This window comes from Heterocephalus glaber, unplaced genomic scaffold (genome assembly GCF_053883595.1).
Source record: "Heterocephalus glaber isolate CG9 unplaced genomic scaffold, H.glaber_assembly_v1.0 deba00001532, whole genome shotgun sequence".
Classification (NCBI taxonomy): Eukaryota; Metazoa; Chordata; class Mammalia; order Rodentia; family Bathyergidae; genus Heterocephalus; species Heterocephalus glaber.
This window is the reverse complement of record NW_028258330.1, coordinates 21295415-21439593: the sequence shown is the minus strand read 5'-3', so window position 1 is coordinate 21439593 and position 144179 is coordinate 21295415. Positions and strand designations below refer to the sequence as shown.

The window sequence follows — 144179 nt, the reverse complement described above, 5'->3', positions numbered from 1 at the left end:
GAAAATAAAAACTTCCTTTATTTGTATAATAAAATCTGCTTTTTGTTTTAGGCTTTTTCAGTATACTGTAAAATTATTATATTCTATTCATATGCTTTCCTCAATTTTACATTTCTCTGCAGTATGATTGACATTTCAGAGCACTTCACTCAGAACCAAAGCAGACCTGAAGAAATTACACTTAGAGAAGAGTATGGCAATGATCTACTTTTCCAAACCAAGAGCTTTGGTGAGGATTTTTGAAAAATCAAAATTACAAGTCATAATCAATTATATTTACATTTTTATATTGAAACAATACCAGTAGAAATATGTTTAGAATGAATATGTTTGTATAATGTAAATGTAATTCACCCAAATTTTTCTCTTCTATTTCTAGTATAGATGTTAATTCTAAGATATTTTTAGGATATAACTTCCTTCTCAGTATACAACCACTTATTGAATACTCTATTATACATCAGATTCTATCAGAAACACAGGCAGTACCAAAGTTTATGTTTGAAGGGTTTTCTTTCTTTGTTTTTTTTTGGTACTGGGGATTGAACTCGGGTCCTTGCACTTGCACAGCAGGCGGCCAAACCACTGAGCTAAATCCCGGGTCCCAGTACCAAAGTTTAAAAGAAGCAGTTCTTGCCTTCAAGGAGCTTCAGGCTGGGAGAGACACATACAAATGAATAGTTCGTATAGTTAACATTCAGACAAGGTTTTATATGTATGATACATAAAATACCTTTAAATATCATATTTCCTCCAGTATATGATGACTATCAGTTTCAAAATAACAGATTTTAAATCTGCTTGGGAGTGAGGAGGAAGAAATACTACCACACTAAATGTACAGATTAAGATTATAAAATAGAAACTGATTTTAAATGTTGAAATGTTTGGGCAAAGTGAGTGTACTTTAAAATTGAAGTGATATGGTATAATTCAACTCTATAGTGATCTTTTTTTCTGACATGTGCCGTTCTATATAGTGTCATGGCATTTATATACCTTCTGTGCTGGTCGACAAATTCCATAAGGGCTTGTCTGTGTCATGTTCATCTTTGAATTTCTACAGTGTCCAAAACAGTGAATGCAGGAGAAGGCTGACCTAAACTTGTCTTGGCTTGGGAGAGAGTCAAGGAAGTGATTTCAGATACATGTCTACCTCAACTTCTCGTCCTCCTTCCCTTTCTATAACCTTTGCTATCTATGATTTTGTTCCTCAAAACATCTGTGTTGAAGGACTGCTTTTATAATTTTTATCTATTTCCAATTTGTCTATATTATATTTTATTTTTGTATAAATTCAATGAGTCTCTAAAATTGAAAATGAATTAAAATTTCATTTTAGTTAAAATTAAAAACTTAAAATATCAGAATAAAACCTTAAGTTTTTATTAGTGTATATAAAATTACTCTTTCAAATTGCTATAAATCATTCTAAATATTTACTTCTACTTGATGTATTTACTTTATTATGGACCAGCACCAGTCCATAGACCACACTTTGACTAGAATGGATCTCTTAACCCCAGACCTAGAAATATAACACCTTGGCAAAGACATAATTGTAAACTCTGCTGGCCATGACACTCTTTACACTTTCCTGTAAAGTCTACTATTTTTCTTTATGCCTGAAACTTTAGGGCTGCTTTCAACTACATTTTCTCTTAACTTCATATTAGTGATGATCTTTTAAAAAAAACCTGAAATGTCTCTTAGGTTTTCTATTTACACCAACACAGTTCACCAATACCACAGGCCTGGAGTACTGCACTATTCTTATGGAAATCTTGCTCCGTTTTCTTTCTACATTTCCCACATCTCTGCAAAAGCAACTGTCTTTATGGGCCAGGGATTTAGCTCAGTGGCACCACGTCTGCCTCGCAAGCGCAAGGTCCTGAGTTTGATTTCTGGAACCAAAAAAAAAGAGCAACTGTCTTTAAATTACATTTTTTCATATCACATTCTTCTACTTAAGTACGCCGGTTTCCAATGATACTGCATCATACTCCACTGCCTATCTTCAAAGACCTCTTCCAATTGATCACCTTCTTTATTTTATCAACTGTATTTTGCTCTTTTTTTTTTTTTTTCAGTACTAGGGGTTGAGACTAGCGTCTTTACACTGAGCTACATCCCTATCACTTGTCATTTTGAGATAGGGTCTCACAAAGACACTAACTTGCCCAGGCTGAGCTCTCGAATTTATGAATCTCCTGTCTCAGCCTCCCAGAATGCTGGGATTACAGATACACCCAGATTGTTTTACTCTTAATACAGACATTTTGCTATATTCAAGCAAGTGTCTTACAATCTAACCAGTACAATTTAGTTGTTCACATTTCTGTATCTTATATCATTCAAAAAAAGTGAGAACAAATTCTTCTGGTTTTGGGGGGTTTTTTGGTACCAGAAATCGAACTCAGGACCTTGCACTTTCGAGGTAGGCACAGTGCCACTGAGCTAAATCCCTGGCCCAGAATGAGTTTGTGGATCAATAGACCTAGGTTTGAATCAGAACTTTCTTTATTGCTTGCTGTTTGGTGCTTGGTAATTGTCAAAACTCTCTGAGCCTTACTGCACTATTTGTAAAGTTGAGATAACTTCTAGCAACATCATAGGTTGTTTCCTTTATTCTTGCCTTCAGTCCTCTCCACCAATATATAATTTTTTTCTTTTTCAAAAACAATCTCAGGGGCTGGGATTTGGCTCAGTGGTGCCACTGCCTGCCTTGCAAGCGCAAGGTCCTAAGTTCGATCCCCGGTACCAAAAAAAAAAATCTCAAATTTACTTTTCTTTAAGAAATGTTTAATATTAACCCATCCTACTCTGTATTTCAATATAAAGTTGAAGGTAATGATTATTTATTTTCTATAATCTCAGATTTTTGTGGTGCTCAATGCTCAAAATATAGTATCTGTTCATATATGTTATTCTTTGACCAAGGCCGATTTTTCTGTTGGGAGGTATCAAACTGCACATAATAGGAACATATTCTTATTTTTTTAAAGTCACTTAATCTTTTATATTGATCAAATCTTTAATGTAGTGTTATTAAGCTTGCTCTTTTCAACTCTTCCTTTTTCAAAGATGTAGGTCTATTGAAGAATGCTCAATATGGGTGATGCATCATGATTTTTAAAAATGTAACCCTAAGATGGGTTATTGGAGGGAAAGGAACACCAACCTCTGACCTCTAGGGCTTCAGACTCCTGGACCTAAAGATTCAAACCCAAGAATGAAAAGAACCTAAGAGATATCAGTGTAACACAGTGACTATCAGAATATAGGATTTAAGTTAGAGAGAGCTAGGTTCAGATCCTGATTTTGTCATTTATTAGTGTGTGACTGTGTGCAAATAAATTACAAGATTAATTACAAAACCTTCTGTGATGTGTTTCCTCATTTTTACAATGAAGATCATCATATATCTTCTACTATATAATACATATAATACATTAATGCTACCTACCTATGTTTATCGTTTTTTGTTTACTAGCATATTCAATAAATATTTATTGGATGAATGTTGTAGCCTGATATTTAATATTTTACCTACCTTTCCATTTTCCTAAGAAGGCATATATACTCCTTATTTTCCTGACCCTTATGGACAAACCAATCCAGCAACTATGCTTGAAATTATATGAACTAATTAGTTGGTCAAGCAGAACTTGAATTACTTAACGTAGAGGAAATCATCTTATCGTCATAGTATTTCTGCCTTCTAGGAAAATATTAAATTATAACACATTTATAAACTTTAATGTTTTGGCTTTTTTTCTATTGTATTGGAAAGATCATTACACCATAGTGCTAATCTCTGCTGATTGAGTGACTTTAGTTGAATAATTTGAGTGATTTTTTTCAGCTTTCATTTTTCTTATGTATAAAATGAGGTGGATTTTCCTAGATAATATCTCAATTTCCTTCTAACCCTAAAACTACTTGTTTCTATGACTAACAGCATTAATGATATACATTTATTTAGGGGAAGAATCTGAAATTCTCCGAAGACATAGTTTGTTTGATGACAACATATTATTGAACTCCAGGGGTCATTTTATTGAACATAGTCCTGGAAATCTTATTGAAGAAAAATCTTTGTTCTATGACAGTGGAGATGGATTTGGAGATGAAGGAGCTGCAGGAGAAATGATTGGTATGCAGTTTGGTCATATCAAAATTAAATTTTTACTTCAATCAAATTATTACAATATATTGATATTTTTACATGAAACTAAAATTTCAGATATGCTTCTGTGTGATGTAGATCAATTCATTTTTTACACAAGTTTTAAAGGTCTATGATATATTTAGAGTATCCCTAGTAGCCATCTGTTTAAATATGTTTTCCGTAAAAGTTGGAAACTACTGCCCATTTTTATTTTTATAAAATCCTAAGTTTTAGAAGGAAACAGTGAGATTAGTATAGCTCTCACAAAATATATTACATTATATGTTGGAAAGTGTTTTCTTCTTTAACACTAGTTATAGGACTACTAAGGAATCTAGCATTTTATATTTGTGTTATAATTATAGAAATAGTGTAGACAAAAATAGGAAAACTGTGTATATTTTAAAGGTTGCTAACTGTCACATCAAATATTTATTTTTAAATTTTCTAGGTTACATCAAGTCTAGTTATCCCTTCACAATGCCTTACATAAAACAATGTTAATAAATATTATGTGAACAAATGACAGATTCAAGTTTATATGACAAAAATATGTATTGTGTTTTTCAAGACAATCTATTGCAAGATGATGAGAATATCCTGTTGGAAGATATGCATTTAAACAGAGAAATTTCCCTGCCTCCTGATCCTCCTAGTACAATAGTAGGTATGTTAAAGTTTTCCTTTGTGTAGAAAATGAACAGATATTTGTTTGAATTAAGCCTTAGAACTTCTATGTTTAAGTAGCAGTACAGTATAGTAAAAAATAAAGAACATTGACCCTCAAACTCTTTTAATCTGATTCTAGATAACATGGAATATGAAGTTGGTTTCTTTTGCCGTATGACTATTGATCCCAGGGTCTTTGCACTGAGCTATGTCCTCAGCTGACTGACTGATCAGTTGACCAAGTGAGTGAATGACAGGATAACTGATTGATGGACTGACTGACTGACTGAGCCAGAGTCTTGCTAAGTTGTCAGATAGCCCAGGTTGGGCTCAATCGCATGTTTCTCCTGTCTGAGCCTCCCACAGTACTGAGATTTAGGTTCTGAGAAAGGCACAATGAACAGTATTTTAACCAGGACTGCGTTTAGTATGACAGCATGTTTAAATACTTTACCCAAATACTGGATTGCTGAATCCTAAAAATAATGTATGTTGCATGGTAAAAAAGAAAGAAATGGTATTGTTTGACAATCTGTATGCAATCTGAGAGAAATTAAAAACATGGGGTATTTTCTCTACTTGAAATTTATACAAAAGTACTTCAGATGGTTTGAAGTCTTTTAGGATGCTTTTTCTTTAAAATTAAAAGTACAATTAGCTCTATTTTGATCTTCACAATTTTGATGTTCTAATTGGTTTCTAATGCAATAGTAGAAATTGAAAATGTGAGAAGAGTTAGGCAGTAAAATTTTATAGTTTGTTATATATAAGTCAATTGATGTGATTCAACAGAATATAAATATTTATCAATATACCAAATTTATATCAGTCATTTATTGTATTTGCTTCCACTGTTTTCAGTTCCACTGTGACTGTATCCCAGCCTTAGATGTCTTATGTGTGAAAGGGGTGATGATATTGACTTAACCAAATACTATGGTTCCCCTAATGTTTAACCTCTGAGTCTCTTCACCGTTATTAAATACATGATCCTAAGAACTCAAATATAGCACCAGTTAGCAATATAATCTTCAGTTAATGTTCACCTTAATTCTCATATACTCCTGCAGCTTAGAAATAATCATATGTTTTTATACTTACTTTAATGGCACCATTAATTTATAGAACCAGATAATCCAGATGGCATATGTCTACCTGAAAATGAAAAACTGGATGAAGCAACATTATTATCAAATGAAGAAGGAATATTTGCTCTTGAACCAACTGATGTTTCAGGTCAGAGGGATTCATGTTATTTTTATCTTTGATACACTCCTCACTTATTTACTTTAAGATATTTGAATAGTCAAAAAAATTATAGGAGATAATCAATCTAGTAATAGATTTTTCCCCCCATTAAGTTTATTGGTATATTTTAGGTATAAAATACATTTACATACAGCATTGGGATCTTGTACCATTACATGACTATCTTGGTTCTTATTTTTTTCCCCCTTCCCGTGCTCTCCCTTCACCCCCTCCACCCTTCCCTATTTGCAAAGACTTTGTTTCCATTTTTTTCCTTTTCTCATATTTTTTCTTTTCTCTTCTTTCCTTTCCCCTACCCCTCCCACTTCCCCTGCTCCTTTAGACCTTTACTTCCTATTACACAATATCAATTATACATTTTTAAAATTAAAATATCAAGACCTAGGAGACATTACCACAGATTTTACAGAATTTAAAAGGATATAGAAAGCATATTTCAAAAATCTGTTTTGAAATAAATTTGACAACTTCTAAGAAGTATCTTGGAAGACAAATTAATGAAACTAACTCTGGAGGAAATATAAAATTTGAATAGCACCTATTAACGAAAGTATATTCCTAGCTTGAAAACCTACCTGTATGACGATAACAGGCTCATATACATTTTAACTGATAAATTATATCAAACATTTAAAGCAGAAAAAGGAAGGAAAACTTCTCCCCTCATTTTAGGAAATCAACATTGTGCTAATCCTAAAACTGGATAAAGATAATAGAAGAAAAAAGCATGAACATAGATAGAAATTTGTTTAACAAAACAAACTATTAGAAGTCAGATCTGGCAGTATGTAGAAAGTGGTTTTGTTATAGGGATGGCAGTGTTGGTTCAGCATTGGAAGATCCACCCATAGATTTTTAGCACTGTAGGAGAAGAGTATGAAGAAATTTTGAGATAATTCTTTCATTGTATTCAATTCTGTTCAAGTCATATACACAAGTTTAGAAACTGGGAAATTTAAGAGTGGATTCAGTTCAAGAAGTTATTCAGTCCTTATTCTGTGGGCATAGAAATGAGGAAAACATGGTTCTTTCCTTTAAGAAGTTTTATGATCTAGACTTCCCCTCCAAACACTAGGAAATGCTAAAGCCTCACTGCATCCTCAGGAATGCTCACTGCAGGAAAGGGAAGGCACCCCCTGCCCCCCAGCCTGGACAGAGAGAAAATAAACAAATGAACAGGCCCTGAGAACTCCTGCAGATGAGCACTCCCATCTGCTGACTCCCAGAGATCCTTGCCTGCTCAAAAACATGCCCCTTGACTCCTGTGGACCTCAGCAGGTACACAGATGTGCCCATGGATTGCACCATAATGCCCAGGTGTGCGTGTGTGTGTGTGTGTGTGTGTGTGTGCGCGCGCGCGGCAGTAGTCCCTAAGTCAAACCCAGGGATAGCATCAGATTCTGCCTGCTGACTGGAGAGGAGAATTGTTCAGACGGGGTTAGCTCTGGTTTTGAATGCAAGGGAAAAGTGGGGAAATTGCTGTGGGTGCCTATAATCAGATCACAACTAAGGAAAGAAGGAAAGTGTGCGAATACTCAGGGTTTTTAGCAGAGTGGTCACATGGAAATCACATGCATGTTCTCTTTTTGGAGTATTTGATCTAGGTTCTTGCCAGACTTTTTTTTCCTTTGGTTTAAGTGGTGTTTATTTTCCTTCCCTCTTGTTTCCCTGTTTCATTTCTTCAACTCAAGCTTCTGTAGCAATAATTTTTCTTATTTTTTGTTTTCTTATTTTTCAAGATTTTTTTGCTATATTCTGCTCTCTCTCAATCATTCTAATCTTCTCTCACAATAACCTTCTGTCTTCTCTATTCTGTTACTTTTCTTCTCCCTTGTCTTACCTAGCCCTCTGCCTTCTCTTGACTATCTGTACTTTACAGGTGAATAAATATATGAACAAGTTCCAAAAACCTCATAGAGTTCCTCAATCCCAAAATACACTTTCTTCCTCCTACATCACATCCTTGCCCCCAAAAATATCTTCATAAAACACTAACCCTTCAATCCAACTAAAAGAATTCCAACAGAATCTTACCCTTTAATTTTTTCACCTATTATTATTTCTCCTGTTTATCTCTCCTCTTTTATCCATACCCTTCATCTCTTTTCTTTCCCTCTCCTTTTACATCATAGACTAACTTCTATGACAATAGAATATAAGCTGCAAAGTGTATTGATAAAGGGTGAAAATATAAATGCAAGATTTATCACATATAACTGGTATATGATCTGATCTGTGGATACTATCATAACCATTAGTAATTCTTTCCTGAAAACAGTGACAGGATTCAAAACACTTAAATTAAATAGCTGAAGACGTAAAGAAATCATATCATTGAAAGGGATTATCTAATTAAGAAGATCTTCATATCAACTACAATCTCTCACCCTACTCGACCTCAGCCCTTAACACAAACACACACACACACACACACACACACACACACACAAATATGAGAAAACAAGGTACCAAGACCCACAAAGTCTCCCAACTGTCCCAATGCAGGTCCAAGGGTATACCAATGGAGAGGAAAGCAAGTATCAGGTAGCAAAGCTTTATAAATTGATTAAAGAAGAGGTAAAAACACTTGATGAGTTCAAAGAGGACATGACCCAAAAATTCTTGTAATTATAAATATGAACAGCATGGATATGAGAAAGACAAAATATTGGAAGACCCAACCAAAATAGTTCAAAACATGAATGACAAATTTACCAAAGATATAAACTCCACCAAAAGTATCAGATAATAATATTGGAATATAAAAAAGTTGTATAGAATTCATAAATTGCAGAAATGGCCAATGTGAAGAGAGAGTTTCTGAAATTAAGGAAAAAAATGATACATTATGATGAATTACTCAGAGAAGCCTTAAAAATGATAAAAGAATGAAAAAAATTCATCCAACAGCTACCAGACAACACTAAGAATAACAGCCTAAGGCTAATTGGAATTAGAGAGAAACTAGAAGACAGCACACATGGAATAAAGAAATCATATTTACAGAAATCATAATAGAGGCCAGGGATTTACCTGGTGGCACAATGCTTGCTTGGCAAGCGCGAGGTCCTGAGTTTGATCCCCGGTACCAAAAAAAAGAAATCATAATAGAAAACTTCCCAAGTATGAGAAAAGAGTTCAACACAGGTAAATGAGGCTTATAGAACACCAAACATGATGAAAAAAGGAGCTACTCATGAAACATTTTAGTCAAAATACCAGATGCTCAATTTAAAAAGCAATTTTAAAAGCTTTCAGCTGAAAGCAAAACATTACTTATAAAGGTAAACCCATTAAGATTACAGCAGATTTCTCAACATAAACTTTAAAAGCCAGGAGAAGCGAAAAAAATGTCCGCCTGAGGAGACCCACAAGTTCTGTTGGGGGGACCGCAGCCCGCCTGGAGGAAAGCGGCCGTCGAGCCCGCCTACGCGCGGCCCGAGGGAACTTTCGCCGGAGGCTGGACCTGCCAGAAGTGGCCGAAGATGAACCCCCAACAGTGCATGGCCACGATAAGAACCGAGAAGGAGCTGAGCGACCTGCTAGACTTCAGTGGGAGGTTTTCCCCACCTGTTAATAGTGGGAAAACCAGACCAACGACACTGGGAAGCAGTCAGTTCAGTGGATCAGAACTGTGGATCAGAACTGAGAGGATGATGAAACACTTTCCACCTTTCTTTATGAAACCAGAATTAACCTGATTATGTAAACCAGACAAACAGTAAACAATAAAGGAAGGACAAAGGAAAAGAAAACTATGGACCAATTTACCTCATGAATATATTGCAGAAATCCTAAAAAAAAAAAAAAAAAAAGCAAATTAAATTCCACTGTTCATAAAAAGAAAATCATAATCAAAACAAACTACAGCTAACATCATACTTAATGGTGAAGGAATGAAAGTTTTCTTCCATGAACAAGAACAAAGCAAGAATGTCCACTCTTAATCTCTCTCCAGTTCAGTATTTTACTAGAAAATCCTGGTCAGCATTAATATGGCAACAAAAGGAAATAAAAGAGGAGGAAATTGGGAAAGAAGAAATAAAACTGTTTCCATTGACAGACAACATGATTGTCCCAAAGAAACTTCAAAAATCTAGAGTTTAGCAAGGTCACAGGATATAAAATATATACATACACACACCCATACCCATCCCAGTCTTAATTCTTTATACATTTGGCCCTCCATTTCTTCAGGTTCATTGTCTGCAGATTTAACCAACCATGGATTAAAAGTACGTGAAAAAAATTGTGGCTGAACTAAGCATGTGTCTGAACTAAGCCCTTTGTTGTCATATTCCATAGGGAATATAATATAATAATTATTTATATAGTGTTTACATTGTCTTAGGTATTATAATTAATATGGAGATGCTTTAAAATATACAAGAGGATGTGTATAGGTTGTATACATATACTATGCCATTTTTAAAGGAACTTGAGTATCTGTAGATTTTGGTATTTGTGGAATTTCCTGGAACCACTTTCTTGTAGATACTGAAAAACCACTGTCTAGCAATGTACAATAGGAACATGGAATAATAAGTACTATTTACAGTAGTTCCAAAGGAACAGATACTTAGGTATAAATATAACATACATGTACACTTGATCTGTATGCTGAAATCTAAATAGTACTGAAGGAAATCAAAACAGACCTAAATGTAGACATAGACTATGTTTATATAAAAACTGTCAGTCCTTCCCAATTTGATTTATAGATTTAATACAGTTCCAATAAAACTCTAGCAGTATATTTTATGGGCACAGGGAATCTGACATCAAAATTTAGATGGAAATGTAAAGAAATTAGAATATTTAAAAATTTTGGAAGAGAAGAATAAAATAAAAGGATTATACTTTGTGATTTTGATATAGTGTAATTTACAGAAAGTACTGCACTGTGAAGTGATACAAATGTATTCTCCCTTGCCCTCCCCTCTTTTGACTCCTTTCTGTATTTTGGGGCATAGGACCGAGTACTAAACAACAAAACATGGTTGTCAGTAAAGCATATCATTTCTAGAGAATCATATGTAGATGTGTTCTCACCCAGAAAAGAAAATAAAAATGATTTGAAAGAAAAAAAAAGCCAGGAAAGCCTGTAGTGAAGTATTTTAAGTCTTAAAAGTATACAGCTTCTAACCCAGATTAATATGTCTGGTAAAACTTTGTTTCAAAACAGATGGAGAAATAAGGACATTCCATAAAAAAAGAATAATTTGAGAGCTATATGAACACCAAACCAGCACTCCAGAAAATACTACAGAGATTGTGAAGCCAACAAAGCCAAAAACCCAGATGAAATAAATTCATCAAGCAAGGCAAATAGACAAACAACAAAAAAAGAAAGAAAAACAGAAGAGTCATCCACACACAAAAAATGAAATATCAGGAATAAATCAACACCTTTCAGTAATAACTCTCAATGTTAAGGGCCTCAACTCCCCAATTAAATAACACAGAATGGCAGACTAGATCAAAAAACAGAATCCAACAGTCTATTGCGTTCAAGAAACTCATCTAATCCAAAATGACATTCATAGACTAAAAATTAAAGGATAGAAAACAATATTTCATGCATCAGTATCCCAAAAATAAGCATGGGTAACTATTTTACTCTCAAAGTAAACATCAAGCTAAAACTAATCCAAAGAGACAAAAAAGATCACTATATCCTAGTTAAGGGAACAATCCAACAGAAAGAGATAAACATTTTAAATATATATGCACAAAATACTGGAGCATCTATCTTCATAAATACTGCTGGACATAACAGATCAAATACACACCAACACAATCATAGTAAGTGACCTCAGTATCCTACTTTCACAAAGAGATAGATCAACTAAACAAAAATCAATAAAGAAATATCAGAGCTGAAGACAGTTGAGCAAATGAGCTTAATAGATATCTCCAGAGTATTCTACCCTACAACAAAATACACATCCTTCTTAGCCGCACAAGTGACTTTCTCCAAAATAGACCACATACTAGTCCACAATGCCTGCTTAAATAAATATAAAAGAATCAAAATCACCTCACGTTTGCTATCAGACCACTGTGCATCGAAACTAGAAAGCAATCATAGAAAAAAAAAACCAAAGAAAATTTATAAACACCTGGAAACTTAACAACACACTTCTGAACATCCACCCAATGGGTCTCAGAAGAAATCAAGGAAGAAATTAAACAATTTCTGGTATCAAATGACAATGTAAGTGCAACACACCAGAATTCCATTTTAAGAGAGAAGCTTTTGCAATCAATGCTAACATTAGAAAAAGAGTGAACTCAAATACATAACCTAATGAGGAACCTCAGAATATTAAAAAAACAACAAGCAATACAAATCAAATCTTAATTTAAGGAGAGAAACCATAAAGATCAGACTGGAAACTAATGAAATTGATAATAAAAAAATACAAAGATTCAACAAATCAAGAGCTAGTTCTTTGCTAGAATAAACAAAATAGATAAACCCTTAGCCAAACTTACCAAGAGAGAAAAGACTCATCAATGCAATTAGAAATCAAAAAGGCAAAACCATAACAAACACAATCAAAATCTAGAAGATAGTAATTACTACAAAAAATTGTATTCCAACAGTTTAGAAAATCTTAAAGAAATGGACAGATTTCTAGACACATATTGATCATCTAAGGTAAATCAAGAAGACATAGAAATTCTGAGCAATCCAATAATGAGCAATAAAATGGAGCCAGTAATTAATAAAAAAAACTACCCAAAAGCCCCCAACCTGATAAATTCACTGATTACACAATTTTAAGGATGCTACAACACCAATATTTCTCAGAACCTCCAAAGAAATTGAAAGGAGTGCTTCCAGACTCATTCCCAGAAGCTAGCATCACTCTGATTCTAAAACTGGAAAAAGACCCAACTGTAAAAGAAAACTACAGGCCAGTTAAGGTAGAAAACTACCTTAATGTACATAGATACAAAAATCTTCAACAAGACATTGGCAAATAGAATACAACACCTCATCAAAAAGATCATACATCTTGACAGGGTTGTAAGGATGGTTTAACTTATACAAATTAATATATGTAATACCCTACATAGAAGCAAAGACAAAAATCACATGATCATATTAATAAATGCAGAAAAAGCTTTGACAAAATCCAACACTCATTTATGATTTTAAAAACTCTAAAGAAAATAAGTATAGAAAGACCTTACCTGAATCTGATAAAAGCCATTTATGACAAATCAATGGCCAACATTGTATTATACAGGGAAAAACTGAAAGCTTTTGCTCTAAAATCAGAAACAAGATAAGGATTCCCACTATCACCACTTACGTTCAACATAATACTCAAAACATTATCTGGAGCAATGAGGCAAGAGAAAGAAGTAAAATTGATATGTACAGAAAATGAAGAAATCAAATTATCATTTTGTAGATGACATGATGCTCTAATAGAAGACAAAAAAAATTCACCAAAAGACATTTAGAATTAATAACCAATTTTAGCAATGTAACAGGATACAAAATCAACACACAAAAATCAAAAACATTTTGTACACCAATTATGAACTCACTGAGAAATTAGAAAAACATTATCATTCACAATGGCATCAAGAAAAATTAAATATCTAGGAATTAACCTGACCAAGGAAGTTAAAGACCTCCACAACAAAAAACTGTAGTATTCTGAAAAAGGACATTGAAGAGAACATCAGAAATTGGAAAGACAGGCAGAACCGATACTGTCAAAATGGCTATACTTTTGAAACTGATATCTAGATTTACTTCAATCCCAATCAAAATAACTACAGCATTCCTCACAGAAGTAAAGAAAACAATACCAACATTTATATGGAACTAGAAGAAATCCAGACTAGCAAAAGCAATCCTGGGCAAGAGGAGCAAACCAGGAGGCATCACAATCCCAGACTTTAAGTTCATATGTTGACTTCAACACATATGTTGGAAGAAAGATAGCCTTTTAAGCAAATAATGCTGGGATAAGTGGCTATTCATATGGAGAAGATTGAATGAAGCTGGACCTGTATCTTTCACCATGTATTAAATTGAAATAAAAAATCAAAGATCTAAATATTGAAACAAAAACAACCTAGCAACCACTGTGGAAATCAGTATGGAGATACATCAAAGAACTAAGATTAGAGGTCCCATTTGACCCAGCTATTCCTCTGCTGGGTATCTTCCCAAAAGAATTAAAAGAATCATACCACAGCTATATATGTGTACCCATGTTCATAGCAGCACAGTTTGTAATAGCTAGAACTTGGAACAGCCTAATCGCCCATCAATTGGAGACTGGATAAAGAAAATGTGGGTTTTAAAAAAAAAAAAATGGAGTACTACTCAGCCATAAAGAATGAGAAATTAGTCATTTATAGCTAAATGGATGCATATTGAGGTGATACTCTTTTTTTTTTTTTTTGAGGTGATACTCTTAAGTGAAATAAATGGACATATGTGTAAATACTAAATAGTTTCTCTGGTGTGAGAAACTGAAAGCGTAAATAAGGATCAAAAAGTATAATAGATAATCTGAAATAGGAAGAAAAGCTGCAAAGGGGAAGGGGAAGTGGGAAGGGTGGGGGAAGGAAAAGAAGGGATGGAATTAACATGAGAAAATGAAAAAATGGAAACAAACTATGTAAATAGGAAGAGTGGAGGGGTTGAAGGGAGGGCAGGGGAATGGGGAAAAAATAAGAACCAAGACATATTATGTAAGAGTACAAATTTCCAATGATGAATGTCATTATATTGTATACCTAAAATGTACCAATAAAATTTATTTTTAAAACCACTAAACCTAATGGAAGATAAATAGAAAAAGCTCTTAAAGTCATTTGCATAGGCAAGGACTTTGTGAACAGAACTCCAATTGCTCAAAAAAACAAAACAAAACAACAAAAACCCAGCAAGGATCAATAAATGTGATTATATCAAATGGAAAAGCTTTTTTGGCACAGGCACTTGGGCTCCCACGGGAGGCCCGCCATTCCATTGGTGAGTGCGTGCAAATCCCGGGGAGCAGCTGTGTGGCCGAGACCCATGAAGCTGCAGGAGGATCCCAGCCGGGGCTCCACCCCAACACCAGAGGCTCAGGCACATCCCCCCAGGCCAGGATCCTGCCCAGAGAGGAACTGCACGGGCAGGTGCGCTCCCACCGGAGGGCCCACCATTCCATCCCTAAGGCAGATCCTGGGGAGCAGCTGTGTGGCCCAGACCAGTACAGCTGTGGGCGGATCCCAGCCAGGGCTCCGCCCCCACCCCAGAGGCCCCGGGCACACCTGCCCAAGCCAGAGGCACACCCAGAAAGGGGCTGCACAGGCACACTGGCTTCAGCCAGAAGGTCATCTTACCATCGGCCACAGCCAGGGACCCACCTGGAGAAGAGCCATGCAGGCACACAAGCAGTCCCCAGAGGCTCACTCCAATACCATTGATAAGTGTGAGGAGACCCCAGCCAAAGCCTGTGCAGACAACAGAAGCTGGGGTGCATAGCCCCCAGCCAAAGGCCCTCCCAGACAATAGCTACATAGGGGCCCCAGCAAGAGGCATGCCTAGATACAATTCCAAGTGTGCTCAGGCCCCAGCCAGAAGTCTGCCCAGACAACAGGTCACCTCATGGATCTAGAAGGCCACCACCCTGAACCCAGGAATTGGTGTACAGGTGAGCAGCAGAGTAAAGGCTGCTTGGTGACTTGTTGAGAATTCAAGAACACTGGGTGAGGAAAAAAGTCGCCTCAGCAAAGACACAGCAGGCTGCATCTGTTGAAATGAGAAGACACATAAATAAGTCCCAAAGCCAGACGTCCAGATCACCCAAGGGAACCCCAAAGGGCAATGAGATGGAACAATCTGATACTCAACCACCTGGACTCCATGAACTGGCAACGAAATGGGACCTGGAAAAAATGAAATCAGAAATAATTTCTCAGAAAACAACAGAGATTATGCCCATAGTACAAGACATGATTAATAAATCTAGAGTGGACACAGATAAAAAAAATAGAGGAATTGAGGAATGTGATGGAACCCCAACATAGGAAACAAATGGAATTCATAAAACAGATGCAAACAGATTTCCAGGAGAGATTAAAAACTCCACTGAAAGATTACAAAGCAGAATGAGCCAATACGAAGATAGAATTTCAGATTTAGAAGTTAGGATTCCAATTAGTGACCAGGAGAACAAAAATTTCTTTAAAATAGCGAGGAACCATAAGAAATCAATCCAGCAGCTGCTAGATGATGCAAAGAAGAATAACGTCAGAGTTATTGGAGTCAAGGAAGAAACAGGAGAGAGTGCAGGTGACATAAAAAAACTGTTCACAGAAATAATGACAGAAAACTTCCCAAATAGGGGGAAAGATCCTTACATAGAGATAAGTGAGGCATATAGGACTCCAAATAGCCTTGATCAACAAAAATCTACACATAGGCATGTAACTGTTAAGATTCCCGAAACCCAACAGAAGTACAAAATTCTACAAGCAATTAAGAGAAAAGAAACAAATCACATACAATGGAAAGCCCATCAGAATCACAGCAGACTTCTCAACACAAACCCACAAGGCAAGAACAGTGTGGAGCAATATATTTCAAATCCTAAAGGAAAACAATCTCCAACCCAGATTGATATACCCTGCAAAATTATCTTTCAAAATTGATGGAGAAATAAGATACTTTCATGACAAAGAGCACCTTAGGAACTTCACGAATACCAACCCAGCACTCCAAAAAATTTTAAACAATATCCTAGGAAAAGACAATGGGGATCACAACCCCAGGAAGCAAAGCAGAATGAATCCATCAGGTATGACAAGAAATTAAACAAAGGGGGAGAATCCAGCAACAACAAAAAAGTCATGACAGTGATAAGTCAATACGTATCAGTTATAACCATCAATGTTAATGGTCTCAATTCACCAATCAAAAGAAATAGACTGGCAGAATGGGTCAAGAAGCAAGATCCAACAATATACTGCATACAAGAAACAAACTGAATTCAAAAAGAAACTCATAGACTGAAAGTTAAAGCGTGGAAAACAATACTCCATGCAACAGGAACCCCCCAAAAAGGAGTAGCTATCCTCTTTGCAGATCAAGTGGATTTCAAACCAACACTGATTGAGACAGACAAAGAAGGACTCTATATCTTTGTAAAGGGGACAATCCAAGAGGAAGAGATGACAGTCATTAATATATATGCACCAAACACTAGTGCACCCAACTATATAAAACAAATACTAACGGACATGAAAAATTGTATAAGCACTAATACAATAGTAGTGGGGACCTTAATACCCCACTCTCACAAATAGACAAAAAATAAACAACAAAGTACTAGAACTCAATCAAACTCTTGAACAAATGAACTTAACAGATGTTTACAGAATGTTCCACCCCACAAAATCAGAATACACATTCTTTTCAGCTGCATATGGGTTGTTCTCTAAAATAGACCACATGCTCACTCACAGAACATGTTTAAGTAAGTGCAAAGGAATTGAAGTTATCCCCTGTATATTGTGTGATTAAATTGGAGATCAATAGCAAAAGAAATCACAAGGATTTCATAAACACATGGAAACTGGACAACACACTTCTGAATAACCAATGGGTCATAGAGGAAATTAAAGAAGGAATCAGACAGTTCCTACCACTAAATGACAATGCCAGTACAACATAATGGAATCTATGGGACTCAATGAAAGCAGTCTTATGAGGAAAATTCATAGCAGTGAATACTCACATTAGGAAAATAGAGCGAGCTCAATTACACAACCTGATGCTGAACCTCAAGCTTCTAGAAAAAAAAGACCAGGACAAGCTAAAAGCCCATAAAAGGGAGGAAATTATAAAGATCAGGGCAGAAATCAATGAAATGGAGACTAAGAGAACAATACAAAAAAATCAATGAAGCCAAGACTTGGTTCTTTGAAAGAATAAACAAAATTGACAAAGCCTTAGCCAATCTTATCAAAAAAAAGGAAAGGAAAATCCACACAATTAGGAATGAAAATGGTGAAATGACAGTGGATCCAGCAGAAATCCAAAGGATCATCAATACCTACTTCCAATAAGATGGAAAACACAGAAGAAATGGACAGATTCCTAGATACATATGAATTATCAATTTGAACAAGGAAGACTTAAAAATTCTAAACAACCCAATATCAACCAATGAAATTGAAAACATAATTAAAAACTTACCAACTAAAAAAAGCCTAGGTCCTAGGTCCTTCACTGCCAAATTCTACAAGACATTTAGAGAGGAACTACTGCCACTACTGTTTAAACTCTTCACTGAAATTGAAAGGGAAACAATACTCCCAAATTCATTCCTGGAAGCAAGCATCACCTTGATCCCCAAAGCAGAGAAAGACCCAACTGAAAAAGAGAACTATAGGCCAATCTCACTAATGAACATAGATGCAAAAATCCATAATGAGGTACTGGCAAACAGAATGCAGAAGGTCATCAAAAAGATCACACACCCTGACCAAATGGGATTTATCCCAGGGATGCATGGATGGTTTGACATATGTAAATCAATAAATGTAATACACTATATTAAGAGAAGCAAGGACAAAATCCATATGATCATTTCAATAGATGTAGAAAAAGCATTTGACAAAATCCAACACGCATTTATGATAAAAACCCCACAAAAATTGGAATAGACAGTCTCTACCTCAATCTGATAAAAGCCATCTATGAAAAACCAACAGCCAATATCATACTAAATGGTCAAAAACTGAAATCCTTCACACTAAAATCAGGAACAAGACAAGGATGTCCACTGTCACCACTCCTGTTCAACATAGTTTTGGAAACATTCGTCACAGCAATTAGACAAGAGAAAGAAATAGAAGGAATAAAGGTAGGAAACGAAGAAGTCAAATTATCATTATTTGCAGATGACACGATACTCTGTATAGAAGACCCTAAGAACTCCACCAAAAGTCTTCTAGACTTAAAAACCAAATTCAGTAAAGTAGTTGGATACTTTTTGTGTCAACACACAAAAATCAATAGCTTTTCTGTACACAAAAAATAGACTCACTGAGAGAGAAATGGGGCAACCAATTCCTTTCACAATAGCATCCAAACAATTGAAATACCTAGGAATCAACCTAACAAATGAAATCCGAGACCTCTTTTCTGAGAACTATAGCACTCTGAAAAAAGAGATTGAAGAGGATATCAGAAAATGGAAAGGCATCCCTTGCTCCTGGGTAGGAAGAATCAACATAGTGGAAATGGCGATACTTCCAAAACTGCTATGTAGATTCAATGCAATCCCAATTAAAAGCCCAGCAGCACACTTCACAGACCTGGAGAAAACAATCCAAAAATTCATTTGGAACAAAAAGAGACCTAGAATAGCAAAAGCAATACTAGGCAATGAAGAAAATGTAGGGGTACCACAATCCCCAACTTGAAAGTATACTACAAAGCTACTGTGATAAAAAGCAGCATGGTACTGGCAAAGAAACAGACCTGAGGACCAGTGGAACAGATTAGAAGATGCAGAAACAATTCCAGACAAACTCAGCCACCTTATCTTGGACAAAGAAGCCAAACACGCTCACTGGTGGAAAGATAGCTTCTTTAATAAATGGTGCTGGAAAAATTGGGTTTCAACTTGCCAAAGATTAAAACTAGACCTATGCCTCTCACCATGAACTAAACTAAAATTGAAGTGGATTAAAAATCTAAATATTAAAACAGAAACACTAAACTGGCTGGAAGATAAGTTAGGTAGAACTCTTGAAGACATTTTCATAGGAAAAGACTTTATGAACAAAAACCTCAGTAGCATGGGAACTAACACAAAGAATCAACAACTGGGATCTCTTCTTACTAAAAAGCTTCTTCACAGCAAGAGAAACCACCAACAGTGTAAAGAGACAACCCACAATGTGGGAAACAATTTTCACCTGCTGTCCCTCATACAAAGGTTTACTATCTAGAATATATAAAGAACTTTAAAAAATCAGACCTCCCAAATTTAAAGACCCAATCTGAAAATGGGCATCTGAAATGAACAGACATTTCTCAGACAAAGAGGTAGAAATAGCAAAGAAACATATGAAAAAATGTTCAACGTCACTGGTCATTCGAGAGATGCAAATGAAAACAACACTGAGATTCCACCTCACCCCAGAAAGAATGGCTGCCATCATGAAATCAACCAATAACAAATGCTGGTGGGGCTGTGGGGAAAGAGGAACCCTACTCCACTGCTGATGGGAGTGTAGACTGGTGCCACCACTGTGGAAATCAGTATGGAGATACCTCAAAGAACTAGGACTGCAATTCCCATTTGACTCAGCTATTCCCCTGCTGTGTATCTTCCTCAAAGAATTAAAAGAATCATACCACAGCGACATATGTGCACCCATGTTCACAGCAGCACAGTTTGTGATAGCTAAAACTTAGAAACAACACAATTGCCCAAAAACTGGAGACTGGAAAAAGAAAATGTGAGTTTTTTATAAAATGGAGTATTACTCAGCCATAAAGAATAAGAAACTAGGGCGGGGGATTTAGCTCAGTGGTTCTGGCGCCTGCCTTGCAAGCGCAAAGTCCCTCATTCAATCCCCAGTACCAAAAAAAAAGAGAGAGAGAGAACCTAGAGACATTTATAGCTAAATGGATGCACATTGAGGCGATACTCTTAAGTGAAATAAACAGGACACACGTGTAAATACCGAATAATTTCTCTAGTGTGTAAATAAGGACTGAAAGGTACAGTAGATAATGTGAAATAGGAAGAAAAGGTGCAAAGGGGAAGGGGAAATGGGAGGGGTAGGGGAGAAGAAAGAAGGGAATGAAATTAATATGAGAAAAAATGGAAACAAAGTCTTTGTACATAGGGAGGGGAGGAGGCATTGAAGGGAGGGCAGGGGAATGGGAAAAAATAAGAACAAAGATAGATTATGAAAAGGTGCAAATTTCCAATGATGAATGTCATTATATTGTATACCTTAAATGTACCAATATAATTAATTTTAAAAAAGCTTTTTCACAGCAAAGGAAACAATCAAATAAAGAGACACCCTAAAAACTAGGAAAAATTTTGCCAGTTATTTCTTAAACAGAGGACTAATGTCTAGAATATATAAAGAACTCAAAAAATTAGCCCCCCACCTCAATAAGACCCAATCCAAAAATGAGCAAGTGAAATGAACGACACTTCTCAGAAGAAGAAAGTACAAATGGCCAATAAACATATGAAAAATGTTCAACGTCTCTGGGTATTAGAGAAACGCAAATTAAAACAACACTAAGATTTCATCTCCCAGCAGAAAGAAATGGAAATCACCAAGAAATCAAATAATAACAAATGCTGGCTCATGTTTTTTTGCTGTTTCTGGTCACCATGAACTGTTGTCCCTCTGTCACCCTGCCTTGGGCCAGCCAATTATGGACTGAAACCTCTACGAACTCCTCCTTCTGTCCACCAAACTCCTTGAAAGAGGTTTAAGAGGAAGATCTTTGCTAAAGCCACAGTTGACCATTTCACAACAAGGATGAAGACACTGTTTGAAGAGATCAAAGTATCAATTACAAATAACTATAACCAAGATCGATCATTTTGGAGGCCTGTTCTTCCTTGGGGGGGTTTTTACTATGAAAGCTGGCTGCACAAAGCAGTATCCTGTACACCACTCTATCTTGAAATAAGACTGAAAAATACCTATGCCATAGATGGGTTCTTGATGTTGTTGTATGTCATTCTTAACAAGAATGAAAATTTCCCCAGGGAAATTTAGGTAGAGGGTTCGTAGACTGTTTTCTTTATTTTGGTAGAGGGTTGTAGACTGTTTTCTTTATTTAATGGACACCTACAGTTATACAACTGTGAAGCTACTTTGGATTTGAGACAAGATGGAAAAACAGCAATACAAATCTGAAGTTCATAAAGCTTCATTAGTAATTGATCTGTTTGGGAATGAGCATGATAATTTTATAAAAAGTCTTAAAAACCTCATGTCTACCATTCAAGAAAGTTACTGTTCCAACTTGTGATGCCCAACTTGAGTGCAGGAAGATCAGCAGTGCTCAATTAATATAAATCCTCCCCAAGAAATTCCACATGGAAATTTGATACAACTGGCTGTGGATGAGTTATTCTGTTCCAAGATTGAATTATGTGAAGAGGATGGGTGTGGTGGCTTCAGAGAATTTTCCCAATGAGTTTTCTGCCCTGGAGCACTGCCTATTGTTGTTTTAATTATGCAATACTGGAAATCTGAAGATCTGGCATATGTACTCTATTACTTGGATTTATCTGATCACAAATACTTATTGGAATGTGCCATATTATTTAACAAAGAGGAACATTATTATTCTGCAGCTTTCCAGATTAATGGACATTGGACGCACTACGATGGCCTCAGAAATGTGAATTTAATTTTGTTAAAAAAAATGCCAGAGTTTCTCCTCTTCTCATCATTGGTTTATATTCAAGCAACAAAAAAATTAAATAGAGACTGTTGCTAAATTAAATTGTTTTCCCGCCTGTCCATGCCCCGCCCCCCTCACGATGAAGGGCTTTTTTCCCCCTCATTAAGTTTATTGGTACATTTTAGGTATACAATACAGTTACATTCATCATTGGGATCTTGTACCTTTACATGAGTATCTTGGTTCTTATTTTGTTCCCCTTCCTCTGCCCTCCCTTCACCCCCGCCACCCTTCCCTATTTGCAAAGACTTTGTTTCCATTTTTTTCCTTTTCTCATATTTTTTCTTTTCCCTTCTTTCCTTTCCCCTACCCCTCCCACTTCCCCTATTCCTTTAGACCTTTTCTTCCTATTACACAATGTCAATTATACATTTTTTAAATTAAAATATGAAGATCTAGAAGATGTTACACAGATTTCACCGAATGTAAAAGGATATAGAAAGCATATTATAAAAATCTTTTTTGAAATAAATTTGACAACTTCTAAGAAGTACCTTGGAAGACAAATTCCTCAACTTTTTTTTTGTTGTTGTTACCAGGGATCGAACTCCGGTCCTTGCTCTTGCACAGCAGCTGGTGAAACCACTGAGCTAAATCCCCGGCCAACAAATTAATGAAACTAACTCTGGAGGAAACATAAAATTTGAATAGCACCTATTAACGAAAGTATATTCCTAGCTTGAAAACCTACCTGTATGACAATAACAGGCTCATATACATTTTAACTGATAAATTATATCAAACATTTAAAGCAGAAAAAGGAAGGAAAACTTCTCCCCTCATTTTAGGAAATCAACATTGTACTAATCCTAAAACTGGATAAAGATAATGGAAGAAAAAAGCATGAACATAGATAGAAATTTGTTTAACAAAACAAACTATTAGAAGTCAGATCTGGCAGTATGTAGAAAGTGGTTTTGTTATAGGGATGGCAGTGTTGGTTCAGCATTGGAAGGTCCACCCCCAAAAGCCATTATTTTAGCAGAGGAAAGGAAAAAGCCATATGATCCTGTCAGTAGTTGGAGAAAAAATATTGGACTAAATTCTACAGCTGTTCATGGTAAAAGCTATCAGGAGACTAGAAGTAGAAGAGAACCTTCTCAACAGATCAAAGACACGTACTCCATATTTCCAGCAAAAATGTCTTATATAAATGGAGAAGTTACAATGCTTTCTCCCTAAGGTGGGGAATAAGGACAGATATGCCTACTCTTCATCTGTCCATTCAACTTTGAAACATAGGCCCAAACCAAAATAGTTTGGCAACAAAGTTGCACAATTAGGATAGGATTGGCAAGGTAGAAGTAAAATCTTTATATGTAGATGAAATGATCATCTACAGAGAAAATACTAAGAAATCTCTAGGAGCCCCTAGAACTTGTAGTTGAATTTAGCGGGATTAGAAAACACAAGGTATATATAAAAATTCAGGTCTATGTATACTTGCTATAAATGAAGAATTGGATATTGAAATTTAAAAGTTATGTAGGAGTACAAAGGACCTAGAAAAGTAAAAAGAAAAAAATCGGTGTTGGAAGACATTTAGTACCTAATTTTAAGACTTCCTCTAAAGCTACAGTAATCAAGGCAGTGTTGGTGTAAGGAAAGACATACAGATCATTGGAATAAAACAGAGAATCTAGAAGTAGAACCACACATATATGGTCCACTGAGTTTTGAAAGATTATTTAACATTAACATTTTATGAAACATAAACTCAATTCAAGAGCAGAGAAAAAGATAGTGTTTTCAGCAAATGGCATTAGAACACCTGGTATCCATATATAAAAAATTAACCTCAACCCCTCATTTCCATACATAAAAATAACTTGAAAGGATCTATGAACCTAAATATGAAAGCCTAAAACTATAAAACTTTAAGAAGAAATTATAAGGGAAAATGTTCATGAATTTAGGGTAGGCAAGAATTTCCTAGGATATAAAAAACATGATGTATAAAAGAAAAAAATTGATAAATGAGATTTCATCAAAATTTAGAACTTTAAATGACATCATTAAGAAAATGAAAAGTAGTCCTTAAACAGACCATATTTATAATGCATATAACCTATGACCAGAATATATAAAGAACTCTTACAGCTCATTAATAGGCAACCCAATTAAAAAGTAGACACAAGAAAATGATAAATAGCCAGTATAGCACAAGGAAAGGTGTGCAACATTAGAATCAGAAAAATACTAATCAGTACAGTAACAAGATTGAATTATACACTCATTAGGGAGATGAAGTTAAAAGTTTTAAGAGGGGCCAGGGATTTAGCTCAGTGGTTCTGCTGCCTGCCTCGCAAGCACAAGGACCTGAGTTCAATCTCCGGTACCCTCCAAAATAAAACAAAACAAAACAAAAATTTTAAAAGAACAAATGTCAGCTTAGGTGTGAACCAATTAGAAATTTCTAATATTGCTAATGTGAATGTAAAATGATAAAACCATTTTTTGGAGAACAATTTAGAAATTTCTTGTATTACTGTTAAGAACCAACAGTCCTGTTCTTAAATTTTTACTTAAGAGGAATGAAAACATATGTTCACAATAGAGTTGTACTTACGAGTTGAGTATCCCTTATCTAAAATTCGTGGGACCAGAGTGTTTCAGATTTTCATTTGAAATCCACTTGATCAGCAAAGAGGATAGCTACTCATGCTTTTTTTTTTTTTTTTCCGGGTTCCTGTCACATGGAGGTTAAAGGGTTAAGTTAAAGGGTTAAGTTAAAGTTAAAGGGTTTTCCACCCTTTAACTTTCAGACTATGAGTTTGTTTTTTAATTAAATGTGTTTCTTGTACGCAGCATATTGTTGGATCTTGTTTCTTGAGCCATTCTGCCGGTCTATTTCTTTTGATTGGTGATTTGAGACAATTAACATTGATGGTTATAATTCATACATATTGACTTATCATTGTCGTGACTTTTTCTGTTTGTTGGATTCTCCCTCTTTGCATTTAATTTCTTGTCATGACAGATGGGTTCATTCTGCTTTGCTTCCTGGGGTTGTGATCCTTATTGTCTTTTCCTATGATATTGTCTAAAATTTTTTAGAGTGCTGGTTTGGTATTCATGAAGTTCCCAATGTGCTCTTTGTCATGAAAGTATCTCATTTCTCCATCAATTTGGAAAGATAGTCTTGCAGGGTGCATGAATCTGGGTTGGAGGCTGTTTTCCTTTAGGGCTTGAAGTACATCACTCCAAGCTTTTTTTGCCATGTGGGTTTGCATTGAGAAGTCTGCTGTGATTCTGATGGGCTTTCCTTTGTATGTGATTTGTTTCTTTTCTCTAACTGCTTGTAGAATTTTGTTCTTTGGTTAGGTTTCTGGAATCCTAACAATTATATGCCTATGTGTAGATTTTTTTTTTTATCAAAGCTAGTTGGAGTCCTATATGCCTCACCTATCTGTATATCAAATTCTTTCCCCCTATTTGGGAGGTTTTCTGCCATCACTTCTGTGAACAGCTTTTTTATGTTATCTGCACTCTCCTGTTTCTTCCTTGACTTCAGTAACTCTGATGTTATTCTTCTTTGCATCATCTAGCAGCTACTGGATTGATTTCTCATAGTCCCTTATAATTTTAAAGCAATTTTTCTTTTCCTGGTCACTAATTACAATCTTATCTTCTAAATCTGAAATTCAGTCCTCACATTGGCTCATTCTGCTGAGTAGACTTTTTTAAAAACTGGAGTTTTTAATCTCCTGGAAATTTGTTTACATTTGTTTTACAGATTCCATTTGTTTCCTATGTTGGGATTCCATCATGTTCCTTAGCTCCTCTATTTTTTTATCTCTGTCTGCTCTAGATTTATTAATCATGTCTTGCACTATGGGCACAATCTCTGCTGTTTTCTGAGAAATTATTCTGATTTCATTTTTTACCAGATCCTCTTTTGTTGCCATTTGAGGGAGTCCAGGTGGTTGAGTATCAGAGTGTTCCATTCATTTCCCTTTGGGGTTGCTGTAGGTGATCTGGAAGTCTGGTTTTGAGACTTGTTTACCTGTCTTCTCATTTCAACTGGGTGGGGGTGGGGTGCTGCGGGTGCCCAAGTGGCTCACTTCCTCTGTGCTGACGGGGCAAGGGCTTTCATTTTTGGTATACTTGGTATCCAAGTATACCTGTAGTCTTTGTATTCTTAAAATATGTACCACAAAAGTTTTTACAATTCTATCATTAAATCTAAGAAAATACTTTGTCACTTGAATTCTAAATTTTTCTTTTTGGATATCCAAGTAAAACCTGGATAAAAGTCAGTATTTTAATTTATATAAATTTAAACCTTTAAGATATATCTGACTGGGTCCCACCACTCCTGGCCCAGAGGAAGAGGCTTCCAGGCCACCATTGGTCCCGCTGCTCCAGGCCCAGAGGAAGGGGCTTCTGGGCCACTGTCAGTTCCACCACTCCCAGCCCAGAAGAAGGGGCTTCTGAGCCACTCTCCCACCTCTCCCAGCTCAGAGGAAGTGAGCCACGTGGGCGCCAACAGCACCCCCCCCCCAGGTGAGAAGACACATAAATAAGTCTCAAAACCAGACTTCTAGATAACCTACAACAACCTCAAAGGGAAATGAGATGGAACACTCTGATATTCAACCACCTGGACCCCCTAAAAGGGCAGCAAAGGAGGATGTGGAAAAAATGAAATTAGAAATAATTTCTCACATAACAGCAGAGATTGTGCTCATAGTGTAAGACATGATTAATAAATCTAAAGAGGAGCTGAGGAACATGATGGAATCCCAACATAGGAATCAAATGGAATCCATCAAACAGATGCAAATAGGTTTCCAGGAGATGAAAAACTCCATAGAAAGTCTGCACAGCATAATGAGCCAATGTGAGGACCGAATTTCAGATATAGAAGATAAGATTGCAATTAGTGACCAGGAAAAGAAAAAAATGCTTTAAAATTGTAAGGGACCATGAGAAATCAATCCAGTAGCTGCTGTATGATGCAAAGAAGAATAGCATAAGACTGATTGGAGTCAAAGAAGAAACAGGAGATAGTGCAGATGACATAAAAAAACTCTTCACAGAAGTCATGGCAGAAAACTTCCCAAGCAGGGGTGAAGAACTTGACATGCAGATAAGTGAGGGATATAGGACTCCAAACAGCTTTGATTAAAAATATATATATATACACATAGGCATATAATTGTTAAGATTCCAGAAACTCAACAGAAGAACAAAGATCTACAAGCAGTGAGAGAAAAGAAACAAATCACATACAAAGGAAAGCCCATCAGAATCACAGAATATTTCTCAACACAAACCATTAAGGCAAGCAGAGCTGGGAATGAAGTATTCCAAGCCCTAAAAGAAAGCAGCCTCCAACTCAGATTGATGTACCCTGCAAAACTATCTTTCCAAATTGATGGAGAAATAAGAAACTTACATGACAAAAACCACCTTAGGAACTTCATGAATACCAACCCAGCACTCTAAAAAATTTTAGACAATATCCTGGGAACAGACAATAAGGATCACAACTCCAAGAAGCAAAGCAAAATGAACCCATCTGGCGTGACAAGAAATTAAATGTAAAGGGAGAGAACTCAACAAAAAGAAAAGGTCATGACAATGATAAGTCAATATGTTTCAGTTATAACCATCAATGTTAATGGTCTGAATTCACCAATCAAAAGAAATAGACTGGCAGAATGGGTCAAGAAGCAAAATCCAACAATATTACGCATAAAAGAAACTCACTTAATTCAAAAAGAAACTCATAGACTGAAAGTTAAAGGGTGGAAAACAATACTCCATGTGAAGGGAACCCCAAAAAAGCAGGAGTAGCTATCCTCTTTGCAGATCAAGTAGATTTCAAACCAACACTGATTAAGAGAGACGAAGAAGGACATTACATCCTTGTAAAGGGAAGACTGCAAGAGGAAGAGATGACAATCATAAATATCTATGCACCAAACACTAGTGCGCCCAACTATATAAAACAAATACTAATGGACATGAAAAGTCATATATGCGCTAATACAATTGTAGTGGGGGACCTCAATACCCACTGTCGCAAATAGATAGATCAGCCAGACAAAAAATAAGTAATGAAATACTAGAACTCAATTGAACTCTTGAACAAATGAACTTAACAGATGTTTACAGAGTGTTCCACCCCACAAAATCAGAATGCACATTCTTCTCAGCTGCCCATGGGTCGTTCTCCAAAATAGACTACATACTCACTCATAGAACATGTTTAAGTAAGTGCAAAGGAATTGAAGTTATCCCTTGTATGTTATCAGACCATACCGTGATGAAATTGGAGATCAACAGCAAAAGAAATGGGAAAAATTTCATAAACACATGGAAATGGAACAACACACTTCTGAATAACCAATGGGTCACAGAGGAAATTAAGGAAGAAATCAGACAGTTCCTTCAATTAAATGACAATCACAATACAACATATCAGAATCTATGGGACACAATGAAAGCAGTCTTATGAGGGAAATTCATAGCAGTGAATATGCATATTAGGAAAACAGAACGAGCCCAATTAAACAAACTCATGCTGAACCTCAAGCTTCTAGAAAAAGAAGAGCAGGACAACCCCAAAGCTCATACAAGTGAGGAAATTATAAAGATCAGAGGAGAAATCAATGCAATGGAGACTAAGAGAACGATACAAAAAATCAATGAAGCCAAGAGTTGGTTCTTCAAAAGAATCAACAAAATTTACAAACCCTTAGCCAATCTTATCAGAAAAAGGAAAGAAAAGGCCCAAATCCATGCAATTAGGAATGAAAAGGGTGAAATTACAACAGACCCAGTAGAAATCCAAAGGATCATCAATATCTACTTCCAGAACCTATATGCCAATAAGATGGAAAACACAGAAGATATGGACAGATTGCTAGATACATATGAATTATCAAAGTTGAACGAAGAAGACCTAAAAATTCTGAACAACCCAATATCAACCAATGAAATCAAAAATGTAATTAAAAACTTACCAACTAAGAAAAGCCCAGGCCCTGATGGCTTCAATGCTGAATTCTACAAGACATTTAGAGAGGAACTACTGCCACTACTGTTTAAACTCTTCAATGAAATTGAAACTGAAGCAATACTCCCAAATTCATTCCTGGAAGCAAGCATCACCTTGATCGCCAAAGCAGAGAAAGAACAACTGAAAAAGAGAACTATAGGCCAATCTCACTAATGAACATAGATGCAAAAATCCTTAATAAAATACTGGCAAATAGAATGCAGATCATCAAAAAGATCATACACCCTGACCAAGTGGAATTCATCCCAGGGATGCAGGGATGGTTCAACATACACAAATCAATCAATGTAAAACACTATATCTATAGAGCCAAGGACAGAAACCATATGATTATCTCCATAGATGCAGAAAAAGCATTTGACAAAATCCTACATGCATTTATGATAAAAACCCTACAAAACATTGGAATAGATGGTCTCTACCTCAAACTGATAAAAGCTATCTATGAAAAACCAACAGCCAGTATCATACTAAATGGTCAATAACTGAAATCCTTCACACTAAAATCAGGAACAAGACAAGGATGTCCACTATCACCACTCCTGTTCAACATAGTTTTGGAAACATTAGTCACAGCAATTAGACAAGAGAAAGAAATAGAAGGAATAAAGATAGGAAATGAAGAAGTCAAATTGTCATTATTTGCAGATGACATGATACTGTTTATAGAAAACCCCAAGAACTCCACCAATAGTCTTCTAGACCTAATAACCAAATTCAGTAAAGTAGCTGGATACAAGGTCAGCACACAAAAATCAGTAGCTTTCCTCTACAGGAATAACAGACTCACTGAGAGAGAAATAGGGCAAGTAATTCCTTTCACAATAACATCCAAAAAAGTGAAATATCTAGGAATCAACCTAACAAAGAAATCAAAGACCTCTTCTCTGAAAACTATAGCACTCTGAAAAGAGAGATTGGAGATGATATCAGAAAATGGACAGACATCCCCTACTCCTGGGTAGGAAGGATTAATATAGCGAAAATGGCCATACTTCAAAACTGCTATATAGATTCAATGCAATTCCATTTGAGATCCTAGCAACATGCTTCATGGACCTTGAGAAAACAATCGAAAAATTCATTTGGAACAAGAAGAGACCCAGAATAGCAAAAGCAATTCTAGGTAACAGAGACATGGCAGCAGGTATCACAATCCCCAACTTGAAACTATACTACAAACCTACTGTGATCAAAACAGCATGGTACTGGCAAAGAAACAGACCTGAGGACCAGTAGAACAGATTACAAGATGCAGAAACAATGCCAGACACACTCAGCCATCTCATCTTCGATAAAGGAGCCAAACACCCTCACTGGGGGAAAGATAGCCTCTTTAATAAATGGTGCTGGAAAAATTGGGTTTCAACTTGCCAAAGATTAAAACTAGACCTATATCTCTCGCCTTGCACTAAACTAAAATCAAAATGGATTAAAGATCTAAGTATTAAAACAGAAACGCTGAACCGGCTATAACAGAGGTTAGGTAGAATTCTTGAAGACATCGGTGTAGGAAAAGATTTTATGAACAAAACCTCAGTTGCCCGTGAAGCAGCACAAACCATCAACAAGTGGGATCTCTTCTTATTAAAAAGCTTCTGCACAGCAAGAAAAACCACCAGCAGTGTGAAGAGACAGCCCCCAATGTGGGAAAAAAATCTTCATCTGCTGTTCCTCAGACAAAGGTCTACTATCTTGAATCTATAAGGAACTTAAAAAGATCAGACTTCCCAAATTTAAAGACCCAATCTGAAAATGGGCATCTGAAATGAACAGACATTTCTCAGACAAAGAAGTAGAAATAGCAATTAAATTCATGAAAAAATGTTCAACATCACTGGTCATTCGAGAGATGCAAATGAAAACAATGCTGAGATTCCACCTCACTCCAGAAAGAATGGCTGGTATCATGAAATCAACCAATAACAAATGCTGGTGGGGCTGTGGGGAAAGAGGAACCCTATTCCACTGCTGGTGGGAGTGTAGACTGGTGCCACCACTGTGGCAATCAGTATGTAGATACCTCAACGAACTAGGACTAGAAGTCCCATTTGAACCAGCTATTCCCCTGCTGGGTATCTTCTCCAAAGAATTAAAAGAATCATACCACAGTGATATATGTGCACCCATGTTCATAGCAGCACAATTTGTACTAGCTAAAACTTGGAAACAGCCCAAATGCCTATCAACTGGAGACTGGATAAAGAAAATGTGGTTTTTTTTAATAAAATGGAGTACTATTCAGCCATAGCAAATGAGAAATTAGAGACATTTATTGCTAAATGGATGCACATTGAGGCGATACTCTTAAGTGAAATAAATAGGACACACATGTGTAAATACCAAATAGTTTCTCTAGTGTGAGAAACTGAAAGTGTAAATAAGGACTAAAAGGTATAATAGATAATGTGAAATAGGAAGAAAAGGGGCAAAGGAGAGGGGGAAATGGGAAGGGTATGGGAAAGGAAAGAAGGGAATGGAATTAATATGAGAAAATGGAAAAATGGAAACAAAATCTTTGTAAATAGGCAATGATGGAGGGGTTGAAGGGAGGGCAGGGGAAGGGTGAAAAATAAGAACCAAGAGAGATTATGTAAAGGTGCAAATTTCCAATGATGAATGTCATTATATTGTATACCTAAAATGTACCAATGTTTAGAATGAATAATCGATAATGCCAAATAGGAAGAAAAGGTCCAAAGGGGTAGGGGTAGTGGGAGGGGCAGGGGAATGGAAAGAAGGGAAAGAAAAAATGATGAGAAATGGAAAAAAATGGAAACAAAGTCTTTATAAATAGGGAAGAGTGGAGGGGGTGAAGGGAGGGCTAGGATTGGGAAAAGAATAAGAGCCAAGATGCATCATGTAAAGGTACAAGTTCCCAATGAGAAATGTAAATGTGTTGTATACCTAAATTGTACCAATAAAAGAATTTAAGTAAAAAAAAAATACATCTGACTATATTTCTTTGCCCTACCTCAACTGTAATCCAAAGTGCACTGCTGGGATTTAGAATGGATTTGAATGTACAATTTATGGATGACTTAGCTAATTTTAACTATTGCTTTGCCTAATTTCCTTGTTCTGATTTTTAAAAAATAGTCGTGAGAATTTTTTTCTGGGTTTAAATGATTTCTTTATAATGGTAAATTATTGTAAGTACTTGCTAAAATATTGTAAACCTGCCAGTGGATTTCCAAGTGTTAAGTAAGCTTCCAACCTTAAAGTTATTGCTCAAAATAAATTACATAACTACCCTAAATATTAACCTCATAATTAAATGTAATGGAAATTCTCCAATAAAGAGTCATTTTACAGAAAAACCAACCATTAAAAATAATATGCAACTGGATACTTCCTAATATTGGGCTAACAAAAATGAACTTTAAATATATGAGCAAGTGCCCAACTATTGAACAACATCCCCAGCCCATATCTCTTTACCTAGTTGTTTTATGTGGCACAGAAGAAAAAAATAAATTTTTAGAGTAATACTTGCTGGCTCTTTTGTAGCTAGTAATTGGTAGCATGAAGCTTTGATTTCCAATGTAAATCACTAGAATTTTATAGTTATCAGAATATTTTTGTTTCATTTCTATTTTTTATTATCGGGGATCTAACTCAGGACCTTGTGCTTGTGAGGCAGGTGGCGGCACCACTGAGCTAAATCCCTGGCCACAGAATATTTTTTTATAAGGACCCCAAGATTGCTTTTCCTTTTAAAGGAAAACAATGAAAATTCTCAAGGGAAAACACTTTTTGGAACTTATCCCTGTTCATTTTAGTGTTCACATTTCAACACAATCTGCTTTAGGTATGGGGTTGAGATTAGGTGCAATATATTTGAAGACGTCTAAATGACTACTCAGTTAACTACTGTATACCAAATTGCTAAGGTTTCATTCAATAAATTAAATCTTACATTGCCTTGGTGCTATATTGAGATAACTTTCTATAAAATAGATATTTATGGGTGAAACATTGCTGAGAATTTCTCTCTCTGAGTGAATACCATGAAAAGTACTTTCATACCTAAGATAAAATGTTATTTATTTTACAAAAAAGAAATCCTAGCATTTATTTAAATAGTTCCCCAAATATAAAAAATAGGATTTGGTTTACAGTAAACTTAACCTGTAACATATTACTGCAGTCCATGAGTCAAAATATATAAAAACACAAATACCAGAGCATATGTAAGTGATATAATTAAAAAATTATTAATATCATTAGTAAGTTATTCCCAATGCAGATTAATTCTTTTAAGAATTGCACTTTATTTGGAATATTAGTTTATCACAAAACAATGACTTACCTACCTCACAGGGCTGCTGTGGGGATTATGATGTTTGTTCAAATCTTGACTACTTTGAACATGCTAATAAACTATTTTTCTACCTCTTGTAAAAAAATAATAACAAATGCTGGCATGAATGTTGTGAAAAAGGAGCCCTTAAACATTGTTGGGGGGAATGTAAACTACTGTAAACTAGTGTAACTAGGGGAATGTAATTAGTGTATGGAAACCAGTATGGAGATTTCTCAAAAAACTAAAAATAGAAATTCCATTGACCCAATTATTCCACTTCTAGGTATCTTCCCAGAAAAGCTAAAGTTATCATATTACAGCAATGTATTCATACGAGTGTTTATTGTAGAACAATTCATAATAGCTAAGTACTGAAAGCAGTTAGTATGCCCATCAACAGATGAAAGGATAAATGTCCTATCTATACATAATGGAATACTACTCAGCTATAAAGAAGTATAAATTTCAGACATATGTTGGAAAAATGGATTCACCGGAAAACAATGTTAAGTGAAATAAATCAGACACACAAAAATACCATATGGTTTCTCTCATTTAAGTAATGCAAAGTATAAATAAGAGCAAATAAAAGATTGATGAAAGGAATCCAGAGGTAGATTTTTTTTGTAAATGGAAAGGAGTCCAAGAGGCCAATGGAGAGAGAAGGGGGGAGTGGTAACAAACAGCCACAGTAAATGTAATCATTATATGTCATACACATGAATGAAAATAATAACAGTAAAGTATGAGCCTAATATATAACTAGTTTGTTTAAAAACATTGGCTTTTTCAGTAGTATAATGATATAAAGTTCAGTGTACAAACTCAGACATACAGGGAATAAAACTCAGGGAGTTTTTTTGTTTGTTTTTTGTTACTGGGGATAAACTTGGGTCCTTTCCCTTGCGCAGCAGGCAGTGAAACCACTGAGCTAAATCCCCAGCCAAAACTCAGTTTTTTAAAAACTCAGCCTCTTTCCATGGAACTGGCAAGAAATTCAATCTGCACAGCTCCCCTGTCTGCACAGAGCCATGTAGTACCAAAATTTGAGTGAGGGGTATAGTAGGTAGAATTGAACCCCTGGTCATCAACCACGTCAGTTTGCCATGTTCATTGTCCCAGCTACACAGGCAGGCCCTGTAGAATTTTGTCATGTTCCCAAGATTTTACTAAACCATTTCAACAAGGTGGTTCCTGTTCCTCCTAGCTACATCAGATCTCAGATCTTCCTCCACTGGAAAATCTAATCCTTTCTCCCCTTTTGCACCTTTACTAAAGAAAAGCTTGATTTCTACTTTCTGTCTGGTAAAATTCCCTAACCTATATCCCATGGATATAGCTACTACTTTGGATTTTTCTATAAATTTCAGCAGAAGAGGAAAAATACACTGCACAAATACAAATTCTGTCTCAAAAAGCTATCCTGTTACACAGGTATTTTAACTTCCAGATTGGTTAATTTCCCTCTAAATATGACATCGGCTCCATGTTTCCTCAGTTGCCCACCTAGCAGGTCAATAGTGTCCCTGCTAAGCACTCTTAAGCAACACCTTAAAGAAGTATCAATTTAGCTGGGTGTGGTGGCTCATGCCTGTAATCCCAGCACTCAGGTGGCAGAGGCAGGAGGATCACTGTGAGTTCAAGGCTAGCCTGGGCTACATAGTGAGTTCAGGACCAGCCTGAACTACACAGCACAACCCTGTCTAAAAACATATATATATATCAGCTTTGGGGTTCTCAGATACTGTAGGTATGCAAAAACCTTGCAAAGTATCTTCAAGGGAGACAAAAGTGATTTTCTTTCCAATGAAACTGTGCAGGTTATTTCTTATATATGCAGTGCCTAGAATATCATTTTACAAAGCGGTAAATCAACATCTTTTATGCCTTTTTTTAATATTTAGACCTTGCTGAGAAAAGGAAAAGCAAAAAGAGGAGATTGCTTATAGATCCAATCAAGGAGATCAGTAGCAAAACTATGCATAAACAGCTGACTTCCTTTTCGGACACACTCATGGTTTTAGAACTTGCACCTCCTACCCAAAGATTAATGATGTGGAAGAAGAGGGGAGGAGTGGATACACTTCTGTCAACTGCTGCCCAGGATTTGATTCATAGTGAACTGAAAGTGGTAATAGTTTCTTTCCTTTTACTTGAGTGCAGTGTTTCTTTATAAGTAAAACCATATTTACATACATATATGCAACAGAATTTGAACTTGTGAAAAATAATCATTTATAAATTAATGTGTTGAATATCTGTATGAATTATAATTTTCACTTTTTAGTATATATGCTTATGATTTTATTGAGTTGGTACAAAAACGAGAAATAAAAATGTATGTTTTCACAGTTGTTTACAAAATGCTTTCTGGCCTCTGGCTTTAAACTTGGAAGAAAATTGACGCAGAAGAAGTCAGTAAGGGAAGGACTGGGAAGACAAAATGTAGTAGGTGAGACTTCCCAATTCTGTTAATGTTAAGAGGAATATCGTGAAAACAAAAGTCTCATTTTACATTTCAGAGTGAAAATGGGAAGCGATTCCCTATTTTCAAGTATAAATGCTATCTAGATGAGTATTTAAACTTAAAATAATTACTTCAGTATTTCATTTTTCTATTTTTCAGATTTATTTTTGTCTGAAAGACTTCATTACAAAGATGAAACTATATATACTATGTAGACCATTGGGTTTTTTTCTTTCTCTTTCTCACTTTCCCTATTCCCAAAGTCAGTACTCACAAACCATTAAGAAAGAAAATCTTTATATCTAGCAATATAATATTTCACTTTAAAACAACTAACATGAAAAATCATGTAGGATAACAACACAATTAACCTGAAACATAGTATTACTATATATCCATAAAGAATTTACAATTGATTATTTTTGTGACAATTATAAAGTAGTTATAAAACCAACTTATATGGTGAATGAGCCTCCACTTCCCAATCACCCTTCCTGAAGGCATTAAAATCTACTGAATATTGGGCTGGGGATTTAGCTCAGTGGTTTTGCCTCCAGCTGCTCAAGCGCAAGGACCCAAGTTCAATCCCTGGTACAAAAAAAAAAAATCTACTGAATAATATACCCTAATGGACTTGAACTCCCCATGTTGCCTTGTGAATGAATGTGTGAAAATGAGGATGGAGTCAATGTATAAATATGTGGATTTGGCAATGGATGGGGAGTGGAGGTGATAGAGACAGATGAGGAGAAAAAGATTAATATGTGAGAATTAGGGGAGCTATAAGAAAGTTTGTATACCCTTTATTGAATTCTTGGATTCTAAGTTGTCCATCAGAGAAGTTTTCTTTTGTAACAACCATATCCCAATTTATGTTTGAAAGGTATGTTAGTGAAATATTCTTTACTTCCTTGATAATTCAGAGATCTCCATGATGGAAGAGCCAAATTCCCACCAAGAGTTAAGTCACCCCCACATTTGGAAGGATGTGATTGATGAGTTTAAGAGTAGCTCTAATGAGGATATCAGTAAAAATAGTAACTCTGAGGTAAGTTAACTAGAGAGAATCATAAAAATATTTTTTTGACACAGCTTTGGTGAAAGAATGTTGGGACTCTGATTTATCTTCTCACTTTTATAGATCATATTTCTTCAATCTACATTTTTTTAGTAAGCAATACTACAGGGTAAAACATGATTTTCATTTGTGAGACAATATTCTGTAGAAGTTTAGGATAATTGAATCACAAGATAAAGTAGTTTCACACTGAGATAGTATTTTTCACAATCTATTAAATGAATCATTGTTTGACCTTGAATCTGGCTCTATGCTGAGAATCCTCATGTTCAATATGTCATGGAATATATCCGGAGTCTAACCAATAAGCCTGTTTTGTTTCTCATCATAACTTCACCCTTCCTGCCACTAGTGTGTTTTAAGCCATCAATTACCTTGACTTTGAATCTGAAAGGTTAATGATCCGTGACCAAACAAATTTTTAAACTTTTTATTTGAAGATACAATCTTCATTTGAAAAATAGCTATTTAAAAATAGTTAGAAACAATGTGCTTTAAAATATTTCCTCACTTGTCACTTTATTGGTTGTACAAATGTAAATATTATCATACTAGATGAAAATAAACCAGTTCTTTTCTGGTACGTTGCATCATCACTGCATTTTGATGACCACTCAGGGAACTCAAAGTTAATCTACAGTGAAACTGAATGCCCTTGGAAGGAAAGATAGTTGCACAGTGCTTTAAAACAGGATATATTTTATTAAATATTTGATAATACACTGGGTATCATATGCTGGGTTGCCAAGACTATATTCCTCACATGGGCTCAGGTGTTTCTTAGAAAGTACCTACTGAAAATTATGATTAGACAGGCTTGTTTAGATTATGATGTTTGGAAGGAAAACAAGTACAGTTATTATAGGCATAATAACAATATAATTTCCCCATTATGTGCTTGAAGTGGAAATAAGGGAAGAGATTGATATACCTGTTCTTTTGAACCTTTACTCTTTTTACCCTATGCTATATTTTAACCTTCAATTCCATTTTTACTTTGCTCCCAAAATGGTGAAAAAATGTGAAATATGGTTGATGTATGGAAGCACAGTCAATTTGAAGGGACATGAAAATATTGATTCTGAGTAATCATTTTCGAATCCTCATAAAACAGAATTTTCATGTATAGTAACTATAATTGAGAATATCTAAAATGTAGGCTATTCATAAAAAGTAAAAGAAAAACATGATAAACCTCCACAAATACATATAATAAAAAATAAAATACAATTCCTTATATTGACTAAAATCTTTTTCCTCTGCCATCTGGTACTGGCCCGAGGAAGCTAGGACTAGATAAAATGCTTCAAAAGAAAACAATAGCACAGCAATAGAGACTTTTGTCATGAAGCCTTCAATGGAGGAGGAAGTAGGAAAAAGATGGGAAGCAAAAAGGGAAAAGTATACAAGTTCTTTACTTGTATGGAGGCATATGGAAGAAAGAAATGTTTAAGTTAGGAGCTACCTATCTGGGATATTTTAGAAATAAAATTTTGAGGATGTGGTAATATTTTAAATTAGTTTGAGAAATGAACATTCATTCATATTATTAAACCATTTAACAAAATTAGATTGTTCTTGAAATAGCCACTAGCAGAATTACCTCTTTCTCTAATTTTTTTATAGCAGGATATTATTGAAATGATCCCTCAAGCTGCTGAGAAATCATCTATAAAGAATGCTTTCTTGGCCCAAGAATATTGTCCAGTGGAATTGGTAAGTATGTGTACTTTTGGAGATATTCTTTAAAAATGTTCCTAATATTGAATATTTTATTTATCTAAAATTTAGTTTTTAGTGCTGTCTTGTTACTTTCTAAAGTTATAATTTAAATTTGTAATCTCAGTAGAGATGTTTGTGAATACTTTTTTTTTTTTTTTTTTTTCGTACGGGAGATTGAACTCAGGACCTTGCATTTTCGAGGCAGGAGGTGGCACCACTGAGCTAAATCCTCGGCCCTGTGAATACTTTGATAAAACATTCAAATTTTACTTTTTCTTTTGTCATTATTTTGAAACTTCAAATAATTTTAAAGGAATGTGTACAACTTCTATGCCTATCAACAGTAGTGATAGGTTTTTAAATGTTGAAAATCACTGTTTTAAATTTTTTTTAAGCTTATAAAATATCTAGAGAGCCAGGCATGGTGGCTCATGACTGTAATCTCAGCACTCTGGAGGCTGAGGCAGGAGGATCCCTGTGAATTTGTGTCCGGCCTGGGCTCCATAGTGAGTTCAAGGTCAGCCTGGACTGCATAGTGAGACCCTGTCTCAAAAAAAAAAAAATCTCTAGAGAAACCATGCTTATTAGGGGTATAGCTTAGGCAGTGATGGTGAACCTCTTAGAGTTTTCAATGATACAAACAACTGGCTGTGGCCATAGGTTTGCCACCATTGGCCTAGGGCATTTGAAATTTTTCTTACAAAATAGTGTGGGCAATTTTTCTAGAAATCAGAAAATGAAAATGACCTTTTCAAAGGGCCACATGTTGATAGCAAAGCCAAAAGTAAATTTTTACTCAACTGATTTCCTGTGTTACTGACTTATTTTTCTGTTCTTTGTCATAGAGTACTAAAGACATGTTTAAGATTGTAAGGAATTTTAGCAAAAGTTTTTAAAATAAGTAATATCAAGATACCTCTTAATGTCTGACATTAGTTTTTAAATAAGTTATCTTTTTAATTAATTATAAGAGTATTAGATTGTTTTTCTCATACATGGAATACACGCTGAATTCTTTGGATAATCTGAGAATACATTATCTGAACTTTTTACCTGAAACATTCATATAGCTGATCCATAAGTGAGTTGATTCATTTTTTCCAGTCTCTTTGCTTCCATAGACACAGGTTGTTTTCATATATGATCCAGCAAACCACAACATAGCATGAGTTTAGCTGTTTAAATAATCCTCTGGACTTTCCACACAATGGGTTCAGTTGTAGGGTGTCTACACAGATCAAATGTATTGGCATTAGCAAAACAGAAGACTATTCTGTGCTTTTTTTCTGGTTAGCTGTACATTACAGGTGAAGCTACAGTTTCATGAATCTAACAGATTTTTACATGTGTATTTAACAATAAAATAAATATGAGTTATTACATGAATTAATTTACCCAAGGACAGACCAGAAGAGAATAAGCATACAATGTAACTGGATAGATTCTGGGAAACTCTTCAGGAAAAAAGTGACCATATTTTCAACTCACTCTCATTGGGATGTAAGAAAGGTCACGGCACAGGCAGGACCATGCTATGTAGCCAGTCCTGGAAGCAGGGACTCAACAGTTCCTGGACTGAATCAGAGAGTCCCTTTAGCCTCAAATGATTTAAAATATGAGGCAGAATATTTTTGCAATTCCCGAAATTCTCTTAGAGGTCATGAAATCAAAAGTACTTTGAGGAAGTGTCTGGGCTCCAGAGCTGTGGATGAAGCTAGACAAACAGGGGACATGTGATAAGGGTTAACACAGGTGCTGTTGGTCAGAGCTAGCCTAGGAAAAATGGTAAAGTAGGTCAGCTCTGTGCAACTTTCCTCCCCCAGCCCTTTGTATGCTGCTCTTCTATCAGATTCATCACCTTTCTTGTGCCCAGGTTCTGTTCTCAGCTCACAAAGTGTTAGTTGGTAGGGACGACAATGAGTTCTTGTAAAGAGATTTCAACTTTACAATTTTAAATATTAAGATACAGTGGTTAATCTTTTAAGATGGAAAGAATGAATCTGTTTGGGTAACATGACAGGCAGTGGGTTAACCTTTTCTGGATAAGGCACTTTCAAACTGTGAAAGGTTTCTAACCCAACTGTCACAAATTACTAAACACCAGCTATTTTTAGAGCTTCTCTATAACCATATAAAAGTTCTTATAACTTTTATATAGCTTTACAAGACAGTTTTTTTCTGTAGCTTTATATTTACTCCTGTCAGCTGAGTTCAGATTGACCAGAAAAAGAATAGATCTAGCTGAAAGTGCTTGTCTTTGCTAAATTTACTTTTCAGGGTACATAAGGACGTAGTGCTCTGGGATACATTACCAATAAGATTGCACAATCTCCTACTTTGGATCTCCTTATCAGAAGACAGTGTGGGGAGTATATGTGCAATCCTCCACAGGTTGATGTATATTTGTGTTAGTCTCACTCTCCCCATTATCAGACTATAAGATCTTTGTTTGGTAGGACTCAGTGTTATGGTTGTTTTTCTGATAGTAGCTAACACTATGCTTGACATGTAATTAACATTCAGTAAAATTTGCTTAAATGACATATTTTATTTATCAATCATTTAACAGGAGTCATCAGAGAATGAACAAAACAGTGAAGCTGAGAGATGGAATCAAAGATTATTTCAGATGTTAAATCGTTTACGGGTAAGATGTTAGGGTTTGTCAACTCTATTTTTGTTTTAAAAATAAATAAAATATTGACCCTAGGCATCTGGATATTTATGAAAACAAAACAATCTTTTATCATTTTGTTGTGGCCAAATTCTGATAGCATGTCTGTATTCCAATCAGCAACAAAACTTTCTTTAAGGGTATAGCCCAGAAATTTTGTGTGAAACTTTTCACACTGATCAGAACTTATCTTGCATTGCCACCTCTATCTGGGAAATAAGTTCTCATTTAGTAACCGTAAGCCCTGCTAATAATTCTACTGCTATGGAAGAAGATAATGGACATTAAGGGACAACTAAACTTACTGCCACAAAGATTATGTAAAAAAAAGATTCAGTTCTACTGAATCTTCCCAGTATAATTACATTTCTTATAAACTTCAAGGAGGTTTTTTTTATTGTTGTTTGATTTAATCATTACAGCTTCTATCTTAGGACATTCTGTCATCATAAACATGAAAATGTCTCTGTTCCCTCTTAGTTCTGTTTCTTAGTGCTTTGATTTTCTTTTATCTTAAAATTGTAGTGATTAATATTGTCTCATAATTTCCTGAGATAAATAGTGGGTTGGAGACAGAGGCCTTGCAAACAAATCTGAAATTTTCTTTTTTTCACCTTAAATTTTATTGGTTGTCTCTGGACATAAGTTAGAAATAATTTATTTCCAATATTGAAAGCTGTGTAACATTTCTAGGATTCTTGTGTTGTTATTGAAAGGTCAGATTCTTCCTTGGTTCGTGATCCTTTGTAGGTGATCTTTGTTTTCTCTCTGAAAGTTTTTGGATTCTTTCTTTATCTCTAGTGTTCTGAAATTTCATGATGATGTGCTTTTTAAAAAGTTTACTGTGCTGAGCATGTAGTGTGTTCTTGTAATGAGATAATCCTTGGTTTCTATGAATTTTTTTGGCTGTCCACTTCATTTATCTCCTCTCTTCTTGAAGGGTGTATAGGTTAATGAATCTCTTGAATTGCTCCTTCTATTTAAAAAATATCCTTTATTCTCCATATTAATTTCCTTTGTTTTTGTATTTTTCCTTTCACTAGAAGATGCCCTCAACTTTGGATTTAAGGCTTTATGAAATTTTTATTTTTGCTTTCACTTTTTTGTTTTTCAGGAGCTGCTTTTTATGTGTTGGTCTTTTAGTTACTAGCTACTTTTTTGTTTCGTAAAATCCTAATCCTTTCTAAATAATTATTTATTTAATTAAAAACTCTTTGTTGCCAGGCATAGTGGCACACACCTGTAATCGTAGCACTCCAGGAAGCTGAGACAGAAGGGTCACAAGTTCAAGTACAGTCTAGACAATTTAGCAATTTTGTGAGGCCCTATTTCAAAATAAAAAATAAAAAAGGCGGAGGATGTATCTCAGTGCAAACCACAGTATCATAAAAAAAGAACCTTTTTTGAAGTATGGTTAACATAAAATGAACTATGCATGTTTAATGTACAGTACACAGTGAGATGAGTCTTGACTTATGTATATACCTATGAAACCATCACTATACTCAGGATAAGGAACATATCTAAAACCCCAATGAGTTTCCTTGTGTCCTTTCATGGTCTCTTGCACTGTCCTTCCCACTGTCTTCCTTTATCCTTGTCACTTTTCACAGATGCAGTGAAAAACTTCTCAACTTTAGAAGTTACAGTCTTCTTCTGCTTCCTGAATTATTTTAGTGATTCTCTTGAATGTGTTCTTTTTATTTTTTATTGTTAGAGATTTAAATGTCTGGTGGATCTTTGGTTATCTGCTTTTATTTAAGACTAAGACACCAAAAAACTGATTTTGGAAGTTACATGGCCATGGACAGGGCTTGTATGTAGTCTTGTGGTCTTAATAGTGAGTTAACTGGTGGTGCCCTTTCCCCAGATACCATCATCTAAAGAAGTTTTTCTTTTTGAGTGGTCAGTTTTCTCAGAGCATTTTTTTCAGCTACTACCTAGGCGATATATGCATGATGCCAGTTGTTCAGGAATGAAAAAGAAGTCAGGGAAAGGTTAGTTGTCTCATTGTACAGGTGTGGAATGTCACTTAATCTTGTAGTTTGTGGCATGGCATTTTTCCTTCCCCATCTACAGTGCCAGTGTCCCAAATCCAGAGCTTCAATGGTTGGTATCTCCAGAAAAATACTTTCTTGCCTGCTGCTGCTCTATATAGTGGTCTCTCGTTCTTAGAGGCTGTGGAGCGGACAGAAGGCCTAACTTCCCCTGAGTTTCAAGGAATTCTGTTTTCAGTCTCATCTCTAGCTTATGTCTCCAGCTCCTGAGTTTTTTCAAGGTTCTATACCTCAAGTTGGCTTGATTTTTGCTGGTTTTCCCCTCTCTGTTGATACTTAGGTATCAGCTTTCTCTCCTCTGCTAAGTCAGTTGTGTCTTCCATTTTCTTAATCTCTTTTGTCATTTTTTATTCCTTTACTCTCATTTTTCAAAAGGGCTTCTGAAGGAAACACAACTAAGCACATATGTTCATCTTGCATATTTGTTCCCTCAAGGTTTCTCAAGAGAATTTTTAAAATTGAAAAAGCTGTTCCCACTCTCTCCCAGGGGGAAAAAAACTACCAAATCCATATCTTGTTGCACAAAGGAAGGAATAAATGAAGGCTAAGTATACAACCTCTGAAAGGCTGCTGACTCTGGGCCACAACTTTGATTAAGATAAACCACAATAAAATATTAACTTATTAATTTGTTAAGTGTTGTAGACTGGCAAAAACTTGTATGATATTTCTAAAAGTGCTTAACAACCATCCAAGGAGTTTGATACTCATGGGGATATTGGCCAGTATTCATTACAATATTTCTAACTAAAAATTAAACTTCTGTAGGAAGGTGATTCCAAGTCTTAGTCTTTATGAAAGCAATTATTTTCACCCATAATTACTTTATTGTACCTTATTTCTAGTAGGTATATATGTGCCCTATGATGATTCCAACATCTTTTTAATCTGTATAAAGAAACTGGGAGATGTTTAGTTATATTCCCCTGCCACTAAAACATACAAATGTACTTCTCCATTTACTACTAACATTGTTTATAGTCATAGTAAAGTTCATTGTTTATAGTCAAAGTAAGCCTGATAAACTGACCATTTGCATTATATTTGAAGCCTTCCAAAGTGCTATATAATTTTTCTGCCTACAAGTCTAAACTAATTGCACTTTTCATAGAAGGAATTTATTTTGACATCAATTTTTAAAGACCTAGCATTTATATAACACATTATGAATTTGTATAACATTTCAAGGTTCTTTTTCATGCATTTTTTTCAATGAGCCAAGCTTGTGCTTAGTGACCTACGGTGGTTTTATAAGTTTATTAGAGTTTTCTGTATTTCTCCATTGAAGGATATCATAATCACTTATCAAAAAACTCCATCTTTTGTTGTTCATAATGCACCCACAGCCTGCTTTACTTCTAATGATTTTGTTTCCCTTCCTTTCCCTCTCTTCTATTTTCTCAGGAATCTAACAAGATGGGGATGCAGTCCTTTAGTCTGAAGAACCTTTGCAGAAATAGTGACCGAAAACAAGCTGCTACCAAATTTTGTAGCTTTCTTATCCTAAAAAAACAGCAGGTTATTGAGCTGAGTCAAAGTACTCCCTATGCAGATATTATAGCTACAGTAGGACCAATGTTCCATACAATGTGAAGGAAATACAGAACACGCAGTTTTATGCCATCACAGACATTTCTGTATAGATTGTTCAATTTAACGCAGAAGCCTTCTGAGAACATCTGAAGGACTGATCTGTTTCACAGATAGGCTGACCTCCTGTCTTTTTCTAAGTTCAGAATAATCATAGACAGAATTGGAAACTTATCTGCTTACAGAAATATTAATTATAGCAAGGTAATTTTTAAAACTTAGCTGATTTGAATGTATAGCATAATTTCCTGGTTTGAATGTAGTATTTAGGGTACATTTAGGATATATTTTGAAAACATTATATGCCTTCAAGACACATTCAAGGATTTTTTTTTTTTTGGTTCTGGGGATTGAACTTGGGTCCCTGCGCTTGCGCAGCAGGTGGCAAAACCACTGAGCTAAATCCCCGACCCTCAAGGATGTTTTTTAAAAATGCTATTTTGTACTAGATTGTTTATTCAAATTTTATGGGGCTAATGAATATTAATGCTCATTTCTTGGCAGACAATAATTTATTTGATTCTAATGTCTATCATCTTTGATATGATCTAGTGTCATGGTTTTTCATCTAATATCTTAATTGAAGAATTACAAAATTAATCTTTGTTTTAAGTCACCTGCCTGGCTTTTAGCTTGTTCATAGGTCATTTAACTTTTTTATTTACTATTTAATGATTATTATAATCACCATTAATCCCTCAACAAACCTAAATTTACTTCTTACATTTAAAACATTAGTAGACACTTTTGCAGCATGTTGTCTGCAGCTATAACTTGAGTAAAAAATTGCTAAAACACGTGTTCTTATACATGGTATTTACTGAGCATTTCTGACATTAAAACCATTGGTTTTTTTCTTAGTTGAAATTTAAATTAGATTTTCATATATGCTCTGTGAACTCCATTGTACACTATAAAATGAAGCCTATAATACTCTTTAAAGCATTGTTTTTAGAATTATGTTACATAGAACTAAATTCTAAATAGCCTCTATGAATACATTAAATATAAGACGTAAATATCAAAATTGCTTTTTAAATTTTATTTTTAAATTATGCAGACAAAATGACTTCTTAATTTTGGTACACAGTTCTATAAATTTTAACATATAGTTTTCTGGAACTACCACCACAATCAGGATACAAAGAGTAACAACATTCTAAAAAACTCCTTGTGTTATCCCTTTATAGTCAAGCCTTTCTCCCATGCTGACCTCTTGCAGCCATTCTTTTCCAGGACTACATTTTTGTCTTATTGATAATGTCATATAAGTGTAATTATATAGCATGTAACTTTTTGAGACTGGTTTCTTTCACTCAGTGTAACATCTTTAATATTCACCCAAGTGGTTGGATAGTTTGTTCCTCTTATTGCTGAGTAGTATTCTGTTGCTGGATATACCCAGTTTTATTTATGCATTTATCCACTGAAAGACATTTAGAGTGTTTTCAGTTTTGTTAAAATAGAGCTGCATATCTTTGTGTACAGTTTTTGTATGAATTTAAGGTTTTATTTCCCTAGGAGTGGGATTTCTGGGTCATATGTATGTTTAACTTTGTAATAAATTTGTAACTTTGTAATAAATTATCAAATTATTTTCAAGAATGGGTGTATTTTGAATTCTCAGTAGTAATGTTTGAGTTCCAATTTACTTGTTATATTGATATAATTGTACATCTGTGTGCAATTGTAAGAAATAATACAGACAGACCAGTTCCTCCCAATGGTAACATTTTGCCTAACTTTATTATAATACCACAGCCAAGAAATTGGCATTGATACTACCCACCTACCTTATTCAAATTTTAACAGTCATGCACTCATTTGTGTGTATGTATATTCAGTTCTATGAAATGTTGGTTGTATGTAACTTTGTGTGACCACCACTGTAGCAGAGAAACAGAACAGCTCCATCACAAAAATCATCTTCGTTACCTTTTGTTAGCCACAGCTATCTCCCTCCCTTCCCTCCTGCCTAGCCCCTGACTACCATTAAGCTGTTCTCTATTTCTATAATTTTGTCATTGATACAATTAGCTTTTGTGGGTTAATTTTATATCCAGTGACTTTTCTAAACTCACAAATTAGTTTTATGTGGCTTTATTGGTTTGTTTTTGTAGATTTCTTAGTATTTTCTATACAATCATGTTGTCTACATGGAAGAACAATTTTATTTCTTTCTTTGCAATCTGTATGACTTTTATTTCCTTTTCTTACCTTGTAACACTTGCTAGAACCCTTAATATTTTGTTGAGCAAAATATCATTGCATTTTCCCAATCTTAGAAGGGAAGTATTCACTCTTTAACCACTAATTATGATGTGAACTATATTTGGATTATATTGTTTTGGGAGAGGTAATTGTGTCAGTTTGTTATTTTTGCTATAACAAAATATCTGATGCTGGGTACTTAAAAAGAAAAGAGGCTTACTTAACTCACAACTTTGGAAGGTAAAAGTCCAAGATCAAATGGCCCCATCTGTTCAGCCTCTGGTGAGAGCTTCATTGGCTGTATCATAATATGGCATATGGCATATCCAAGAAAGAAAGATCACATAGTAATCAGGAAGCTAGAGAGACTTAATGGTACATGTTTGCTCTTTTTATGAAAACTTGTTCTCACAGGAATTAACTGGGGTCTGTGCCCCTCAGTAACCACCTTCTATTAGGCACCACCTCTTAAAAGTTTCATCACCTCAACACTGCTAGATTAAGAAACAACCTTCCAGCACGTGAACCTTTGAGAGACAGTCAAACCATAGATGACATTCCTTTCTAGTCCCAGTTTCCTGAACATGTTTATCATGAATGAGTGCTGAATTTTGTCAAATGCTTTTTCTGCATTGATTAATTTTATCATGAGATTTTTTTTCTTGAGTATTAATATGGTGTAACACACTTATGGTTTTAAAAATTTTTTTCAAGTTTTGTATTTCTAAGATAACTCCTGGTGTATATTCAAATTTATGTCCAAATACTATTCCATTGTATAGCTATACCACATTTTTTATCCATTCATCAGTTGATGGACCGACATGTGAGTTATTTCTACTGTTTTGACTGGTATGAATAATGCTGCTATTAACATTAGTGCATAAATTTTGTGTATACATATTTTCATTTTTCTTGGGTATATACCTAGAAGTAGAAATGCTAGGCCACATGATAAACTAAAGTTTAACTTTTGGGGGGGAACTTCGAGTTGTTTTCCAAAACACTGTACAATTTTACATTTCTATGAGCAGTGTAACAGGGTTCCAGTTTCTATATCTCCCTGCTACCACTTGTCGCTGTCCTTTTTTTATTATTATTACTAGCCTAGTGAGTGTGAAGTGATATCTCATAGCTCTAATATGCATTACCATAAGGATAATGATGTTGAGTGTTTTTTCATGTGAATTTGATATAAGGAGGTATACTGGTCTTTCTTTTCCTGTTCTTTTTCAGGTTTTGGTATCAAAGTTATACTAGCTTCATAAGATAACTTGAAAAGTATTTCCTCCTATTCTACTTCTCTGGAAAAGACTGTGTAGCTTTGTATTATTTCTTCATAGAAGTTTGGTAGAATTTACACCACAAAACCATCTGGATGTGGAGATTTATATTTTGGAAAGTTTTCAGCTATGAAGCCAATGTTTAAAATAGTTGTAAGAACATCAGTTATTTATTTCATTTTGAGTGAGTTAGTAGTTTGTGCTTTCAAGAAATAAGTCCATTTCTTCTACATTGCTGAGTTGAGAATTGATGAGTGTAGAATTGTTTCAAGTATTGCCTTATTATCCTTTAAGGCCTGTAATGTCTACAGTAATAAACCTGCTTTCATTTCAGACATTGTTAAGTTTATGTCTTCTCTCTGTTTTTTAGTTTCTTTAGAGGCTTGAAATTGTATTGGTCTTTGCAAAGAACCACATTTTGATTTTACTGATTTTTCGCTTTTGTTTTTGTTTTCAATTTCATATATCTGTACTCCTATGTTTATTGTTTCTTTTATTCAGCTTGCTTTGGGATTCTGTTCTTCTTATCTTTCTCATTTTATAAGTAATATAGATAATTGATTTGTGATCCTTCTTTTCTAATATGAAGACACATACTTTGCTCCAAGCACTGTTTTAGCTGTACCACACACTTTGATATGCTGCATTTCCATTTTTGTTTGGCTAAAAAACATTTTTAAGTGCCTTTGCAACATCCTCCTTGATCTGTGAATTATTTAGAACTATGTTTTTTAATAGCTAAGAGCAATTTTCCTCCTATTTTTCAGTAATAAATTTCCTGTCTAACTTCTTTTTGTTTAGAGAACTTACTATAAGTGATTTTGATTCTTTTAACTTATTAAGGCTTATTTTATGATTCAGTGTGGAATCTGTCTTGCTGATGTTCCATGGGCACATAAAGAATATATTCTTGTTAGGTGAATGTCAATAAATGTCAGATCTGGTTGTTTGATAGTGTTCAGTTCTCACCTTTGCTTATTTTTGGTCTTGGGTTCTATTTATTACTGAGAAGGGAGTGTTTGTGTCTCCAGCTGTAATTATGGATCTGTTTATTTCTTTCAGTGTTTGCTTCATATATTTTGACGCTCTTCCATTCAATGCAGACACATCTACACTTATTATGTCTTTTTTTTTTTTTTTTTGGTACTGGGGATTGAACTCGGGACCTTGCGCTTGTGAGGCAGGCGCCAGAACCACTGAGCTAAATCCCCAGCCACTTATTATGTCTTGTTGGTACAATGGCTTTTCTATTATTGTAAAAAGAATTTCTATATCCATGGTATTTTTTTATTCTGAATTATGCTTTTTTTTGATATTAATATTGCCATTCCAGCTGTCTTTTGACTAGCATTTGTGTGATATGTACTGGTATTTTTACATCTTTTACTTTTAGTCTACCTCTATCATATTTAAAATGAGTTTAAGGTTGCATTTAATAAAGTCATTTTAAAATCCATTCTGACAATCTCTGTTTTAACTTATGCATTTAAACCACTTACATTTAATGTAGTTATTGGCATGTTTGGATTTAGGTCTACTATTTTATTTCTATTTACTGTTTGTTCCCTTTATTTTTCTCTTTCTTTGTGCATGTGTGTGCAGGGTAGTACTGGAGACTGAACCTGGGTCCTTCGTACTAAGTTACATCCTCAACCCTTTTTATTTTTATTTTATGAAATAGGGTCTTCCTAAGTTGCTAAATTTCCCAGGCTAAGTTTAAACTTGCCATCTTCCTGCCTCAGTCTCCCAGAGTGCTGAGACTACAGGCATATGCCACTGTACCTGGCTTACCAGAGACCCTTGCAGTGGATCCTAATCTCCTGCTCAGGGCTATGATGCAAGATGAGAAGAAAGACTCAGGCACAGTATTAAGGAGTGAAATGGGGAGCTAGGATGGTCAATGCTGAGTAAACAGCAAAGACCTTGAACAGCTAGAACTGCCGATATTTATTGGTGACACAATCATTGTTAGGTTGGGTTGAGGGGCCTTGTGCTAGAAATAAGTTGCTTTTGCAGGTAAGGCTTGTAAAAGAAGGGACAAAGCATTCTTGCATTAGGAACAGAACAGATCAGATATAGGTTGTGGTTAATGATTAACCCGTCTTTACAGTTAAGAAGGTTTCATTTCTGGGAATGGAATTTGGGTAAGAGCCACTCTGACCACAGTTGGACTCACTTCTTAAAATAAGCCAATTGCAGGGTTAACTCATTACAGGCTGCTTTGGGCACAATCAACAGGGTAGTCTCCCACACTGGCTCACTCTAATTTTCATAAATATTCTCTCCATTCTCACCTTTTGAAATATTTAACATTTTTAGAAGTCTATTTTAATTTATTCTGTTTTTATTGTGTATTTTATACAATTTTTAATAGCTGTTCTAGAGATTATGAAATCTAAACTTTTCACACTACTTCTAGTGTACAAAATTTATAACATTTAGGTTTCTTTACACTTCCTCCTTTATACTGTAGTTTTCTTATATGTTACATCTCATACATTCACACTCCATCAGACAATGATACAATAACCTTAACTGTCAAACACTTAAAAGAATTCAAGAAAATAGACTATTAAATTCACTTAGATAATTAACCTTTTTTTTTCCCTCTCTCCCTCCCTCTTTCCTTTCCTTTCTTCCTTCCTCCCTCCCTCCCTTCCTTTCTTCCTTCTTTCCTAATGTTCCAAGGTTTTTTTCTGGCGTAATGTCCCTTTTGTCTGAAGAACTTTTCAGCAATTCTTTTTAAGCAAGTATACTGACAATGATTTAAGTTTTTTTTTATCAGAGAATGACCTTATTTCACTTTCATTTTTGAAGAACATCTTTTCTGGGTATAAAATCCTGGTTGATACTTCTTTTTTTGGAAATTAATTAATTTAATTTTTTTTAATTGTTAAGTTTATTGGTATAATTTAGATATACACAATGATCGCATTCTTTGTATAGAATGTATAGCTGTACATGATATATCTTTTTTTTTAAACAGGGATTGATTTTTTTTAGCTTGGAACCTTGTGTTTGTGAGGCAGGCAGCAGCACCACTGAGCTAAATCCCCAGCCCTACACGATATATCTTGATTCTTATTTTTTCCCATTTCCCTCTCCACCCTTCCACCCCTTTTCCCCTTCTAATTTATAAGAACTTTGTTTCCATTTTATCTTTTCTCATTTTTTCTTTTTTCTTCCTTCCATTCCCTGTCCTCCTTCCCTTGCACCCTTTGACATTTGAACATTTTCTTCCTACTTCACAATATCTGTTATACATTTTGACCCATATTTACACTTTCAGTTTCTCACACCAGAGAAACAATGTGATATTTACACATGTGTGTCCAATTTATTTGACTTAAAAGTATTATCTCTGGGTGTATCCATTTAGCTATAAATGTGTCAAATTTATCCTTCTTTATGGGTAGTACTCCATTGTATTAAAAAAAAACCCTACATCTTCTTTATCCATTTGTCAGTTTATGGGCATTTGGGTTGTCTTCCATGATTTAGCTATTACAAACTGTGCTGCTATGAACATGGGTGTGCATGTATCACTATGGTATGATGTTTTTAATTACTTTGGGAAGGTACCAAGAAGGGGGATAGCTGGGTCAAATGGAACCTCTAGTCCTAATTTTTTGAAGAATTTCCACACTGACTTGCACAGTGATTGGACTAGTCTACATTTCCACCAACAGTGGAGAGGGGTTCCATTTTCCCCAGAGCTCCACTAGCATTTGTTATTGGTTGATTTCTTGATAACAGCCATTCTTTCTAGAGTGAGATGGTATCTCAGCATTGTTTTAATTTGCATCTCTTGAATGACCAATGATGTTGAACATTTTTTCATGTATTTATTTGCTGTTTCTAGTTTCTCATCTGAGAAGTGTGTATTTATCTCAGATGTCCATTTTTTAATTGGGTCTTCAATTTTGGGGGGGTTGGGTTTTTTTAGTTCTTTATATATTCTACATATCAGTCTTTTGTCTGAGGAACAGCTGGCAAAAATTTTTCCCACTCTGTTGGTTGTCTCTTTACTCTGTCGGTGATTTCTTTTGCTGTACAAAAGCTTTTCAATAAGATGAGGTCCCAATTGTTGATTCTTTGCAAAATTCCCTGTGTGATAAGGGTTTTGTTCATAAAGTTTCTGCCTACACCAGTGTCTTCAAGAGTTCCAGCCATTCTCTCTTCTAGCAGATTTAGTGTTTCTGTTTTAATATTTAGATCTTTGATGCATTTTTATTTTAGTTTAGTGCATGGTGAGAGACATGGGTCTAGTTTTAGTCTTTGGCATGCGGAAGGCCAGTTTTTCCAGTACCACTTATTAAAGAGGCTATCTTTCTTCCAGTGAAAGTGTTTGGCCCCTTTGTCAAAGATAAGGTGGCTGAGTGTGTATAGAATTGTTTCCGCATCTTCTAACCTGTTCCATTGATGCTTGGTTCTGTTTTGTTTTTTGGGGTTTTTTTGCCAGTACCATGCTGTTTTTATCACAGTAGATCTGTAGTATAATTTTGTCAGGGGTTGTGGTGTCCCCTGCCTTGCTTTTGTTGCTCAGAATTGTTTTTGCTATTCTAGGTTTATTCTGGTTCCAAATGAATTTTAAGAATGTTTTCTCTAGTTCTGTGAGGTATGCTATTGATTGGGACTGCATTGAATCCATATAACAATCTTGGGAGTATGGACATTTTTACTATGTTGGTTTTTGCTACCAATGAGCAAGGGATATCTTTCCATTTCCTGATATCCTCTTTGATCTCCTTTTTCAGAGTACTGAAGTTTTCAATGTAAACATTTTTTACTTCCTTTGTTAGATTGATTCCTAAATATTTCATTTTTTTCAGTGCTATGAAAAGCATGGTTTCCCTAATTTCTCTCTCAGTAATTTTTAAATTTGTATATAGGAATGCTATTGCTTTTTGAGTGTTGAATTTGTAACCAGCTATGTGACTAAATTTGGTTATTAAATTTGGAAGTCTTTTAGTGGAGTTTTTGAGATCTTCTATGTAGAGTATCATTTCACCTGCAAATAACAACAGTTTAATTTTTCCTGTCTTATCTTTGTTCCTTTTATTTCTTTCTCTTGTCTAATTGCTCCAGCTAATGTTTCCAGAACTATATAGAATAGGAGTGGTGATAGTGGACAATCTTGTCTTGTCCCTGATTTTATAGTGAAAGCTTTCAGGTTTTGACCATTTAGTATAATGTTGGCTGTTGGTTTGCCATAGACGGCTTTTATCAGATTAAGATAAAGACCTCCTATTCCAATTTTCTGTAGGGTTTTTATCATGAATGGGTGTTGAACTTTTCAAATGCTTTTTCTTCATTTATTGATATGATAGTGTGATTTTTGTCCTTGGCTCTGTTGATGTGGTATATTACATTTATTTATTTGCATATTTTGAAGCATCCCTGTACCCCTGAGATGAGTCCTACTTGGTTTGCTGCATTCTGTTTGGCAGTATCATATTGAGGATTTTTGCATCTATGTTTATCAAGTAGATTGGCCTATAGCTCTCTTTCTTGGTTGGATCCTTCTCTGGTTTTTGTATCAGAGTAATACTTGCTTCCAGGAATGACTTTGGGAGTATTGATTCCCTTTCAATTTCATTAAAGAGTTTGAGGAATGGGCTGGGGATATATCCCAGTGGTGCCACGCCTGCCTGGCAAATACAAGGTCCTGAGTTTGATTCCCAGTACCAGGGGGTAAAAAGAGTTTAAGGAGTAATATCAATAGATTTTTTTAAATTTCTTGTAGAATTCATCAGTGAATCCATCAGGACCTTGTCTTTTCTTTGTTGGTAGATTTTTAATTACCTCTTCAATTTCATTGACTGTTACTGGGTAGGTTATTTAGAATTTTTATATTTTCTTGATTCAGTTTTGGTAATTCATATATATCTAGGAATTTGTCCATTTATTCTGTGTTTTCTGTCTTATTAGAATACAAGTTCTCCAAGGAGGTATTGATGATCTTCTGAATTTCTGCACAGTCCATTGTGATTTCACCTTTTTCATTCCTAGTTGCATGGGTTTGAGTCTTTTCTTCTTTTGATAAAGTTGGCTGAGGGTTTATCAATTTTATTTAATCTTGCAAAGAACCAACTCTTCAATTCATTGATTTTTTTGTATTGTTTTCTTAGTTCTGGTTGCATTAATTTCTGCTCTGATCTTTATTATTTCTTCCCTTGTACGAGCTTTGGGATTGACTTGTTCTTTCTCTAGAAGCTTGAGGTTCAACATTAGGCTGTTTGTTTGAGCTTGTTCTATTTTCCAGATGTGATCATTCACTGCTAAAAATTTCCCTTGTAGAACTGCTTTCATGATGTCTCATAAGTTCCAGTATGTTGCATCAGCATTATCATTGAATTGTAGAAACTGTCTAATTATTTTAAAATTTCATCTGTGATCCATTGGCTGTTCAGAAGGATGTTATTTAATTTCCATGTATTTATGAAGTTTTGGGGGTTTCTGTTGCCACTGATTTCCAATTTCATTGCACTATGGTCTGATAATATACATGGGATAATTTCAATTCTTTTGCATTTACTTAAGCATGTTTATGAGCTAGTATGTGGTCTATTTTGGAGAATGTCCCATGTGTAGCTGAGAAAAATATGTAGTCTGATGTTGCAGGGTGGAACACTCTGTAGACATCTACTAAGTCCATTGTTCACAGGTTTGGTTCAGTTCTGATATTTCTTTGTTGATTTTTTTGTCTATTTGATCTGTCTATCTGTGATAGTGGCATATTGGTGTCCCCAGTTACAATTGTGTTAGTGCTTATTTGATTTTTCATGTCTGTTAATATTTGTTTTATAAAGTTGGTGTGCCAGGATTTGGTGGATATATATTTATGATTGTTATTTGTTTTTCTTGGGAGGTTTTTTAAAAAGTTATGTAGTGACCTTCTTTGCCTGTTTTGGTCAGACTTGGCTTAAAGTTCACTATTGGAGGCTGATCAGACCCCCAATCACCTGACCAAGGCTATGGCAGCAGGTTTTTAAAAAAGATAAGTCAAGATATTAATGCATAAATGGGGGGCCCAGAATGGTCAATGCTCTTATCAGGCTAAGACACTGTCTCCTGGAGCTTTCCACTATTTATTGAACACACAGCTTCTTTAAGGGGTAAGGTGCAGTGCAGGGAACAGTGGAGGAAGAGCACTGATGTGAGAAGGGTCCTAGCAACAAGGGCACAAGGCATTCTAGAAAAAAACACCTCATAGATTAATGGAAAATTTTTTTCTTCCCATGGATTAATTTTTGCCTCTATAGGAGTTTTCTATATGAGTCATACTCCTCTTAGCTGCACTGTTGTCTTGCCATCCAAGATGTCACAGCATCATGGATCATTGAGACTTCTGCTGTAACCAGTGGTGTGGGGAGACGTTCCTTTCCCATACACCAACTGCTGGCTCTTCAGGCAAGCCATTGTGGGCTAATAGGAAAACTCAGACTTTTAATAAAAAATGCCAATTTATGAATTTGTAGCTCACTCAGGGTGGTCTCCATCAGTTCACTTTGTCTGAAAATAGAATAGCTCCCTCTGATTTTTTTCCAGGTTCTTGTCACATGAAGTATTTTCCATCCTTTGACTTTCAGTCTATGAGTTTCTTTTTGAGTTAAACGTGTTTCTTGTATGTAGCATATTGTTGGATCTTGTTTCTTATCCATTGTGCCAGTCTGTTTCTTTTGATTGGTGAATTGAGACCATTTACATTGATAGTTATAACAGATATGTATTGGTTTATCCTTGTAATATTATTTGCCTGCTGTTGGTTCCGTGTCTTTCTCCTCTGTTTAATTGCTTGCCTGGCCTGGTGGCTTCTTTCCACTGGTGTTCTTGAAATTGTTGTCTTTGTTATCTCTTTCTAAAATATCTTTCAGAATATTTTGTAGCGCTGGTTTGGTATCATGAATTTCTTCAGTTGTTCTTTGTCATGGAAGTATCTTATTTTCCCATTGATTATGAAAGATAGTTTTGCAGGGTACATCAATCTGGGTTTTAGGTTGTTTTTGTTGTTTATTTTTTTGTTCAGGACTTGAAATACTTCACTCCAAATTTTCCTTGTCTTAAGGGTTTATGTTGAGAAGTCTGCTTTGATTGTGATGGGTTTTCTTTTCTAGATGATTTGTTTCTTTTCTCTAACAGCTTTTAATATTCTGTTCTGTGCTGAATATCTAGAATCTTGACTATTATATGGCTTGGTGTAGATTTATTTTGGTTATGGCTAATTGGAGCTCCATATGCCTCACTTATCTGTATGTTAACTTCTTTTTCCATGCTTGAGAATTTTTCTGCCATTACTTCTGTGCACAGGTTTTCCCAAAACATAACACACATCATTTGAAGTCTAATGTCCATGTAGTCTTTCTTCCCAGCAGAAGCCTCCTGAGACTGATCTTTACAGGCAGCATTTCTATCCGCATCTCACTCTCTGAGAACTCTAAATAGAATCTCCCATCAAATACAGTTTTAAGCATTCCAGGGCTATTTCTTCAACTGGCATCTCCAAACCTTTAGAAATTCTTCCCACAAGCCAGTTCTAAAGGCTCCTGAACCACGTAGTCAGGTGCAGTCATAGCAACGATTCCATTTCTCTGGTACCTAATTCTACCTTAGTTACTTTTCTCATTGCTGAGACAAAGTAACCAACACACAAAATTAAAGGAGGAAAGGTTTATGCTGACTCCTGCTTTTCCATTGACTCTGATCAATCTTATGTTGTTCTTTGCATGATCTTGCAGCTGTTTGATTGTTTTTTCATGGTCCCTTGCTATTTTTAAGAGATCTTTCGGCCTCCATCCCAGGCTCCTAGGGCAGGGAAGCTCAGCCAGTACCAGCACCCGTAAGGAAGCTCCCCCACCTCCATCCCAAGCTCCTAGGGCAGAGAAGCTGAGCCCATCACAGAACCCAGAAGGAAGCTCCCCTGCTGCCATCCCCTAGGGCAGAGAAGGTGAGCCAGTCCCAGCACCCAGAAGGAAGCTCCCCCACCTCCATCCCAAACTCCTAGGGCAGAGAAGGTGAGCCGTGCAGGCACCAGAAGCACCCCCCGCCCTGTGGAAATAAGAAGACACATAAACAAGCCTCAAAAACAGACTTCCAGATCACCTACAGCAACCTCAAAGGGAAACGAGATGGAACAATCTGATATTCAACCACCAGGATTCTCTGAACTGGCAACAAAAGAGGATCTGGGAAAAATGAAATCAGAAATAATTACTCAGATAACAGCAAAGATTTTGCTCATGGTGCAAGACATGATTAATAAATCTAGAGAGGACAACTTACCGAGGTCCCCAGTCATGCGGAACACACACCGAATCAGCCCGCTGCAGACAGGAAGGTCTGTGCATACCCTACCGAAGTCCTGAGTCGCACAGAAGACGCTGAATCACCTTGCTTCAGACAGGCAGGTCTGCCCACACCTTACCGAGGTCCCCAGTTGCGCGGAACACACTCCGAATCAGCCAGCTGCAGACAGGCAGGTCTGTGCACGCCCTACCGCAGTTCTGAGTCACGCGGAAGACACCGAATCACCTCGCTGCAGACAGGCAGCCACCTGGTTCCACACTACAAAGATGCAGAGGACACCAGACCACTAGACCAAGGTACTGAGTCCTGCTGCTCCCGGCCCAGAGGTAGGGGCTTCTGAGCCACTGTCCCACTGCTCCTGGTCCAGAGGAAGGGGCTTACCGGTCACCATCCCTCCCGCTGCTCCCAGCCCAGAGGAAAGGGCTTTTGGGTCACCTTCTGTCCCGCTGCTCCTGGACCAGAGGAAGGGGCTTTCCGGCCACCATCCCTCCCGCTGCTCCCAGCCCACAGGAAAGGGCTTTTGGGTCACCAACCCTACCACTGCTCCCGGCCCCTGTCCCACCTCATCAAGCTCAGAGGAGGTAATCCGTGCAGGCACTAACAGCTCCCCACCACAGTCAAAATGAGAAAACATGTAAATAACTCTCAAAACCAGACTTCCAGATCACCTACAGCAACCACAAAGGGAAATGAGATGGAACACTCTGATACTCAACCACCTGGACCCACTGAACTGGCAACAAAAGGGGTTCTGGAAAAAATGAAATCAGAAATAATTTTTCAGATAACAGGAGAAATTGTGCCCCTAGTGCAAGACATGATTAATAAATCTAGAGAGGAGCTCAGGAACATGATGGAATCCCAACATAAGAAACAAATGGAATCCATAAAACAGATGCAAATAGATTTTCAGGACACGAAAAACTCCACTGAAAGTCTACACAGCAGAATGAGCCAATGTGAGGACAGAATTTCAGGTACAGAGGATAAGATTGCAATTAGTGACCAGGAAAAGAAAAATTGCTTCAAAATTATAAGGGAAGATGAGAAATCAATCCAGCAGCTGCTAGATGATGCAAAAAAGAATAACATAAGACTGATTGGGCTCAATGAAGAAACAGGAAAGAGTGGAGATGACATAAAAAATTTCTTCAAAGAAATAATGGCAGAAAACTTCCCAAGGAGGGGAAAAGAGCTTGACATTCAGATAAGTGAGGCATACAGGATTCCAAATAGCTTTGATCAAAACAAATCTACACATAGGCATATAATTGTTAAGATTCCAGAAACACAAAAGAACCACAAAGTAATACAAGCAGTGAGAGAAAAGAAACAAATCACATATAAAGGAAAGCCCATCAGAATCACATCAGACTTCTCAAAACAAACCATCAAGGCAAGAAGAGCTTGGAGTGACATATTCCAAGCCCTAAAAGAAAACAGCCTCCAACCCAGATTGATGTACCCTGCAAAACTATCTTTCAAAACTGATGGAGAAATAAGATACTTTCATGACAAAGAGCACCTTAGGAACTTTGTGAATACCAAACCAGCACTCCAAAGTATTTTACACAATAGCCTAGGAACAGACATTGAGGGTCACAACCCCAGAAAGCGAAGCAGAATGAACCCATCTGGCATGACAAGAAATTAAATGTAAAGGGGGAGAACCCAACAAAAAGGAAAAGTCATGGCAATGACAAGTCAATACATTTCAGTTATAACCATCAACGTTAATGGTCTCAATTCATCAATCAAAAGAAATAGACTGGCAGAATGGGTCAAGAAGCAAAATCCAACAATATGCTGCATACAAGAAACACACTTAATTCGAAAAGAAACTCATAGACTGAAAGTTGAAGGGTGGAAAACAATACTCCATGTGACAGGAATGCAAAAAAAAGCAGGAGTAGCTATCCTCTTGGCAGATCAAGTAGATTTCAAACCAACACTGATTAAGAGAGACAAAGAAGGACATTACATCCTTGTAAAGGGAACAATCCAAGAGGAAGAGATGACAATCATAAATATCTATGCACCAAAAACTAGTGCACCCAACTATATAAAACAAATACTAATGGACATGAAAAGTCATATATGCACTAATACAATTGTAGTGGGGGACCTCAACACCACACTGTCACAAATAGATAGGTCAACTAGACAAAAAATAAGTAATGAAATACTAGAACTCAATCAAACTCTTGAACAAATGAACTTAACAGATGTTTACAGAGTCCTCCACCCCACAAAATCAGAATACACATTCTTCTCAGCTGCCCATGGGTCGTTCTCCAGAATAGACCACATACTCACACATAGAACATGTTTAAGTAAGTGCAAAGCAATTGAAGTTATCCCCTGTACGTTATCAGACCATAGTGTGATGAAATTGGAGATCCATAGCAAAAGAAACTCAAAACATTTCATAAACATGTGGAAATTGAACAACACACTTCTGAATAACCAATGGGTCACAGAGGAAATTAAAGAAGAAATCAGACAGTTCCTTCAATTAAATGACAATCACAATACAACATATCAGAATCTATGGGACACAATGAAAGCTATCTTATGAGGGAAATTCATAGCAGTGAATACACATATTAGGAAAACAGAACGATTAAACAACCTGATGCTGAACCTCAAGCTTCTAGAAAAAGAAGAGCAGGACAACCCCAAAGCTCATACAAGGGAGGAAATTATAAAGATCAGAGGAGAAATCAATGCTACAGAGACTAAGAGAACGATACAAAAAATCAATGAAGCCAAGAGTTGGTTCTTTGAAAGAATCAACAAAATTGACAAACCCTTAGTCAACCTTATCAGAAAAAGGAAAGAAAAGGCCCAAATCCATGCAATTAGGAATGAAAAGGGTGAAATTACAACAGACCCAGCAGAAATCCAGAGGATCATCAATACCTACTTCCAGAACCTATGCGCCAATAAGATGGACAACAGAGAAGAAATGGACAGATTCCTAGATACATATGAAGTACCAAAGTTGAACGAAGAAGACCTAAAACTTCTGAACAACCCAATATCAACAATTGAAATTGAAAATGTAATTAAAACTTATCAACTAAGAAAAGCCCGGGCCCTGATGGCTTCACTGCTGAATTCTACAAGACATTTAGAGAGGAACTGCTGCCACTACTGTTGAAACTCTTCAGTGAAATTGAAAGGGAAGCAATGCTCCCAAATTCATTCCTGGAAGCAAGCATCACCTTGATCCCCAAAGCAGAGAAAGACCCAACCGAAAAAGAGAACTATAGGTCAATCTCACTAATGAACATAGATGCAAAAATCCTTAATAAGAAAATGGCAAACAGAATGCAGAAGATCATCAAGAAGATCATACACCCTGATCAAGTGGGATTCATCCCAGGGATGCAGGGATGGTTCAATATACGAAAATCAATTAATGTAATACACTATATCAATAGAGCCAAGGACAAAAACCATATGATTATCTCCATAGACACAGAAAAAGCATTTGACAAAATCCAACATGCATTTATGATAAAAACTCTACACAAAATTTTAGTAGATGGTCTCTACCTCAAACTGATAGAAGCCATCTATGAAAAACGCACAGCCAATATCATACTAAATGGTCAAAAACTGAAATCCTTCACACTAAGATCAAGAACAAGACAAGGATGTCCACTATCACCACTCTTGTTCAATATAGTTCTGGAAACATTAGCCATGGCAATTCGACAAGAGAAAGAAAAAAAAGGAATAAAGATAGGAAATGAAGAAGTCAAATTGTCATTATTTGCAGATGACATGATACTCTACATAGAAGACCCAAGAACTCCACCAAAAGTCTTCTAGACTTCATAACCACATTCAGTAGAGTAGCTGGTTACAAAGTTAACACACAAAAATCAATAGCATTCCTCTACACCAATGACAGACTCACTGAGAGAGAAATAGGGCAAATAATTCCCTTCACAATAGCATCCAAAAAACTGAAATACCTAGGAATCATCCTAATGAAAGAAATCAAAGACCTCTTCTCTGAAAACTATGGCACTCTGAAAAGAGAGATTGAAGATGATATCAGAAAATGGACAGACATTCCCGGCTCCTGGGTAGGAAGGATTAATATAGTGAAAATGGCCATACTTCCAAAACTGCTATATAGATTTAATGCAATTTCAATTGAGATCCCAGAAGCAATACTTCATAGACCTCAAGAAAACAATCCAAAAGTTCATTTGGAGCAAGAAGAGACCCAGAATAGCAAAAGCAATTCTAGGTAACAGAGACATGGCAGGGGGCATCACAGTCCCCAACCTGCAACTCTATTACAAAGCTACTGTGATAAAAACAACATGGTACTAGCAAAGAAACAGACTTGAGGATCAGTGGAACAGATTAGAAGATGCAGAAACAATGCCAGACACACTAAGCCATCTCATCTTCAACAAAGGAGCCAAATACCCTCACTGGAGGAAAGATAGCCTCTTTAATAAATGGTGCTGGAAAAATTGGGCTTCTACTTGCCAAAGATTGAAACTAGACCTATATCTATCACCATGCACTAAACTAAAATCAAAATGGATTAAAGATCTAAATATTAAAATAGAAACTCTGAACCAGTTGGCACAGAGGTTAGGTAGAACCCTTGAAGACATCGGTGTAGGAAAAGATTTTATGAACAAAACCTCAGTTGCCCGTGAACTAGCACAAACAATCAACAAATGGGATCTCTTCTTATTAAAAAGCTTCTGCACAGCAAGAGAAACCACCAGCAGTGTGAAGAGACAACCTACCCACAATGTGGGAAAAAATCTTCACCTGCTCTTCCTCAGACAAAGGTCTACTATCTAGAATATATAAAGAACTTAAAAAGATCAGACCTCCCAAATTTAAAGACCCAATCTAAAAATGGGCATCTGAAATGAACAGACATTTCTCACACAAAGAAGTAGAAATAGCAAATAAATCCATGAAAAAATGCTCAACATCACTGGTCATTCGAGAGATGCAAATGAAAACAACACTGAGATTCCACTTCACTCCAGAAAGAATAGCTGCTATCATGAAATCAACCAACAACAAATGCTGGCAGGGCTGTGGGGAAAGAGGAACCCTACTCCACTGCTGGTGGGAGTGTAGACTGATGCAACCACCTTGGAAATCAGTATGGAGATACCTCAAAGAACTAGGACTGGAAGTCCCATTTGACCCCGCTATTCCACTGCTGGGGATCTTCCCCAAAGAATTAAAAGAATCATACCACAGTGATATATGTGCACCCATGTTCATAGAAGCACAGTTTGTAATAGCTAAAACTTGGAAACAGCCCAAATGCCCATCAACTGGAGACTGGATAAAGAAAATGTGGTTTTTTTATAAAGTGGAGTACTACTCAGCCATAAAAAATGAAAAATTAGAGACTTTTATAGCTAAGTGGATGCATACTGAGGCGATACTCTTAAGTGAAATAAATAGGACACACATGAATAAATTCCAAATAGTTTCTCTGGTGTGAGAAACTGAAAGTGTAAATAAGGACTAAATGTATAATAGGTAATGTGAAATAGGAAGAAAAGGGGCAAAGGGGAAGGAATGGGGAGGGCTAGGGGAAAGGATAGAAGGGAATGGAATTAATATGAGAAAATGGAAAAATAGGAACAAAATCTTTGTAAATAGGGAGGACTGGAGGGGTTGAAGGGAGGGCTGGGCAAGGGTGAAAAATAAGAACCAAGAGAGACTATGTAAAGGTGCAAATTTCCAATGATGAATGTCATTATATTGTATACCTAAAATGTACCAATGTTTAGAATGAATAATCAATAATGTAAAATAGGAAGAAAAGGTCCAAAGGGGTAGGGGTAGTGTGAGGGGCAGGGGAAAGGAAAGAAGGGAAAGGAAAAATGATGAGAAATGGCAAAAATGGAAATAAAGTCTTTGTAAATAGGGAAGGGTGGAGGGCATGAAGGGAGAGCTAGGAAAGGGGAAAAAATAAGAACCAAGATGCATTATGTAAAGGTACAATTCCCAATGAGAAATGTAATTGTGTTGTATACCTACAATGTACCAATAACAGAATTTAATACAAAAATAAATAAATAAAATAAATAAATCTAGAGAGGACACAGATAAAAAAAAATAGAGGATCTGAGGAACATGATGGAATCCCAACATAGAAAACAAATGAAATCCATAAAACAGATACAAACAGATTTCCAAGAGATTAAAAACTCCATTGAAAGTCTGCACAGCAGAATGAACCAATGTGAGGATAGAATTTCAGATATAGAAGAAAAGATTGAAATTAGTGAGGAGGAAAAGAAAAATTGCTTTAAAATTGTAAGGGGACATGAGAAATCAATCCAGCAGCTGCTAGACGATGCAAAGAAGAATAACATAAGACTGATTGGAGTCAATGAAGAAAGAGGAGAGAGTGCAGATGACATAAAAAATCTGTTCACAGAAGTGATGGCAGAAAACTTCCCAAGGAGGGGAAAAGAACTTGACATACAGATAAGTGAGGCATATAGGACTCCAGCTAGGCTTGATCAAAAAGAATCTACACATAGGCATATAATAGTTAGGATTCCAGAAATCCAACAGAAGAACAAAATTCTACCAGCAGTGAGAGAAAAGAAACAAATCACATACAAAGGAAAGCCCATCAGAATCACATCAGACTTCTCAATGCAAACCCTCAAGGCAAGAAGAGCTTGGAGTGATGTATTTCAAGCCCTAAAGGAAAACAGCCTCCAACCCAGATTGATGGACCCTGCAAAACTATCTTTCAAAATTGATAGAGAAATAAGATACTTTCATGACAAAGAGCACCTCAGGAACTTCATGAATACCAAACTGGCACTCCAAAAAATTTTAGACAATACCCTAGGAAAAGACAATGAGGATCACAACCCCAGGAAAACCAGCAGAATGAATCCATTGGGCATGACTAGAAATTAAACACAAAGGGAGAGAATCCAACAAAAAGAAAAAGTCATGACAAGGCTTTTAAAACTTTTAACTTCATCTCCCTAATGAGCGTATAATTCAATCTTATTATTGTACTGATTGGTATTTTTCTGATTCTAGAGTTGCACATCATTCCTTGGGCTATACTGGCTATTTATCATCTTCTTATGTCTATATTTTAATTGGGTTGTCTATTAATGAGCTCTAAGAATTCTTTCTATATTCTGCTCATAGGTTATATGCATTGGAAATATGGTCTGTTTAAGGACTACTTTTCATTTTAATGATGTCATTTAAAGTTCTAAATTTTGATGGAATCTCATTTATCAATTTTTTTCTTTTATACATCATGTCTTTTGTATCCTAGGTAGTTCTTGCCTACCCTGAATTCATAAATATTTTCCCTTATAATTTCTTCTTAAAGTTAGAGATTTCCATACAGTTTTTCATACTTTTTTTTGGTACCAGAGATAGAACTTGCATCCTTGCGCTTGCGCAGCAGGTGGCAAAATGACTGAGCTAAATCTCTGGCCCTTCTAGAGATTTCTTAATATTTTCTCTTTAGATGATCATTTCATCTACATATAAAGATTTTGCAGATGAAATGATCATCTACAGAGTAAATACTAAGAAATCTCTAGGAGCCCCTAGAACTTGTAGTTGAATTTAGCAGGATTAGAAAACACAAGGTATATATACAAATTCAGGTCTGTGTATACTTGCTATAAATGAAGAACTGAATATTGAAACTGAAAAGTTATGTAGGAGTACAAAGGACCCAGAAAAGCCAAAAACAAAAACAAAAACAGTGTTGGAAGATGTTAAGCACCCAATTTTAAGACTTCTTCTAAAGCTACAGTAATCAAGGCAGTGTTGGTGTAAGGAAAGACATATAGATCATTGGAATAAAACAGAGGATCTAGAAATAGAATCACACATATATGGTCCACTGAGTTTTGGAAGATTATTTAACATTAGCATTTTATAGAATATAAACTCAATTCAAGAGCCAAGGAAGAGGTAGTGTTTTCAGCAAACGGCACTAGAACACCTGGTATCTGTATATAAAAAATTAACCTCAACACTTTTTCCCATTCATGAAAATATCTTGAAGGGATCTATGAACCTAAATAAGAAAGCCTAAAAGTATAAAACTTTAAGAAGAAATTATAAGGGAAAATATTTATGAATTCAGGGTAGGCAAGAACTACCTAGGATACAAAAGACATGATGTATAAAAGAAAAAAATTGATAAATGAGATTCCATCAAAATTTAGAACTTTAAATGACATCATTAAAATGAAAAGTAGTCCTTAAACAGACCATATTTCCAATGCATATAACCTATGAGCAGAATATAGAAAGAATTCTTAGAGCTCATTAATAGACAACCCAATTAAAATGTAGACATAAGAAGATGATAAATAGCCAGTATAGCCCAAGGAATGATGTGCAACTCTAGAATCAGAAAAATACCAATCAGTGCAATAATAAGATTGAATTATACACTCATTAGGGAGATGAAGTTAAAAGTTTTAAAAGCCTTGTCATGACTTTTTCTTTTTGTTGGATTCTCTCCCTTTGTGTTTAATTTCTAGTCATGCCCAATGGATTCATTCTGCTGGTTTTCCTGGGGTTGTGATCCTCATTGTCTTTTCCTAGGGTATTGTCTAAAATTTTTTGGAGTGCCAGTTTGGTATTCATGAAGTTCCTGAGGTGCTCTTTGTCATGAAAATATCTTATTTCTCTATCAATTTTGAAAGATAGTTTTGCAGGGTCCATCAATCTGGGTTGGAGGCTGTTTTCCTTTAGGGCTTGAAATACATCACTCCAAGCTCTTCTTGCCTTGAGGGTTTGCATTGAGAAGTCTGATGTGATTCTGATGGGCTTTCCTTTGTATGTGATTTGTTTCTTTTCTCTCACTGCTGGTAGAATTTTGTTCTTCTGTTGGATTTCTGGAATCCTAACTATTATATGGCTATGTGTAGATTCTTTTTGATCAAGCCTAGCTGGAGTCCTATATGCCTCACTTATCTGTATGTCAAGTTCTTTTCCCCTCCTTGGGAAGTTTTCTGCCATCACTTCTGTGAACAGATTTTTTATGTCATCTGCACTCTCTCCTCTTTCTTCATTGACTCCAATCAGTCTTATGTTATTCTTCTTTGCATCGTCTAGCAGCTGCTGGATTGATTTCTCGTGTCCCCTTACAATTTTAAAGCAATTTTTCTTTTCCTCCTCACTAATTTCAATCTTTTCTTCTATATCTGAAATTCTATCCTCACATTGGTTCATTCTGCTGTGCAGACTTTCAATGGAGTTTTTAATCTCTTGGAAATCTGTTTGTATCTGTTTTATGGATTCCATTTGTTTCCTATGTTGGGATTCCATCATGTTCCTCAGATCCTCTATTTTTTTATCTGTGTCCTCTCTAGATTTATTAATCATGTCTTGCACCATGAGCAAAATCTTTGCTGTTATCTGAGTAATTATTTCTGATTTCATTTTTCCCAGATCCTCTTTTGTTGCCAGTTCAGAGTCCAGGTGGTTGAGTATCAGATTGTTCCACCTCGTTTCCCTTTGGAGTTGCTGTAGGTGATCTGGAAGTCTGTTTTCGAGGCTTGTTTATGTGTCTTCTTATTTCCACGTGGTGGGGGGTGTGCTTCTGGTGCCTGCACGGCTCAGCTTCTCTGCCCTAGGAGCTTGGGATGGCAGTCGGGGAGCTTCCTTCTGGGTTCTGGGATGAGCTCAGCTTCTCTGTCCTAGGAGCTTGGGATGGAGGTGGGGGAGCTTCCTTCCAGGTGCTGGGACTGGTTCACCTTCTCTGCCCTAGGAGCTTGGGATGGCAGTGGGGGAGCTTCCTTCTGGGTTCTGGGATGGGCTCAGCTTCTCTGTCCTAGGAGCTTGGGATGGAGGTGGGGGAGCTTCCTTCTGGGTGCTGGGACTGGCTCACCTTCTCTGCCCTAGGAGTTTGGGATGGCAGCAGGGGAGCTTCCTTCCAGGTTCTGGGATGGGCTCAGCTTCTCTGCCCTAGGAGCTTGGGATAGCAGGGGGAGCTTCCTTACAGGTGCTGAGACCAGCTGAGCATCTCTGCCCTAGGAACCTGGGATGGAAGCAGGGAGCTTCCTTCTGGGTGCTGGGACCAGCTCACCTTCTCTGCCCTAGGAGCCTGGGGTGGTGGCAGGGGAGCTTCCTTCCAGGTGCTGGGACTGGCTGAGCTTCTCTGCCCTAGGACCAGATCTGACTTCTAATAGTTTGTTTTGTTAAACAAATTTCTATCTATGTTCATACTTTTTTCTTCTGTTATCTTTATCCAGTTTTAGGATTAGCACAATGTTGAGTTCCTAAAATGAGGGGAGAAGTGTTCCTTCTTTTTCCTGCTTGAATTGTTTGATATAATTTATCAGTTAAAATGTTTATGAGCCTGCTGTTGTCATATAGGTAGGTTTTCAAGCTAGGAATATACTTTCTTTAATAGATGCTATTCAAATTTTATATTTCCTCCAGAGTTAGTTTCGTTTTGTCTTCCAAGTTACTTATTAGAAGTTGTCAAATTTATTTCAAAAAAGATTTTTGTAATATGCTTTCTATATCCTTTTAAATTCTGTGAAATCTGTAGTAATGTCTCCTAGATCTTAATACTGTAATTTAAAAAATGTATAACTGATACTGTGTAACAGGAAGAAAAGGGCTAAAAGAGCAAGGGATTTGGGAGGGGTAGGGGAAGGGAAAGAAGGGAAAGGAAAAAATATGAGAAGAGGAAAAAAATGGAAACAATGTCTTTGCAAATAGGGAAGGGAGGGCAAGGGAAGGGGGAAAAAAGTAAGAACCAAGATACTCATGTAATGGTACAAGATCCCAATGATGAATGTAACTGTATTTTATACCTAAAATGTACCAATAAAGTTAATGGGGGGGGGGAAGAGATCTTTCTTTTTGTGATCACTAACCACAGTCCTGTCTTCTAGGTCTGATATTCTGTCTTCAGTTTCATTCATTTGGCTTTGCAGACTTTCAATGAAATTTTTAATTTTCTGGATATATGTTTGAATCTGTATCATGAATTCCATTTCTTACCTGTGTTGGGAATTCATGGTTTCCATCATTTTCCTAAGCTCCTCTCTTTTTCTATCTATGTCTACTCTAGATTTGCTGAGCAGATCCTTCATTATGATCATCATCTCTTTTTATTACCTGAGAGATTATTTCTTCTCTGATTTTCTCTGTAGCCTCATTCATCTATTTACTTTTGCTACTATCATTTCAGAAAATTCCAGTGGTTGGTTTCTGATTTCTTCTATCTCATTGTCCCTTAGGTTTGTCCTGGGTGGGCTGCAGGGGTTGCATTTTGCTTCTGCATCATGTGATTTTCTATTTTTTTTATTTTAATTTGTTTTCTGTGTTGATTCTTGTAAGTTTCTTATGTTAGGTAGCTCTATCACTAGTATCAAGGCTTCCCTAGTAAATGTCTGTTCCTCAGAGGTGTCTTTTAAATATAGCTGGCTCTTGGTCTTTGTGTCTGACCCAAGATCCTACTTTCCCAATCTATTAGGGATGAGAAGTTGGTGTCTATTTGGCTCAAGTCCCAGTCCTTTGGTACTGGATGATGGTGATGATTATGACTCCATGTAATCACACTCTTGTCATACAAGGGTGAACAAATGGTTACAACAGATATCGGATCCTGGCTAAAGTAGTACAAATAGCAATAACAATATCATCAAGCATAGCCTAGAAACTGACAAACTGTAGTAATTGCTAATTTGGTAACTTTAACCATAGGAACAAGATCTATAGTTATAAAATAACATCTAAGATAAACCAGGAACTTACATGCAATGAGTTTCCCCTTGGTAGAGTGATTTTACCCTGTGGTGAGAAAATTTAAAAGGGATAGGGGACAAAACAGAGAGATAACTGAAGAGAAATACAGTAGAAGCAAAGCTGGAGGGAAAAAGATGATCACTCAAGCTTCAGGAAACTGAAGAAGAGGACAGGAGAGAAAGAATGTAGGAAAAAGCAAAAGAATATCAAAATGAACTAGAAAGACTAGAGACAAATGTTCATTCATATGAAAATATCAAAAACTCAAGAAAGGCAATTGAGGAAAGAGAGAAACAGGACAGGCAAAACAAAACCAAACAATGAAAGTCAAAACCTAAACAACCTCCTCCCTCAAAAAACCAATTTAAGGGCCACAGATTTAGCTCAGTGGTTCTGCTCCCTGCTTTGCAAGTACAAGGTCCCAAGTTCTATCCCTGGTACCAAAAAAAGAACCCAACTTAAAAAGGAAAATTAAACAAATTAATAAACCGAGAAAGAAGAAGAAAATTCCTCTGGTGCCCACAGTTCTGTGGTAGTGTCCAAGTCAGAGCCTAAATCTGTGCTGAGTAACTCCTCCAAGTCTGCAGTAGGATTAGTGCTGGGTGTGGGGCTGATCTTGGCCTCCAGATGTGGGGGCTGGGGCCAGTCTTTTGCCAGCAGCTTTCTGGATGGCCCACCCACATCTCCTTACCCTGTATATCTGTGTGGTGCTCTCAGACACAGCCCCAGGCTGCTCCAGTCCCGTGTACAGTTTGCCCCTATTGGACCTTGCACAGCTTCAACTCTTACACACTGCTGGCTCCTCTCATGTGCTTTCCTTGCTGGTTGGAATTCAGAGGAGAATGCTGAATTCCCAGCCCAAGGCTGGTTGCAGGGTGAGGGAGTGCTGATTTCCCACACCTCCTCGCTGCCTAAGGCTGCTTGCACCACTAGTCACAGCTGCATCTAAGGTCCCAGTCCCTCTAGCGCCAGTTGCCCAGTCCTAGGGGAGGAGGGGTGGTGTTGTTCCACCACTACTATGATCCTCCAACTTGCCAAACTTGTCACTAGAGGTTCCAGTTAGCTGCTATGGTGCAGGACAGAACAACAACAACAACAACAAAAATAAAACAACTGGTGACCCACTGGGGAGAGAACAGCTTCCTGGTCACTTGCCTCTGTGTGTGCCAGGGAAATTTGTTGCAGACTGCAGTGTCCCCTGTTTGTAGGAAAGCAAAAGCAGTGAGGGGCCTTATATCCCAGATATATCCTGTGTGGATTGAGTTTGCCACACATTTGCCATCTATCTGTTTTTTGGAAACTTCCCAGGAATGGCGGTTCTTGCACTACTTGCAGGCAGTAGACCCATGGGCAGTCTTGTGGACTAGATAATCGTTTTATAAGGTCCTATGCTTATGTTTTGTGTGATCTACAAGTTTCTTATTTCAGATTGATTTTGGCATCAGAATGTATGTCCTTCCCTTTCTTCCAATTACCTGTGTTTTGTAGTTGATTTTCTCTGACTAGCTCCAATGTGGCTCCTCCTCTATTCAGCCATGTTGAATCTTCCCCTATTTTGGTTTTCTGAAACAGGGTCTCACTATGAAGTTCAGGCAGGCCTCAAACTCACTATGTAGCCCAAGCTGGCCTTGAATTCACAGTGATCCTCCTGCCTCAGTAGTGCTGGGACTACTGTACAGGGATGCACAGGTTCTTTTGGAAATTGAAGAAAATCTGTTCTATTTTCTTCTGCCCTCTATCAGTTCTAATGAGAAATCCACAATTATTCAAACCATTATTCCATATAATTAATGTACTATTTTTCTCTGCTACTTTTCCAAGATTATTTTCTTGGTTTGTTGTGGTTGTTTTTAGTAGTAAGTGTAAGCAATTATTTTTATTATCATTATTTGGCTTATCCCCCTTGGGATTCACCAGAAACCTGGAACTTGGAGCTTCATTTGCTTTGCAGTGCTTTGCTGCCTACTTCCAACAATTGCATCTATATCTGGAGCCACATGGTAGAGGGACAGAAAGAGACAAAAACCCACAGAGGCTCCTCCTCACTCAGGACCACAGCTATTCTGATTGAGAAATTTCTCCCTCACCTCACCCAGAGGCACCTGTGGGTTCCTGCTGTCACAGTGCTACTGCAGGATTACCTGGGCACTGGGTTGTAAGACAATGGAGAAAAGATTTAAAAAGAAAAGGAAAATGATTTCCCTCACTCAGTCTTAACATCAGAAATTACCTTTCCTAACCCTCAAGTCAGAACTAGGGGGATTTTTGAGAGCTTGCTCTGTGCTGATTTCTAATTTCTGATTTTTAATCTGTCTTGATACCAGGTTAGGAAGTATCAGAGGAAAAAATTCATAAATTCACCACTAATGTAGTGATTCATCAAATCTTCCTTTTTCCCTATTTGCCTGCTAGCATCTTCTCTTCAGACTTCTCAAGTATCTGGCACATGTATTTTGTTAAGGTTTCACTGCTGTATTCAGTGGGAGGAGTGTGGTTACTAAGAACTGGAATGAAAATTGCTTTGGAATCTAAAAAACATATTGAGTACTGTATTTCTCAATTAGTATAAAACAAAACAAACTACTGATTTCTTTGGAATAATTTTATCTTATTTTATGTTTACAATCCTCATTTGTTGCAAACACTGATTCTTTTCTCAGTCACCTGCTTTCTAATCCTTAAGAGAATTCTTTACTAGCTAATGCCATGCCAGATGGGAGCAATGTGGGTGAAAGAGTTCGCTTGTTTTGGGAGTGGTCCTCATGAAGATTTCTGGGAAATGTAGTCTTCTAAGTACTGAGCAAAATAAAATATGGGAGAAAGACAAAAAAATGTTTAATGACAGTATTAGAAATTTTCTCCTAAATATATAGTGATTACATGGCTTTCTTGGATTTGCTTTAAGTGTAAAGAAATCACTTACTTATAGGGCCAGGGATTTAGTTCAGTAGTTCTGCCTGCCTTAAAAGAGAAAGGTCCTGAGTTCAATCCCCGGTACCAAAAAAAAGAAAAGAAGTCACTTATATAACTTAAGTGGGCATGAGGACAGATGAGACATTTACCCAATTAACTTGCTAATACAACATTAGGTTTTTTAGATAGCAGGCCTCAACATTTCATGTAGCTTTCTCAACTACAATTTCCTACTCCTGCTACAATTGGTCTGCTAAGTTTTCCCACAATACATAATACAATGATGGCCATCTGATTGAAAATTCAATTTTCTGAATAAAGGAAAAATATAATTAATACCAAAAACGTAGGCATTTATTCCAAAAACTGACCAATTTACTGTAAATGAGCACTATAGTGAAAGATTTAACTTTGAAAAGTAAGAAAAAAATATTTGTTTTTTGAGGCAGTGTCTAACTATGTATTCCAGGTCATCCTTGAACTTACTATGTAGCCCAAGATAGCCTCCAGCTTTCAGTGATTCTCCTTCCTCAGCTTCCCGAGTGTGGGGATTATAGGCAAGCTCCACCAAGCCCAGCAAAGAAATTCAAAATAATTTCTTCAAGTACATTTTAAATATTAACTACTGTATTGCTTACCAGGTCAATACTACAGAGTTATGATGTAAGTCAGTGAAGTTACTATATGAAGTATTCTCTTGGGAAGTCAGCTTGGAGCAAAGAGTAGAGGAAACCAAATTCAGCCTTGGCAAGAGTAGAGAGTTAGGGATGTGAGAGACATCAGGCATAAAGACTTCCTTTAGGCATAAAAACAGCATCTGACTGAATACCCCTACAAAAAACTAGGGCCTATGGGGCCGGGGATTTAGCTCAGTGGTTTCGCTGCTTGCTGTGCAAGCACAAGGATCCGAGTTCAATCCCTGGAACCAAAAAACAAAACAAAACAAAAAAAATCAAAACTAGGGCCTAGAATGCTGTCTGCATGTTTTCTCATTCACTCGGCCAATATTTATCGAATACCTAGTACCACTATTCTAGGCACTGAATATGTAGCAATGGAAAAAACAAAGTTCCCTCCCTCATCAAGTGTTCTAGCAGGGGTGATAAATGAAACAAGTAGTAACTATGTCAGCTGGTAATTAAATACAGCAAAACTAGGGCAAAAGAGAGTGGGGGAAGAAGGGGTTAGTACTTTATGTAGGATGATCAAGGAAGGCCTCTTTGAGACAATAACACTTGAGCAGAGACCTGGAGGAAATGGAGGAGCAAGACACAGCAATATCCGGAGTGCTCCAGGCAAAGGGGACTGCAAATATAAAGGTCCAGAAGTGGAAGCCACAGCAAGGGAGACAGTTTGATAGGAGCTGAGTGACAGGGAGTTCCAGTAGGAGGAAGTCACAGAGATGGGCGCAGATGACAAGAGATGCCAGGGTTGATGGTCTCGACCAAGCAATGACTGATGAGACACGGCTGGTTCAGAAAGAGCATCTTCCTACTGCACCTCACTTCCCAAGGTGAACCAGATGGGAAACTAGACCCAGAGAGTAAGTTAACTCATCTGAAGATCATGACTAGAAATACAAAGTGGAAACCCAGTGTCCTGAGTTTTTGATTCCCTTAGGATATTAAATGAGACCAGAGAGGAAAGACCCATAATAACCCATAATTGCCTTAGGTTGTGAATGCTAATTTTTCTATCTTACCAGTGAGTCACTATTTTAATCACAAAGGAAATATTTTTCTGTCCTTAGATATTTAAGATTCCTGCTATCAGGTGCTCTTCACATTAAATAACCATAATACTGTAACTTAGTTTGGGGGAAAAACGTTCCTAAAAGCAGTCAGATAAGCTTAGTATTTAACACAGGAGACGCTATGTGCCAGGGAGTGAGATTGGTGTCATCATCCCATGTCACGGATGAGAAGGCTGAGGCTCAGAGAGATGAGGGAACTTGCCCAGCGTCACACAGCCTGTCAGAAAACCCTTTCTACTAAGCCTGTCGCCCAGCTTCACCTACAGGCTAGCTGCAGGTGAGAGACTACCTCTCTTCCCACGTGCTAGCGCCCCACTCCCCGACCCTCAGGAGCGAGGAACAACTATCTCTTTAAGAAGGAAAGTGAAGACGGGCCGCTGACGCAGCTGCCGACGGCGAGCAGCCGACTGGCTCGTCCCCTGCATCCACCTCTCCCTCCCCACCCTCCTCCCGGCAGCCCCAGCCCCGGCGAGCACCCGGCCAGCCACCTCCAGCAGGGGCTCCGGAGAGCTTCCCGGCGCCCCGGGGAGGGCAGCCAAAGCCATGGAAGCCTCCGCAGGTGATGACAGGGACCCCGGGACCCTCGGGGGCCCACCGCCCAGCGGCGCCCGCCTCGTTCCAGAGTGCCCGGTGCCGGGGAAGATGGGGGCCCGGAGCTGCGGACGGAGCTGGCAGCCGGCAGCCTGTCTCCACGGTTTTTAGCTGCAGTGGTCCAGCTGTCAGAGGCCGGGGGTTCAGCTGCCAGGGCGTCCTCCGCCCCCTCTCACCCGCCCCTGTCTGTCTCTTTCCCCATCGCCGCAGGTTGCTGATCCGAGGCGGGCGGCTGCAGCAGCGACTGCAGAGGCGCTGCGCCAAGCGGGCCAGAGTCGTGCAAGCTGGCGGGACTGCGGAGGGCAAGCGGACTCAGGTGAGGAGGCCGCGGGTGCAGCGGAAAGCGACTGGGGGCAGCTTGTCACGCTTGCTGCGGTAGAATCCCTGCGGGGGGGGGGGGGACACCAGCCAGGAGGCATGGATCCTGACTCATCTTACCCTCCTTTCGTTCTCCTACATCCTCGTAAGCACCCCACTCCCACCCATGAAATTGACCAATTAGAGGATGCTGATTGCAGTAGGGAAATAGCCCAAGGTGGGCGATTAGGAAGGTGTTGGGGGAACTGGCCCTCCCCATTGCTATTTGTCTTCTGACATTTGGTGAGTGCACAAGCTTCTCTTTGGAGCCCCGCACCCACCCCAAGGTCAATTGCAAACGACTGCTTCCTTGCCATAATCCCCAGTGTGAAGCACCAGGGCCCTGCAGTAGATCTGGAAAAAATGTTCATGACCCCTGGAATGAGAGTTCTGATTCTCCATTCTCCCTGGAGCTTCTATGGGATGTGCTGCTTTCTCCTCCACTCCCCAGCAGAGAGCAGCACTGTTTGCAACACTGCTAGCCCAGGAAGTGTCCTAATCCCTGTCTCAGCCCTGCAGACTCAAGGAGAGGCCTGGTCATATGCTGCCCTCTCCTTGGCCTTCTCTGTCCATCCGGTGGGCTGGGCTAGGGGAGCTTCCCTGAAAAAGATCTCTGCAGGTAGAGTCATGTACAGAAAGTGCCAGAGATTCGGAGTCTCGGCCTTTCCCTTACTAGTTAGCCAAAGTAGCCATCTTAAAATTCTTTAGGTGAGGGTGTCTGTTTACCTGTCTGTTAAATATAGGAGTTGGATTAAATGGTCTCTACAATTTTAAAGTACCACTCAAGCTGGTCTTAGGGGTTGGAGGACCTTCTACTAAAGCAATTTAAAATTAAGTCTATGGACTAATTGGGGTTTCCTCAGTTAATCTCTGAACTCTGGACTTCTCGAGTGAAACACTGACCTTGTGGGCCTCATTGCACTGGCGGTGTCAGACATCCCCACAATATTGAGCTACTCTCCTTCCCCAAGCTTCAGCTTCCTCATCTATAAACCTGGGAAGAGGGATACATGCCTCAGAGGGTTATTGTGAGGCTTAAACAAGATGTACACAAAAGCACCTCAAATGGGGGGCTTGGCACATATGAGGGACGCAGGAGATAGACTAGGAGAGGGAGGAGGGTGGCTGCTTTGAGTCCTTACCCCTTTTCTCTATCCTCCACCCCCACCGGTCGCTTCCACATCCTTGCAGATGGTGTCCCTGCCAGGGAATAATGAATGTTGGAGTGTGTTGGCCACCAGACTGAGAGCCTAGATGGCAATCAGGAGGTACTAACATCTCCAATGCGAGGGCTGTGACATAGTTCTAGCAAATGATGGTCCCAAAGAGGCATATGGCTCAGCCCTGGGTTTGGAAAACCTGGCATTTATGGGCGAAGTCCCAGTCTAAAGGAACAGAAGCATCTGAATCTTGTGCACTGGCAGGGGAACAGGGACTAGGTTTCCACACAAATCCCACTGCTGTTCTCCTGTCCTCTCCAGAATCTCTCCCTAGACTCTCACCAAGACAAGGGAGGCAAGATTTGGTGCCTATATTTTCTATTTCTTATTGTTCTTTGTGCTGTTATTTCCAGCCTACACTCAGCCTTTCTTGCTGAGTGTCACACAGAGACCACCTGCCTTTTGACAGCATGATAAAAGAGGTTCCCCACAGGGTGGGGCAAAGCATTTTGCTGCTGCAACAGTTAGGGCAAAAGAAATCACCATGTCCTCCCTTTTCCCTAAATCCCTGTTAGATTTGAGATCCTTTTGGCAGAGGCCTGGGCTTTTCCTCTCCATCTCTAGCCTCTGGCCCATGGCTAGGCCTAAAGTATGAACTCTATAAGTGTTGAGTTGAAAATATTTGAGGAAATGACATTCCTAAAGCAGTAAGATTGGGGAGAAATGGCAATGTATCAATGGTGTAGGAGAGAAGACATTCAAGTGTAGGACCCTGTACAGGTGTTGGTTATCACTATTATTGCTATTACTAATACTGTGATTATTGACACTGCAGTGATAACAGATACTTTACCTGCTCTTCTAGGGCACCTGAGTAGGGCTAGTGGGGTCAGATGTGCCTGGGAAGGTGGTAATGTTAGCAACCAGGGATCCAGATGGTGCTGACTGGTGTAAGACATGTTGGTGAAGGGAAGAAACCTGGGAACAGAGCCATGCCAGCCACTGCTGTGTGCAGATCAGAACAAGGGGGCCTAGACAGGTGAGCAGTAGAAAGTCATGAGACCAGGTCCCAGGTCTCATTCAGCTACTGCTTCATTGCCTGACCTTGGTACTATCTGCACCCCACAAGGTCTCTGGGTCCCTATTTATATACTCAGGGGACTGGACTAGATGGCCCTGAAGGTCCCTTCTGGCGCTGACATTTTGTCAAGTGGACTCTAAAATAAAAGAGGACAACCACTTATTTCTCTTGATACTATTTATGGGATGCCAGGCCATTCCCTATCTCAAGTAATCCTCATAACAGTGTGTACCTATTTAAACATGCGGAGACTGAGGCTTAGAGAGATTAAGTGTTGTTCCCATGGCTGCCCAGCCAGAAGTAGTGGGCCTGTTCATCTGACCCCAGGTGAGAGTGTGTGCTCTTCCAAAGGTCCCGCTGCCTCCTACAGTACCTAACTGTCGCATGAGCTCTGTGCACTTGTGCATATGTATGGGGTTCAGAGACAGGAAAGCTGAAGGATTTATGATGGGAGATCAGGAATTTCTCCAAGTGATCCCTGCAGAGGACTTACTGGTTGAGTTGAAGCATGTATGAGTCACAGCTGCAGAGTTTTTGCCATAAGCTCTGCTTTGCTGCTATGTGGTGGACACCCCTTTAACAAAGAAAATGGTTGGGTCTGAATCCTAGTCGTGACAGACACACACTTTTTTTTTTTTTTGCTGTGCTCTGTTTTACACAAGTCCTGTTATTTACTCCTCAGACCATCCCAACATGTTGGCACTATGTATAAATTTACCTATTTTACAAGTAATAAAATCAGGGCAGAGAAGCCAAGGGTCCTGCCCAGGTTTGCACAGCTGCACGTTATGGGACCTGGAGAATGCTGAGCAGAAAGTACACTGGGCTAAGAGGCAAAGGGTTGCTTTTAGTCCCCCCACCCCTCACTGCCTGAGTGACCTCGGTTAAGCCAGTTTCCTTCTGAGAGTCAGTGTTCCCAGCTCTCAGATGGAATGGTTGCATCTACCTACTAGTTCTAAAAAGCTTAAATGCAACTTTATTCCAGAATGGGGAGTTGAGGGGATCCCTAGTTTTGCTGAACATTAATCAGTGTCTGTTACTGAATATCAGCTAGGTCCTGAGCTGGTGCATAGGATATAGGAAAGAGTGAGAGGAAAGTGGATCCCTGGTTCCAAGGAGCTCACATCTAACAGAAGGAGACAAATACCTAAAGATGTAAGTGTGGGAAAATGTCTAGGATCTGTGAGGCATATTGATAGGATGGGGAAATGGAGGAGTAGGGGATGGTCTCTCTTATTGTTTTAGTTACTTTTCTTGTTGCTGAGACAAAATACCTGACACTCAAAATTATAGAAAGAAAAGTTTATTTGGCTCACCATTTGTAGAGGTTTCAGTTCATAGTTGACTGACAGGGTGGCATGGCAAAGGGCCATTGAAGAGGAGAAACAGTTCATGGCAGGCAGGAGCAACAAGCAACGAGCCTCTTTCTGTCCATTATATCTTATTCAGGCCACCCACCCTTAGCGTGAGTAGCACTCACACCCTTAATCCTAGGATCATATCCTTTTTCCTAGCATCACACACCCTAGATTCAGCCACCTCTGGAAAGCCCTACCTATGACTGCATGAGGCTTGGGGGGGAACATCTAGATACAAGGCCTAACACCTACCAAGTGGTGGGGATGGCTTTAGTGAGATGATGCCACTGACGTCTTATTCCCTATACTGAGTTTGGGAATAATAATAATGATAATAATAGGATTTTGTTCAATTTTGGACATTTCCAAACCATCCTAAAGACTCATTGGCTCTTGTCCCCAGCAACTCACAAAGTGGCCATAGAGTCTGAGGGACCATCCAAGCTTACACTGGTGCTGTTCTAGTGAACTATCCATTTGTTTCAGGTGAACCAGGACCTTTTCTGTCTTTGGATGCTTTTAGAACCAGGACTCTTAAATTCCATTTGGAAGTCCTGTCTAGTGCCCATAACCATCTAGCAGGCTTGGGGGATCCTCTCTCCTGTCTACTCTCAACATTCCACCTGTCAGGAGGAGCAGCTGACACCCTGGGAGATGGGACATTTACCCATGATTACTTGGCAGGCTGGAGCCACAACCCTGACCAATGGAGATTACACTTCTCACCCACATGGGGCCTTTCTACATCTAGGCCACTGGGGGACTGAGGGGCATTGCTTCTTTTGACGGACAGATGGTGCTGAGTGAAGGTTTGATGCAGATGATACTGAACTGAGGGCCATGAGAGTAGAGCTGGGGGCTCTGTTCCCCCAGCTGTTTTGCATCCTTAATGGGCAGATATTTATGAAGAGTTTGTCACGTGCCAACCACTGTCCTCTGATTGAGATGCTAAGCCAACCAAAAGGGAGTTTCTGGGAAGCAGACTGGTGCAGTGGAAAGAGCCATCACTGAGGAGTCAGCACTGAGTCCTGAGCCTGGCTCTGCCATCAGCTCTCTGGGTGGCCTGAGGTCAGGTCCCTTCTCTTCCACCCTGTAAAATGGGAGGCAGAAGCACTGTTTGATAAGGGCTGTTCGTCTTCTGGCAGGCTAACAGTCAGAAACCCTTTCTTATATGCTGTACCTGCTTTAGGGACTGTGAGGGTGGACAAGGGACAGGTACCTGTAATTTGAGAAAGAATAAGATAAACGTAACAAGAGGGATGAACAAATGCCCTGTAGATTTGCTGAGGAGAGGGATTAGGAATGGTTTTTTTTTTTACTTTTGTACCAGGGATTGAACTCGGGTCCTTACGCTTGCAAGGCAGGCGACGGAACCACTGAGCTAAATCCCTGGCTAATTCTTTTTTTTTTTTTTCTGGTACCGGGGATTGAACTCTGGCCCTTGCGCTTGCAAGGCGAAACCACTGAGCTAAATCTCCAGCAGGAATGGCTTTATTCAAAACTGATGATGGGGGAGACTGATACAGATAGCTGGAGTTGCGGTGTGCTTTGTTGTGTGACATGAACCAAGAGTAGGAGCAGAAGCCTGCTGTCATGTGGGGACAAGAGAACTGCAGAGTGAGCCATGTATCTCTGGACTTGGATTTCACAGAGATCCATACATTTGGGAATCCACCCTAGGCTGGCCAGCTTTTCATTGTGCCAGATAAGGACATTTCAAGTGACACATCGGTTCTGTTCACTATCATATAGTAAGAGGAAGAACACTTAAATAGCTTTATCCTCCGAATAAGACTACAATATCAGCAAAGAGGTACCACTTGAAATTGAATATATTTTGCTTTTTATAAACTTCCTGCAGGCTGGGGGTATAGCTCAGAGGTAAAATGCTTGCTACCATCATGTGTGAGGTCCTGCATTCCCTCCCCACCACTGAAAAAAAAGAAAGAAAGAAAAATATAGCCCTTACTATATAGTCCATTCTTTGCCCATTTTGCCACAGACAAATGTCTTTGGGTAGCTGCTGAAGTCAGGCTATTTGGCTTTGAATCTTGGCAAATTACAGTTTCTCTCAGAGCCTCTGTTTCCTCATCTGTGAAGCAGGGAATGATGCTCACCGTCTCCTAAGGTCTTTAGGAGATCTGTCTGCCAAAGTAAAACATATAATACCTCCAACCACACAGGCAAAACAGTTCTCTGGGCTGTTTGGGGACTATAGCAGTTGAAAAGTGCTTGCTTGAATCAGGTGGCTGCCATTCCTGCCCCCAAGAATGTGGGCCCAGTGTTCTCATGTCTACTGATCTATAAGATAGAAATCTGGATATTTGTTTGTGACATCTCCTAATTTTCAAAATATGGCCAGGGAGGCAACATTTTCAAATACACATTTGAAAATATATCTGTGACAGGCTATCAGTTTGTGACCTCTGATATAAGTTTTTGATCTTGGCCACATAGTACTCAGCAGCTGTTGGTTGGTTCCCAGAGGAGAACAGAGAAAGGAGGCAAGGCTGAAATGCAGGCCATGGCCAGAGCATGCCTGGCTTGCAAGGCTGGGGGCACTACTCAGGCAGCTTACTCAGGCAGCTTCTGATTGTTTGCTTCTGGGCCCCTAACTTCCAAGGCCTTAACTGTGCACCTTTGCTTTGGGCAGCACTGTCAGGATTGAGTCTCTGGGGACTGAGCCCTCCAGACATCTCTGCACCCTAAGCCAGACCTACCTACCACAGGGTCTCTGGAAGGTTGTTTGGCAGCCTCAGAAGAAGGGTCTTGGAGGGCAGCCTGTGAAGCCTGGCACAAAAGCCACTCTTGAGAGACAGCATGAGAAAGGCTTCTAGCAGCTTCGTGATGGGATGGATGATAGCTCCTGCCTTTAGAAACCAGGCCAGACTTGAAGCCAAGTAGAGGTGGTGTGGCTGGCAAGCAGTCTCTGTATACAGCTCTGTCATGTGGCCACTGCAGAGGAAAACTGGACTCTCATTACAAAAGAAGCCTAGAGCTTTCTTAGAGAGGGACCACAGAGAAGCTTGTAATTAGCAGGAGAGGCCCCACTGACATGGTTTCAGGGCCTTCTGGGATTCAGATTAAAGCCACTGATAACAATTTATATTCTTGTGGTTCCAGTTAATCAAATATTCATTAAGTACCTAAAGTGGTAAGGTTCTGTTCTGGCCATGATGGGAGAGTACAAAGGTATATTTACATCCATTTGTTCACCCAACCCATATTATCTACTCTCTCTATATGTGCAGGCACCAGGATGTGGTCCCTCCCCTCAGGGAACTTTTTAGCCTGGTTGGAGGGAAGATGTATGACCTGACACACAGGACCTGACACACAGAAATATTAGCAACAGCTGTCTCTTGATTGTGTGCCTCCCAAGTGTTAGGAGTCAGTCATCAGCATAGGACCAGTTTTAGAGGGCTGATGTGGGGATTGGCACGATATTCACCACTGGGCCCACCACTCAGTGAAGTAGCTATTATTATTGGCCTGGAAAACTGGGCAATTACAGAAGAAAAACAAAATACAGACAGGCCAGACTCCCCCTCCCCAAAAAACCAAGTAACAGCAAAAACAGTTGAGGGGGTTGGGGGTGTAGCTCAGTGGTAGTATGCATGCGTTTGTATGTTCAAGGGCCTGAGCTCAGTCTCCCACACCAAAAAAACAAATTGAACCCCCCCAAAAAACAGCAACATAACCTCACCAATGCAGGCCTGCTTAGCATATTTATCCACATTCTACAGATGAGGACACAGGCTCAGAGAAGGGAAATAATGTTCAAGGTTATGATGCAGCTACCATAAAGCAGAACCTACACTTAGATGCTGCTCTTTCTGGCATCAAGGCTATGTTCTTCCCTCTAAGCTATGCTGCCTCTAGATAAATGATTCAGAAACAAAATAGATAAAACTACCATTTGTTTGGGAATTTTTTTTCCAGTACCAGGGATCGAACTCAGGACCTTGTGCTTGCCAGGCAGGCACAGCACCCTGGCCCTTAAGCTACCATTTGTTGAATGTATATGACAGTTAGGCCCAATGATACCTGGTGAGATAGTTTCATAGTTGAGGAAATTGTGATTACTGGAAGAAAGTGACCCAAAGTTATATACCCATGATATGATGGGGTCAGGATTCCAACCTGTGAGTTGGATGTGGCTTCTCACCCTGTTGTGACAGAATAGTACCGTCAAGGATACAAAGAATATCTGAAGGTGTTCAAAACTCAGTCACAGTAGAGCAGGGGTTCCTTCATGCCCCAAGGGCAGATCCCAGACCAGTCTCGATAAAAATCCATCTAGCAATGAGGTGGTATGTTTTGAGAACTGGTTGCTCATCTCAAGGCTGCTCACATAGACCTGGGTGTCCTGGAAAGAACTCTTACAGTGGAAAGGAGTTGCAATAGCTATGCTCAACAGTTTTTACAATCCAGAGGATCTGGGACTCTAGAACAGGGCTCGTCATAGCAGTGATGCAAGCAGTGGGCTCCCCAGTGTTCCCAAGAGAAAGGGTCACTGGAGGTGGAACTATCTGGGAAGGGTTGCTAGAGGAAGAGGACCTAGAGCAGAATCAAGAGCTGGCAGAAGCAGGGCTGAGGAAGGGAGAGGACTTTAAGGGAGATGAGCCCTGGGCAGTATGCCCTCCACTCTTTCTAGGGCACAGGTCTGGCACTCCTCTGCAGAAGATAGTTCCCTGTTCTCTCACACTGTTTCAGTGGTAGAAACAGAGGCACAGTAAATCCTTGATCTTTTCCAAATCCTCAGTAAGAGCCCAGTTTGGCACCACTATCCCTTGTGTGCCCCCCACCACATTTCATTGTACCATTCGCTTCCTTTCATTTACCTTCCAGAAGTGACAGGCTGTAAACACTGAGCTCAAGTGGGAAAAAGCCATGCTATAAACATCACCTCTGCAGTGAGGCAAAGGCTTGTGACACCAGCCACCTTCCTCATATTTGGGGCACAGAGCCAGGGGGAGGAGCTTCTGCTCCATCCACTGAAGTAGCCCTGGGCCTTCTGGGAGCACTCATGACTCAGGGCAAGTATTGTTTCAGAGTTAGGCCTGGCTCATTTCCAGTTCTGCCACTTGTTAGCCTGCAACCTCAGACACATTGTTACCTTCCCCACCCCCTGCTCCCAGGCCATTTTCTCAACTACCAGAGAGGGATTGATTAAATCATGCCTGCCTGAAAGGAGAAGGCATGACCTGTTGCAACCTCTATATGAAAGGGCCTGTATAGCAGGTGCTCCACAGTGCCACTCCTGTCTTCTTCCTCTCCCCCGGCTCAGTGCTTCTCTGTGTCCCTTTTCTTGTTCAGAGTACTGAGACATACACTATACTGCACGCAAGTGCAGGGCTGTCTGACTTAACAGTAACCTCCTGGCAATCCAGGGGGAAGAAAGCATCATTATCCAAGAGTAAGCTGAGTTATAGAGAATTTGTGCAACTCGTCCAAGTTCCCTCAGATGTTATGGAGACTGAGCTACCAAACTCCTGAGCCCAGAGCCCAAATTTTCCTAGTCCCACTTCTGGTCTCTTTGGCCTCTCACTCTCTCTTGTCCCATTCTCAGAGGAGGCCTGTGTATGTCTGTTTCTCCTAAGCTCTTAGCTGGGTTCTTCAGAGCAAGATTATGGCCCTGGGCATAGACAGAGTGAGCTAAAACTGGAGGACATTTTGATGCTTTCTGACCACAGAAACATCTCTAAGTGACCTTGGATGTGTTCTAGCCAAGATCAGCCATCTTCCTTTATGCCACTGTTTTCCATTTCCCTATCCCTTTCTCTGACACTATCTTCCTGTTGCCACTCCTGCTGTCAGATCCACCTCAAGGCCAGCTCAAAGCCATTCTTCAGGGAGCCTCTTCTGACAGAGTCCAGGCCCCAGGCACCTTGCTGAGCTCTGAAGCTAGGGCAGGGATGCCCTACCCACGTCCACATCGGGGCTGCCCTTTGGAGTTGTGTACCTGAGAGTCTTCAGAGTCATTAGAACTGGCCAGGGTTAGGTGTTGTGAGGAGTCCTGGAGGCCAGCCATCCAGGTGAAAGACCAGGGCCCAAGCCAAGGCAGTGATGGACCTTCTTACTGTGTTTCCTGAATAGTTAACAGCGAAGGCACAGGCTAGAGGTGAATGTGCCCAGACTACCCTCTTGACCTCTACCATAGACTTACTCTGAAACTATGAGAAGTTATTTCTCCAACTCTTTGATATCTCAGTGTAGAAATGTGCATCATAACTAATCTAGCCCCTCCCTCATCTCTTGATTCCCTGTCCCCTTTGAGAAACAGCTATGTCCCTATTTCCTATTATCTATCTCTTATTTTGCTCTTTATACTTGGGTTTCTCTTATTTCTTTCTTTTTTTTCTTTTGGTACCGGGGATTGAACTCGGGTCCTTGTGCTTGCGAGGCAGGCCGTGAAACCACTGAGCTAAATCCCCAGCCCGATACTTGGGTTTCTCATATAAGAAAAACCATACAATATTTAATCTTGTGTGTCTTATTTAGCTTTCTAAAAAACTATCCACATGTTTTCAAAGTATTTGTACATTACCTTCCCATTAGCGGTATGTGAGGCTTCTAATTCCTCCACATTTTACTGACATTTGAGGTGGTCAGTCTTTCATGTTAGCCATTAGGTATGTGATAAGTGTGTAGTAGTTCCTCTTTATGGCTTTAATTTGCATTTTCCTAATGACTAATGATGTTGTGCATCATTTTGTGTGCTTGTTTCCATCCATATATCTTCTTTGGTGAGCTATCTATTCAAATATTTTGCCCATTTAAAAAAGTAGGTCATTGGTCTTACTGATTTGTACTAATTCTTTATACATTCTCGGTACAAATCCTGTGTCAAATGTATATTTTGCAAATATTTTCTCCTAGTCAAGGGCTTGCCCTAGGCCTTGTATGTGGGTGACAGAGGGAAATTAAGAGATAGAGCCTGAAGTATGTATGGTACCACATGCCTGTAATCCCAGCCACTCAGAGACTGAGGCAGAAAGATGGAAAATTTGAGATCAGCCTGGGAAACTTAAGCAAAAGTGTGTCTCAAAATAAAAAGAGCTGGGATGTAGCCAATGACTCCCTGAGTTTACTGGAAAGAGACACAGAAAGAAAGAGACAGAGAGTGAGACACAGAGAAAAAAAGAGAAACAGACAGACAGATGCAGATGGACAGAGAGAGAGAGAGAGAGAGAGAGAGAGAAGCATTGGTGAGCTGGAGAGAAGCACTGGCCTTCTGACTTCAGTTCTTCCCTTTTCCTCAGCCTTCCCTTTCCCCTTCTGACCTAGAGTCATAGAAAAATAGGGTGGTCCCTTGGGGTACAGTGTACCTCAGGGGACTCATCTGCAAACAGAGCCCCATGGAAATGTGGTGCCAAAGCCCACAACCAACTCTTGATTTCCATGGATGGCCCTTGGTGCCTTCTATTCCTGTGACCTGGATGACTTGGGTGGCTTCTCTAGCTTCCTTGCCTCAACTGTAAGGTGGACACTGCAGTGCCTCCCAGTGCCACAGCTCCCTCCAACCCTGGCCATCCAACCCCAAAATTGAAGACAGTGTCAGGACTTTGTGATTTCAGGGCCCTGGGGAAATGGAGGAAAATGGACCATTGATCACCACCCTGGTTAGGTCAGGCTGTGTGGGGGCAGCTTTTCTGGCTGTGCTCCAGCTGTAGATGGAGGGAGCCATTTTCACCTCTTTTGCTGGAGCCCTTTAGACCTCATCAGCAACACATGTGAGTGCATGTATGTGCATGTAAATGAATGTGTGTATAAGTGTGTGCATGTGTGGGTGGGTGTGGATGCGTGTGTGTAGGCTCAGAAACCCCCAGAAATGGAAGGCTGTGACCCATAGATGGAGCTATGTGTGAACAGCCTGTGTCTTGTTGGTGCAAGATATGAATCTGTGAGCTCAGCCTCCTGTGGCCTCCTGTGGAGCTGCATGGAGGCACAAGTGCCTGAATGAATTGGAACATGAATGGGCTAATGAGGCTCAAAAGGACTTTCTAGCCAGAGGGCACTGCATGGACAAAAGCCCCAGGACTCCTGGAAGTGAGCTCAGCCAAAGTGTCAGGGAAGGAAGTATAATGGGAGACAGGCTGACACAGAAGGCAGAGGTCAGGTTGTCACAACAGCACTGAGAGATGGGAGGTGCTCAAAGAGGTCAAGATATATGCCCTTGAATGATGGCAGAGCTGTCTCCTGGCTCCCATACTGTGCTTTCTCTACTGTGTCAGGCTTTGTCCCAAAAGGGACAGAGGGTAGACCTCTCAAGGCCCCTCTTTCTGGTGTCTAGAGTGACTACACAAGGTTCCCAGGACTCCCAGGTTACCTGCTGGCTCTCTGGCTTCCTTCAACAGGTGTAGCTAAGCCTTGGTTCTGGATCAGGCCCTGTGGCCAGCACCAGGGAAAACCCAAATCCTCCTTCTCTTTTAGTCATTATAGACAAATAGATAGCAAGCCAGCTTCTCAGTGTCAAAGTGCTGCTACTCACAACTCATAGGCAAATATGCTTTAAAATGAGTACACTACCACCCATGACCAAACCTAGGGTTCTGTTAACAAAGGAGAAGGCAGATCTGAATGTTGGGAGATGGCAATGATTGGTACTTATCACCCTCAACTTGTGATTTTTCTAGCATCATCATGATTTTCCCTCTACCTTCTTCCACATGGCCCAGCTCTTCTAGGCCCTGAAGAGGCTGCCTCCTAAGTGTCACTTGAAACCATCTCTACTTCTGACACCTCCACTCTTCTTCTCTCATTTTACCTTCCACAGCCTTCATAAAGCCTCATAATTTCTCCCCTGCTCTCCTAATGCTTCTCTTCATCTCTTCTCCATCTATTCTCAGCAAAGCTGGTACATGGTCATCTTTTATAATATAAATTTGACCTTGAGACTTAAACCTCCCTTGATCTTGAACCTTAAACACGATGTTGACCTTAAACCTGGTCAGAGTAGCCTGGCCCAGCCTTCACGTCCTAGCTTTTTACCATTACTCTGTGTGGTTGCCCCTGCACAGTGTCTGGAGTTTGTAGGGGAATGGTGTGCATCCATAGTTCAGAGCCCTGCTCCAGAATACTCCTTCAGACTCCTGTAGACTCACTTCCTTCTTGCCTGGCCCCTCCTACCTATGCCTTGATTACTGGCACTCTCTGCAGAGGGGGCCATGCATACAATAGATGCCAGGTCAGTACTGACTGAGACACTACAATATAGCTGTCAAGGGATGCTGCAATTAGGGAGAGGAGAAGCTTTCAGATGCTTCCCTCCAGTCTTGGAGCTAGGCCACTTTTGAGCTCCGGCTCAGTTTCTCCTCATGCTCCAGGAAAGTGAAAGTACTTGTCATGGGGCCAAAGAGACCCACCAAGATTATCCTGGATGACTCTTGTGTCTGAGCTTGACCTCTTTGCCTTTTAAGGCATTGGCCAAGTGCCACTAGGAAACCCCAGCTGGTGTGCAGATGTTACAATAAGGGACGAACTGGCAATTTGACCTTTCAGAAAAGCAGTTTGGCAGCACATTCAGAACCTTTGACCCTATAAATCCACTACCAGGGATACAGCCTAAAGAAATAATTCAAATACAGAACAATAATTGTATGCAAAGATATCCACTGTTGTGTTCATTTTAACAATGAGAAAGTCTAAATGTTCAATAGAGGGGGAAAATTACGGTAAGCACAATGGACCAATGAAACAGAATATTAAGTAGCCCATAAGACACTTTCAGTAAAGACTGTGTCATATGGACAATTCTTAAACCATGTTAAATTTCAAAAAGATACAAAGTTGTATTATACTATGATTTTAACTGTAAAAATAACAACCCATGGGACCTCACCCCCAAAATTTTGTGCTTGGAAAACAAAAGAGCAACAGTTAAGTTATTAAATGGTTTATCTTTAAGTAGCAAAACTGAAGATTTTTAAAGGATGCATACTACTTTTATAACCATATGTATATTTTTAAATTTAGCCAGCCAGAGATAAGGAAAGCTGTGCAAGAGAGCAGTTTTCCTGCTGCTGCCAGAGGCCATTTTCTCAGCTTTACCTCTCTGGCCAGCCTTGTCCTGACAGATTCTCTCTTAGCCCAGATTCTTCAGTGTTCTCATAGAAAGGGGAACCAACCAACAAACCTTGCAGAGCTGTGTGCCCAGCCCCCTTGGGCATCACTGCCATCTCAGGATTCAAGTCCTGGCTCCATGCTGATGAACTTGAGGCCTTGAACCAGTATCACCCTAGATCCCAACCTCAGATTCTCTACCAACAAAATGACATTAGACTATACTAGAGATTCAAAGTACTAGTGCCAGGCAGCCAAAAAACCAAACAGACCAGGTCTAAGACCAAGAGCTTGGGTCAGAATTCTGGCAAAAAGAGTCATTCCTCAGCCTCAGTCATTGGCAAACAGGAATGCAGGCATCAAGATTCAAGATTCTTGATTAAGGACAAGCCAGAAAACTAGATTTTTAAAAAAGGGAAATCTCTCAATATATAAATGTTGACTTAAATTAAAATGCACACACATGCAGGAAAAGGAAATCGGTCTATAGGCACGATGTGGCCTGGGGGTGGCCAGTCTGAAGCTACTGTTGTACCTGCCTCTAATACCTTCTGCCTTGGACTCCCGGGGGACAGAGACCCCTGAAGGCAGCCCTGAACAGACAAGATGCAGGCCTTCAAGATCTTGGAGGCCAGGCCACTGAGCAGGAGAAGGAGGACAGGCTCAACACTGCTTAGCCTTCATGCTTGCCCTTGCTGATTACATAGTCCTCAGAGGCTGCCTTCCTCCTGCTAGAAGTCCTGCCTCAGCTGTGACAAGCTCCATGGGCCACAGGCTGGCTGTGTGCTGGGCACTATGCTCAGCAGCACAACTTCCGTTCTTGTCATGACAATGGTTAGCCTGAAGTAGGTTTAAGGAAATGGTCCTAGAGAGTGCTGGCTGGAACGCACACAACTCTGGGCTGAGCTAGGGTATGAATCCAGGAGTATGTGACTCTGTCACCTGAGCTTTTACATTTCATTCATTACATCTGTGGGTATAATGGTGCTGGTACTAATGTCATTGTCTGCTGGCAGGAGCCAAATACAAACAAATGAGTAGGAACACAGGTAGACATTTGGTCTGTGCAAGTCTGTGGAGGTGGAGAGCTGTACATGGTACATGGTACACTTGAGTCTATTTGCAGTAGTTATATTCTACAAAGCAGCAAACGTGAATTCTTGAGCACTGAACCATTACTCCTAAAGGAAATACGGGGTTAAGATCCTGAGGGCCTTTGGTCACAAGATTTTCATCAACACAGAAGCATATTTTATGAGTTATTCTGTTTAAATATACTTTCTTTAATATGCATTGTTGATTAGCCACATGAACCCAGCCACCAGCATCAGAATTCATGTATGAATGTGACGCATGTGTTGTTCCTGTCAGGCACATCACAGCCCATCTATGTGTACAGAAGCTCTAGGTAGCTCTTCAGCACTATGCTTGGAGCTGTTTCCTAACAAAATGTGAAAAATGTGACAGTAAATAGCACTTTAAAAAGACACTTAGTGTGACATAAGAGCCTTGCTCGACCTCCCCTGGAACATGTGCATCAGGCAACCAAAGTATCCATCACTTTGTGTTTATCTGCAAATGACTGTGAAAAAACTGCAAATATTGATTTGGGGATTATAAGTAAGTTTTAGCAAGTAGGTGAATTCACAAACTCAGAATCCAGGAATGGTGAGGCCTGACTACAATTGTTTATCTTTGATCTTTCTCTGAGAGCTAGTGCCAGGATATTTTTAGGGTCATTGACACAACAAGCTGGATTTTCTGAGTATGGAGAAGTCATTTGGAGGGGCAGCTGGAATTAATTCTGGTTTCAGACATTGCCTACCTGGAGATAGTGTGAGGCTAAACTGAGAGGATGATGTGGGGCACCTATAATGGAGCTGGGTACTCCCAAGAGATGCTGAGTAAATAGAAGCTTCAGAAATGGCTCTGCTTTCCTTCCCTCCATTAAGATCTACTTGTTGAAAGTTTTGCACTCCAGACTATGGACTTGGAAATGAATGAAACCCTTCCTACTCATAATCTAGCCGGGGACATAAACCCACTAAATAGGATACTGTGTGTGAAAGAGACTATAAGCATACACACAAAGCCTTTTCTGTCCCTTTGTTTACTTGCCCAGAAGCGCATACTTATTCGGGTGGTGACATCAACCCACATGAGTGCAGACCCACTTACTTACCCAGCAAATATGTAGTAGAAGCCTGTGGTGTACCAGATACTAGTCAAGTGACTGAGACTAAATAAAGAACAAAATAGGCATATATCCATACTTTCCTGGAGCTTCTGTGCTAAAGACAATGAACAAAATAAATATATAAATATATTAGATGTTGCTACGGACTGTGGAACAAAACAAAGTGCAGAAGGAAAGAGGGTACGTTTGGAGGGTGGGGGTTTGTATTTTAATGAGGAAGTCAGGGGATGTGCACTGAGAAGGTGGCATTGGAACAAAGACCTGAAGTGGGAGGATAATACCTTGGGGAAAGACCTGGGAGCAGAGCACTCAAGACAGAAGGCACAGCATTTGCAAAGGCCTTGCGTGTGAGAAGGCAGGGTGGCTAGAGAAGAGAGAATGAAGGGAGCACTAACTGAGATCAAAGACTCAAGGGCATGAAGGAAGATGTGCAGGATTGTAAATCAGCCAAAGTAAAGGCTTGGCTTGTATTCCAACATGGGAGCCATGGGAAGGGGTTTGAGCAGAGAAGTGATACAGTCTGACTCATGCTCAAAGGGAGTCTTTCTCACTACCATGTAGAGATGGTAGGGGACAAGGAGACTGTTGCATCCAAGGGAGGGATGATGGTGGCTTGGACAAGGGAGGGGATACTGGAGGTGCTGACAAGTGTCAGATTCTGGATTTACAATAAAAGAAAAGAGATTACAGGCTCTTTGGATGCACTTGAAACTATCAACTAATCAGCTGGAAAGATGAGGCTGCTGTGAACTGAAAAAAGAAGCAGATTTCTGAAGGAAAGACCAGAAATGTGTATTTCAGACATGTTAATTTCAGCATGCTCTGTTAAACCAAAGTGGCGAGGTCCTGAAATTCTGTTGTTGGGTAGACAGCTATTAGTTTATAATTTTTTTCTTCTTTTTATTTTTTTGCCAGTAGCACTAAGAGGTTAAAAAATGATCCTATAGTCAAGAACCTCTGAAATAAAATAATACTGTAATACTTCAGATTAAGATTTTGGATCAGGGTAAGGGTAATGTAATTCACTTATTATAATAAATTTATTATAATTTATAATAAATAATTTATTAAATTTATTATAATAAGTGAATTACATTAAAATAAGAATACACTTAGGTGAATGAATAATTACCAGTGTTTCTAGGGTGCTTTCCCTATGCCAAGACCTTGCTAGGTATTTACATTGAGTTATTGATAATCGTGAACATCTTCGTGCACAAAACTAAATTAGCCCCATTTTACAGACAAGGAGACTGAGCCTTAGAGAATAAAATGGCATTTCCACTGTCATGAAGATGGTGGCTGGTGGAGCTTGGAATCCACACCCAAGCATTTTTATTCCAGAGCTGTGGTTTTTTGTACTGTATTAGGTTAGTCAGCCTCTCAGCAAAGGGATTTTACAATAGGATGTAAATGTTTGGAGAATCTCCCTTTTAAAAATTTTTTTTCATGGATATTGAGGATTGAACACAGGGCCTTTTCACAGAGTTATATCCTTAGCCCATTTTTTATTTTGAGACAGGGTCTCATAAGCTGCCCAGACTGGGCTGGAACTTGCAATCTTCCTGCCTCAGCCTCCCAGAGTGCTGAGATTATAGGAATGCGCTACCATGCTCAGCTTTTAAAGCATATGCTCACTTGGCTAAATTAGGGGATAGACTTACTTTTCCTGAGAGAGCAGATTTCTTAAAAGAGGGGCTTATATATCACCCACCTCTTCCAGCAAACACAAGCTATGCCAGGCTGTGTCGGATGCCCAGGATATTATTGAAGGTCAGAGAATTCAGCATGGCACAGGAAATGCCACTGTAAATCAGCTGGACAGGGATCAGCTGCTGATGATACAAGGCAGCTGGCAGCTGCAGGAAGGTGGAGGAGCTGAACAGAGATGAAGTATGCTGGTGTGAGATGGCTCCAGGGCTGGAAGCAGCTCAATCACAGCTGGGCTGCACACCTCCATGTTCAGCTCCCAGGAGCCACAGGAAGATGGATGACACTTAGCTCCCAACAGGAGCTTTGTGCCCAGAGTTCTTGGTAGCATCAGAATGAGCTGCCCACCTCTCAGTTGTGTGTCCCCTGCTGCTATAGCTCATGTCATGGACTTTGGCAAGTCCTCTGTTTTCTGCGTAGAAAACAGTGGTTGGACTAGACTGTCATCAAATGCTAGGGGAGAAAGAGAGGGAGAGACAGAGACAAAGACTGATACTCAGTTGATGTTTGGCTGTTTTGGCTTCCCAGGATGATGGAAGCTCTTTGGCCTCAGACAGGGCAGGAGCTATCTCTATGGTCCCAGGCTGATCTAATGTCATTCCCAAATCCCTTTAGCCCTTTGGTCCTTGTGTTCCACAGATCCTTCCATCTCCTATGAACAAAGCACAGCACAACACAGTGAACAACATGGGGAAATTGTGAGGGGGCTGTCTTTCCTCTACCTCAGGACCCTCCTTGTAGGCTCCCAATGAGTAGACTGCTTCTCCTGCAGCAAAATCCTGTGCAAAATATTTCTTTTAACATTCATTTTAGGGATGTCTGTATTTCTTCCCAAGAATTTTAGTCTGCTTCCTGCTCTTCACTACCCTCGAGAACAAAACTTCCTTTTTTTATCAGTGACCAAGAAACTTGAAATCAAATCTGAATTCTGGTTTTGCCACCATGTTTGTACTTGTGATCAGCAATAGTATTCTCTACTTCCCTGGGCCTTAGTTTCTTTTTTTGTTGTTGTTATTAAATTCTTTTATTGGTACATTGTATGTGTACAACACAATTACATTTCTCATTGGGAATTGTACCTTTACATAATGCATCTTGGCTCTTATTTTTTTCCCATTCCTAGCCCTCCCTTCATGCCCTCCACCCTTCCCTATTCACAAAGACTTTATTTCCATTGTTTCCATTTCTCATCATTTTTCCTTTCCCTTCTTTCCTTTCCCTTGCCCCTCCCACTACCCCTACCCCTTTGGACCTTTTCTTCCTATTTTACATTTTTGATTATTCATTCTAATCATTGGTACATTTTAGGTATACAATATAATGACATTCATCATTGGAAATTTGCACCTTTACATAGTCTCTCTTGGTTCTTATTTTTCACCCTTGCCCAGCCCTCCCTTCAACCCCTCCATTCCTCCCTATTTACAAAGATTTTGTTCCTATTTTTCCATTTTCTCATATTAATCCCATTCCCTTCTATCCTTTCCCCTAGCCCTCCCCATTCCTTCCCCTTTGCCCCTTTTCTTCCTATTTCACATTACCTCTTATACATTGTAGTCCTGATTTACACTTTCAGTTTCTCACACCAGAGAAACTATTCGGAATTTATTCACGTGTGTCCTATTTATTTCACTTAAGAGTATCGCCTCAATGTGCATCCACTTAGCTATAAATGTCTCTAATTTCTCAATTTTATGGCTGAGTAGTACTCCATTTTATAAAAAAAACCACATTTTTTTTATCCAGTCTCCAGTTGATGGGCATTTGGGCTGTTTCCAAGTTTTAGCTATTACAAACTGTGCTGCTATGAACATGGGCACACATATATCACTGTGGTATGATTCTTTAAATTCTTTGGGGAAGATCCCCAGCAGTGGAATAGCAGGGTCAAATGGGACTTCCAGTACTAGTTCTTTGAGGTATCTCCATACTGATTTCCACAGTGGTGGCACCAGTCTACACTCCCACCAGCAGTGGAACAGGGTTCCTCTTTCCCCACAGCCCCACCAGCATTTGTTATTGGTTGATTTCATGATAGCAGGCATTCTTTCTGGAGTAAAGTGGAATCTCAGCATTGTTTTCATTTGCATCTCTCGAATGACCAGTGATGTTGAACATTTTTTCATGTATTTATTTACTATTTCTACTTCTTTGTGTGAGAAATGTCTGTTCATTTCAGATGCCCATTTTTGGATTGGGTCTTTAAATTTGGGAGGTCTGATCTTTTGAAGTTCTTTATAGATTGGAGATAGTAGACCTTTGTCTGAGGAAGAGCAGGTGAAGACTTTTTCCCACATTGTGGGTTGTCTCTTCACACTGCTGGTGGTTTCTCTTGCTGTGCAGAAGCTCTTTAATAAGAAGAGATCCCACTTGTTGATTGTTTGTGCTAGTTCATGGGCAACTGAGGTTTTGTTCATAAAATCTTTTTCTACACCGATGTCTTCAAGAGTTCTACCTAACCTCTGTTCCAACTGGTTCAGAGTTTCTACTTTAATATTTAGATCTTTAATCCATTTTGATTTTAGTTTAGTGCATGGTGAGAGATATAGGTCTAGTTTTAATCTTTGGCAAGTTGAAGCCCAATTTTTCCAGCACCATTTATTAAAGAGGCTATCTTTCCTCCAGTGAGGGTGTTTGGCGCCTTTATCGAAGATGAGATGGCTGAGTGTGTCTGGCATTGTTTCTGCATCTTCTAATCTGTTCCACTGGTCCCCAAGTCTGTTTCTTTTCCAGTGTCATGCTGTTTTGATCACAGTAGCTTTGTAGTAGAGTTGCAGGTTGGGGATTGTGATACCCCCTGCCATGGCTCTGTAACCTAGAATTGCTTTTGCTATTCTGGGTCTCTTCTTGTTCCAAATGAATTTTTGGTTTGTTTTCTCAAGGTCTGTGAAGTATGCTGCTGGGATTTCAAATGGGATTGCATTGAATCTATATAGCAGTTTTGGAAGTATGGCCATTTTCACTATATTAATCCTTCCTACTGAGGAGCACGGGATGTCTGTCCATTTTCTGATATCATCTTCAATCTCTCTTTTCAGAGTGCCATAGTTTTCAGAGAAGAGGTCTTTGATTTCTTTCATTAGGATGATTCCTAGGTATTTCAGTTTTTTTGTATGCTATTGTGAAAGGAATTATTTGCCCTATTTCTCTCTCAGTGAGTCTGTCATTTGTGTAGAGGAAAGCTATTGATTTTTGTGTGTTGACCTTGTAACCAGCTACTTGACTGAATTTGGTTATTAAGTCTAGCAGACTTTTGGTGGAGTTCTTGGGGTCTTCTATATAGAGTATCATGTCATCTGCAAATAATGACAATTTGACTTCTTCATTTCCTATCTTTATTCCTTTTATTTCTGTCTCTTGTCTATTTGCCGTGGCTAATGTTTCCAGAACTATATTGAACAAGAGTGGTGATAGTGGACATCCTTGTCTTGTTCCCAATTTTAGTGTAAAGGATTTCAGCTTTTGACCATTTAGTATGATACTGGCTGTTGGTTTTTCATAGATGGCTTCTATCAGTTTGAGGTAGAGACCATCTATTCCAATGTTTTGTAGGGTTTTTATCATAAATGCATGTTGGATTTTGTCAAATGCTTTTTCTGCGTCTATGGAGATAATCATATGGTTTTTGTCCTTGGCTCTGTTGATATAGTGTGTTACATTGATTGATTTTCATATATTGAACCATCCCTGCATCCCTGGGATGAATCCCACTTGATCAGGGTGTATGATCTTCTTGATGATCTTCTGCATTCTGTTTGCCATTATCTTATTAAGGATTTTTTCATCTATGTTCATTAGTGAGATTGGCCTATAGTTCTCTTTTTCAGTTGGGTCTTTCTCTGCTTTGGGGATCAAGGTGATGCTTGCTTCCAGGAATGAATTTGGGAGCATTGCTTCCCTTTCAATTTCATTGAAGAGTTTCAACAGTAATGGCAGCAGTTCCTCTCTAAATGTCTTGTAGAATTCAGCAGTGAAGCCATCAGGGCCCGGGCTTTTCTTAGTTGATAAGTTTTAATTACATTTTCAATTTCAATTGTTGATATTGGGTTGTTCAGAAGTTTTAGGTCTTCTTCGTTCAACTTTGGTACTTCATATGTATCTAGGAATCTGTCCATTTCTTCTCTGTTGTCCATCTTATTGGCGCATAGGTTCTGGAAGTAGGTATTGATGATCCTCTGGATTTCTGCTGGGTCTGTTGTAATTTCACCCTTTTCATTCCTAATTGCATGGATTTGGGCCTTTTCTTTCCTTTTTCTGATAAGGTTGACTAAGGGTTTGTCAATTTTGTTGATTCTTTCAAAGAACCAACTCTTGGCTTCATTGATTTTTTGTATCGTTCTCTTAGTCTCCGTAGCATTGATTTCTCCTCTGATCTTTATAATTTCCTCCCTTGTATGAGCTTTGGGGTTGTCCTGCTCTTCTTTTTCTAGAAGCTTGAGGTTCAGCATCAGGTTGTTTAATTGGGATCGTTCTGTTTTCCTAATATGTGTATTCACTGCTATGAATTTCCCTCATAAGATAGCTTTCATTGTGTCCCATAGATTCTGATATGTTGTATTGTGATTGTCATTTAATTGAAGGAACTGTCTGATTTCTTCTTTAATTTCCTCTGTGACCCATTGGTTATTCAGAAGTGTGTTGTTCAATTTCCACATGTTTATGAAATTTTTCCAGTTTCTTTTGCTATGGATGTCTAATTTCATCACACTGTGGCCTGATAATGTACAGGGGATAACTTCAGTTCCTTTGCACTTACTTAAACATGTTCTATGTGTGAGTATGTGCTTTATTTTGCAGAATAGCTCATGTGCAGCTGAGAAGAATGTGTATTCTGATTTTGTGGGGTGGAAGACTCTGTAAACATCTGTTAAGTTCATTTGTTCAAGAGTTTGATTGAGTTCTAGTATTTCATTACTTATTTTTTGTCTAGTTGATCTATCTATTTGTGACAGTTGGGTGTTGAGGTCCCCCACTACAATTGTATTAGTGCGTATATGACTTTTCATGTCCATTAGTATGTGTTTTATATGGTTGGGTGCATTAGTGTTTGGTGCATAGATATTTATGATTGTCATTTCTTCCTCTTGGATTGTTCCATTTACAAGGATGCAGTGTCCTTCTTCATCTCTCTTAATCAGTGTTGGTTTGAAATCTACTTGATCTGCAAAGAGGATAGCTACTCCTACTTTTTTTCAGGTTCCTGTCGCATGGAGTATTGTTCTCTACCCTTTAACTTTCAGTCTATGAGTTTCTTTTCAAATTCAATGTGTTTCTTGTATGCAGCATATTGTTGGATTTTGCTTCTTGACCCATTCTGCCAGTCTATTTCTTTTGATTGGTGAATTGAGACCATTAACGTTGATGGTTATAACTGAAACATATTGACTTGTCATTGCCATGGCTTTTTCTTTTTGTTGGGTTCTCCCCCTTTACATTTAATTTCTTGTCATGCCAGATGGGTTCATTCTGCTTCACTTCCTGGGGTTGTGATCCTCAATGTCTGTTCCTAGGATACTGTGTAAAATTCTTTGGAGTGCTTGTTTGGTGTTCACAAAGTTCCTAAGGTGCTCTTTGTCATGAAAGTATCTTATTTCTCCATCAGTTTTGAAAGATGGTTTTGCAGGGTACATCAATCTGGGTTGGAGGCTGTTTTCTTTTAGGGCTTGGAATATGTCACTCCAAGCTCTTCTTGCCTTGAGGGTTTGTGTTGAGAAGTCTGCTGTGACTCTGATGGGCTTTCCTTTGTATGTGATTTGTTTCTTTTCTCTCACTGCTTGGAGAACTTTGTTCTTCTGTTTTGTTTCTGGAATCTTAACAATTATATGCCTATGTGTAGATTTGTTTTGATCAAGGCTATTTGGAGTCCTATATGCCTCACTTATCTGTCTGTCAAGCTCTTTTTCCCCTGCTTGGGAAGTTTTCTGCCATTATTTCTGTGAAGAGATTTTTTTATGTCATCTCCACTCTCTCCTGTTTCTTCATTGAGCCCAATCAGTCTTATGTTATTCTTCTTTGCATCATCTAGCAGCTACTGGATTGATTTCTCATGTTCCCTTATAATTTTGAAGCAATTTTTCTTTTCCTGGTCACTAATGTAATCTTTTTTTTTTTTTCTGGTACCAAGGATCGAACTCGGGTCCTTGCACTTGCGCAGCAGGTGGTGAAACCACTGAGCTAAATCCCCAGCCCCCTCCTGGTCACTAATTGCAATCTTATCTTCTGTACCTGAAATTCTGTCCTCACAGTGGCTCATTCTGCTGTGTAGACTTTCAGTGGAGATTTTCCATGTCCTGGAAATCTATTTGCATCTGTTTTATGGATTCCATTTGTTTCTTATGTTGGGATTCCATCATGTTCCTGAGCTCCTCTCTAGATTTATTAATCATGTCTTGCACTAGGGGCACAATTTCTCCTGTTATCTGAGAAATTATTTCTGATTTCATTTTTTCCCGATCCCCTTTTGTTTCCAGTTCAGTGGGTCCAGGTTGAGTATCAGAGTGTTCCATCTCATTTCCCTTTGGGGTTGCTGTAGGTGATCTGGAAGTCTGGTTTTGAGGCTTATTTTCGTGTTTTCTCATTTTGACTGGGGCGGGGGGCTGTTAATGCCTGCACGGATTACCTCCTCTGAGCTGGGAGAGGTGGGACAGGGGCCAGGAGCAGCGGTAGGGATGGTGACCCAAAAGTCCTTTCCTGTGGGCTGGGAGCAGCAGGAGGGATGGTGGCCGGAAAGCCCCTTCCTCTGGTCCAGGAGCAGCGGGACAGAAGGTGACCCAAAAGCCCTTTCCTCTGGGCTGGGAGCAGCGGGAGGGATGGTGACCGGGAAGCCCCTTCCTCTGGACCAGGAGCAGTGGGACGGTGGCTCAGAAGCCCCTACCTCTGGGCCGGGAGCAGCAGGACTCAGTACCTTGGTCTAGTGGTCTGGTGTCCTCTGCATCTTTGTAGTGTGGAACCAGGTGGCTGCCTGTCTGCAGTGGGGTGATTCGTCGTCTTCCCTGGGACTCGGGACCTCAGTAGGGCGTGCACAGACCTGCCTGTCTGCAGCGGGCTCCAAATTTCTCTTCTTATCCACGATAACAATTTATTTTCCATTTCCTTCTCATTACACCCAGTAAGAGAGCATGTTGTATGGTTCCAGAACCTCTGCAGTAAGTCCTAGTCTCCTCTGAGCCACAGCAGCACACGGCGAATTACAGGAAAGGTAGACAAATGAGACTGAGAAGAAACTGAGCTTTGGGTCTGATCAGTGCTGCTCTGGGCAGCAAAGACCCCTGGGCCTTAGTTTCAATGTGTATGCATTTTTCCATGTGTCACTTGTGAGTTGCCCTAAAGTAAGACTTCTGTCTTACCCCTAAATTTTCCTTCCAAAACTTTTCATTTGAAAAGCGACTCTTTGTTCTTATTCTGTTGAACTTTTTCCTGGATCTAAGTAGTGATGAAGCACAGTGCAGAGGGCTTGGAACTATAGCCAGAAGGCCAACTCTAGCCCAGTCTCTGTTCCCCACTTGCTGCACAACCTCAGACAAGTCACATGTGTTTCTGGATCTCCATTTCTCTCTGTATAAAATGATGGGCTGTGACAAGTTCAATCCAAAATGCTTTCCATCCTAGGCTTAAGAGATTTCAAGTTGCTACTTGGGGTAAATGCTAAGGATGAGTGAGGGTAGGGCACTGACTCAAGGATCCTAAGAACCAATGTAAAGACCTGAAAAAAGGACATTCCATAGGGATCAAAGTGCCACTATCTTCTCCTTCTGTGACCTTTAGAGTAGGTACCTCAGAGAGAGGAGCAGGGCTGAGGCTTGACAGCTCTATCAGTCAGGAAGCCTAGGGAAGCATATGCTTCAGCCAAGGTTACTGAAGGGCCTCCATCTGCCAGGAGCCACTTGCCAGGCAGCCACCAAGCTGCTGGCATCATGACGCCTTTGTTTCCACACTTCTCCTTAGGCATCTGCAGAGGGGCAGTCTTGCAGCACCTGGGATGGAAAGAAATGGGAACCAAGGGTCTTCTTGTATCTCCCTTCCCATATAAGAAGCCCAGAGAGCCATCTCTGGCCAGTTGGCCTAGGAGAGGTGCCCATAACTCCAGAGTCACCCCTGACCCTTTAGGTGATGCACAAGGCTAGCTCTAGAGGAAAAGAAAGATCTCTTTTAAGAGGTAGTAGTAGTAGTAGTAGTAGCAATAAATGATTAGTGCTCTAATTTCCCAAGAACTTCCCATTCCTCTATTTATTACCTTGGTTGGATTCCAAAGACACAGCCAGGGCCGAGAGAGTGGTTCCCATCGATTGCATGAGGTAGCTGAGACTTAAAGCGATCACCCAGGGACGATGATCAACAACAGAGACCATGTGATGGGGCTTTAAGCTACTAAGGGTCTATCAGTGAAGCCCTGCATAGTTTTAGGCTGCTGGAAGGATGTGGTGAAGCTGGAAGAGGCAAGAGCATTGGTCTCTGGAATGGGAGCTTCGCTTTTGTCTACAAGGCTGATCCTTAGAAGAACAAACAGATTTACTCTGGTTGGGGGGAAGCACCATGAAGGATCCTTCTAAACAACATCTGTATTATACTCACCTCTTGTTTCTGTGATTTCCTGCTTTTACAGACCCAAGAAGAAGCCTAGGACCCAGGGACATATTTCATCCTCTCCACTGTGGTACTTTAATATCTCCTGGGAAAATCGCTTCTTTTTTTTATGCAACATCATGATCTGTGTCCTAAATCCATTCTATTTTGAGACCTTCATCATGGAATAGAAATGCAAATGCACACAATCTAGAAGTCCAAGATACTACCTCATGACTTCTTAACCCCCATGGCTTCAGGTTTCCTGTGTGTGGAATAGAATAGTCTCTGCCTGGCTTCTTTCTGCAGAGAACATCAAAAGGTGTAGCTCAGTCACTGTCTCCTCCAGTCTGACCCATGGCCAGGTAACCAAGGAAGGACCTGGGCCCAGGTAAAGCCAGGTAGAGGCCCCAGCACTGGCTCTAGTCCTGTTCTACCACTGCTTACCAAGCCATCTGGGCGATTCCCTTCCCTCTTTCTGAACAATGCCTGCTCTCTTATAATTTCTCTTTTAAAATCTGTATTATGAGACTGGGTGTGGTGGCACACACCTATAATCCCAGCACTGGGGAGGCTGAGACAGGAGGATCACCATGAGTTGGAGGCCAGCCTAGGCTCCATAGTGAGTTCAAGGCTAGCCTGAACTACATAGTGAGACCCTGACTCAAAATTTAAAAAAATAAAATAAAATCTGTATTATGTGGCCTTTCAAAAATTTGATTTTCATTGAAATATAGTTCACATGTCATAAAATTCACCTTTTTAGCTACTCAGGAGGCTGAGACAGAAGGATCAGATCTTGGAAGCTACCTGGGCAAGTTAGCAAGACCTTGTCTCAAAAAAAAAACTTTTTAAAAATGAAGAATGTACTATTAAGGGCTTGTAATATATTCACAAATTTGTGTAACCAATACCACTATCCAATTGCAAAACATTTTCATAATTCCTCAGAAGAAACCCCATACCCATTGGCAGTCATTCCCTATTTCTTCTTTCCCTACTTCTTGGCAACCACTAAACTACTTCGTTACAGATTTGCCTATGCCAAATATTTTATATAAAAGGAATCATATATGATTTTTTGTGTTTATCTTTCATTTAGCATAATGTTTTCAAGGTCCATCAATACTGGAGCATGTATCAATATCTCATTCCTTTTATGGCCAAGTAATATTCCATTGTGTGCATATGTCACATTATGTGTCTCCATCTATTGATGGACATTGGCTATTAGGAATAGCACTGCTGTGAACATTCCTGTATGAGTTTTTGTTTAAACACCTATTTTCCATTCTTTAGGGAATATACCTAGTAATGAACTTGCTAGTTCGTATGGTGATTCTGTTTTTAACTTTCTGAAGAACTGCCAAATCATTTTCCACAACAGCTTTACCATTGTACATCCCTACCAGCAATGTACTAGAGCTCCAGTTCCTCCTTGATATGCTTGTTATTATCCATCTTCTTAAAGCATACTAGTGGGTGTAACATTGTATCTCATTGTAGAAAATCTCATTGCGTAAATTTTTAACCTGCAATACCCTCCATTTATTTTTCTTGGCAGTTCTGGGGATGGAATCCAGAGCCTTATTCATGTGATAGTCAAGTACGCTACCACTGAGCTACATCCCCAGTCCCAAAATCCTTTTAAAAATAGTCTTACCCCACCTGTGGAACAATTACAAGAGGAGCTTCTTCAGGTGGCACGAGGAGGGGCACTGATCCTGCCATGCTCAGCAGCCCAGAGCCAAGGCCCCTTAAGGGCTTGGAAGACCCAGGCCCACTTCCTAGGATTCTCATTGTCACCTGCAGGGATGTCCGTGTAACAGCTGCCTCAGTCCTCAAGCCCATCCTGATTGCCTCAGGAAGCCCCTGCAGCACTGGACTGCCCTGTCACAGTGAAAAGGACTCCAACAGGTACCTACTGATGGCACCAACCCTGATGGTGGCTGTGTAGGAAACCAGAAGTGAGCTAGAGAACTGCCCCTGCTGTCTTGCTTTCAAAGTCTAGGAAGGACAGTCCTGGGCTTTGCAGATGGTATGGAGCACAGGGCATAGAGGTTAATGAGGCATGGAGGATCTGCCAAGCTCAGCTCTGGTGTTGCTAATGCTCTGAGGTTTGAAGTATGGCAGTAGGAGCAGTCCCTAGCAGCATCTTCCCTGCCCACCTCTCTTTGCATTAGCGTTCTGTGAGCACCTGGTACTCTTGCCATTTGGTTGGTGAACATTCCGTGTTGTGGTGTCTCCTTAGCAGAGAGAGGAACCCTCCCAGTGTCTTTGGCTGGCTGCAATGTGATGCTTTCCATGACTGTCAGTGGCTTGAGTCATCAGACAGAGCCTGTTTTGTTCCCTGGGATTTTAGGGTTGCTTTCTTCTTTTATTGATGGCTAGTGCTTTGAAGAAAGATAATTGATAGTGCAATCAAGGACTTACACTTAGCTAGGAGGTCAGACCAGTCAAGGCCTCTGGTTTTTCCTCCATGCCTTGCTGATGTAGTCAAATGCTCTGGGAAGATTACAGATTCTTAATTTTACAGATGTGGAAACTGTCACTCGGGAGCACTAGTAATTGAAGAGGTGGAAAGCATCAATTGGAAGTCCACCATTTCAGGAGTAGCCCTAAAGTTGGAGACGGTTAGATCTAGAGGCACTATAAAGACCATGTAGTCCAACCTTGATCTTGCATCTGTGTTTCAATCACTGTGTGACTGACAGCTATGTGTTGATCATATGTGTTCCTATGAATGTCCTCAGGGGACTGTTTCTTGAGTCTCAGCCTAGAGACAGCTTGCTAAGTGGTCAGAATGAGAAGCCTTGGTGAAGGTCCCTGATGGAGAGGCTACAGGGCAGAGCCAGGTGGACGTACAGGTTGAGCAGGGCTCTCCCAGAGGTCACCAGAGAGAGTCTAGGTGGGTGTAGGTGGAAGGGACTTGAGAAACAGCATCAAGAGTTTTGTTCTTATTTTTATTTAATCAGCAGCCTCTGATGAATTTCAAGCAGGATCCAGGCCTTCTCTCCATTGCTCCTGCCCCTGCCCTGACCCAGGCCCTCCTAACTTCTCCCCTGGGAATTTTTAGTAACCTCCTAACTAGCCTCCCTCCCTGTAGTGTCATCCATTCCCAGAATACTCTACTACCCACACAGGGACTTTCTGTAATACAAATCCAGTTGTGCCCCTCTCCTTTTAAAAACACTCCCACCACCAGGCATGGTGGCTCACACCTGTAATTCCAGTACTCTGAGATTGCAAGGATCACAAATTGGACCCCAACTTGAACAATTTAGTGACTTAGTGAGGCTCTGTCTCAAAATAAAAACATTTTTAAAAGGGCTGGGGATGCAACTCAGTGTGAAGGCCCTGGATTCAATGCCCAGTACCTTAAAACAAAGCAAAACAAAAACTTCCATGGCACCCTGTTGCACACAGGATCCTGTCTTGTGTGGCCTGGCCCCACCTCCTTCTGCAGCCTCACTGCCACTGCACCTCTGCCTTCACCAGACACACTGATTTCTTAGCAGCTATGCTGTTGAATTACTCACTATCTTTAGCCAGAGTGCTCCTCTCCTCCCACCTTTGAACTCCTATTCATCCTTCAAGTTGCAGCCAAATTTCTGACTAGGGGAAGCTTTTCCTCACTCTTTTGAGGTCACCAATATGCCTTGAACATGTTTCTGTTTTGAAGATCACATTACAGTGCAATTATCTTACAGAATCCTGGATGCTCCCATTCTCTGAGTGTTTCTTGTGTACAGGCACTAAGCCAAGCCCTGTAATGCATTTTTTCAGATTATTCTCACAGTAACTATATCAGGTACATTTTATCCTAGCCCTATTTACAGATGAGGATTCTAAAACTCAGACAGGTAGCATGACTTGCCCAAAGCATGTGACTGGAGAGTGACAGAGCTGAGATTTGAGCAGATATCTGTTTGATCCTATTTCTCCTGTTCCCTGGATCCCCATTAGTAGGTCCTCAGGAAACACTGAATATGTGAGGGACCAGTCAAAGGGGTCGGTATATTGGGGTTGTTAGGAATGGGTAAAATGGGGAAATGGAAGGAGGTAGAGTGAGGAAGGGCCTGGCTTTCTCAGAGTAAAAGAAACAAGAGACTACTAGGCCCACTCCCCATGACTTTGGGTTTCCTTTCCACCTTCCATGCCAAGTGGCAGCCTCTGGCCTCCTGGGGACAGGCCTGTGGGACTCCAGGCTGAGCAGGTGGCATGGTGACAAATGCCATGGCAACCTGCCTCCTCTCTGGGGCCTAGAGGAGAGAGAGAACCTGAGAAGGCACAGAGTGCACATTGAAGCTTTTTAGTAGGATCCTGACATCGTGACTCCCTTCAGGCCTGGGTGGCTTTCACCCTCCCATGAGGGACCTACCTGGGAGGTCCTGTCCCAGCAGGGGAAATGCTACTTCCTCCTCCACCCTGAAAGACTGGCTGGTTCTGACTGATCCCAGGAGACTTGTCAGCTTCATCCAAGTACAGAAACACCCTCTTCCCAATCCAGCCAGGGAGGAAGGAAGAGGGAACTCAAGAGGAGGATGCATGGAGTTGCCAAGCAAGGTAGCAGCAGGGCCAAAGGAGAACAAAAAGCCTTCGTTGTCCAAGGCCACACAGCTTCAAGCAAGCCTGGCAACCTGCCTGCCTCCCAGGACCTAGCCCCAATCTCTACCTGTACTTTCCTGGCTCCTAGAAACATGCTCCAAGCTGGCTCTACAGAGAGAGGCTTGTCCTGGGATGTGAGCCCTGCCTTGGCAAGCAAGACATAGCCTCCTCCTTACAGCCTCCCAAAATCCAGGAGAGGGAAGGATAGCAATAGAATGGCCAATGTTGTCAAGCAGAGCCCAGCAGACTGCAGCTGTGTAATCTTTGATCCCAGGCCTCAATGAGATTGAAAAGCCTGTTGAAAGTAATAGGCCAGAGACACACAAAAGCACTCAACAGGTTTACCTGACCACAGAGGAATCAATCAGTGACACATAATCCTTGAAGCGCCCACCCCCATGAGGGAAGACCATCATGCCACCCCACTCACCCCAACTACTCCTATTCCAGGTTTTTCTGTGCCCAGGAGGATTCAGTCACTCGTGACCATGAGCAAGAGTGAAGAGGCACTGCTGGCTCCCATCTCAACCTGCCCTGTGGTTCCTGTTGTGGGGATTAGCCCTGTGTCCAGCGGCCCTACCTGGGTGCCTGGGGCATGATGGCTGGGAAGTAATGCCAGCCTGGGTGAGAGCTCAGATGACGGGTGTGGTGGAGCCTAGCACCCAACACCTCTATGCAGACAATACTGGCAGTGTCCAGCCCTCTGAGGAACAGGCCATATTCTGTGTCACAGACAGGAAACAGGCCATCTGAGCAGTGCCTTTGTCCACTCAGGAGGCAGCCCTGCCACCGGCCAGGAAGACCAGGCTCCTGGGAGGTGCTGGTGTGGGAAGGGGGTAGTCCTGGGCCAGGGATTCCAGGGTTTCAGCTGTAGCCCCTCAGCACCTGATGCTGGTTGGGCCAGCATACCTTGGTTGTGAACTGGGCAAGTCCCTTCTCCCTCAGTAGCTGATTCCTCATCTGTGAAAGGGGACTAATCACAATACTTCCTCATAGGGTTGTTGGGAGGAGTCAGTGGCAGAATGTACGTAATGTGCGTGGCATGGGCTCTGTCTTGGCGTGTGGCTGGGTAAATGCTTCTCTCCCAGCATGGGGGGCAGTCCAGGGCACAACATCCTCAACCAACTCTCCTATAACCCAGGCTACTGTCCTCAGTTCCTACTCTGGATGTCAAAGAAAGGGATGTGGGTCTCTGTAGCTGCCTCACAACCAGCCCACTGGCTGCTGAGAGCCCGGCCCTATGCATCAGATTCTAGGAGCTTTGTGCTGATGCCCTGTGTGCCCTCCTCCTCACATAGCCTCAATTCAGCCCAGCATGGGGCCTTTCCCCTCCAATACCCTTGAGGTCTAGGCCCCCACCCAGGAGAGCCAATGGGCCTGAGTTCACCTACCCTCTTACCAAGAGTCTCTCCTAGCATGGACTCTTGCTACTGGGCCACCCACTGAGATGCCCAGTAGCAAGTAGGGAGGACTTCTGCTCCTATCTACCCCAGCCCTCTACTGCATTGAGCCTAATCTACATCTTCCTGGAACTTGAGGAAGTCAGCACGTAGATTTGCATGAATGGGTATGTGTGGCACACGGGAATCGGGCATGAGCATGGGAGGGCTGGCTGCATGTCCTGCATTGTGGGCAGGTGCTGGGGCATGTTCACAGGGATGTGTGCTGCACATCTTAGAATTCTGGGACATGGTACTGTTTCGTGTTCGTATGTATCCATATGTCTTTCTACATGTGTGCTGGTATGTTGGTCTGTCTTGTCTCCCCCTGTAGACAGGAAGCCCTGAACCACAAGCCAACTGGGAAGGTGATGGTTGACAAGAACAGCCCAGCCTAATTTGGGGTTCCTGGTTCTGCTCCAGGAGCCCTGCAGCCTGCAGCCTCTGCCAAGAAGGGAGGACTGAACAGCAGGGAGACAGGGGTCTGAGTGTCAGGGACCTGGGAGAAGCAGCCTGGCTTGCAAATTAGAAGACTTGGAGCTGCACCAGAGGACAGGAGTCCCTGCTCCTGCTGTCCTTGTGATCTTGGGCAAGATCTGCACCCTCTCTGGAGCATATTCACTCATCTGGAGGATACTGGGTTGGACTGATGATTTCCCACTGCCCCTGAGGTTTTGACAATTGATTGTGACTTTAAGTCAGGTGGTGGGAGGCGATGCACCTGTCCCATTAAATTCATTGGTAGAGGTGGCTGTGGCCTAAACCTGGTGCTGAGGTATTCTGCCGAAGGGTGAGAAGAGAAGCTATGCCTGGCAGCGGCCCCAGTGAGAGGATGACATGGCCCGGCCCGGCCTTCCCTGCTGGCCCCCCAACCTGCCCTCTTTCTTCAGCCCCAGGGACACCACCCATTCCACCCCTTACTCGGACCCGCAGCCTCATGGCCATGTCCCTGCCAGGGAGCAGACGGGCCTCTGCTGGATCCCGCAGGTGAGTCTTCCACTTGCCCAGAAGCTCTGCTGCAGGGGGTGGGAGGAGGTGAGCTTCTGTCTCCCCCTGCCACTGACTTACACTGGGCCTTCCAGCACATTGTATCCCATTTTCCCATCTTTAAAATGGGCTTGAAAACAACAGCCTCCTCCAGGGATTATTAAGTGCTCAAATGATACGTGGATGTGAAAGTTATCTGAAGGCTCAAACCACTGGATTTCTACCAGTCCCAGGCCCATGAACACCATTACTCGGGGCGGGGGGGATGCAGCCACCCACTCCAGGTCACTCAACCTCCTCCAATTTTCAGCCCAGTGGCCATTCCTCTGTCTCTACTCCTGTGTACCCCATTCTTCTCCCCTCAGTCTATGAAGGCTCTCTTTCCTGGGTCTGTGGGACCCTGGAAGTTGAGAACCTTTGGGAATGGCAGAGGGGGCCCCACTGTTGTCCTGCAGCCTTGTCCAGTCCCCACTCTTGTCCCTGGGAAGCCAGGAGGACCAGCCTCTTTCTGGTTTTCCATCTTGATTTGCACTGTCTGTTCTGTCACCCCTGTCTGTGAATCCCCCTCTCCCCTCTGCTTCTCTCCCTGCTGGTGACCCTGAAGTGGGGGCGCTTTGAGCCACAGTGGCCTGGCAGTGTTCGCTCAGTGCCCACAGCTGCCCCCCAGCCAGAATGAGCACCTGCCTCTTCTCCCTGCCTCCAGGCGCACCTCTCCACCCGTGAGCGTGCGGGATGCCTATGGTACCTCTTCCCTCAGCAGTAGCAGCAACTCAGGCTCCTGCAAGGGCAGCGACAGCAGCCCCACACCCAGGTAATCCCCCCTATCATCGGCCTTCTGGCTGGCCAGGAACCAGGGCTTTGGGGGGAGGTGGCCAGTGTGGTGTTCTGACCATCTCCAACTTTAGCACTTGGACTCACTGGCTGTGCAACCTTGAACAGGTCACTTCTCCCCTCTGAGCCTAGTTCCAGTCTAAAAGATGGACATAATACCCACTACACAGAAGCAAATACAGTGGCTTAAACAAACAAGGTTGATGCTTTCAGAGTGAAGGAGAGGTAAGCTGCTCCCTGAAGCAGCACAGGCCCTATCTCCTCTCTTCCCGCACCTCTATCGTTGGAAAAAACCTTTGTCATCATTGCAAGACAGCTCCTGTAGGCCAGCCATCCAGGAAGAAGATAGAAAAAGCCAAAACTCTGCCCACAGAGCCAGTTAGTACAGAGAGAGTTAGTGCCCCCCTCCATGCAAAATCAGATTCTGATGGGAAAAAGACAAGGTGGGAATGAGAGGCAACCCCAGAGTTTACCATCTTGCTCTTCTCAGGGGACACTTTAAGAGTGGCAAAGCTGACTTTGGTTTGGGAAGTGAGATGTATTAGAAACACAGTATGTGCTAAGTTTGATCTCAGGTATTATGGAGCAATATTTGAAAAGCAGGATCAGGTTGGAGAGGCAAGTGAAGGGGACCTTTGGGTCCTGGAAGACCAGGAAGTGAGAGCTGGAATTGTGGCTCCTTGGTGTTAAAATACAAGTGGGCAGTAGGAAAGTGTACGAGCAGACATGGCTTTGGATTCCACCACTTCCTGTCTCTGAATCTCCATTCCTTCTCTGGAAAATGAAGCTAATAACCCAGAAGCTTCAATGACTTGGTATCTGCACATCACACATCCTAGATAGCCAATAACCATTTTATTGGAGCTTTGGTCTGTGCTCTTTGGTCTTGAGGGATGTGGGCAAAGAAGACCAGGAAACACTCAGCTGTAGCACCCACAGCCAGAGAACCTCCTGGGAAGGCTTGTCCTGGCCCTTCCTCAGAGAGGATGTCATTTGTGCTCAGTGATATCCAGAGCTGTGAAAGCAACAGTTCTCAGAGTTTCTACTGATAGGTGACATGTATGATGGGTGAGAGGCATGTTCAGGACCCATGCATCAGCATCCTGGATATCACCCCCTCCCCAAGCCTGGGGGACAGGAGTGATGTGTTAACTTAATGTGAAAAAGTATATCACTGGCAATTTCAATACTTTTTCCTTAGTAAGAGATTTTTGTGAGGTATCTCATAACTGTAACCCCTGGGGAAATGCCACCCCCCAGGCTGAGCACTCCCTTTACGGAAGGTCCTTTTGCCCACCATGAGGGTAATTTCCCTAGGTGAGTGATGGGACCCATGTTAGGACCTCACTGCAAATAGCCAGGCTTTCCAAGGCATGAGTAGCTGAGAGACATGCATCACACTATGTTTTACTTCATATATATCTATAATTTTTTGGAAAGGTAGAGCTAGTGACTGAAAATGTGTAAGTGTTAAATGTTATATTGGGAAAAATACCCATGAAAGCAAATGGAAAAAGTTAAAAGTTACTTCCCTCCAATCTTTGATTCTTACTAGTTTAATTAATCTTGGTTCTGTCACTACCACCACCACCCACCCCACACCAGGCATGGGACAGACCACTTTTTACTCACCACAGGTCTGTGCCCTCTGACCAAAGCCCTTGCAGGGCTGGTGGATGCTATAGGAGTGTATGGGGCCTTAGCACTGTTTGCATGGCTTGCTTCTCTTTTGGAAAGATATTTCTTAGATCAGAGGAGGCAACCCCAAGCCTCCAGCCCATGCCACCACTTTGCCAGCAAAGCAGGGCTATGTGTGACTTGGCTTGAGTTAAACTTGGGAACCATGAGGTGAGCCCATGGAAGAGAACGTCATTTCTTTCCAATCCTGCTACCATGTTCTCTTCAGTAGTTCATAATCTACAAGTATTTTTTCCTCAGTAAACATTCACTTTCATGAATCCCTAAAAGCTGCTTCAGCCTGGCTGCTTCAGCAAGTGAGCCTCATGAGGGCCTGTCTTTGCGTCCCAAGAGGTATCTGCCCCTCTCTGGAGCAGAGTGGGATGGCAGCAGGCCTGAGTCTCTAGTTGGATAGGAACATGCCCAGGATATTGAACTGAGATCCAAGACATTTCCTTAAAAACAGAAGAACCAGCACCCAGGAAGCCGTGGGTAGAGCCATCTGGGCCAAAGTCTGTTGTGGAATCAGAGTGCTCTCCTTCCTTGGAAAGCCTTGGCCTGTTCTCCCCACCAGCCTGCTCATTCTCTGGGTGGAGATTCCTCGCTCTGTGCCCTGGAGGGGCAGTGTGCTGTACACCCACCAAACAGAGGCCACTACCATGCTGAGAGCTGGGGACACTCAGCCTTCTGTACCACAGGGCACTACTGTTGACTGTCAGTGCCCAGACCCTAGGGCATGGATGTGTGGACCTGTACAGGGGCTGCTGTCCTGGCATGTGAGATTGCCCACGAGGGCAGTAGGAAGAGAGTGAGGCTTCACAGGTACTGTGTGTGAACACATGTACGGGCATGGGGTACACACGGAGCAGGAATCCACACTCGGATGTGCACACCCAGTAAGTATGCGTACAAGGAATGGTCACCTACGTGCACATAAGGGTGGGCAAGGGGAGTGTGCAGCAGAGGTGGCATGTATGTGGACACAGCTGTGCCACACACCAGCTGTACCTGCACGTGAGTCTGCCTTACTGGCTCCATCCCTGAGCTCTCAGCTCTGGAGAGGAAAGCGCCCCACCATATCTCCTCTTCTACAGGCCGAGTCCTTGTCCTCCTTGCTTACCTGAAGCCTTCCTCTCCATGCCAAGCCTCCAGCATTCTCAGGGTTCAAATCTGGAAGCCTGGGTTCTGGGTGCCCACATGTGGACTTAGAGTAAGAGCCAGTCTCTCTGAAGCCAGAAGCCCTCTTTGAGATGAAGGCTTCCCCATTCCCAGCACTGCTGCGAGTACAGTGTAGATGGTGGCAGTAAAGTGCTCACCAGCACCAAGCTTATGTACTCCTTGTCATGGGTGTCCCCAACCCTCATCAGAGGAGCCCTGCAACCCCACCCTGGTATCAAAAGAGCTTCACTAGAGCCAGGGATTTAGCTCAGCACCTGTCATGCAAGCACAAGGTTCTGAGTTTGATCCTTGGTACAAACAAAACAAAGCAAATAAGCTTCACTAAAGCCCTTCACTAGTAGTCCTCGAGCCTAGCTGGGATGTCTGGCTTGGAGCCATCTGGTGGCCATAGACTGAGGATAGTAGGGTGAGGAGCCTGCTCCCCAGGGGCAGCACCTGTGCCTTGCTCCTTCGTCCCTCACCCCTGTGATGGGCATCCACTTGCAGGCGCTCCATGAAGTACACACTGTGCAGTGACAACCATGGCATCAAGCCCCCCACCCCGGAGCAGTACCTGACCCCCCTGCAGCAGAAAGAGGTGTGCATCCGGCACCTGAAGGCGCGGCTGAAGGACACACAGGACCGGCTCCAGGACCGGTGAGCATGCAGCTAGGGCAGCCATGGGGTTACCTACCAGCTCCACATCCAGAGGAACCAGGGCCCTGGAGTGCTCTGGAAGGAAGGAGTGGCTGGGGTTTTCCACCATTCACCCACTCTCTCCTTCCCAGCAACAGCTTGTCCAAACTCATTGTAGACCTCCCCCCAACTCTCTTTGGCTGCTCCAGGTCACTGCTCAGGCCAAATGGGAAGCAGTTTTCCTGCAAGGGGCTGTCCCCTCAGCCTCCCACCTGTGCACATGAGGGTGGGCAAGGAAAGCATGCATTGGAGAGGGAATGGGTATAGAGATAGCTTTGCCTGCACAGCAGCTGTGCCTGCACATCCAGGGCTCCAAAGAGCAAAGCTGTAGGGAACAGGGAAAGGGGACATTACCAGAACCTCTGCAGTAAGTCCTAGTCTGCTGCAAGCCACGGCAGTACATGGCGAATTACAGGAAAGGTAGAAAAATGAGACTGAGAAGAAGCTGAGCTTCGGGTCTGATCAGTGCTGCTCTGGGCAGCAAAGACGAAAGGCCCCAGTTTACCCCATCTTTTATTCAGTACATGGGGAGAAACAAATGTAACAAATGACTTGCAGAGAGTTCAGAACATCCTGGGTAAACAAGATGTAACAATCTAAGAACAATGAGGAATTGAGTAGATGTGTGTTCTCCCAGGATGTTCTCAGCTCTCAGGATGTTTCTTGTCCTGGAGAATCACAGCATCATTGGATCATTGAGGTCTCAGTTGTGACCGGAGGCCAAAATGGAGTTATGTCTCATAATTCCATAGCTGGGCTGTAGGCAGGAGAACTAGGCTAACCAAATGATTTTACCCTAAAATTATGTAGCATTGCTCCCGACAGAAAGCCCCTCCCCCCACCCCATGTCTCCTCAGCTATGGGATGAATTCCTTTTTTTTGGTACCGGGGATCGAACTCCGATCCTTGCACTCGCTAGGCAGGCAGGGGAACCACTGAGCTAAATCCCTGGCCTTATGGGATGAATTCTTATCCTCCACCTACCTGGAGGCCACCCCTCCATCCCTGCAAACCATTGCTATCTCTGTCTGTATGGATTTGTCTCTTCTGGACAATTCATAATGCAGTACACATGGCCATGTCTTTCTTGACCACAGCCCTACCTAGCAGACAGTCCATTTTGGATGTGTTGTTTGGAAGTACAGGAGCTCAGGGCAGCATTGCGTTGGCCTCTTTGTCTTAGAACTAGGATTTCCACTTTCATTTCCTGTCATCTTCCCAATTATGCCCAGGGTCTGCTTAGCCTCTTGCACTAATATCCTCAGGGAGCAGAGGGCCATATCCCAGCTTCCTTTCGAGGTTAACCCAGACTACCTGCCCTGAGCGGTTTGGGCAGGATGCCCTGTGGTAAGCGTGTTTACACCTCAGTCCAGATCACTCTGTGGCTCTTGAAGGAGCCTGTGGCCATGCTACTCCTCCATGTTCCTCATGCCCTCAGTACTTCCCTCAGTAGCCTACTTTCTGCTCTTTGAAGATGCCATGTGTGCGATTACCTCTTTGCATCCATATGCAGTGTCCCTACTACCTGAGGTGCCCTTCCTCCATCATGCCCCCTTAGCAACCACATCCTTCATGATCCAGTTCTTATGCAATGTCTTGGAATCCACTGAGGGAGGCATGGACAGGACTGGGAAGCCATTGCTCTGTAGGATCTGGGTGGCACCAAGGAGAGAGAAGCAAGGACCAGCCACACTGAGCATGCCCAGTGCCTTCTTCCAAACTCACTTCTCCCAGGTTGAAGTGTGAGTGAGGAGTAGGGAGAGAAGCCAGGAGGGTTCTCTGCAGGGAATCCGAGGCTGAAGCAGAGTTAATGATGAACAAGCATCCCCCCATACCTACTAGCACATCTGCCATCACCACTGTAAGCAGCTCAACTGCCCCCACTGCACTGCTGAGTCCTTTGTGTGATAGGCCCCCTCCCAGAGGATGTTGTGGAGACTATTGTGGACTGATGAGACTCCTCGGCCCCAGTCCCTTCAGCAAAATGTAGAGTGAGATTCCTTGGCCCAGTTCCTGAGTGGAATTTCCAATCTGACTTTGGTGCTTGATGTGGGACAGTCACTGTGGTGAGCCCAAAATCTCCCAGTGACAGCCATACCATTTGTAGATCTTGTTCCTTTGACCCTGGAGCTTGGGCTGAGCAGCTGCATGGTGAGGGGACAGTGTCCAGGTAGAAGATTAAGCTGGTGAATGATTTTCCTCTGACTTTTGCTTCTTTCATTCAATCTCTGTTCAGTCTTGCCCTGGTTTTGCTTCCAGACTCAATGGCATGTTTTTCAAACTTGCCTGCCTTTCCTCCAACCCCTTCATCTGAAACTCAGGGATTTGGAAAAGCCTGAGCATTTATGGCCAAGAGCCTTCCAATGGTCATATTTCCTTGACGCTTGCCCCTTGTCTCAATAATAGTATCTTCGTGCCTTCTTTGTCTATCTTTCAGCCACCCTCTTAACTGTAGACATAAAGAAGAAAACTTCTGGCATGGATGAAAAAGAGCCATCCTGTTCTTCTCACCCCCTCTGATTCATCTACCACTTCTCATCCCTCTGCTTGAGAGATGATGTGAAATTATCAGCTCCCCTCATCAACACTGAGGGTTGTCATCCTCTTATGCCACTGCCATCTCCCCCAGGGTCTCTGGCCACATCTCCATCCATTTAAAATGTTCATGCGTAGGACCAGGGGTTTAGCTCAGTGGTTCCGCTGTCTGCCTTGCAAGTGCAAAGTCTCTAGTTCAATCCCTGGTATCGAAAAATAAAAAATAAATAATAAAATGTTCATGCCCAAAGCATGGAAGGAGGCCACATTCCTTTCAATAGAGCAGAGGTTTTCTGTCTAGTTACTCTTTATATTATATTATATTTATTGGTTTATATTAAGATTTTATTAGGTTTTTACAGAAGTAGCACTTATAAGAATCTTTGTTTCATCTCTTCTCCAGATGATGAATTGAAAGTCATCTGCAGTTCAGCCTCTAGGGATAGGAATGGGTGGTGTCTTGATTGACATTTCTTTTCTCTCCCAGGAGGAGGCCTCGCCTGCCTTCACTCAAGCACCCTCACTGCTCCCTGTGGGATACAAGCAAGGGGTATTAGGCACCAAGTCCCCTCTTTCATTTCTAACTCTGAACTTCTGCCGTGCAGGGACCCCTATCCTTGATGACACTGTCACTTCTTGCCTCTCTGTGGTGATGGTGACAGGCCAGGCAGGCAGGCAGTGAGTGAGAGTCTCTTCTGCTTGCAGGGACACAGAGATCGATGACCTGAAGACACAGCTATCACGCATGCAGGAGGACTGGATTGAGGAGGAATGCCACCGTGTGGAGGCTCAGCTAGCCCTGAAGGAAGCCCGCAAGGAAATCAAACAGCTCAAACAGGTCATTGACACTGTCAAAAACAACCTGATTGACAAAGACAAGGGGCTGCAGAAATACTTTGTGGACATCAACATCCAGAACAAGAAGCTAGAGACGCTGCTGCACAGCATGGAGGTGGCCCAGAATGGCATGGCCAAGGAGGAGGGCACTGGGGAGTCGGCTGGTGGTTCCCCTGCCCGCTCCCTCACCCGCAGTTCCACTTATACCAAGCTGAGTGACCCAGCTGTCTGCGGTGACCACCAGCCTGGTGATCCCTCCGCCTCTGCTGAAGATGGAACCGACAGTGGCTTTGTGGCTGCTGATGACACACTAAGCCGGACTGACGCTCTAGAGGCCAGCAGCCTGCTGTCATCAGGGGTGGACTGTGGCCCTGAGGAGGCCTCGCTGCACAGCTCCTTCAGCCTGGGTGCCCGCTTCCCTGCCAGTAACACCTATGAGAAGCTTCTGTGTGCCACAGAAGCTGGTGTGCAGGCCAGCTGCATGCAGGAGCGGGCCATCCAGACAGACTTTGTGCACTACCAACCCGACCTGGACACCATCCTGGAGAGAGTGACACAGGCCCAGGGCTGTGGGACAGTCCCTGAGGACAGGCACCCAGAGTCAGATTCCCACCCCCCAGGGCCCAGAGACCCCAACTCAGCAGTGGTGGTGACAATGGGTGATGAGCTTGAGGTCCCGCAGGCCATCACCCATGGGCCCACTGTACACCGGCCTGGAGCCAACCCCAACCCTGGTCTGTCGGTGAGTGTGGTATGCCCTGTGGAGGAGGAGGAGGAGGAGGTGGCCACGCCTGCGGCTACAGCTGAAAAGGAGCCCAAGAGCTACTGGAGTCGCCACTACATCGTGGATCTTCTGGCTGTGGTGGTGCCAGCCATGCCCACAGTAGCCTGGCTTTGCCGCTCCCAGCGACGCCAGGGCCAGCCCATCTACAACATCAGCTCCCTGCTGCGGGGCTGCTGCACTGTGGCCTTGCACTCCATCCGCAGGATGAGCTGCCGCTCTCTAGCCCACTCAGGGCCCAGTTCAGCAAGCAGTGGCTCCCAGCTCTGAGGTGGCTGCCCCATCCCAGACAGCGCTCTGGCAGCCTGACCACTGATTGTAGGGACGCTGTCCTCCCCCTTCCATATCCCCACAGGCATCATCTTATTTACTTAGTTTTGGGTTTAGAACAGTTTTCTTTCCTGGATATTAACAGTGTCAGGGGCTGGGAAAGACTTCCCAAAACTTCCAGAGGGAGAAGGGTAAGGAAGACTCAAGGCAGGGAAGTACACTGATTGGACAAACCGCACAGAGACACTTCTGAGGCCCCCAACCCAGCTGCGCTGTCCACCCAGCCCTTAGACAGGGTGGGCCCTGCTCAGGAAGTCTCTGGCTGGATTATCTGGGGACCCTCCCCTCCCTGCTCCATCCTGTCCAGTACCCTGCCCACTCCATACCTTCTCTCCCAAGCCACCTTGCCCTCTGCCAGGCTTCTGAGCCAGTGTTATGTCCTCAGAGACAGCTATGGCAACGTGCAGAAAACTGACCCAAGCACTTTGAGCAGGGTCTGGAACCCCTGAGCCTGGATTGGAGCTGCAGCCTCCCCCCGTTCCCCCTTGTTCCCCAGATTCAGAAGTAGAGGCCATAGCTGGTGGAACAGCATGCCAGGCATGAAGGGCTGAGGGCAGGGTGGGTTCTGTGTCTGTCTGTCCTCCCAGTTCCTCCCCATGATCTATTTTCCTCTTGGCTTCTGGGTATGTTAGATTGCTCTTCCTTGAGAGAGAGAGCCAAGCCTGGTCAGATGAGTGCTGTGGAGGGAGCACTCATCCAAGCCCTGGCATCCACTGGGAGATCCGCCAGCATAGGGGAGGCAGGGCTGGGAGTGTCAGGGGCCCTGCACCCTCTCCAATGAGGCCACTTCATCTGTCATCCAGGGTTGTGGCTGGACTCAGGAATCCTTGGCTGTTCTGAGATGCCAGAGGCCATGGCTGCCCCTGGAGTTTGCCCACCTTTCTTCAAGGGGCCTCTGGGTCAACCTCTGCCTTGCACTGTGTTCACTTTGGGGATTGGTTCTCCCCCATCCCAAAGACCCCTGGGAGTGGCTACTTGCTTTCTGGGATGAGGGTCCCTAAATCTACCTGCCTGCCTCTGGGGGAAGCAGAGAATTCTGGCAGGATGACTCTCAGGATGGGGTATGGAAGCCATGACATTTGTTCAGGCCAAAGCAGGGTCCCCTGGGACTTGTTTCCCAGGCAGGAACACGACAGGGCAGGAAAAGCCCTGTGGCCACCTGCTCCCAGCCCAACCCAGGTCAGCCTGGGAAGGATCACTATTCCTCACCTTCCCTGGGACCACATCTGAGTCCCCCAGCAAAACTGCTGAAATTTTATTACCATTATTAGTTTACAAAGTAAACTCCTTCCTCTTCCTCCATGGGGGTTACACCCATCTGGGCATCCCACCCATTCAGCAGAGGTTAGGTCCTACATTGGAGGAGTTGATGAGACCTATGTCTCATGTACCCTCTGGCCTAGGGGCTACTCTGGTTCTCTGCCAAGGTACTTTGCCCTCATCCTGAGGCCCCAATGGCCACTGCCTGACTGGTGGGCTCTGCCCGTCTACTCTGTGCCCTCCCTGCAGGGGGCACCTGCATGCACTGGGGGTGGGCAGCCAGCCCAGCCATCTGGGCCAGAGCCCTCTCTGCGACACGCTTCGTGCCTCCAAACCTCCCCCGCCTCAGCTGGGGCCTCAGACCAGCCCTCCTTTGTGGACCACCCTGCCCTTGGCTGAACTAAACCCGAGTGCCTGGGGCCTGGCTGCAGGTGCCCCACAGGACACTGAGGTCATGCCATGGATGGGGCAGGGGACCAAAGCAACCCAAAGCCAAGCCAGGACTGGTCACAGACCCAGCCTCCTGTGCCCTGTGCCCATGGAGCTGCATAGCATCTCCTTAGAAATAAAGCTTTGCTGAGAAAATAAATGTATGAACTATATTTGACAACATAAAATCTATATATTTTTCACCACTGGAATTTAGTCAAGCTTTGCAACCCCACTGCTCCTGTCCGTGTCTCACTGTTTGTGGCCTTCCTATCGTGTCCTGTGTTTTGGTGGGTGTGGGCAGTGCTGGGGTTGTTGTTCACCCTGACCCTGCTGTTAGAGAAGCCACTTGTAAGGGCTGGGCCATGGGTGGGCCTGGGCTATGGGCCCGAGGCCACCAGAGAAGGTGAGGGGGACCTGGCTGCTGCCCTCCACTCCTACTCTGGCCCAAGCCCTGACTGTGTGGGTCACAGGGGCCTGAGCCCATAGCACTGAGGGGGCTCTTTTTTGTGGGTTCTAGTGGGGCCTTCAGTGGGCTCTCTTTCTTGCCAGTAGAGAAAGCAGCTCACCCCCAGGCCTAGGGCAGCCCCTGGGCTGGCAGCCTTGGCCCAGCCTCTGAGCATACATGTGCTCAGTATCCTGCATCTATGCAAAGGGCCAGAACTGCCTGTGCAGCCCCAGGGGAGGGCATGCAGTGGGCTGCTGGCTTGGCTATAGCCCTGGCTAGCTGGCACACGGGGGGCTGGGAGGCCGAGGCTAGGCCTGGCCAGGACCCTCTGGAGAGTTCTCCTCCTCTGTAGCTGCCCTTTCCTTCTGCTTGATACTTCCTCCTGCCCTCAGCTTCTGGAGCAGAAATCTTCAGGGCCTCCCCACTCTTCATCCTCCAGCCACAGCTGATTAGGTCTTGAGGAACAGTGTCCCCAGGAAACCACCTTCTGAAACTGCTGGTCACTTTGGAGCCCAGTGGTTAGAGGTGGCTCTTCCTTAGTTCTGGGGCCAGGGCCACAGCAGTGCTGCTTTCCCTCTGGCCCAGGCCCAGGCAGGACTTGGGAGCTGGGCCTGGGCTTCTGCACAAAGACCTGGCCTTGAGCAGAGTTTATGACAAATGTTTCCTGAGGGAATAGCTTAGCTTTTCATTGAACACCCTTCCCAGTTGCCACTAGCACAGGAGTATCTGACAACACTCTGGGGTGGGGGGCAGATCACAAGGTTCCAGGGCAAAGGCCTCCCCTCCTGGGGCCCTCTGCCCAGGGAACTCTCAACTCCCTTTCTGACCCAGGAGATGATGCAAACGGTCACAGTGTACTCTCATATTTGGCCATCCCCTTGACCAAGAATTTAGGGGATGTAGGAAGGAGGGAGGTGGGGAGGGGTCTTGACTCTCATCTCCTTGTCCTTTTGTTCAGACAAAGTTGTACCTGCACCACAGAGCTCTGAATTAAAGCATGAACACACCATAAGACCCTTGGCCTAGTTTCTTTGTCCTGTGTCACTTTTCTAAGGGGACTAGAGGGCTCACACTGTCTTTCCTCCCACACAGAGGGCAGCAGAGGACCATGTGCTGGTTCGACCCTACCAGCCCCTGATGAATGTGGCTGGGGCACCACTGTCCACGCAGGTCAGCCACAGAGTAGAGAGCCACCTTCCTCTGCTGCCAGATGTCAGAACCTGCTGGACAGTATAAAGATGTTGCATTTCTTCCTCCCAATACCCACGAAAGGACTTCTCCCTCCATTTAACAGATGCAGAAGCAAACATGGATCCTTAGTGGGGGGCCCCAAAGCCAGTGCCAGCTTGTGGCCCCCAGTTCCACTCATCCCTGCACCAGACTGGCAGTTGGCCTGGAGTAGAGGCTGAGCCAAGTCACTGCTCTGAGGCAACATGTAGAAAGTGCCCTGGTCTCCCCACTGTTTGAAAGGAAAACAGCTCTGTCATGTCATGCACCAAGGATTCTGGAATTTCCAGTTAACATTTAGGAAGGGATTATGTTTAAAATCAAATCTTTATTCAAAAGATAGCAAAGGATCATAACTATATAAATTTTATAGTGACAAGGAGCAAGTAAAGGTGAATAAAACATTCTTGCCAAGAATGGAGTTCTATTTTCTCAAAATGTATAGCAGTTTTCCTGGTGGAGGCCAAATCTTGAAAGGACCCAGCTGAAGTCTAAGCAGCATTGGCCTACCTACATGCCTGGCATTTCAATTGGCAGCCTATGGGCCCTGTCTGAGCCATAGCCCAGCTGAGGGTCTGAGGCTCCAAGGAGGCCTGTGGGCACAGATGACAGACTCCTGCCAGCCCATGTCCACCCACCTGGAATACCACCCAGAACAGCCACAAGACACCCAACCCAGGCAGCAACCTGTGATCTGAGGCCACCGCTTTTCCTTGCAAAGAGGTAGGGGGCCTGTTCTGCATTGCTGTGGCTTCAGGCATCTGGGATAGAGTGGTCCATGGTGTGGTGGAGCAGCATCGGGGACAACCTGGATATAACAAAGTAATGGTGGCTGAAACTGGCAGCTCCTTCTCCCTGCACCTCCCAAGCCTGTGCACCCTCTATGGCCATTCACCCCCAATTCTGAGACTTCTAAATCTCCATAAGACATCATCCCCCTTGGAGGAAAGGAGAAGGGGAGAGGATAGATCAGCACCAGGGAGCCCAGGTAAGCTCCAGGAGGCAGGGAAGAGGAAAAGCAGAGGAGGGATGACAGCCTTACTTTTTCACCATGTGCTCGTAGATCACAGCGGGAATGATGGTCAGGGTGATGACATCTCCAGCTGTTGCCAGTATCTCCATGATTGCTTTGTCCTGGAGAGGAGGTGAGTACATGGTCACCTGTGGGCCAGGGGCCATACTGCAGGACCCTCTGTGTGGTGGCTGCTGCTAGAGGATGCCACTGACAACCACCCACAGGGCCAAGCTGCCTGGTGACCTTTACTTTACACATATATGTAATCTGGTTATGTGCTGTCTAATTATTCCAAAATAAATAGGAGATAGGTCAGAACTAGTGGTGGCCACAGTGTAGAAATAAATAAAACTTCAAAATGATAAACGATCTCAAGAAATATAGCTATCAGGCTGGGTGTGGTGGTGCGTGCCTGTAATCCCAGCACTCTGGAGACTGAGGCAGGAGAATCACTTTGAGTTCCAGGCCAGCCTGAAGTACATAATTAGAACTTGTCTTAAAAAGCCAAAAAACAAAAAAGAAAAGAAAAAAAGAAGGTGGGAAGAGAAGAAGAAGAGACGGAAGAGGAGGAAGAAGAGGAAGAGAGGAGCTATCTGGAGCCACTCAGTGGAAGGGCTGTCCCTAAGAGCCCCACGGGGCCATGACTTGGTAGAGTAGCTGGTAAATTTGCAATGATGCCTGGAGCTATCTGTGCAGATGAATCACATCTTACCATGACTGCACTCCAGAGCAGTTAAGGTTGAAGAACTATAATACTTTAAAACAGATGAATTCACTCATATCCAAACACCTGACTTAATTCAGAATTGGTATGGCTGTACTTAGTTTTGTTTGTTTTTAAGACAGGGTCTTTTGAGACAGGCTGGCCTTGAATTCACTATGTAACCCAGGTTGGCCTTGAATTTACAGCAATCCTCCTGTCTCAGCCTCCCCAGTACTGGGATCACAAGCATGTAACACCACACCCAGCTCTCAGCTTTTTAAGTACGGTGGGTTTCCTTTGAACTGTCATACCTGATCCCAGACAAAGGGGAAAGGGCACAGTAAGAAGGATTGTAGGCAGATATTAGGGAGAGCTTCCTGACCACAATGGTCATGAGCTGCCAGAACAAGCCCCTGAGGAAGACGGGGGAGACTGAGGTACAAGGAAGCAGGCTGGTGACAAGAATGGCTGTATCAGCAGTGGAGTGAGATGCTGCCACCCATGCCACTTCTGTGGCGGAAGCCTTGCCCCATGAGTGCCAGAGCTGTGGCAGAGAGCAGCTCACTCTACTACCCAACTGGGGCAGACAGCCACTCTCCGTCAGAGTGGCATCAAATCAGGATAAAGCCATTTCACTTACTCTGGACCAAAACCAAGACTCGTCATCATCTGTGGCCTCTTCCCCCTGAGAGCCCACATCCTGAGAGTACCTCACCCCAGACCACTTGCTCCTTCTGGATTTTTTTCTTTTTTTCTTTTCCAGTAATAGGGATTGAACCCCCATTTGCATGGAGCCACCCCCCTACACACACACAACCCTTCCTTTATTTTGAGATAGGATCTCACAAAGTTGCTGTGTTGCCCAGGCTAGGCTCAAACTTGTGATCCTCCTGCCTCAACCTCCTAGAATGCTGGGGTTATAGGCATGCATCACCTTGCCCAAAAGTACCTTCTTGATTTTTAGATGAAAGGTACCACCTGCACCCACCTTGAAAAATGAACAAAAGTCAGAAATGGATTTCTGAACAATTTGCTTTATAAAAAAAAAACTATCACTAAATATTATCAACATACAAATAGAAGTGCCAAGCGGAGTAAAGAGGTGTCATTGGACAGAGGTCTCCACACAGCCTGTAGCCAGCTGGGTGCCTGTGTCCTCACCCCTCTTTTTGCCACACTCTCCAAGGTTACTAACAGTGGCTGATTCTTCTGAGTACTCACTATGTACCTGGCACTGTGATCAGAGCTCTTAGTCATGGTCTTACTGAATCCCACAACAACCTTTGGAGGAGGAAGCTGTGGCTGGCAGGGCCACAGCCTGTTCATACAGGAGCCTCCCCAGCCTCACAGTCTCTGTGAGGCATGGTCACTGCCTACCTTCAGTCCAATGACATTCTGCCCGTTCACCTCGCATATGCAGTGGCTGGTGAGGAGCCCGTTGCGGGCCGCAGAGCTCCCTTTGACCACAGACACAACCTTCCCCTTCTTGATGAAGAAGCCAACATGGCCCAAGCCATCCTTGTGCATCGTGACTGTCCGCTGGAATGGCCTGGCAGAAAAGACAGTAAGCTGGGCCTGGAGGGGTGGCTAGGTTCCCTCAGAGAGGATTCTGGGGCCTTGTCACTCACCTGTCCCGAACAACCATGACAATCTTCTCTACTGAAGCCTTCTTCAGCACCCGGTGGGCTTTGTCTGTGCTCCACCCAGCACAGTCACACCCGTCAATCTGCAGGATCTGGTCCCCAAAGCGCAGCCCCACCAGGGATGCAGGGGTGTTGGCCTGGACCAGCTGCACGAAGAGCCCCTGGAAGAGGCAGGGCCGAGTCAGCTCCCCTGGCCGCTCTGATCCCAGGCCCCTTCTAAGAGCTGTCATTTTTCTCCTAATACTCTGGGAGCCTACCAGGCATCAGGACTGCAACTCTGTGGCAGGTATAACACACGCTTGAGACGACAGGCACCAGACCACATAGGGTGTCTGGATTTTATCCCCAGAGGCTGCACCCCCAGCCACTCTACTGCACCCTCTCTCCCAAAGGCATCTGGCTAACTTGGTTTCCTCTGTCCACAGCACCAGGAACCCAGATCCCTGGAAGCTGGGGCCGGGAAAATGGAGATCTGAGTGACAGGAGCCCAGGAAGACACGTTGCGTTCCTACTGCAACCTAGCACGTGGGTCCTTGGGTGAGGTCTGCACCTTCTTTACAATAGACTGGTTCTCTGAGCCCAAGGAGAGGTGGGTCCCTGTGCACTGCCCCTTTCAGGCTGTGACCAATTGTACCCCCAAGGCAGCTAGGGTTGAGGCAGGCGCTGTCCAGCATCATCGCCACCCTCCGGACTCCGCTGCTCCCGCCCTGCCTACCTTGTCTATGGCCCGCAGCCGCAGCCCAGTCTTGCCACGCTCATCTTTGCACAGGTGGATCTCCCGCACTCCAGACTTGATCTCCGCACGCCGCATGCCCAGGTTGTTCCCGGACACCGGCGCCACCAGCTGGCCGGGCCAGGGCCCAGAGACCGCCGTCTGCAGGCACCAGGGGGCATGAGGTCAGTCTGGCCCCTGGGGTCCTGGACACCAGGGGTCAGTGTGGGCGGAGGCGGGGGATAGGCCGTAGGGATGGGCAAAGGAGAACGGCGCAGACCCCAGGCCCAACCCCACCTCCGACCACATTACTGGGAGAAACTGGGAGAGAGTGTGGCTTCATGACGCCACTAGAGGGCATCAGAGTCCACTCCTTTTAAACTGAAGGGGGTGGGGGGGTGGGGGGGGTGAGCAGAAAGGAAGTGGGGTGGGTCCCTTATTTTCCAAGGGAAATTAATATCAGGAAAAGATCCCTTTAAGATCTTTCACTAGGGAAGGAGGCGGGGGGAGATATAAAAATAATTACCATGTGTTAATGCACATGTATCAACTCGCCAAGATGAATGTAATAATTATGTACTCCAAACATGTATGGCACTAATACAATTTTTAAATAAAGTTCACTAAAAGTAGAAATACCGTTTAGAGTAAATGATGAGCAATGAGGTGTAAAAGGGCTCAATTTGATTTTTGTTTTGGAAAATATTTAAGCCAGAAAGAAATTGATGACAGCTTCCTCCTAAGATGCAGAAACAAAGCAAGGAAGTTAATTCTCACTACTCTATTAAACATAGTACTGGAAAATCTAGCCAGTGCAATAAGGCAAGAAGAGAAAAACACAAAGGCACACAAACCTATAAAAGAAAAAATACAACTGTTCCTATTCACAGATGATATGATGGTTTACTAGAAAATCCCAAGGATGCACAGTAAAAGAAAACACCGACTGAGTGAAGAGACAACCAACAGAGTGGAAAAATTTTTTTACTAGCTACTCCTCAGACAAAGGACTAACATCTAGACTATATAAAGAACTTTAAAAAAAACAGCCTTCCCAAATTTGAAGACCCAATCCAAAAATGGGCATCTGAAATGAATAGACACTTCTCAAATGAAAAAAGTACAAATAGCAAATAAATACATGAAAAAATGTTCAATGTCACTGGTCATTGGAGAAATGTAAATTAAAACAACACTGAGTTTCCATCTCATTCTAGAAAGAGTGGCTAGAAGAAATCAACCAGAAAGAAAGAAAGAAAGAGAGAGAGAGAAAGAAAGAGAGAGAGAAAAAAAGAAAGAAGGAAGGAAGGAAAGAAAGGAAGGGAAGGAAGAAAGAAAGAAAATGCTGATGACGCTGTGGGGGAAAAGGAACCCTTCTTCATTGTAAACTGATACAACCACTATGGAAATCAGTATGGAGATTCCTTAAAAACCAAAACTAGAGGTTCTATTTGACCCAGCTGCACCCCTTCTAAGTATCTTCCCAAAAGAGTTAAAAGCATCATACTACAATGATATATGTATACCCATATTTATAGCAGTACAACTTGCAATAGCTAAATCTTGGAAACAGCCCATATGCCCATCAATGGATAAATGGATAAAGAAAATGTGGTATTTATATACAATGGAGTACTATTCTGCCATAAAGGATAAACTTGAGTCATTTTTAGGTAAATGAATGTGCCTTGAGACCATAACTTTGAATGAAATAAATGAGACTCACAAGTTTAAATATCACAAATATCATGTGTAAGAAATCCAAAGGGTAAAAAGGAGCAAAACAGAAGATAGATATTGGGAAGTAGGAAGAACATTTTCAAATAAGAAGGGGAACAAGGGAGAGGGGAGGACAAAGGGAAGAAGGGAAAAGGGATTTTAAAAAAGAGAATAGAAGGAAAAAATGGAAAGAAAACTTTTGTAAATAGGGAAGGGAAGAAGGGTTGAAAGGAGGGGAGGGGAATGGGAAAAAAAAAGAAGAATTAAGACATATTATTTACATATACAAATTCCCTATGATGAATGTGATCAGTGTGTATGGCAAATACGTACTAATAAAAACAAATTTTTAAAAATCCCAAGGAATCTACAGATAAACTCTTGCATCTAATAAATGAGTTCAGCATTGTCACAGATACAAGGTCGACATACAAAAATAAACTGTGCTTGGCAAAGTGGCATACACCTGTAGGCCCAGCTACTAGGAAGGCTGAGGCAGAGGAAGTGCTTCAACTGGAGAGTTCAAGGACAGCCTAGGTAACATAGAGAGACCTGGCCTCAAAATTAAAAAATGAAAACATCGATTGTACTTCTGTGTGCTAACAAGGAATAAGCAGAAACTGACATTAAAAATACAATACCAGTTGTAACCACTCAAAAAAAGGAGATATTTAGGTATAAATCTAAAGAACAAAGCCAGGGATGGTGGCACATGTCCGTAATCTCAGCATGGAGGAGGCTGAGGCAGGAAGATCACCTTGAGTTTGGGGCCAGCCTGGGGTACATAATGAGCTCAGGGCCAGTCTGAACTGCATAGCGAGACCCTGTCTCAACATAACAACAACAACAAAATCGAACAGAACTGGTATATAAATTATATACCAAAAATGACAAAGCACTGAGAGATATTATCAGAAAAGACCTAAATAAGCACATCATATGTATTTATAGATTGAGAGAACCAATAAAACTCTCAACTTTCCTCACATTGATATACAAATATCACAGAATTTCTATCAAAATGTCAACAAGACATTTTGTAGATATAGACAAGGTTAAACGAAACTTTAAATGGAAAGTCAGTGGAATTAAAATAGCTAAAAGAATTCAAACAAAAATGAAAATAATGTAGAAAGTCTAAAATTACAAAAAATGCATTTATTATCTCATATTTTTACTAAAACTTAGGTTGAATCTTTTTATGTCCTAATTATTAGGACAAAGAATGATTAAACCAAGAGATATTGAGATATAAGAGGTATCCAAGGCGACTTCCTTGCTTTATGGTTGTATCTCACAGCATAACCATCGAGAGTGTTATTGTAGCTGAGGGTAGTGGCACACACCTGTAACATCAGCACTCAGGAGGCTGGGGCACACCACGAGTTTGATGCCAGCCTAGACTATGCAGTGAGTTCAAGGCCAGCCTGAACTACATAGCAAGACCTTGTCTCAAAAATCAAAACAAAGAAAAAAGGGAGTGTTATTGTAGAGAAACGCTCTAAAGTGTCACCAATTTTTTCTCAAGGTCTCATATGTCCTCATCCTTATTGAATCTCTCTTGTCAGACTTCATTTATCAGTGGCTTTATATGGCAGTTCTTCACTGTCACTTCTATCAACTTCATGAAAGCCTGTAGCCTCAGGCAAGAAGAGCAACCGCACCTTACAATAGATTTCATGGACTCCAGAAGAGGCTGGTGGACAGAGACCCTGACAGATGCTAGCATTGATTGGAAAGGGTCTTGAGTAGGGACTGAGTCTATACGTGAATACATTTTCAGTAGGGACTACTTCTGTGTGATGGTTTCTTTTGTTCTCTGATACCACGCAAAGCAGGAATCAACCAGTTTTGTTTAACCTGGGGACCAGGCTGGGCAACATGCTCTTACTTTGGCTTCTGAGTCACAGGCAGCCCATTGTCAAATGCCCCTAAGCTCATTCTGGGTTTAATACTCCCTCTTCTCCCTCTTCTCATCCATCTGGCTCGGGCCACAGCTTGAAGTCACAAGTCAAGGGTCAGTGAAGACATGAAATCATGGAATCCCAAAAGTTTGTGTGTGTGTGTGTGTGTGTGTGTGTGTGTGTGTGTGTGTGTGATTTGTTTTTATTGACTGGAGATTAGGGATGGGAAATGTTTCCTTGGGGCACATCCCACCCCTCCCTCCCAGGGAATGTCCATTCTAATCTTCCTGGGGTGCTCTTTGGAGCTTTTTCTTCTTTTTCTTGGCACTGCCCTTGCTGGCAGCACCCTCCTCAGACCCACTGCTGACTGGCTCTTCCTTGGAAGGAAATTTTCTCTTTTTCTTGGGGACACTCCTGCTGGCTGCCTCTTTGGGTTCACTAGTGGTTTCTTCCTTGGACAAAGACTTTTTCCTCTTGGGTGGACTTATGCCGCCACCAGCTGTCTCTTCCAGATCACTACTAACCAGCTCTTCCTTGGAAAAAGATTTCTTTTTTTTGGGTTTGGAGACCGAGACAGATGGATCATCCATTCCATTCTCCTGAGGAGCCTCCTGGAGCTTTTGCTTTTTCTTCTTTTTGGGTTTTTCATGTGTGTCCTCTGGAGTACTGCCGTTTTCTGAAGATGCCAGAGCAGCCAGTGCAGCCAGCCACTTCTTTTTCTTCTTCAAGCGCTTCTTTTCCTGTTTCTCCAGCTTCCTGGTGATTTCAGCAGCAGCTTCCTCTGCCTGAACCATTGCCTCTTTCGTAACATCCAGATTCTTCCATGGAATCTCACCAGTCTGAATCCCAGAGTTTTTAATGAAAACTCAAAAATCAAAAGTACTATCAAGAAACAGAGCCCTAAATAAGAAAGCCGGGGGAAAGAAGAGATTCAAACAGAGAGAAAAGGGGAGTTTGCTGAAATGACAAGACCCACAGGAAGGAGGGTTGGGACAGTCTATGTTCATATTAGTCAGGAGATAAATACCTACATTGTCACCCTCTGGGAGCTGAAGCAGGCTCTGCTGGATTTGTTGGCTGGAGAGGGAAAGACCCATGTAGCTCTCCAGTTCTCCCAAGTTTGGGTACAGAACTGATGGAGAAGAGGAGGAAAGGTGTTACTGAAGGGCCTATGCTTAGCTGCCCTTGCCTGACTCCTGCCTGGCCTCTTATTTTTAGTAAGAGTAGAACCTAGACATGCCATTTTAGTATATGTGCTGCCGAAGCGAGCACAAGACATGCCACTTATTGCCACAAATGCTGTGTTCCCCAGAATGCCTTGAATGCCCAGGAACATTTGCTGGTGATGTGGGTCGTCCCCTCAGAGTGTCTGAGGTGTGGAGGGGTCTGCTTTTGTCCAGGAGCACCTTGGGACCTGGAGTCCTTCAGGTACTTCTTTGTTTATTCAACTCAGCTGATTTCAACATTCAACACAAATCCAGTGCTAGTGCCCAGGCCATGAGGGGTTCACAGATGACTGGGAAGGGGCAGGCCTTAGAGCCAGGGAAGCCCCCAGGGAGGCAGTCTGCACAGGGACAGAGCTGGCCTTTGTTCAAGTTTGCTATACCACAATCTGACCCCAAACTGCCATGAGCACCACTAGGGGGCACCACAGAAACCCCTGTCTCTTCATGTGGCCTTCCATGGTGGTTCCAAATCAGGAAGATACTGCTCCCTCTAAACCAGTTTTCCCAGTGTCCTCTCAGAGGGTGCTGGTGAGGGCAAAAACTGCACAAAGCCCTCACACAGTGGCAGAGTGAGAGAGGCAAGCATTGGAAATGATCAGAGAGGGGCAGCCACATCCTCAGGGCTACCAATGTGCACAGGCTCAGGCAAGTGCCCCCTCACCCGGGCCTGGGAGCAAAATCCTCAAAGTCCTGGCATGTTGTCTGAGGCTGTTGTGGTGTGGATGTTCATGTCAGGCTTACTCACCTGAAGGTGGGGAGCCAGTTGCCTCCTGCATAGGCAAGGTGAGCATCTTGGGCGAGGCTCTGGTTTGGGCCTGGAAAGGAACAGGAAGTGCCAGTCAATTGTGGCCAGGACCCCAGGGCCCTGTGGGTCCTGGGGCTCCCTGAGACAGAGGAGGCTGAGCACTAAATATGTTGGTGGGCCTGGGGTGGGTGTGTCCATGGACGTTCAAGGCTCCAGATCATTTGTAAATGCAGCCTCTAGGTGATGTTAAGTAAAATAGGTCAGGCACATAAAGACAATACTGTGTGTTCTCATTTACACATGGAAGCTAAAAAGTTGATCTCAACGAAGTATAGAACAATGGTTACAAGAGCCTGGGAAGGCTGTGGGGGAGGGGAAGGATGTAGAGATGATGGTTAATGGGTGCAGGGACCAGTCAGATAGGAGGCATGCCCTCTAAGGTTTGACTGCACAGTAGGCTGACAACAATTAATTGACATTTCAAAATGGGAGAAAGGATTTTTAATGTTTCTAGCTCAAAGAAATGATGAGTGCCTGAGGTTATAACTATTCCAATTACCATGATCTGGTCACTACACATTATACACATGTATTAAAATGCTACATTGTACCCTGTAAATATGTACTTATCACATATCAATAATTTTTTAAAAATACATTTTTAAAAACAATGTAGCCTCTGGAAATATGCATATTTCTGGGAGGAGATTTTCCTGGGCCCTGTGACCCAGCAAATGTCATGACACATTTGCTTCCTGTGGCAGCCAGGACAGCAAAGCCCACCTCCTAACCACATTCTCAATGGGAAAGGCCCAAATTCTCAAAACCCTCTGGGACCACAGGACTGTGGAATGGGGGAGGAGGAGGCTTCTGGGGACTGCAGGCAAAGCCCATGCCCATTGGCTATCCTGTGCAAGCAGCCTTGCTCATGGGTCTCGCATAAAGGACAGAGAGAGTGAAGGGACAAAGCTGAATGTGAGAGGTATGTCTGGATCTGCCTGGTCTGTTCCACTCCTGCTGTGACTCTGCTAGCCTTGCTCTCTGGATGCCTTCTCTGCCCAGCAAGCCCTGTGGTGGGGACCTGCATGCTCTGGGGCCTCCAGGAATGTACAGGGTTTCAGTACTCCATACTCTGTAGCCTCCAAGGGAAGCCTCCCTTTGTCACCTTAGGTACGCCCCAGCCCTCCATCAGGGACCCCAGGCTGAGAGAGCCTGCAGACTTACCTGGATGACTTGGTCCACCTTCAGGTCCTCCAGAGATGGGTACAGAGCAGACATGACTGGTCCTTGGAACCCCTGCAGAGCACAGAGGATGAAAAGAGATGAGGACGCAGCAGCTCCCAGCCTCCTAAGAGGAGGCACAGACATCCACCTTCTGCCCATGTGTGGCACTCAGTACTTCAGATGTGAACAAAGCAGGGATTTATTGTCCCCATTTTAAGGACAAAGGAGCTAGGATTACAGCCAGTCTAGTTGGTTCCCCTGCTCATGGCCTCCACTTTTGAATTCCATCCCCACTTATCTGGCAAGCTCTGAGCTTTAGAACACAGGCCCTGGGGACCAAAGGACATGCTGACCAGGAAGTCCAGGATCATGAGGCACGTTCTTCTCTGCCATGTGTCAGAGGTCACACATGCTCACAAGGTCTAATCACTCAACTCCTAAATTCAATCTGCTACTGCATACCAGGCTTAGGTTAGGGGTTTGGACAGCATCACCCAACAATAGCAAAGAGGTTGGGACTTGACCTTAAAACAGAAAAGCCTCAGGATACTCTGGGATTCAACTCTGGGTTTTTTTTTTTTTGTTTTGGTTTGGTTTTTTATTTGTTTTTTTTAAACTAGATTGGGGATTGAACCTAGGGGCTTTGCACTAGAGCTCCACTGTATACCACCCATTTCCAGCCTCCCTGGCAACTCTTGCTCTTAGCTGACTTGAAGTAAGACTCATGGGAATTCAAAAAAATATATGGACAGTGGCTGGGGGTGTAGCTCAGTGGTAGAACAGTGTCCTGGCATATATGAGGCCCAGGTTCTGCAGACATACACACATACGTGCGTGCATTTGTGTGCACGCAAACACATGAGCATGGGGAGAATTTAAATGTTCTGATGGGAACAGGAGCTGCAGCTTGGTAGCACTTAAGAGGGTCTGGGTTCAACTCCCAGCACCACATAAACTGTTGACAGAATGTTGCTCCTCAAGGGAGGAGGAACTGGGGCTAGAGGAGGCACCATAAATATCTACTTCTAATTAGTAGACCCACTGAGCAAGATGTGCAGGGAAGTTCAAAGGAATGATTATCTGTCAAGAAATGCCTTCCTTCCCTCTTGGATGAAATGCGGGGAAGGAGCATTCACTTCCTGGATTCTTCCCCTTTACCCACTAACTCCTGGCTACCACACCTCCTGCCCTCTGCTGGGCAATCCATTCCTGCCCCTGCCTCACCTCCTTGTCATCCTCAGTTCCTCTTGGACAAGCCTCCCAGGCAGAAAGTTCACTGTCTCTTTCACCCTAGCCTCTGCCCTCCAGGACTGGCTCTGGGCCAGGCTCTCACCCTGAACTCTTTAACAGTCTTCAATCTGTTTTCCCAGCTAGACTACAGTTTCTCAGGGTCAAGGTGTGTCCTATTTGCCCACATGAGAGGCACATGTGACAAAGGAATGCCTGGTAGCCACAAAGGGAACACAGTGGGTGGGGTGTGCTGGGTACTTCCCTGAGTGACTCACAGGAACTGGGGACATCCTCAGGTATCACTATTTTTCTCAGTACCTGCTGCTTTGACTGTCCTCCTAGACCCCATAACCCTAATCTTTCTAATTCATCATCAATCCCTTCTCCCATATCTCAGTTCTGCAGACTTCCTTCATCTTCCTATCATCCCTTCACAGGATAACATCCTCCAAAGAGGTTGCTATCTCCCCTTCTGCTGCTCTCCAGACAGCAGCCACCAGGTCTTTCACAGTGAGGCCAGGATATCATGCCTCTGGTTAAAGTCCCTCAGTGGATCCCCACTGCTCTCAGAATCTAGCCTACATTTCCTAAAGTGGCCCACAACAACTGCCTGGTTCCTCCAGAGACTGGAACGGGTGGCCTGCAGGTCAGATGTAAACAAATTTTATTTAACCTTGCAGAGTACTTAACATTTGAATTGGTGGCCTCAATGCAAAACACAAGATGCTTCACTTAATAATCTAATTTCCCACTACTCCTGAAAAATTAGAAGCCTTGTCAACCTTAGCCTGCAGCTGAATAGCTATAGTTGAGGAGAAGCTGATTTCAGAGCCCCCTTGGCCCCACCATTCTCTATTGCTCTTACACCTAGGCCACTTTACTCACTTTACTCAAGACCACATAGACATTTGTCTGCAACCTCTGCCTAATTCTCCAATTGTCTTTCTTTTTCTTTTTCTTTAAAATTCTTTTATTGGTACATTGTAGGTATACAACACATTTACATTTCTCATTGGGAATTGTACCTTTACATGATGCATCTTGGTTCTTATTTTTTCCCCATTCCTAGCCCTCCCTTCACCCCCTCCACCCTTCCCTATTTACAAAGACTTTATTTCCATTTTTTCCATTTCTCATCATTTTTCCTTTCCCTTCTTTCCTTTCCCCTGCACCTCCCACTACCCCTACCCCTTTGGACCTTTTCTTCCTATTTCACATTGCCAATTACTCATTTTAATCATTCATACATTTTAGGGTATACAATATAATGACATTCATCATTGGAAATTTGCACCTTTACATAGTCTCTCTTGGTTCTTATTTTTCACCCTTGCCCAGCCCTCCCTTCAACCCCTCCATCCCTCCCTGTTTACAAACACTTTGTTTCCATTTTCCATTTTCTCATATTAATTCCATTCCCTTCTTTCCTTTCCCCTACCCCTCCCGCTTCCCCTTCCCCTTTGCCCCTTTTCTTCCTATTTCACATTATCTATTATGCCTTTTAGTCCTTATTTACACTTTCAGTTTCTCATACTAGAGAAACTATTTGGTATTTACACATGTGTAACCTATTTATGTCACTTAAGAGTATTGCCTCAATGTGCATCCATTTAGCTATAAATGTCTCTAATTTCTCATTTTTGATGGCTGAGTAGTACTCCATTTTATTTTTAAAAACCCCACATTTTCTTTATCCAGTCCCCAGTTGATGGGCACTTGGGCTGTTTCCAAGTTTTAGCTATTAAAAACTGTGCTGCTATGAACATGGGTGCACATATATCACTGTGGTATGATTCTTTTAATTCTTTGGGGAAGATCCCCAGCAGGGGAATAGCTGGGTCAAATGAGACTTCCAGTCTTAGTTCTTTGAGGTCTCTCCATACTGATTTGCACAGTGGTTGCACCAGTCTACACTTCTACCAGCAGTGGATCAGGGTTCCTCTTTCCCCACAGCCCCACCAGCATTTGTTAATGGTTGATTTCATGATAGCAGCCATTCTTTCTGGAGTGAGGTGGAATCTCAGAGTCCAATTATGTTTCTTACATGCCTTTTTCTCAGCCTCCACTTCCAGCTCTAGTCACAATGAGCTACTTTCATGTTCTTGAATGTTATTTTTTCATGTCTCCAAGCATGTTAGTTCCTCTATCTGCAATACCCGTCCAACCCTTGCTCCTCATCTGGCTAACTCCTAACAATTTTCAAGTCTAATACCAGAGGACCCATCTTGAAGGAAACCTGACTTGAGTTGTGCTCTCTCCTCATGTTCTTATCCTATTGATTATTCAATACTCTCACAGTTGTCTCTTCACTTGTCTAACTGCCTCATTAGTCTGGAAGCCCAAAAAAGGGCAGGAATTGGACCTTCTCATTAGCTGCAGAGCCTCTACCCCTGCATGGAGTATGGAGGCCAAGATGATGCATTCTGCCTTGGCTCCCACTTCCCATTTTGTAAAGCAAAGTTCTGCTTTCATAGGACAGAACATCTACTTTCATAAGACAGAGCCAAGAACCAGAAGTCCAAATGTGCTTTGTGTGCCTCTCAGAGTTGAGTTTTGTTTTATAAATTTGAATTGGTGCCGATATTTTTTAAATGAAGATATAAAATTCTTTACTTCTAACCTGCATTGAAAAAAATAATTTGGCAAGAGCATGGATCATGCATAGCAGTGCTCACCAAGGGCTCCTTCTTAGATGGGCTGCACTTGCTTTCTTGTTCCCCAAAGTATCTACCCAGCCCTTCATTGATTGACATTGCCTGCCTGACTCTTGAAGGCAGTTCCAAATCTTTGCCCTAGTCTGGGCTTTGGGGCAAAAATAACCATCCTAAGAAGACAAGAATTTCCTAGGGGAAGAAGGAGTCTGGCTCTGACCTCTTTTAGGCCAGTAGGAGGAAGAGAACATCCCACTAAGGAGATTTTTTATTTTGGGACAGTCCACAGCAGTTACCATTCACCAAAAGTATGCCTTGCCACCAGGATCACGCATGAATAGCAGATATGAGCATAAAAGGTCACCTCTGCCCTGCTTTTAACACTGAAGATCAGTGCAGTTATATTTCTGGCAGCTGCCCTCTGGTAGAGTACAGGATTGGATCGGAGATCCATTTCCTGAGAATTGCTCCCAGATCCTTTCACCCGTGGCACCTTCTCTGGCCCCTACACAGTACTAGCCTTGGTTGGCAGAGGGTGGTAGTGAGATATCAGGAAGTAGGCATTCCTCCCTCCTGTAGTAGTTTCCCTTATATCGGGGGAATGGCTCCCTGCCAGGAAAGATGTTGTGTCTCATCCAACCATCTCATGATTCACTCAAACCACTTAAGCATTCACTGTGTTCCAGGCAACCTAGATCTTCTTCAGTTGGACTGGAGTCTACGTGGTGCACCTCTCTCCTCAGTGCAGTGCTCCTTCAAGGCTCCTTCAGAGGATATTTTGGTTGGCTTTCCCAGGACTGCCAGCTAGCTGGGAATATTCGGCCTTGACCTGTACTACATCTATATTGTAAGTATTTATCACATTATATAATTAATACCTGGCATTTTCCTCACACTGGACCCTATTTCACAAGGGCAGGGGCTGTGTCCAGATCAACAAACTATCTCTGCTCACCAAAGCAGTGCCCAGCCTGTGCATGCTGGCAAAAATTGTTATTTGACTAAATAAATCAGAGGTTTCAAGAAACAAACTGGAAATTTATGTAGACATTTTTGGTAGTTACAAGACTAGGGCAACTGAACTAGCATTTAAGAGACAAGGGTCAGGAATAGGGACTTCTTATCATGGACAGAACTATTCACTACAACAAATGGTATTCTGTCTTGGATGATTTTTCAAATGTCTCCTGTCAAACCTTAGTGTAGGCAAAATAAAACAAAATCTGCTTATAAGCTGTTTTATATAAGCAGCTTATAATCTAAGCTATACTACTTATAATTTATACTATGCAGAAATGGATACACTAGGCTAATGGAGGGAAGTTAAAACTTCTGTTTTCTTCACCATTTTGGAAAGTCATTGTGGACTCTGCTCACCAAAACAGCACACCCGTGTTTGCCTTGAGTCTTAGGTGTCACAGTGAATCCATCATCTGAGTCCAACATATTTAGCCTTGGACTCAAGGTCAAATACAAACTGTTGGGAAAGCTTAGTTGAAATCGTCTCCTATTAAATCTAATTTACGTGTATTCTTTTATTATTATTGTCACTTCCTTCTTTTATAGCAAGGCATCCTAATTTTTTTTAACTACCCCGAGGGAACCATGGCCTAAGTCTCAAGATGCACCTGCCCCTCCCTCCACCTCAATTGCTTTGGGAAACTGAAGCCTCAGGCACAAACTCCATGTATTGGAGCACCAAGAGAAGCCTGACAGTCACTAGGGCCGGCCTCCACCCACCCATCTGCGACAGGACTGGATGATCTTTCAATTATCCACCTCCACAGCTTCGAGAACCTGGCCGGAAGTTACGTCTCCTGGTTGATGTGGGCTATGGCACCTGTGCAGAGATCCCGCTAGGCTGCACAGTGGGCTCCCAGAATGTCCTGTGGCTGCAGAAAGAAAAATGGCTACCTGTTCCGTGTGGAGATAATTGGTCAGGTGGGTTACTAAAGACCACAGGCCTCAGACTTTTTCCAGGTCCTCATGATTAGTGCCATCGCCCACAAAGAGAGATCAGGTAAAGCAGCAGGGTAAGAAGTGGAAGGCTAGGTTGAGCTCTGTATCCCATCTTTACTGGAAACTGCTTGTCACATGAGCTTTAAACTGGAAGAGTGGGCGGGCATGGTGGCACAGGCCTGTAATCCCAGAACTCTGGAGGCTGAGGCAGGTGGACTGTAAGTGCTAGTCCACGCTGGGCAACTTAGTAAGACTGTAAAAATAAAAAAGGGCTGGAGAGGTAGCTCAGTACAAAAGCCCTGGGTTCAGTCCCTAGTACCACAAGAGGGAAAAAAAAAAAAAGGTGGATGAGTGTTCCCCTTGCTCTCACAGCCCTGGCCTCTGAGCACTTGTGGGTACTGAAAGAATGGAGCACAAATGAGCCACTACCTCCTGACAAAAAATGCTGTATTGAGGCAGCATTTGGATCAGAGGAGAGCAAAGCTCCCTGGTGCTTGTTGCTAGTACTGAAAAGGAGGCCTCAGCCTTCCTTTTGACTTCATAAGGGCCTTCAAGTCCCTAAGTATTTCCTACCCATCTTGACATCACTATCCTTTCCGCCCTCTCACGGGGGATTCTAGCTTGGCCCAGACTATTGATACAGTGTTGAGCTGAGAATATTCTGCCCCACCGTGGAGGACCACCCTTCATTGATTGGTGATTGGGATTTTGCTGCCCAGGGAAGAAGACTTGAGTTTGGCTGAGCAGGACATTCCCCGTGGCAAAATTAGACCCATGTTACAAAGGACCCAGGCATTTTGGTCTGTGGGGCACAGGAAAGAGTATGGAAACCATGAAACAGAAAGTCTGGAGGAAGAGCAAATACCTGATATGGCCATAAAGAATGGAAAGGTCAAGCTGCTGGAGTGTGCTATTTCAAGAATAGGGAGGCCCAGGCCTAAGAGTTGAGCTGCCTTCTGCATATTTATGACTTCCTGAAGATTGGCCTTCTGAAGCTTTACCCAGTTGTGCTGTCCCTCTACTGCAGACCCACCAAATCCATCCATGGGCGGACCCAGATATCTGGGAGTTAACCTTAGCTCCTACCCTTCCTTCTTATGGCACATGAGACATGGATTTCTCAGGCCTGTATCAACCTGACTCCTCCCAAGTCTCTAGTCTTACCTCCTCGTCCACTCATGGTGCATTTCATTCCTTCCAAGCTACTTGCTTGCTCTAAATCTCAGTTCACCAGCTTGTGCCTCCAGCTTTTGGAGGTGCTATTCCCTCAGTCTTGAGTACCATTCATACCTTCTCCCTCTCTACCTGGTGAACTCCAGTTCTGAGCCTTCCCCCAGATCCAGCCCATAGCCTCAGAGATCGGCAAGCCTTCCTTTAGACCACAGCACCTCATATATTCACCTTGTCCATTTCTTTGTTCAGGACACATACGACCTAGAAAGAAGCCCCTGGGAACCCCCTCTGGTAACCTATTTATTCCTCAGATGTTTATTAAGCTCTTACTGTGAGCAAGGCCTCCCTGAGGAATTCCACTGTGTACTGTTTGCTTGTCATCCTCACTGTTCAAGAAATTCCACTCATTTGTGGGTCCCCATTGTTGAGCACAGGGCCCCACACAAAGCAGGCATATAGTTACTGTTTTAGGGTAGAAAAGCAGACACAGAAGGAAGAGAAAGCCTAAAATCCTAGATACACAGCCTTTCTCCCCATTTCCATCTGTGTTTACAACCAGCAGAAAGTCCTTTGAAAAATAACCATGGGCCTAGAAAGGGAGAAGATAAAAGCCTTAATGTGGTGGAGTGAAAGGCCTCTTGGCTCCTGCAATTTGACAGTGGAAGACTGCTTAGTTCTATGCTAATGGCTTCCTGCAAGTAATTGGCCCTTCTGAAAAGAACCCATGTAACCCCTTCTCTCCCAGAGGAATTTTCCTTTCCTATAGCACTTTCCAGATTACTATCCCTGTGCTTCTGTACTTCTTGATATTATAAGCAATAGCGACACCTACAAAAAAAACCAGCAATCAAGTCCTTGAGAGATCAGCAGAGATGAAAGGGGTCTCCAGCTTCCATCTTTGAATTTAGAATAGGAACACTTTGTTCCAAAAAGCTGAAGCTCTGGGACTCCCACTTGTTCCTGTGGACAGCTCATCTATCCTTCAGAAGACAGTGTGCGGGAGGGATGCGTGGGTTAGCGTGGCAGAGGAATAGCTCCTGGAAGGCCAAATTAGCCCAGGGATCTGGTGAGTCGGAAAGGAAGAGACTGTTGCTAGGCCACCTGCATGTAAACCCCCCTGCCCCCCAGCTGTACTGCTGGCTGGGGAGAAGCTGTGGACTCAGAAAATACAGATGTTTCCAAATGAAGGCTCAGGGGAGAGAGGGCAGGAGCCAGGACTTTGGAGGCAGGCTGGACTGGGCTCAGTCTGCCTCTGACTTGTTAGAGCAGAGCATGGGCAAGTCCCTTTTGAGTGCCATCTCTTTTGTAATAGGGTAATAATATTAGCATCACAGTTATCTGGGGATTCGATTTTTTAAAAGATAAGATGTGTATGAAAAGCATTTAGCACAGTACCTAGCACATAGGCATTCAGTAAGTTAGTGAACAAAGAAAGAGTCAGTTCTTGAGGAAAGTACTTTCTAGTGTGAAGCTGGATAAAAAACTCCGACTTTGTAGGCTATGTTAGGTGTTGGGAAGCATATGAACCAAGATGGAGAGTACAGAGTATCAGAAGGTCCAGAAGACCCTCACTGCAGGGACGGGCATGAGTAAAGGCCTAAAGCAGTGGTGGGAAGAGCATACCAGGCTGAGGGCCTAGCCCTTGCACAGGCCCTGAGAGGGGAGGGTCTGCTATGTTTAGGAGCATCTGATCACTGAGACTGATAACAGCTATTCAAAGGGACAGCAGTGGAGGAGGAGGCTGGAGAAGAGGTGAGGCATCAGATCCTATAGGATCTGCAGGTCTTGGTGAGGACGACAGCATTTCCTCTGGTAAAATGGAAGCCACTGGGGAATTCTGAGGAGCAGAATGAGTGCCACTGTTCAGCTTATCCAGCCCTCCTGGCTGGTGTTTGGAGATAGGGGCAGAGTGAAAGAACATAGGCAAGAACCCAGGTGAAAAGTGTTTGTGTGTAATTACTAGCTGGGGCACTGAATACAGTCAGTATATCCCAGTCCAGCCAGGCAGACTCATTCTAAGTCCTTTCCTGAGCCCCTCTTCTGTGGTGCCTGAGTACTCACTCCTCATTTCCATCATTTCATTCCATCCTAGCTGAGTTATTTCCAGCTTCCACATGAGGACACAAGTTCTTAGAGAAGTAAAGCCATTGGCCCAGTTTCCCAGCAGGTTTTTCCTGGTGAGAGCAGGAGAGTTGTTGGTAGAAACAGCTTCAGAGAAAGAGGTAATAAGCAGAGGCCTGGCTCTGTTTTTTGGAAACAGGCTCTTTGTCCATGGCCTCTCGCTTCATCCGGATGTATGCTGCCAAGAGCCAAATCAAGGAACAAAGTGTGGGTGCCATTGCCTGGGGTCTTCATGATAAGCAGCAAAGTGAGTGCCATGGTCCAGCTGTCATTTGAACCAGCCTCTGGCATATGTCTGGGAAAGAGAATGGGGGTGAGGATGGAAGTGGAAAGCAGTTCAGAAAATCACTCAGCTCTCAGACCTGGCCTGGGGCTGGGGTCAGAAAAGGAAACTCTAGGCACACATCACTCCTAGAGTGAAGCAGGTTGAAACTTTCTAGGAAGTTCTGAGGGCAGAGGCAGGGAGGGAAGGAGATGGGGTGAGAACAAGTCTTGTTCATCCGTGATCCAGCTGATATGGGCCCCACTCTTACCTGCAGGAAGCTGCTGCTGTGTGTCCTCTTCAGCCTTTGCTCAGTCTCTTTGCCTTCCCTTCTTTGATGGTGGTGGCTCTTGTCCCAGCTGGTTCCTTCTCTGGGAAGGGTGGTGCCTGCCCTTTGTTCAGCTGAGTCACCTTGGACAGGGATGGGCCCAGGCCAGGTACTGAGGCTGAGTAAACAAAGCAGGTGGCCAGGCCCAAGGAGACCTTTGCCTTAGTCTGGATTTGGAAGTGGGATTCAGGTGCACACAGCTGATGTGTGGGGCTCAACACAGTGATGTTGAGCTGGGTGTGAGCCAAGCCTTTTTGGCCTTTTCTTGAAGTCTCCATTTGGAGACTTAGTCATGATGTGGGAAAGACAGTAGACTGGAGAGTGATTCAATGGGTGCTTGGGCCTTAAAAGGTGGCCGTATCTTATGACAGAATTTTTCCTAGAAATCTTTTACAGTGAAGTCTTAGGGCATGTCAGTGTGTTGCTTCTAACAGGGAAACTGGAAATCCCCAATGTCCATCTCTGGTGTCTGATTACATAAATCATCATCTCTGAGAGATGACAAAGCCATTAATGTCACTGAAGGAAGGAGCTATGAGAAAATGTTCCTGAGATACTAAAGAAAAATCAGTAATGGTCTGCTCTTGTGTTTTGTTTTCATTTTTGGGACAGTTGTGTTTTGGGACAGAGAGCCTAGGACATATACACTCAAATGCTGATTATCTCAGGGTGGGGAGATTGAGGGTGAGCCTTCCTTCCCTCCTTTCTTTCTACTTTTCTTTCTCTTCCCTCCCTCTTCCTTCTCCCCTCCCTCCCTTCCTCCCATCCTTTGTCTTTCTTTTATGTTGAGGATTGAGCCCAGGCCTTGAGTACTACCACTGAGCTATACTACAGGTGCAGGGTAGCTTTTCAGTGTGTACTTGCATATGCTCCATGGTGGTAATGTATGTGTGTGTATCTGTGTGTGCTTGTTTATCTCTGTATGTTTTTAAAGTTAGTTTTTGCTCTGAATGCTTGTTTTTTTGTAGGGGAGGACCAAATTAAGTTCAATTGTTTTAAAAGGGAATTTTGATTAGTTGTTCCCTGGAAGGGAAACTAAAGAGCTGTGTGTTTGATTGGGAGGGGATATTTTTTAATAGTATATTTTTGGGGGGGTGACTTTTAAATTTTTAAAAACTTAAATATATTATCCCAATAAATGATCATATTAAAATCAAGTTAAACAGAAAATAAAATGAGGAATTTGGTAGATGATCTTGGTAAATTTGGTTGGATGAGGGCAGTCCCATTAGGAATAACGCAGTGCACTCACTCAGGGCAGGGCGAGTATTGGGGCTGCCTGCCAAACTAGGCAGGGATACGTCACAATCTCCATAATGAGTCTGGGGAGAAATGCACTAACCTTGGACAGCAAATGGTGGCCTTAGCCCCTCAGACGAGATACTCTACCTGCCTGTAAAGAACCCTCAGCCAAGAGTGTCACACAGGAAACAAATCACAAGAAAAGTGAAATCCTTATCCATGTGGTCTCTCACCTCTGACTTGGGGGCAGATGATCATGTTCTATTCTTTGAGAATCATCTGTATTGTTCACATGTCTCTAAGGCTGCCAGTTAGATCCCAAGTTCCCAAAGAATTCATGAAAACATTTCTAAAGGTCAGAAGTAGCCACTGGCTGACCCTGTCCTCCCAGTGGAGGCCCAGCTAAAGATAACCCCACTGTTAGCTGTGGGGACATACTCCAGGGAGCTGCAGGAGGCTTAGCATTGTTTGATTTATGACCTTGACATATAATAGGTAGGCTTGTTTTTTTTTAATTTAAAAATATTGACTTATTCACAAAAATTTATTCTAAGGGGGTATTTATACTTTTATACTTTTTTAGGTATCCGTATTTAATCAGCTTACTTTTTAATGTCTAAGTTTCCCCCGATACTAGCAAATAAAACTGTGTATTTATGAATGAAAAAAAAAAACCAAGTTCCTTTAGGGTATAGCCTAGTTGGTAGGTCTACAATGGCTTCTGTTTTCACAATAAAAATTAGAACCTGGGCTCCAGGATGGATCTTTGCTTCATTACACATTTACTTGAACAGTCTTAACTGGTCTGAAACACAGGTGACCGATATGCAGCATATACCAGAAACTCCATGATAGCACCTATGGCCAGCCTGAATAACCAACCATTTCACTTCCATCCTGCAGAGCCCAGAGTCTGCTCAGAGTCCTCTCATTGTAATGTCACAGGCAGTGACTGTCGCCTGGAGTTGTCCTGTGAGGTGAAGCATCTGTGCCATCTGGAATGGGTCCTCAATGGTGGCAGTGGCTTCCCTGTACGCTTCTTATACCTGGCACATAGTAAGCACTCAATAAATATATACTGAATGAATAAATGCCCCTCCTAGAAAAGACAATTACAGTTATAAACTTAAATGGCTCACCTTTATATAAGATGATTGGGTCAGAGCATAAGATCAGTTCAGATCTGCACGTTACTAAACCTCTCTAAGCTAGGATTTCTTTGTCTTCTTGCTTTA

At 41.5% G+C, this 144179-nt stretch overlaps 3 protein-coding genes and 1 pseudogene across 25 annotated transcripts in view; 3 read left to right on the top strand and 1 right to left on the bottom strand.

The window, feature by feature from the left end:
* Rad21l1 (RAD21 cohesin complex component like 1) overlaps positions 1-47511 on the top strand; it is a 54502-nt gene extending 6991 nt beyond the window's left edge. For both annotated transcript variants that reach the window (XM_087188762.1, XM_004841152.3), the window contains exons 6-15: positions 123-229; positions 3986-4156; positions 4743-4838; positions 5966-6076; positions 35836-36062; positions 36284-36383; positions 37322-37446; positions 39103-39192; positions 41768-41845; positions 45334-47511. In XM_087188762.1, coding sequence (XP_087044888.1) covers positions 123-229; positions 3986-4156; positions 4743-4838; positions 5966-6076; positions 35836-36062; positions 36284-36383; positions 37322-37446; positions 39103-39192; positions 41768-41845; positions 45334-45522 — 1294 coding nt within the window. In that variant the 3' untranslated portion in view covers positions 45523-47511. The remainder of the gene's footprint in view (positions 1-122; positions 230-3985; positions 4157-4742; positions 4839-5965; positions 6077-35835; positions 36063-36283; positions 36384-37321; positions 37447-39102; positions 39193-41767; positions 41846-45333) is intronic.
* On the top strand, positions 20871-22758 carry LOC106009021 (dopamine receptor-interacting protein 1-like; annotated as a pseudogene).
* A 27678-nt stretch (positions 47512-75189) lies between the features above and the next one.
* On the top strand, positions 75190-120872 carry Snph (syntaphilin). 22 transcript variants are annotated; one of them, XM_087188748.1, is made up of 8 exons: positions 75190-75322; positions 75565-75670; positions 106903-107076; positions 107449-107476; positions 108226-108878; positions 109483-109689; positions 113052-113201; positions 116481-120872. In XM_087188748.1, exons 5-8 carry the CDS (start codon positions 108697-108699, stop codon positions 117661-117663), a joined length of 1722 nt encoding a protein of 573 aa, XP_087044874.1. In that variant the 5' UTR covers positions 75190-75322; positions 75565-75670; positions 106903-107076; positions 107449-107476; positions 108226-108696; the 3' UTR covers positions 117664-120872. The 22 variants fall into 22 exon arrangements, with proteins under 22 accessions (XP_087044874.1, XP_087044880.1, XP_087044878.1 ...); XM_087188754.1 differs by lacking the exon at positions 106903-107076 and having other exon boundaries at positions 108782-108878; positions 109582-109689; XM_087188752.1 differs by lacking the exon at positions 106903-107076 and having other exon boundaries at positions 108782-108878.
* Positions 120873-121395: 523 nt separating this feature from the next.
* On the bottom strand, positions 121396-143962 carry Sdcbp2 (syndecan binding protein 2). Its single transcript, XM_004840656.3, has 10 exons — positions 143827-143962; positions 141646-141820; positions 131979-132050; positions 130755-130824; positions 129815-129915; positions 125164-125322; positions 124434-124609; positions 124183-124354; positions 122130-122221; positions 121396-121895 (listed from the first exon to the last, which is right to left on the bottom strand). Exons 1-10 carry the CDS (start codon positions 143838-143840, stop codon positions 121841-121843), a joined length of 1086 nt encoding a protein of 361 aa, XP_004840713.2. The 5' UTR covers positions 143841-143962; the 3' UTR covers positions 121396-121840.
* Between the last annotated feature and the right edge of the window lie 217 nt (positions 143963-144179).

What these genes read in the sequence shown, in the direction of transcription:
- Sdcbp2 (XM_004840656.3), bottom strand. An exon ending in ACAGCAGCAGCTTCCTGCAG is followed by an intron (nt 132,051 to 141,645) that starts GTAAGAGTGGGG and finishes TGTGCTCTGCAG; the next exon opens with GGGTTCCAAGGACCAGTCAT. An exon ending in GGCTGCGGGCCATAGACAAG is followed by an intron (nt 124,610 to 125,163) that starts GTAGGCAGGGCG and finishes TGCCTCTTCCAG; the next exon opens with GGGCTCTTCGTGCAGCTGGT.
- Snph (XM_087188747.1), top strand. Translation starts at nt 108,697, where the DNA reads ATGCCTGGCAGCGGCCCCAGTGAGAGGATGACATGGCCCGGCCCGGCC. An exon ending in GACAGCAGCCCCACACCCAG is followed by an intron (nt 109,690 to 113,051) that starts GTAATCCCCCCT and finishes ATCCACTTGCAG; the next exon opens with GCGCTCCATGAAGTACACAC. An exon ending in CAGGACCGGCTCCAGGACCG is followed by an intron (nt 113,202 to 116,480) that starts GTGAGCATGCAG and finishes TTCTGCTTGCAG; the next exon opens with GGACACAGAGATCGATGACC.